The following is a 144,179-nucleotide window of genomic DNA, read 5'->3' on the forward strand; positions in this document are numbered from 1 at the left end:
AGCCAGCTCAAGGGCTATTTGCTCATGCGGGGTGAAGTTGCGGAGCTCCCACATGACTCCGGGCGGCTGTGCCCGCTCATGCCGGTTGTGTTCGATTTTGTCCTGCGGAGAGACAGATGGGGAGAGTGTAAACGGGAGTCCTGTCATTTTAGATTGTTGGGTAGTGGCATCCATGGGACTGGAGTGGGAGCAGGGATGTGAGGAACAGAGTTGAGACTAAGGTTTGCCATGGGGGTGGGGGGGGGGTGGGGGGGGGGGGGGGGGGAGGGGAGCAACCCACAGGTGGCTGGGTGAGAGATCACCTTGGAGGTGCTAGGGGTGGGTGATGAGGTGAAGTGGCAGACTGGCAGTGGCAGACATACCCAGGCCGAGAGAAGAAGGTCATTCATCTTCTTACTGCACAGCTACCCATCATCTTCTGGAGAGAGCTGGCACTCATCAATGCAGCTACTGCCTCCCAGACTGGAATGGTCACCTTGCTAGTGGGCCGCTTCCTGGAGTGCGGGTACAGGACACCCTGCATCTGCCGCTGATCAGGGCACTCTGAGAATCTAAATGCAGGTTTTCGTGCTGCCATCCCATCTCACGGATATGGAACAAGTGCTGGGCAGTGATGGCGGGGAGGGGGGGGGGGCTGCGTTTATATGGAGCTCGCCGGTTATTAACTTTACCCAAGGATAGCAAATCAGTGGAAGGGCACCAAGAGTGTGACGTGATTCACGTGGGGGGGGAAAGCTTTTCTTTCAGAGGCTCAAAATTCCATGAGAAATCCTGGCAATGGTGTCAGCGAGATTTGCACAGGTTTTCTCACTGGACCTGACACTTCGCCATTTTGGGATAAGATTCCACCTAGTGATTCACCAAAGATCCATCTGAAAGGACTGCCAGTGATCAGTGCTCTGTCAGGTCAACAGCGTCAAAACCTCTTTGAACTTCATCGTTTCTTATAGTGCCCCCTTATACCAACCTCTACACAGACCTTAATTGTGTTGCCTTTTGTTTTGTGTTTATAAATGTGTGTGTGTGTGTGTGTATACATATGTGTTGAGATTTTAAATTAGGGTAAATCGTTACTTTTCCAGATTACAAATTATATGTTAAACAGTTGTCAAACTTGCTTTTTAGAAAAAGTTGAGTTTTCTAATAAATTAATTGTTCTGAATTTATTGAAAAAGCCTGTTTAAAGACCATTTTATTCTGGGTCGGGAATTGGCCATTTTGGTGAGTGAATTAACATTAAAACGATTATTGCAATCTGTAGTGTAGTGGAGCAGTGATAGGCAACCTAGGCTAGTGAGTGGGCCGCATGAGTGGCCCTCCTTCAGCTTAGTGGGCCGCAAGATTGAAATCAGGCTTGTTCACTAGCCTTGACCCCATGAATAACATTAAATACATTTAATACACGCTGTATATTTCATCATGACCTTTGGAAATGCGTAATCATTTATACATTAATAGAAATGTCATCTACTTCAAATTATAAAAATAAAATAAATATTGAACGCTTTGGACACAGAGGGAGCACACGGCTTTCACAGTCAATGTTGTGTGCAATCAGCATGCACCTCCTTTCACTTGTCCTTGCTTGACGTGTGTATCACTTCAGATATACCAGTAGGAAAAAAACTACACCGATGAAAATCAGCTGAATGCGGCAACTCTGTACATGGGTAATGGTCAAGAAAATGTCTCCTGGGCCGTACTCAGAACCCAGATGGGCCGCATGTGGTCCCCAGGCCGCAGGTTGCCCAGCACTGAGTTGGAGAATCTGCACACTCCTCCTATCCCGGTTATAACAGTGTACCTTATTCTATTTAATCAGAGTTCGCCATCCCGGTTAAATAAGGCAGAGTGTGAGTATGGTGTCAACAAGGCAAGGGCTACATTATTCGTATTTTGACCACTCGCTCAGCAGATTTCCATCAGGTATAGAAACATCGAAAATAGGAGCAGGAGTAGGCCATTCAACCCTTGAAACCTACTCCGCCATTCATCATGATCATTGTTTATCATTCAACTCAATAGCTTGTTCCTGCTTTACCCCCATATCCTTTGTTCCCTTTAGCATCAAAAGCTATATTAAACTCTTTCTTGAAAACATACAATGTTTTGGCCTCAACTGCTTTCTGTGGATGTGAATTCCATAGGCTCACCACTCCCTGGGTGAAGAAATTTCTCCTCATCTCAGTACTAAATGGTTCACATAGAAACATAGAAAATAGAAGCAAGAGAAGGCCATTCGGCCTTTCAAGCCTGCTCTGCTATTCATTATAATCATGGCTCATCATCCAACTCAATAGCCTGATCTTACCTTCTCCTATATCCTTAATCCCCTTCACCCTAAGTGCTATATCTAATTACTTCTGGAAACACAAGATTTTGGCCTCAACTGCGTTCTGTGGTAGCGAATTCCACAGGCTCACCATTCTCTGGGTGAAGAAATTTCTCCACATCTCAGTCCTAGATGGTCTATCCCGTATCCTTAGTCTGTGACCCCTGGTTCTGGACACCCCATCATCGAGAACATCCTTCTTGCATCTTTCCTGTCTAGTCCTGTTAGAATTTTTATAGATTTCAATGAGATTCTTCTGAACTCCAGTAAATACATTCCTAACCAACTCAATCTCTCCTCATGCATCAGTCATGTCATCCCAGTAATCAGTCTGGTAAACCTTCTCTGCATTCCCTCAATAGCAAGAACATCCATCTTCAGATAAGAAAACCAAAACTGCACATAATATTCCAGGTGTGGCCTCACCAAGGCCCTGTATAATTGCAGCAAGACATCCCTGCTCCTGTACTGGTAGCCCCTTGCTATGAAGGCCAACATACCATTTGCCTTCTTTACCGCCTGCTGTACATGCATGTTTACCTTCAGAGACTGATGTGTAAAGACACAAGTGTCTCCTAATTTAAGGCCATTCAAATAATAATCTGCCTATCCATTTTTGCTGTCAAAGTAAATAACTTCACATTTCTCCAAATTATACTGCATCTGCCATTCATTTGCCCACTCACTCAACTTGTCCAAATCACACTGGAGCATCGCTGCATTCTCTTCACAGCTCATCCTTCTACCCAGCTTTGTGTCACCTGCAAATTTGGAGATATTACATTTAGTTCCCTCATCAAAATCATTCATATACATTGTGAATAGCTGGGGCCCCAGCACTGATCCCTGACGTACCCCACTTGTCACTGCCTGCCACTTGGAAAAAGACCCGTTTATTCCTACTCCTTGTTTCCTGTCTGCCAACCAGTTTTCTGTCCCTATCAATACATCACTGCCAATGCCATGCGTTTTAATTTTACATGTTAATCCCTTATGTGGGATCTTGTCAAAAGCCTTCTGAAAATCCAAATAAACTACATCCACTGGCTCACATTTGTCAACTCTACTAGTTACATCCTCAAAGAATTCCAGTAAATTTGTTAAGCAAGGTTGCCCTTTCGTAAATCCATGCTGACTCTCTCTGATCTTGCCACTGTTTTCCAAGTACCCCACTATTAAATCTTTTATAATGGCCTATAGCATTTTACCCACTATTGAGGTCAGACTGACTGGTCTATAAATCTCTGTTTTCTCTCGACTTCCCTTTTTAAACAATGGGGTTACATTACCTACTCTTCCATCCCTAATTAGAATCTTGGAAGGTGACCACCAATGCATCCACTATTTTTAGGGCCACTTCCTGAAGTACTCTGGAATGTAGAATATCAGGTTCTGAGGATTTAGAGGACTTCAATACCATCAATTTCCCCCAACACCATTTCCCTACTAATACTGGATTTCCTTCAGTTCCTCCCTCTCGCTAAACCCTGTGTTCCCAACATTTCTGGTATGTTATTTCTGTCCTCTTTTGTGAAGACAGAACCAAAGTAGGTATTTAGTTGGTCAGCTATTTCTTTTTTCCTCATTATAAATTCCATTCTATCTGACTGTAAGGGACCTCCATTTATCTTCAACAATCTTTTTCTCTTTACATACCTATAAAAGCTTTTACAGTCCATTTTTATGTTCCCCGCAAGCTTACTCTCGAAATTTATTTTCCCCTTCTCAGTCAATCTCTTTGGCCTCCGTCCTCTTTTGCTGAATTATAAACTGCTCCCAATCCTCAGGTCTCTTGTTTTTTCTGGCCATTTTGTATGCTTTTCCTTGGATCTAATACGATCGCTTGGGTGGAATTTTCCCAAACAAATGGCAAAGTGTCAGGTTCTGACTGAAAATGGGTGTGTTTCTCCCCAGAAACACAACCAGGTTTTCACTCCAGATCTTTTGTGTTTTGCACCATCACTCTGGCGGAATGGGGCCTGATAAAGGTGGTAAGCCTGGCTCCACAGAGATCAGGGCGCCATTTTTAATTGAAAAGTGCAGTTAAAATCCCCCTTCCCCGCCTCAGACATCAGGACCCCCAGCAAACAAAGGGAATACCCCCACTCCTCGAACACAGAGGGCAACATCCCCCTGACCATTCAATGATCGGGTCATCCCTCCCACACAATGCAAGCATCAGCGTGACCTGACAACCCCCCCCCCCCCCACCATTTTACCAGCATGTAGCGCACAAAGACTCCGTGAGACGAATAGAGTGAAGTCGATGAGGCTTTATTAAGCGTCTGTTCCCCCGCAGCTCGATAGTAGAATGGCCTGCGGGGGAGGACTCCGGCTTCTTATACTCCGCCTTCAGGGCGGAGCTAGAGGTCAACGGCCAACCAGGACCCGGGATCTGTCAGCCAATGACATTAGGGCTTCCAGTCCCACATGACCCCTAATACATACTACCACATTCACCCCTTGTCAAAAATGAACCCGGCGGGGTGATGCTTCGCATGGTGGTAAGGGTTTACAGGGCTAGTCCTGGGAGGAAAACATTCATATGGCAAATACAGTATGTACAATTTTGTCCTGTTTCAACTATTTACAGAAGGTATCGGGAGAAAAGCAAAATGTTCGTGTGAAAAGTCCATATATTGATTTAGATCGACGCCACGAGTCGGTCGGGCGGTCTGGTCGTCCGTGTCGATCGCCTCGGCCCCGGTGGTGGTGGTGGTGCATGTACCGGTGTTGTCGTCTCCGGGAGCCTTACGGTTTCAGCTTGGGCTTTATTCTTGGTCGGGCCTGAGGGGAGGGGAACCGATCCTCCTGGGAAGGGGGCGGTCCCGGGGTGCGGCGGTGGCGGAAGGGGGGGGGGGGTTGGGTGAATGGTGTCGGGGGGGGGGTGTGTGTTGCCGGCGGGCGCCAGATCCCGCAGGGAGACCGTGTCCTGTCGGCCGTCGGGGTACTCCACGTAAGCGTACTGCCGGTTCGCGTGGAGGAGGTGAACCCTTTCGACCAACGGGTCCGCCTTGTGTGCCCGCACATGCTTTCGGAGCAAAATGGGTCCTGGGGCCGCCAGCCAGGTCAGCAGCGACGTTCCAGAGGAGGACCTCCTAGGGAAGACAAGGAGACGCTCATGAGGCGTTTGATTAGTGCTCGTACATAATAGCGACCGGATGGAGTGGAGAGCGTCCGGGAGGACCTCCTGCCACCGTGAAACTGGGAGGTCCCTGGACCGTAGGGCCAGTAGGACGGTCTTCCAGACCGTGCCGTTCTCCCTCTCTACTTGCCCGTTCCCCCGGGGGTTGTAGCTGGTCGTCCTGCTTGAGGCTATGCCCTTGCTGAGCAGGAACTGGCGCAGCTCGTCACTCATGAAAGAGGACCCCCTGTCGCTGTGGACGTATGCGGGGCAACCGAACAGTGTGAAGATGGTGTTCAGGGCTTTAATGACTGTGGCCGCGGTCATGTCAGAGCAGGAAATGGCGAATGGGAAGCGGGAGTATTCGTCCACCACATTAAGGAAGTATGTGTTGCGGTCGGTGGAGGGGAGGGGCCCTTTGAAATCCAGACTAAGGCGTTCAAAGGGGCGGGAAGCCTTAATCAGGTGCACACCATCCAGCCTGAAAAAATGTGGTTTGCATTCCGCGCAGATGTGGCAGTCCCTTGTGACTGTACGGACCTCCTCTAAAGAGTATGGGAGATTGCGGGACTTGATAAAGTGGAAAAACTGAGTGACCCCCGGGTGGCAGAGGTCCTCGTGGAGGGTTTATCGAACATGAAGGCTACCGACCGTTGGTCGGTGAGGAGAGTGAATCTCCTGCCGGCCAGGTAATGCCTCCAATGTCGCACAGCTTCCACTATGGCTTGGGCTTCCTTTTCCACTGAGGAGTGGCGGATTTCTGAAGCGTGGAGGGTTCTAGAGAAAAAGGCCACGGGTCTGCCCGCTTGGTTAAGGGTGGCCGCTAGAGCTACGTCGGAGGCGTCGCTCTCGACCTGGAAGGGGAGGGACTCGTCGATGGCGCGCATCGTGGCCTTTGCGATATCCGCTTTGATGCGGCTGAAGGCCTGGCAAGCCTCTGTCGACAGAGGGAAGGTCGTAGTCTGTATTAGGGGGCGGGCCTTGTCTGCGTACTGGGGGACCCATTGGGCGTAGTATGAAAAAAAACCCAGGCAGCGTTTCAGGGCTTTTGAGCAGTGCGGGAGGGGAAATTCCATGAGGGCGCGCATACGTTCGGGGTCGGGGCCTATTATCCCATTGCGCACTACGTAGCCCAAAATGGCTAGCCGGTTGGTGCTAAAAACGCACTTGTCCTCGTTGTACGTGAGGTTCAAGGCTTTGGCGGTCTGGAGGAATTTTTGGAGGTTGGCGTCGTGGTCCTGCTGGTCGTGGCCGCAGATGGTTACATTGTCGAGATACGGGAACGTGGCCCGCAACCCATGTTGATCAACCATTCGGTCCATCTCCCGTTGGAAGACCGAGTCCCCGTTTGTGACGCCAAATGGGACCCTTAGGAAATGGTATAATCGCCCGTCTGCCTCGAAGGCTGTGTACTTGCGGTCACTTGGGCGGATGGGGAGCTGATGGTAGGCGGACTTGAGGTCCACGGTGGAGAAGACTTTATAGTGGGCAATCCGATTGACCATGTCGGATATGCGGGGGGGAGGGTACGCGTCTAATTGTGTGTACCTGTTGATGGTCTGGCTATAGTCTATGACCATCCTTTGTTTCTCCCCTGTCTTCACTACTACCACCTGTGCTCTCCAGGGACTATTGCTGGCCTGGATTATGCCTTCCTTTTGTAGCCGCTGGACTTCGGACCGAATGAAGGTCCGGTCCTGGGCGCTGTACCGTCTGCTCCTAGTGGCGACGGGTTTGCAATCCGGGGTGAGGTTCGCAAACAAGGACGGGGGTTGCACCTTGAGGGTTGCGAGGCCGCAGATAGTGAGTGGGGGTATTGGACCGCCGAATTTGAACGTAAGGCTCTGTAGATTGCACTGGAAATCTAATCCCAGTAATGTGGGGGCGCAGAGTTGGGGAAGGATGTGTAGTTTGTAGTTTTTGAACTCCCTCCCCTGCACCGTTAGGGTAACTATGCAGAAACCTTGGATCTGTACGGAATGGGATCCTGCAGCTAGGGAAATCTTTTGTGCGCTGGGATAGGTGGTCAAGGAACAGCGTCTTACCGTGTTGGGGTGGATAAAGCTCTCCGTGCTCCCGGAGTCGACTAGGCATGGTGTCTCGTGCCCGTTTATTAGCACCGTTGTCGTCGTCGTCTGGAGTGTCTGGGGCCGAGCTTGATCGAGCGTAATTGAAGCGAGACGTGGTTGTAGTAGTGGAGCGTCTTCCTCGAACCCCGTGGATCCGTCGACACTGGGGTCCGTTGTTGCCGTCCAAGATGGCGTCGGGGATGAACAAAATGGCTGCCCCCATACATCGCACATGGCTGGGGGATCACAAGATGGCGGCGGGGGTGGACAAAATGGCCGCCCAGGGACCCCCTCATAGTGATTGGGGCTTGGGGGGGTTCGGGGGTCGCACGGCGCTCCAGAGATCGGGATGCCATTTTTATCTTCTATCTTCTTTTTCTCTTTTTATTTTATCTATGTATTTCCATTTTATCTCTATTTTCTCTCTCTGGGCAGCATGATTGAATATCCACTCTAAGCCTGAAAAGCAGCGCTCTGGGGTGCAACTTATTACACTGAGTTCCAGCGAGAGGAGCTTCCCACTGCAGAAAATGCTGTGTGTTTTCCGCTGAGGCCCCCTATCTAACCCGAGTGACGCCTGGTAGCATTGTGTTTATCGGCACTGGGAGCGTCACGAAACACATGGCTAAACATGCTTGCTATGGGACTTTGTTCCCATTTAGTTCAATTGTGCCCTCTATTTCGAAAGACATGCTTGTTAAGTGAATTCTCCCTCTGTGTACCCAAACAGGCGCCTAGTGTGGCGACTAGGGCATTTTCACAGTAACTTCATTGCCGTGTTAATGTAAGCCTACTTGTGACAACAATAAAGATTATTATTATTATTTCTCAATTTTCTTCTTTCTCTCTATTTTCTCTCTCTCGTTATTTTGCCTCTATTTTTTCTCTCTACTTTCTCTATTTCTCACCCTCTTTATTTTCTCTGACTCTTAATCTCTATTTTCTCTCACTACTTACCTCAATGTTTTCACTCTTAATTTCTTTCTAATTTCTCTCTCTAAATTCTTCTCTTTTTTACTCTATTTTCTCTCTCACTATTTTCTCTCCATCTCTTTCTCTCTTCTATTTTCCTCTCTCTCTCTTCTTATCTCACTATTTTCTCTCTATTCCTATTTTATCTCTATTTTCTACTCCATGTTTCTCTCGCTATTTCTCCTCTCTATTTTCCTCTCTATATTTCTCGCTCTTTATCTTCTCTCTCTATTTTGTCTCTATTATGGTCATAGAGTCATAGACACGAGTCATAGACAGAGTCATAGATGTTTACAGCATGGAAACAGGCCCATTGGCCCAGCTGGTCCATGCCGCCCAGTTTCTATCAGTAAACTAGTCCCACTTGCCTCCATTTGGCCCATATCCCTCTGTGCCCACCCTGCCCGTGTAACTGTCGAACTGCTTTTTAAAGGACAAAATTGTACCCACCTCTATCACTGCCTCTAGCAGCCCATTCCAGATGCTCACCACCCTCTGTGTGAAGAGATTTCCCCTCTGGTCTATTTTGTATCTCTCTCCTCTCACCTTAAACCTATGCCCTCTAGTTGTAGACTCCTCTACCTTTGGGAAAAGATGCCGACTATCTACATTATCGATGCTCCTCATTATTTTATAGACCTCTATAAGATCACCCCTAAGCCTCCTACGCTCCAGGGAAAAAAGTCCCAGCCTATCCAGCCTCTCCTTATAACTCAGACCATCAAGTCCTGGTAGCATGCTCAGAAATCTCTTTCTAGTTTAACAATATCCTTCCTATAATAGGGTGACCAGAACTGAACACAGTATTCCATGTGTGATCTTGCCAATGTCTTGTACAAATTCAACAAGACGTCCCAACTCCTGTATTCAATATTCTGACCAATAAAACCTAGCATGCTGAATGGCTTCTTCACCACCCTGTCCACCTGCGACTTCACCTCCAAGGAGCTATGAACCTGTATTCCTAGATCTCTTTGTTCTGTAACTGTCCCCGACTCCCTACCATTAGGCAGGTCCGGGAGGCTTCCAGCGTCCCGGGTGGCTTCATCTGCAGAAAGTGCACCCAACTGGAGCTCCTCACAGACCGCATGGTTCGGTTGGAGCAGCAATTGGATGCACTTAGGAGCATGCAGGTGGCGGAAAGCGTCATAGATCGCAGTTATGTAAATGTGGTCACACCCAAGGTGCAGGCAGAGAAATGGGTGACCACCAGAAAGGGCAGGCAGTCAGTGCAGGAATCCCCTGTGGTTGTCCCCCTCTCGAACAGATATACCCCTTTGGATACTGTCGGGGGGGATAGCCTATCAGGGGAAAACAGCAGCAGCCAGAGCAGTGGCACCACGGCTGGCTCTGATGTTCAGAAGGGAGGGTCAAAGCGCAGAAGAGTAATAGTAATAGGGGACTCTATAGTCAGGGGCACAGATAGGCGCTTCTGTGGACGTGAAAGAGACTCCAGGATGGTATGTTGCCTCCCTGGTGCCAGGGTCCAGGATGTCTCCGAACGGGTAGAGGGAATCCTGAAGGGGGAGGGCAAACAGGCAGAGGTCGTTGTACATATTGGTACTAACGACATAGGCAGGAAGGGGCATGAGGTCCTGCAGCAGGAGTTCAGGGAGCTAGGCAGAAAGTTAAAGGACAGGACCTCGAGGGTTGTAATCTCGGGATTACTCCCTGTGCCACGTGCCAGTGAGGCTAGAAATAGGAAGATAGAGCAGACAAACACGTGGCTAAACAGCTGGTGTAGGAGGGAGGGTTTCCGTTTTCTGGACCACTGGGAGCTCTTCCGGGGCAGGTGTGACCTGTATAAGATGGACGGGTTGCATCTAAACCGGAGAGGCATAAATATCCTGGCCGCGAGGTTTGCTAGTGTCACACGGGAGGGTTTAAACTAGTATGGCAGGGGGGTGGGTACGGGAGCAATAGGTCAGAAGGTGAGAGCATTGAGGGAGAACTAGGGAATAGGGACAGTGTGGCTCTGAGGCAGAGCAGACGGGGAAAAGTTGCTGAACACAGCGGGTCTGGTGGCCTGAAGTGCATATGTTTTAATGCAAGGAGCATTACGGGTAAGGCAGATGAACTTAGAGCTTGGATTACTACTTGGAACTATGATGTTATTGCCATTACAGAGACCTGGTTGAGGGAAGGGCAGGATTGGCAGCTAAACTTTCCAGGATTTAGATGTTTCAGGCGGGATAGAGGGGGATGTAAAAGGGGAGGCGGAGTTGCGCTACTTGTTCGGGAGAATATCACAGCTATACTGCGAGAGGACACCTCAGAGGGCAGTGAGGCTATATGGGTAGAGATCAGGAATAAGAAGGGTGCAGTCACAATGTTGGGGGTATACTACAGGCCTCCCAACAGCCAGCGGGAGATAGAGGAGCTGATAGGTAGACAGATTTTGGAAAAGAGTAAAAACAACAGGGTTGTGGTGATGGGAGACTTCAACTTCCCCAATATTGACTGGGACTCACTTAGTGCCAGGGGCTTAGACGGGGCGGAGTTTGTAAGGAGCATCCAGGAGGGCTTCTTAAAACAATATGTAAACAGTCCAACTAGGGAAGGGGCGGTACTGGACCTGGTATTGGGGAATGAGCCCGGCCAGGTGGTAGATGTTTCAGTAGGGGAGCATTTCGGTAACAGTGACCACAATTCAGTAAGTTTTAAAGTACTGGTGGACAAGGATAAGAGTGGTCCAAGGATGAATGTGCTAAATTGGGGGAAGGCTAATTATGACAATATTAGGTGGGAACTGAAGAACATAGATTGGGGGCGGATGTTTGAGGGCAAATCAACATCTGACATGTGGGAGGCTTTCAAGTGTCAGTTGAAGGGAATACAGGACAGGCATGTTCCTGTGAGGAAGAAAGATAAATACGGCAATTTTCGGGAACCTTGGATGACGAGTGATATTGTAGGCCTCGTCAAAAAGAAAAAGGAGGCATTTGTCAGGGCTAAAAGGCTGGGAACAGACGAAGCCTGTGTGGCATATAAGGAAAGTAGGAAGGAACTTAAGCAAGGAGTCAGGAGGGCTAGAAGGGGTCATGAAAAGTCATTGGCAAATAGGGTTAAGGAAAATCCCAAGGCTTTTTACACGTACATAAAAAGCAAGAGGGTAGCCAGGGAAAGGGTTGGCCCACTGAAGGATAGGCAAGGGAATCTATGTGTGGAGCCAGAGGAAATGGGCGAGGTACTAAATGAATACTTTGCATCAGTATTCACCAAAGAGAAGGAATTGGTAGATGTTGAGTCTGGAGAAGGGGGTGTAGATAGCCTGGGTCACATTGTGATCCAAAAAGACGAGGTGTTGGGTGTGTTAAAAAATATTAAGGTAGATAAGTCCCCAGGGCCTGATGGGATCTACCCCAGAATACTGAAGGAGGCTGGAGAGGAAATTGCTGAGGCCTTGACAGAAATCTTTGGATCCTCGCTGTCTTCAGGGGATGTCCCGGAGGACTGGAGAATAGCCAATGTTGTTCCTCTGTTTAAGAAGGGTAGCAAGGATAATCCCGGGAACTACAGGCCGGTGAGCCTTACTTCAGTGGTAGGGAAATTACTGGAGAGAATTCTTCGAGACAGGATCTACTCCCATTTGGAAGCAAATGGACGTATTAGTGAGAGGCAGCACGGTTTTGTGAAGGGGAGGTCGTGTCTCACTAACTTGATAGAGTTTTTCGAGGAGGTCACTAAGATGATTGATGCAGGTAGGGCAGTGGATGTTGTCTACATGGACTTCAGTAAGGCCTTTGACAAGGTCCCTCATGGTAGACTAGTACAAAAGGTGAAGTCACACGGGATCAGGGGTGAGCTGGCAAGGTGGATTCAGAACTGGCTAGGCCATAGAAGGCAGAGGGTAGCAATGGAGGGATGCTTTTCTAATTGGAGGGCTGTGACCAGTGGTGTTCCACAGGGATCAGTGCTGGGACCTTTGCTGTTTGTAGTATATATAAATGATTTGGAGGAAAATGTAACTGGTCTGATTAGTAAGTTTGCAGACGACACAAAGGTTGGTGGAATTGCGGATAGCGATGAGGACTGTCTGAGGATACAGCAGGATTTAGATTGTCTGGAGACTTGGGCGGAGAGATGGCAGATGGAGTTTAATCCGGACAAATGTGAGGTAATGCATTTTGGAAGGGCTAATGCAGGTAGGGAATATACAGTGAATGGTAGAACCCTCAAGAGTATTGAAAGTCAAAGAGATCTAGGAGTACAGGTCCACAGGTCATTGAAAGGGGCAACACAGGTGGAGAAGGTAGTCAAGAAGGCATACGGCATGCTTGCCTTCATTGGACGGGGCATTGAGTATAAGAATTGGCAAGTCATGTTGCAGCTGTATAGAACCTTAGTTAGGCCACACTTGGAGTATAGTGTTCAATTCTGGTCGCCACACTACCAGAAGGATGTGGAGGCTTTAGAGAGGGTGCAGAAGAGATTTACCAGAATGTTGCCTGGTATGGAGGGCATAAGCTATGAGGAGCGATTGAATAAACTCGGTTTGTTCTCTCTGGAACGAAGGAGGTTGAGGGGCGACCTGATAGAGGTCTACAAAATTATGAGGGGCATAGACAGAGTGGATAGTCAGAGGCTTTTCCCCAGGGTAGAGGGGTCAATTACTAGGGGGCATAGGTTTAAGGTGAGAGGGGCAAGGTTTCGAGTAGATGTACGAGGCAAGTTTTTTACGCAGAGGGTAGTGGGTGCCTGGAACTCGCTACCGGAGGAGGTAGTGGAAGCAGGGACGATAGGGACATTTAAGGGGCATCTTGACAAATATATGAATAGGATGGGAATAGAAGGATACGGACCCAGGAAGTGTAGAAGATTGTAGTTTAGTCGGGCAGTATGGTCGGCGCGGGCTTGGAGGGCCGAAGGGCCTGTTCCTGTGCTGTACATTTCTTTGTTCTTTGTTCTTTGTATTAACTGAATAGACCCTGCCTTGATTTGATCTTCCAAAATGCATCACCTCACATTCATCCAAATTGAACTCCATCTGCCATTCATCGGCACAGAGGCCCAATTCTATCTCTATTTTCTCTCTCTCTCTCTCCATTCTCTCTCTCTCCATCCTCTCCAAGACTCCATTCTCTCTCACTCCATTCTCTCATTCCATTTTCTCTATCACTCCATTCTCTCTCTCACTCCATTCTCTCTATTACTCCATTCTCTCTATCACTCCATTCTCCAAATCTCTCTATCTTCTCTATCTCACGATCTCTCTATCATCTCTCTCACTCCATTCTCTCTATCCTCTCTCTCACTCCATTCTATCTCTCTATCGTCTCTCTCACTCCATTCTCTCTATCTATCGTCTTTCTCACTCCATTCTCTCTATCTCTCTATTCTCACTCCATTCTCTCTCTCACTCCATTCTCTCTATCTCTCTATTCTCTCTCTCTGTCTCTCTATTGTCTCTCTCACTCCATTCTCCCTATCTCGCTATTCTCTCTCTCACTCCATTCTCTCAATCTTACATTCTCTCTATCTCCTCTCTCACTCCATTCTCTCAATCTCTCTATTCTCTCTCACTTCATTCTCTCAATCTTACATTCTCTCTATCTCCTATCTCACTCCATTCTCTCTATCTCTCCAATCTCTCTATCTATCTATTCTCTCTATCTCTCTAACTCTCCATTCGCTCTATCTCTCAATTCTCTCTCACTCCATTCTCTCGATCTCTCCATTCTCTCTATTCCCTCTTTCTCTCTATTTCTGTTATTCTCTCGCGCAGACCCTCAATTTCAAACGGGACCGGGATGGGTGAGGGTGATTTAATGCTTTAACCAATCACAGGCCAGGACATCAGGGCGGAAGTCACGTTTCCCGGCACCCAGCTTGTTGTTGGTAACGATCGCTATGGTAACGCGGCTCCCCGGCTCGGTCATTCCACTGTATTCAAACACTTCAGCTGAGCTGCCATGGAAGAAGATGCCCCGAGCGAGTGCATCTACAACCTGCTCCCCCGGCCGGAGCCGCCGCCTCGTAACCCACTCAAGTGAGTGTCGGGCCGGCCCCGAGAATGGGGGGGAAGAAAGGGATGGCGAATAAGGGGGGGGGCAAGGGATAGGGGGGCAAAGGGTATGGGGGGGAGGCAAGGGGTGGCAAGGGATGGGGCATGTGATGGGGAGGGGGGCAAGGGTGGGGGTGGCAGGGGGGCAAGGGTGGGGGGCATGTGATGGGTGGGGGGGGCAAGGGTGGGGGGGGCAAGGGTGGGGGGGGCAAGTGATGGGGTTGGCCACGGATGGGGAGGGGAGGCATGGGATGGGGTGGGGAGGCAAGGGATGGGGTGGGGAGGCAAGGGATGGGGTGGGGAGGCAAGGGATCGGGAGAGGTGGCAATGGATGGGGAGGTGGACAAGGGATGGGGAGGGGAGGCAATAGATGGGGAGGGGGGTCAAGGGATGGGGTGCAAGGGATGGGGAGGAAGGGATGGGGAGGGGAGCAAGGGATTGGGATGGGGGGTCATGGGATGGGGAGGGGGGGGAAGGGATGGGGGGGGGAGGGGGAGGCGGCAAGGGATGGGAGCAAGGCCGAACGTTATCTTTAAATCTTCAGCACTCGTGGTACCATGTTGTGTTTGGTCCTTTGTACTTGATGAAGGAACTCACCAAACACTTTGACTTGTCCAAACCAGAATCTTTTATTGAGTCTCATGTGATAAAGTAGCAATCTGAAGCAGTGCACGTTATCATGGAGTCTGCTAACTACTACTCAGGAAATTGCATCTCGCACTGACCATTCACATGTATGTCTTATGACCCGCTCAACCCTTTACATCCGAGTCACAAGTCACATGACCTTGGTCCAGAGACCGCATGGTTTGTCTGTCCCACCACCTGCTGGTTGGAGCTGCACACACCCAACTATCATATAGCCCATAGGCGTATCACCACAATTGGGGTAAGCAGGAATGTGAAGTTGAGGTAAACGATAGATCAGCCATGATCATATTGAATAGTGGAGCAGGCTCGGGGGGGGGGGCCGAGTGGCTGACTCCTGCTCCTCATTCATATGTTTCTTTTATTTCAGCCCCTCCACCTATACTCTGCCTCCTTGCTGCACCCCTTCCTCTCCACTCACTCACCCTCACTAATATTTGGTGCCTAAGGTGAAAGTTGGAAGAGCTGTTGTGCAGACTTTGGTGAAAAGAACAGGGAGACAATGGGCACGATTCAGCGACCCCATTGTGCCCGGTGTGGACCCGAGTACAACAGATGAATCGCATGAGACCCCCAAATCTTGCTCCGCACCGTGCCAAACAAGTCACCCGCCGCAATCCAGATCTCGCCCTCGCTAGGCATATTTAAATGAGTCTAGCAGCATATTTAAATACCCGGGCACCAGATTCAGCTGGCACCTGGGACTTAACGGCTGCGCCTGGGAGACCTCGGCAGTCTTCTGTTTCATACTGGTTCACACAAATGTGGAACAGGCGTAATGAAATGAAAATCGCTTATTGTCACAAGTAGGCTTCAAATGAAGTTACTGTGAAAAGCCCTTCATCGCCACATTCCGGCGCCTGTTCGGGGAGGCTGGTACGGGAATTGAACCGTGCTGCTGGCCTGCCTTGGTCTGCTTTCAAAGCCAGTGATTTAGCCCTGTGCTAAACCAGCCCATTCTTTACCTCATCTTGCCCATTCAACCCTTAATAACTTTCCTAACAACATCCATAAACCAAACAGCCTTTTTCTACCAAAAACAGGAGGTTTGAATTCCTTACAGAAAATAGGTATTTGAAGTTATCAAGTGGTCTGGAGACATTCTTTAGCATGCAGAGAGAGAGACCAAAATACACCACCTTGGTTTGAATGCAGCTCCCCAACTGAAAAACGAAACCAAAAAACTCAGAACCACAAAGCAGTTTCCAGCTCAAAACGAAAGTAAAAGACAGAATCACAGCCCAGCTCCGCCCACACAGTGACATCAATGCAGCCATTTGATAAAACACACTTTTCTTAAAGGGACACTCGCATGACAGTTGTGACCTAAAGCGACAGCCAATCTCGCGAGTCGACGTGCTTTGCAAAAACTAAATGTGTAGCAGGACTTTGCTGATCAGTAAGGGCTGATGATAGACTTTGAAACAAGAACTCTGGAGACCTTTGATGTTTGCGAACTAGTGCACTCAATGGCAGGCTTGAAGCACACTGTGCTCTTTCACATTGTAGACATGGATGTGGACTCAGTACTTAGGATAAAATTGTGTGAATCCTTGAATTTAGTCGAGCGGCTAAATATCCTGGAAGATAGCATTACGGTGTGCAGGGTGTATGAGAATTTAGAAGAAATCCTAATGGAGGACGACAAACCAGACAAGGGGACGGAACTGCCGGTGAGCATTCCGCAATTCTGGTTAACAGTCTTGACGAACATGCACAGGCTCAATGGCATGATACGAGAACATGATGAACCCGTATTAAAGCATCCGCAAGTTGTGAGTGCTAAACGGACAGAGAATGGAAAGCCGTGGAGCTTCAATCTGGAGTTTACATTCGGCCCTAATGAGTATTTCACAAATGAGGTGATCACTAAAGTATCAGTTGGACTAACGGCCGCTGAAGACGTTCTTTGCTGAACCACAAATCATCGGTTGCACAGGCTGCACAATCGACTGCAGGGAGGGCAAAAATGTAACAGCAAGAACAATTCGAAAAAAGTACAGGGGTCGCAACTTTCCAAGAACAGCGACAAGAACCACATCAAATGATTCATTCTTCAATTTCTTCAGTCCCACTGAAATTCCACAGGGTGGAATTTTAAGCCAAGCTTTGGCGGCCAAACAAAAGGCTGATCAATTCCGTATGCAAAGTTATATTTTTCAGGCAAAAAGACTGAGGATGCTGAATCCGAGGCCGATTACTGTGAACATCTGCTTGACGTTATTGACGATGATGCAGAAAGTGGTGACATGGAATGTGAGATGGATGACAAACACTATGAGCTACTTGCACATCTCTTCTCCAGCAGCACCGATGAGGCTCCAGCGGTACGGCTACGGTGGACTGCAAGCAATGACGAGGTGGTCATGGGGGACGCCCAGACCGCGCTGGACTCTGGAGAGTGGGAGTTTGGGGATGGCACATGTAGAAATTGAAGCTGCTGATACCACCGAAGATCAGCTATTGATTGAGCCAGAAATGCAAGAAGTAATCCCAATCTTGGAAAACTGGCCTCGGCAGTATGTGGTGACCCGTTACAAACCTTGAAACTTACTCTCGAGCAGTCGTCGACACCGATGATGAATGGGAGGACATAGATGAAGATGCTGATTACAGCGATGTGGAAATTGCAATAGTAGGCAACTCTTACAGTGACTTAGAGGACGACCTAATGACTATCTCATTATGCAGCTCAGGACCACTCACACATTTGCAAGTTTGCTCAGGAAGACCCAGTGCTTGTATCAGCTCAGCCAGAAACTATAGTCCTCTGTAGTGATGACGAGCAAGTCACCGATGCTCCAGCACGCCAAGAAGAGGTGAAACCGCAACCCCAGTTTCATCCTTCATGCCGGCACTAGAAACCAAGATGATCCAACACGTCGGTGAGGCCGCCCAACCCTAACTACCCAGAGATGATGCGATGCCTAAATCTCTGCACACAACTCACCCACAACGACAGTCAGTGCCACACCAGAGGCTGCTACAAAGAAAACAACCAAGACTAATAGACACCTGCAAAATACTTCACCGTGTCCAAAAAATTAAAAGATGAAAGAGAAGACTGGGAGAACCACCTCACGTCACTAGCCACCCAGCAATGAAAGCAATCGCAAGTAGCAAGCAACAGCATGCAAGAAAACGGAAGAGAAAGCGACTGGTAACACAAATATAGCAATCTTGGGCATAGGCCTTTCAAAGACACAGGGCGAAGCGCAAGAGAAACAAGATGCCGGTAAGCAAATCAGGCTCTGACGAGGTGGACAATACCTCGAAAGAATGAGATCTACACAAAGGAAATGGACACTTTAGTAAAACTTGCACCCTGTACCAGCTACATGTAACAAATGTATAAAGTGTAATGTTTAATGTTACCTGTAAGAAATTATCTCAATGTTTTGTGAGGAAAGGGGATTGGTGATAAGCCTATGGGCTATAACATAGTTGGATGGTGTGTGACCTCCAACCAGCAGGTGGCAGTACAGGCACACCATGCGGTCTCTAGACCAAGGTCATGTGATCTATGACTCTGATATAAAGAGAGACACACCTGCCCATCTAGAGAAGAAGATTGAGAGGGTAATAAGATGTACATGTGAATGGTCAGTGCTAGGTGCAAGTTCCAGAGGCGTAGTTAGCAGACTCCATGATAATGTGCTCCGTATCAGATTGCTATCTTGCCACACAAAACTCAATTAAAGATTCTGGTTTGGACAAGTCAAAGTGTTTGGTGAATTCCTTTGTGAAGTATAAAGGACCAAACATAACACGAATAACCTTTCACCCCCTTGCTTATCAAGAATGATCAATTTCTTCCTTGAAAGATATTCAAAGAGTCTGCCTCAATCACCTTTTGTTGAAGAGAATTCCAGAGTGGGGCAACACTCAGAGAAAATATTTTCCTCATCTCTTTTTTTTTAAACAGTGACTCCTAGTTCTAGATTCTCCTACAAGAGGAAGCGTTCTTTCCACATCCACCCTGTCAAATCTCCCCAGGATCTAATACATTTCAATCTTGTCATCTCTTGACTTTGGACAGCCTGGCCTGTCTAGCCTTTTCGCTTTAGACAACACGTCCATTCCAGTTATTAGCTTGTAAACATTCTCTGAACTGCTTCCAATGCATTTTCATCTTTCCTTAAAGGAGACCAATACTTACACAATATTCCAGATGTGGCCTCACCAATGTCCTGTATAACTGAAGTACAACCTCCCTACTCTTGTATTCAATTCCCCCTGTAATAAACAATGGGCTTGGGGATAATATATTGATTGAGAATTGGTTAGTAGACAGGAAACAGAGTAGGAATAAATCGGTCTCTTTGAAGTGGCAGGGATCAGTGGTTAGACCTAGCTATTCACAATATACATCGATGATTTAGAAGAGGGAACTTAAAGTAATACTTCCAAGTTTACTGACAACACGCAACATGGTAGAATGTGGGTGGTGTGGAAGATTTTAAGTAGCTTCAGGATGATTTTGACAAGTTAAGTGAGGGGGCAAATGCATGGCAGATTCAGTATAATGTGGATAAATGTGCAGTTATCCACTTTGGATGGAGAAACAGAATGGCAGAGTATTATTTAAATGGTGATAGATTGGGAAAGATTGACATACAAAGCGATCTGGGTGTCCAAGTACACCAGTGACTTAAAGCAAGCATGCAGATACAGCAAGCAGTTAAGAAGGCAAATGGTACATTGGCCTTCATTGCAAAGGGACTTGTGTACAGGAGCAAGGATGTCTCAGTAAAGCTGTACAGGGCCTTGGTGAGACCACACCTGGAGCATTGTGTGAGAAAGGATAAACTTGCCATGAAGGGAGTGCAGCGAAGGTTCACCAGACTGATTCTGGGATTGCAGGATTGTCGTTTGAGAGGTTGGGTTGACTGGTTCTGTATTCACTGGAATTTAGAAAAATGAGAGAGAACCTATGACGAGAGGGTCATGCCTGGGCAGTGCCAGGGGGTAGTGCCAGTGGGGGGGGGGGGGGGCTACAGGAGAAATCCTTTGTGCGAGGGTGGCCTTTAAAAGTGGCAACCCGATCTTGGAGGGATTAAGTTGCTGGCAGGGCAGGTGGATCAGAAGCTGCCCCACCAGCGTTATGTTGTGAGACTTGCCCCTTTATGCTTTTCATTCTTCAGTGGTGGGACTATATGGCGGAGAAAGCTGCCATTGCTGTTCGCAGCTTCAGTGCTGCTTTTCCTGCCCGCTATAGGCTTTGCCAGGAAAATTGGGCTCTGTGTTTCTGTTACATTCTATTAGTTTTGCTGAATACATGATGCATGCACATACTAACTTTTTGTGATTTTGCAAAAGGAAGCAGGAAGGAGAGAGAAAGGCAGTAGAGAATGAATGGAGGGGATTTCCCACAATGGTTAGCTTGGGTGAGCATAAAACACAAAATTGAAATGCTGCTGGAACTTTGACAGTCAAGGTGTCTGGACATGTTAGAGTCCTGAGAGACAACACCATCAACTTTGCCCTTTCCACCTATACCTTTGCTGCACAATGCTGAATTGCATGACGCCATTCCTAATGACATCAGTGGGGTAAATGATGCATTCTACACAAATCTTTCATTGCACCCTTGTGCATTGAGGACTCTGCAGGCACTGCTTCTGTGACAACTAGAGGTTTGTGCAATTGGAACTGTACATACAGATATGTGCCCTCTGAAAGGTGGAAGCGACATGCTTCTGATGCAGCCTGATCCGCCTAACATCCATCCTTTGGGCATCCAATATAGAAAGATTTATATGAGGAAATCATGGTACAGATTTGACAGGGGGTGGGGATGGGAGGTCTGCATCAGGACAATTAGCAAGAAAATATGTATGTGATAGCAGCAAAAGAGCAGAAATTTAAAGGTAGGTGTTTTGAAAGTTGCATGGCAATTTGTTAACCAATCTTTTTACTAGGATCACATAATGAACTTCTGTATAAAGCAGTCCAATAGAAAGTATTGTACAATTTAAACATAACTTTGTTTCTTTCACTGCAGCATTCTATCTTTGAATTTCAAGAACCTTGGATTGAAATTAATAGTTCTACGTATGAATTCGGTTTTACTCTTTTCAAAATAAAAACAAATAGGGTACAATTTAACTAAAAAAAAACAGAATCCGTTCTGGGCAGGAATCAAAGGGTTGTCAACCTGGTTGATCCCCGGCGCAGGCAAAATGCCAGCCTGGCACATTGGCAGTTCCCCTGCCAGCTTAGCAGTGTCACCTGGGCACCCAGGATGGCACTGCCAGAGTGCCAGACTGGCAGTGCCAATGTGCTTGGGTGGTGCCAGCAGTGCCAGCATGTTGCAGCTGTACAAAACTCTGGTGCGGCCGCATTTGGAATATTGCGTGCAATTTTGGTCGCCGCATTATAAGATGCGGAAGCATTGGAAAGGGTACAGAGGGGATTTACCAGAATGTTGCCTGGTATGGAGTGAAGATCTTATGAGGAAAGGCTGAGGGACTTGAGGCTGTTTTCGTTAGAGAGAAGAAGGTTAAGAGGTGACTTAATTGAGGCATACAAGATGATCAGAGGATTGGATAGGGCGGACAGTGAGAGCCTTTTTCCTTGGATGGTGATGTCTAGCACGAGGGGACATAGCTTTAAATTGAGGGGAGATAGATATAAGACAGATGTCAGAGGTAGGTTCTTTACTCAGAGAGTAGTAAGGAAGTGGAATGCCCTGCCTGCAACAGTAGTGGACTCGCCAACACTAAGGGCATTCAAATGGTCATTGGATAGATCTATGGACGATAAGGGAATAGTGTAGATGGGCTTTAGAGTGGTTTCACAGGTCGGCGCAACATCGAGGGCCGAAGGGCCTGTACTGCACTGTAATGTTCTATGTTCTATGTGCCAGGGCGCCAGCCTGACCAAAGGCCGACCATTAGGAGGCCTCCAATTACCTGGGTGATATCCCAAAGAGTCGTTTCTCCTGGTCCCCGTTTGTGTTGAGCAGTTCTGAATGGCGCCCAGCTGGGGTGGTCTCAGCAAGGCCATTAGATCCCATTGTGGGCGGGATCTAGATCACACCTCGTTATATGCCACGAAGGTAATGACCGTTGGAATCACCAGCCATGTCCCCATAGAATCAACAGTGCACAAGGGGGCCATTCGGCCCATCAAGTCCACACCGGCCCTTGGAAAGAGCACCCTACCTAAGCCCACACCTCCACCCCATCCCCATAACCCAGCAACCCAATCTAACCTTTTTAGACACTAAGGGCAATTTAACATGGCCAATCCACCTGTTCCCATGCCAGCAGGACACGGCTGGTAAATTGCGCCCATGTTTTTTGTACTTAACGAAAAAAACAACCAGTTGCTTTGTTCATGTGAAAATGCTCAAAAATATTTGGAAAGTTTTTGATTTTCTTTGTCAGGTATCATTCATTGCAACGGAAGATTGTACAAAAAGACTGGGATAGGAAGAAGTCAGCACATAAAACAATGGGGTTACCCAAAGTTGAACCTCCTTGCCCAAAACATCATCTATTGAAGCATTCCAAGGAACCAAAGCTTCCAGAAAGTAAGCCTCTGCAACTGTAGAAACTAAAATAAATGTTTCAGTTGTCTGTGTGACATTCAACACATACCTCTATGTTAAGTAATGGGTTAAGAGACATTCCAATTAGTTGTCTCATTTATGTTAAGTATCCAATAACTGACACTGATATGTAAAGGGGCTTCAGGTGGCCTTTGTGTCAGGTGATGTGATGTTCGAGTTTTGTGCAGAGTCTGTTGAAGTGAAATAAAGGTGTTGGTGAAAAGGAGCAGAACCTTTTGACTCTTTATACAACAGCAGCTAAACGTCTAACACTCTACATACTTCAGTTTTTCTTTCAAAAGGTACAATACATTTTGAATTGGAGGCATCTTGGAGGTGCTATACTGAATGTTGGGGGTGGTTTCAGAAGCTAATCCACAGCATATGACTGTCACCTATTCATATTACTGGTTGGAACATGAAAGACCATACCTATGATGCACTCCTTTTGAGAGTACATGAATGTGGATTTAGTCCACAGGCTCCAAGGTTGATTGAGTTTTTATTTCGTTCATGATCATGCAGCTAAGGCAGCATTTATTATTCATCCCTAATGCCAGTTCTCAGTCTACAATCCGGCGCTTTGTTGAACTGGTTGTTTTTCATTAATCGGCCTCGACTGAGAGAAGGAAACTTTCAATTTTGATGAGGCTTATTGCATAAACAGCCCATTGTATGTCCAAGCTGATTTTCCTTTCCACGTGCTGTTATCATGTAACGCATCACAATAAAGTCTGATCCTAAACATGTGACATTTAGATTCTGGAGTCAAGGACAAAGGCTCAGGAGCCAACAAGGGAGAAGGAGAATTGTAAGTATCAGTTTTGGGAGAAGGATGAAAAATAGAAAAAGGGGAGAGAATAATTGCGAAATGGATTTCGGGGATAGGGGAGAAGGAAATGGGACGAGGAACAGAGGGCTACTGGGGTGTGGGAGCTGGTGAAGTGGAGAGGGGAAAGTTGGAACAAATGTCAAGGATTGAAGTTGATAGATAGGAAATGGAGGTATGCTGAAAGAGTGGATATGGAGGTAAATGAGAGGAACATAGGAACATGTGTAGGTCATTTAGCCTCTCAAGTCTTTCCTGCTATTCAGCAAGATCATGGCTGAATTGTGACCTTAGTCCAAATGCTTGCCATTAAAAGAGTGGAGGAGGAATCAGGTAAGAAAGTGGGAATAGGATGGGATCAGGTGGATTGGGGTGTTGAACAGAAAGAGGGAGAATGGCGGTCAGGAGATGAGGGTTGGGGCAAGAGTGACTGGACTGGGCTTAGAGTCGGGGACGCGAGGAAAAAGAGGACCTTGGGAATGGAGAGATAATTGGAGACCATAATAGGGCTCAGTTGAGAAAGAGGGAAACTGGATTAGAGGCATTGGAGACAAGAATTTTTAAAATAAATTTAATGTACCCAATTCTTCTTTTTCCAATAAGGGGCAATTTAATGTGGCCAATCCACCTACCCTGCACATCTTTGGGTTTGTGAGGGTGAGACCCACGCAACACGGGGAGAATGTGCAAACTCCACATGGACAGTGACCCAGGGCCAGGATTGAACCTCACTGGAGACTAGAGTTAGGGAAACTGAGGGGCAGGAGGGCTGGGGCACAAGCTGGGCAGAAGGGAAGGGAAAAGCAACAAGGGAAATGAGTTGGGTGTGGAAATCAACAATTTACTGCAGAGCCAGGAGCAGTAACAGCCTTCTGGTGAGTGGAAATGGCACCAAGGGAGGAGGCGCTAGAGGTGAACAAAACCAGGAGACTTATTGTGGACAAAATAGTCTGGAATAACATTTAAAAGGGATTGGAATAAATATTTGAAAAGGAGGAATATGTAAGGTTCTGAAAGGGAAAGGAATTAAAACAGCAAGCATTAGCACTTGGGACTGAAAGACTTCCACCTGTCCTGTATTACTTATCGTTCTACAGAAACTCTTCATTCAGTCTGAGTTCAGGGAGTGGCTGGAGGTGAGCAAAGTTTAGGTCATTGTGTCCTGTGAGAAGAACTCCAAATACTTTAGCCACTGCCCTTTGTGCAATCTCTTGGTTTGGTTCAGGTTGGTCTGTACTGACTAGTTTTAATGCCTGACTGACGACCCCCTGCGTAAAGCTGTCACATTTGCACAGAAATTGAGTTCATACTTTATGCAGTGCAGAAGGATTCTGTCCAGAGTTGCTACTAGTTAAAGATAGAATATTGGGGCATTTATACTTATTACTGCCAATTATGTATAACCTATTGGTAGGTTATTCTACTACTGTTCATTACGAGGAGAATCTGAGTGTTATTAGTATTACTGTTAATTATTGCTGCAATTTTAGTGAGTTACTATTACTGATGGAATCAAGATTTTTCCCCACACTTCTGATTTTTACTGATTTGTAATCCCTCTATTCCAGGGATGTACGGGGTCAATTGCAGAGTTCCAAATACCACCATAGCTGAGATTAGCTAATTTAGTATAGACTCGGGCCTTTACATTGCTTAATGCTGCATCAGGAAGTGCCTCCAGTTGTTGGAGAGCCAATTAGGAATTTTATATAAATTTATTCATTGCTCCACAGGTAGCTGAGATGTGTCAATTCTCAGCCAGTGAGTGGATGGGGGAACCATCATATCACATCTTTTTCTGGGCCGTTGCTGAACAATGATGGTGGTCACAAAAGAAATCTGCAATCTACATCATCTCAGGAACATAATCTGTTTCATTCCACAGGGAAACCTTACAAAGTCCCTGTAGAAGGAATAACAACCTCTATCCCATCCGACAAGCCAATGATGGGACTTCAGACCAAGAAAAATTTTGTTCAAGCTAATATAATCGATGTTCAGATGTTAGTGCCCAAGAAACCTGTGCCCATCCTTGTCGATACGAGAAGAGGAAATAAAATGTTATTGGAACCATCAGGGCTTCTTCCAACGCTCCTGTACAGAAAGGTAGATATAAGCATTTGTGTATTAATGGATTGGAATAAATGTTTGCTGTCTTTTTATAAACTTTTCATTATAAGTCCCGAAAGATGTGCTATTAGGTGAATTGGACGTTCTGACTTCTTCCTCTGTGTACCCGAAAAGGCGCCGGAATGTGGCGACAAGGGGATTTTCACAGTTGCTTCATTGCAGTGTTAATGTAAGCCTACTTGTAACAATAATAAAGATTATTATTATCAACTTTTAAATTCTTGGCAGCCCGGTGGCGCAGTGGGTTAGCCCTGTTGCCTCACGGCACCGAGGTTCCAGGTTCGATCCCTGCTCTGGGTCACTGTCCGTGTGGAGTTTGCACATTCTCCCCGTGTTTGCATGGGTTTTGCCCCCACAACTCAAAGATGTGCAGGCTAGGTGGATTGGCCATGCTAAATTACCCCTGAATTGGAAAAAATGAATTGGGTACTCTAAATTTTTTTTAAAACTTTTAAATTCTTCACCCGTGATAAAGGAAATGTTATACATGGCTTTCTTATACCAAATATTTTCAGTCCCTTGAAAGAAAATAGTCTCTTTTCCAAATATTCAAATGTCCCACTCATCTGCACCTGTTATTATTTTTCAGAAATAACATGCTAGGAACTGGCATTGTATTGATACCGTGTTTTTAACACTGCTCATTTATCACCGTGATAGCTGTAAAAGATTTAAATCAGTTTTTCACTAAACTTTGATCGATTTCAGCCAAATATATAATTGACTTTCTAGCATAAAATATGATATTCATTTAAGAAAGTTACCTAATAGGAGTTTTCCATTAGAGTGTTTGTGGTTGCTAATATAATCCCATAAAATATTTGAGTAAATGAATATAATTCCAATAGTATGGACTTAAAGCAGAACTGCTTATGAGTAAGCATTAGGAACGATAACATAAGGACACAAGGTTAAATAACTACATCTCAAAAAGTGTCATAAAGCAGTGATGTTTACGAACAGTTAACAATTTTAAAATAATCCTAATTGTGGGACGTCAAAAGATCAGTGCATATTATTCATTCTGACTACTGAATAATGAATCAAAATAGTAATGTACCCATAAGAGTTGGATTGCATATCAACAACAACAACTTGAATTTGTATAGCATCTTTAAAGTAATAAAATGTTCCAAGGCACTTCAAAGAAGTGTTACAAAGCAAAATTAGACATCGAACTACGTGAGGCAACTCTGAAGCAGACGGCTAAATGGTTGGTCAAATAGGCCAGTTTTAAGGAGCATATCAGAGAGGCAGAGAGATTTAGGGAGGGAATTCCAGTGTTTAGGGCCCAGGTAGGTGAAGACATAACTATCAATGGTGAAACAATTAAAATTGGGAAAGTTTAAGAGGCTGAAATTAGAGGAGGACATTAAGAGATTATTGAGATCGGAAGTAAGGCAACTGCGGGACCTGAAAACAAGGATGAGAATTTGAAAATTAAGAAGCTGCTTCATTATGAGCTAATATAAATCAGTGGGAATAACGGTGCTGGGTGAATGGTACTTGGCACGACTAATGACATGAGCAACGCAGTTTTGTGTGACCTCCAGTTTCAAGAGGGCTGAATGCAAAAAATCAGTCAGGAATGTGACGGAATAGTCAAGTCTAGAGGTGAAAAATTCATGAATGAGATATTTGGTAATAGATGAGGCTTGGCAGGGCCGAGCCAAGTGGCGTTACAGAGGTGGAAATAGGCAGTCTTACTGACGATGGCTTAGTGATTCGAAGCTCATCCTGGGTCAAATATGATTCCAAGTTTGTGAACCATCTGGTTTAATCTCAAACTGTTGCCATAAAGAGGGATGGAGTCAGTAGCTCATGAATAGAATTTGGAGCTAGGACCAAGGGTTTGACATTCCAAAAATTACTTGGAGACCATTTCTGCTCATCTAATACTTGGGGCTGGGTTTCTTGGCCCTATCCGGAGTGGGTGCAGAATTTTGCATTGGCATGCCGCTCTCCAATTCCATCCCACCCCTGGGCAGACCTTCCTTCCATCAGAAGATCAGAAGTGGGTATGTTTGCTGATGATTTCACAATGTTCAGCATTATCCACTGACGTAGTCCATATCCAAATGCAAGAAGACCTGGATAATATCCAGGCTTGGCATGCAAGTAACATTCAAGTATCAGGCAATGGGGCTGTTTAGCACAGGGCTAAATCGCTGGCTTTGAAAGCAGACCAAGGCAGGCCAACAGCACGGTTCAATTCCCGTAACAGCCTCCCCGAACAGGGGCCGGAATGTGGCGACTAGGGGCTTTTCACAGTAACTTAATTGAAGCCTACTTGTGACAATAAGCAATTTTCATTTCATTTCATTTCATGATCATTTCCAATAAGAGAAAATCAACCATCACCCCTTGAAATTCAATGGCATTACCATAACTGAATTCCCCACCATTAATAACCTAGGGGTTACCATTGACCAGAAACTGAACTGGAATAGCCATTTAAATACTGTGGTGAAAAAGCAGGTCAGAGGCTAGGAATCCTGCAATGAATAACTCATCTCTTGACTCCCCAAAGCCTGTCCACCATCTACAAGATTTAAGTCAGCCGTGTGATGGACTGCTCTCCCCTTGCCGAGGTAAGTGCAACGTGAACAGAAGCTTGAAGTTTGACACAGTCCACGACAAAGCAGCCCACTTGATTGCTATCTCTTCCACAAACATTCACTCAATCCACCGCCAACGCGCAGTCGTAGTGTGTACCATCTACAAGAAAAGTGAAGAGTAACAGAAATGGGAACCAGCATAAGGACCTTCCAGTGGCTATCTACAACAGCAGCATTGAGTCTGAGGAAGTATCCTGCAAAACCTAAAACTTTTTTTTAAAGTTTTGCAAAATTTTTCATAATAAAACAGTAGTAACAATAATAACAAAACAAACTAGAGTGAACATAGTGCAAAAAGAGAATATACAATAACAATTAAATAGACATTACCTCACGCGACTCAGCCGTCCCACACCATCCCAATGAAGCACTACCCCCCCCCCCCCCCAAACGGATTGCTGCTGCTGCTGACATTTTAATTTTCCCTGAGAAAGTCGACAAACGGCTGCTGAAACGTCCAGGGGCTGGTTTAGCTCACTGGGCTAAATCGCTGGCTTTTAAAGCAGACCAAGGCAGGCCAGCAGCACATTTCAATTTCCGTACCAGCCTCCCCGAACAGGTGCCAGAATGTGGCGACTAGGGGCTTTTCACAGTAACTTCATTGAAGCCTACTCGTGACAATAAGCAATTTTCATTTCAAAAGAACCCTAGCATAGACCCTCTTAAGGCAAACTTTATTTTCTCGAGGCTGAGAAACCCAGCCATGTCGTTAATCCTAGTCTCTACACTCTGGGGCTTCGAGTCCCTCCACATTAATAAAATCCGTCTCCGGGCTACTAGGGAGGCAAAGGCCAAGACGTCGGCCTCTTTCGCCCCCTGAACTCCCGGGTCTTCTGACACTCCAAAGATCGCTATCTCTGGACTCGGCAACACCCGTGTGTTAAGCACCTTGGGCATTGCCCTTGCGAACCCTTGCCAGAACTCTCTAAGCTCCGGGCATGCCCAAAACATGTGGACATGGTTTGCAGGGCTGCCCTTGCACCTCATGCAACTGTCTTCTACCCCAAAAAACTTGCTCATTCTCGCTGCCGTCATGTGTGCCCAGTGAACCACCTTAAATTGAATTAGACTGAGCCTGGCACCTGATGAGGAGGAATTAACCCTGCCCAGGACCTCTGCCCACAGACCTGCTTCCAACTCCTCACCGAGCTCCTCCTCCCACTTGCCCTTGAGCTCCTCCACCTGTGTCTCCTCCACCTCCTGTAGTTCCTGGTAGATATCTGACACCCTCCCCTCCCCCACCCAGGTGCCGGAGACCACCCTGCCCTGTAGCCTCAGTGGCGGCAGCGTCGGAAAGGCCAGTACCTGTTTTTTCAGGAAGGCTCGTACTTGCAGATATTTAAAGGCGTTTCCTGGCGGCAGATTAAATTTGTCCTCTAGCGCCTTCAAACTGGGAAAGCTTCCATCTATGAACAGACCTCCCATCCTTCTGATGCCTGCCCTCTGCCAGCTCTGGAACCCACCATCCATCCTACCCGGGACAAACCTGTTGTTGTTACATATCGGGGTCCAGACCGACGCTCCCTCCACCTTCTCGTACCTCCTCCACTGGCCCGAGATCCGCAGTGTCTCCACCAACACCGGACTTGTGGAGCAACGGGTCGGCGAGAACGGCAAAGGAGCCGTTATCAAAGCTCCCAGACTAGTACCTTTACATGATGCCGCCTCCAGCTGCTCCCACGCACTCCCCCACCACCACCACCACCATCGGCCTCTTCCTAATCATAGCTATATTGGCCGCCCAGTGGTAGTTACGAAAGTTCGGCAGCGCCAAGCCCCCCCCCCCCCCCCCCCCCCCCGACTGCGTTCTGACAGCGATCTCCTTACTCGCGGGGTCTTATTCGCCCACACAAAGCCTGAAATGATCCTACTCACCCGCTTAAAAAAGGCCTTCGGAATGAAGATGGGGAGGCACTGAAAGACAAACAAAAATCTGGGGAGGACAGTCATTTTCACGGTCTGCACCCTCCCTGCCAGTGACAGCGGGAGCATGTCCCACCTTTTAAAGTCCCCTTCCATTTGCTCTACCAACCGGGCATCCCATTTCCTGGCCACCAGTATACCCAGGTAACGAAAACTTTTCTCTACCATCCTGAGCGGCAGCTCTTTCAGTCTCTCCTCCTGCCCCTTGGCCTGGATCGCAAACAACTCGCTCTTTCCCATGTTCAGTTTGTACCCTGAAAAACTACCAAAATCCCTCCGGATCCGCAGAACCTCCCCCATCCCCTACACAGGGTCCGAAATGTACAGGAGCAAATCATCCGCGTATAGCGAGACCCGATGTTCCACCACCCCCCCCCCCCATCCCCGAAACAGTCCCTGTCAGTTCCTCGAGGCTCTCAGCGCTATAGCTAGTGGTTCTATAGCTAGGGCAAATAACGGGGAGAGGGGACACCCCTGCCTCGTTCCCCGGTGAAGCTCGAAGTACCCCAACCTCAGCCGGTTTGTACATACACTTGCTACAGGTGCCTGGTACAGCAATTTCACCCAGCCAATAAAGCCCTCACCAAACCCGAACCTCCCCAGCATTTCCCACAGGTACTCCCACTCTACCCGGTCAAAGGCTTTCTCTGCGTCCATCGCTGCTACCACCTCCGCCTCCCCTCCCTCTGAGGGCATCATAATATTCAAAAGTCTCCGGACATTGGTATTGAGTTGTCTGCCTTTAACAAACCCAGTCTGGTCTTCCTCTATCACCCCTGGGATGCAATCCTCAATTCTTGTGGCCAGAATCTTAGCCAGAAATTTGGCATCCACGTTTAAAAGCGAAATCGGCCTGTATGAACCGCAATGTTCCGCGTCCTTCCCTTGTTTAAGAATGAGTGAGATCAAGGCCTGTGACATTATTGGGGGGAGGGTTCCTTTCTCTCTAACCTCATTGAAAGTCCTCATTGATGTGTTGGGTGTTCTGGATCACAAACAGGTCACCAACACTTGAAGTGGTGCAACTCTATTTTATTATAAGGTTAACTATATTAACATACTTGAACTGTGGGTAAATGCAGTACCAGCTTTAACTGTTGACCCTTGCCTAGTCCTAACCAGGTGATGCACTCAGCATATGGTGAATGTCTGTGTTGCAGGCTGTGAGCTCTGTGCTCCGAGTGGCTGCTACGAGAATGAGCGGGAACTCTCCTGTCCCCTGTCTTTATAGTGCATGTGCTCTCACTGGTGATTGGCTGCGGTGTTGTGTATGCTGATTGGCCCCACTGCATGTCCATCAGTGTGTGTGTGTCTGCATCATAACATACTGGTGTATATTATGACACTCATCAGGAGTGGGCTCAATATTTCCGAAAATTTCTTATAGAATTCTACCTGGTAACCGTCCGGCCCCGGGGCTTTACCCGATTGCATGCCCTCTATACCCTTGACAATCTCCTCTAATTCACTCGGGGCCCCCAGCCCCTCCACCAGGTCCTCTTCCACCTTTGGAAACCTCAACTGGTCCAAACATTGCCTCACCCTTCCGCTCCCGTCGGGGGCTCCGACTCGTATAGTTTACTATAGACCTCCTTAAAGACTCCGTTCACCCCCACTGGATCCAAGACCATGTTACCCTCCTTATTCTTTAGTCCCCCGATTTCCCTGGCCCCCTCCCTCTTTTGCAGTTGGTGTGCCAGCATTCTACTTGCTTTCTCCCTGTACTCATAGACTGCCCCCCTTGCCTTCCTCAGCTGTGCTACCGCTTTCCCTGTGGTCAGCAGTTCAAACTCCGCCTGCAGACTCCGCCGCTCCCTCAGTAGCCCCACCTCGGGGGCCTCCGCGTAGCTCCTGTCCACTCGGAATATCTCCTCCACCAGTCTCTCCCTCTCCGCTCTTTCTCTCTTTTCCCTATGGGATCGAATTGAGATGAGCTCCCCTCTGACAACTGCCTTCAGAGCTTCCCAGACCGTTGCCGCTGCTACCTCACCCGTATCGTTTGTTTCCAGGTAATCCTGGATGTTCCTGCTAATCCGCCCGCAAACCTGTTCGTCCGTCAGCAGCCCCACATCCAGTCTCCAGAGTGGGCGCTGCCCTCTCTCCTCACTATGCCGCAGGTCCACCCAGTGCGGGGCATGGTCCGAGACTGTGATTGCTGAGTATTCTGTCCCCGCCACCTTTGGGATTAACGCCCTGCTCAAGACAAAGAAGTCAATGCGGGAATAAACCTTAGGAACGTGGGAGAAAAAAGAGAACTCCTTCGCTCTTGGCCGAGCGAACCTCCAGGGATCCACCCCCCCACCACCACCCCCACCACCCCTCCCCCATCTGCTCCATAAAACCCTTCAATTCCTTAGCCACTGCCGGTCACTTCCCTGTCCTGGACCTCGACCGGTCCAGCTCAGTGTCAATGACTGTGTTAAAGTCTCCCCCCATGATCAGGTTGTGTGACTCTAAGTGTGGGATTTTGCCGAGCATTCGTCTCATAAATTCCACATCATCCCAATTCGGAGCGTAGATGTTCACAAACACCACCCGGACCCCCTCCCACCTTCCACTCACTATTATATACCTGTCCCCCTTATCTGCCACAATTCTCCCAGCCTCGAATGCTACATCCTTACTGATCAGAATTGCTACCCCTCTGTCTTCGAATCCAGCCCTGAAGTGAACACCTGGCCTAACCATCCCTTTCTCAATCTCGTATGATCTGCGAGCTTAAAATGTGTCTCCTGAAGCATTGCTACGTCTGCCTTTAACCCCTTTAGATGCGTGAACACGCGCGCTCTTTTGACTGGCCCATTCAAACCCCTCACATTCCACATGATCAGCCTGGACGGGAGGCTAACCCCCCCCCCCCCCCCCCCCCCCCCCCCCCCGCCCTGCCGACTAGCCATCGCCCTTTTTTGGCCAACCTCGAGCCCGCGCCCTTCGCTTCCTCGAGCGCCCCCACAGGGAGCCACCGCCCCCGACCCTCAATTGATACCTCCTCTGTCAGCAAAGCAGCAACCCCTCCCCCCCCCCAACAGCCCCACGACCCAAACCCCTCCCCGCCAAGCACCAGCTGAGCACTTGCTCACTCCCCACTACGCTCCCGAGAGTCAGCTGACCCATGCTACCCCAGCAGCTCCCGCCCCTGGCGCCGATCAGACTGTCGCCTCATCGTCCGGACCCCTCTCCCCACATGAATAAACCAATTAAACTACCTCTCCAGCCCCAGTGAATAAATAGTAATACGAAACAAAAAATAAACAGAAGACACAAACATTGGCCCATGAGGAGACACTTGTTGAACCAAGGCTTCAACGTCCCGCAAAATCGCACTAAGTACAGGGCCCCCTCACCCCTCCGTATCTCAGCTTTGCCGAAAACACTACACCCTCCAGCCACCACCACGGCCCTTACACGCACCCAACATTGTATACAATCTTATATTAGAAACGGTACCGTGTTACCCAGCCCCACCGCCGCATTCCACCAAAGCTTAACTGTCCTTTAATTCGAGTCCAGCTTTTATTGTTTGACAAATGACCACGCCTCGTCCGGCGTCTCAAAATAGTGATGCCGTTCCTTGTACGTGACCCATAGCCTCGCTGGGTGTAGCATCCCAAATTTCACCCCCTTGCTGAAGAGGGTCGCCTTCACCCGGTTGAATCCAGCACGCCTCTTGGCCAGCTCCGCACCCAGGTCCTGGTAGATGCGTATCACGCTGTTCTCCCACCTGGTGCTCCGTTCTTTTTTTGCCCACCGCAAGACAAGTTCCTTGTCCGAGAAGCAATGAAATCACACCACCATGACCCTCGGCGGTTCATTCGCCTTGGGCTTCCTTGCGAGGGCTCTTTGCGCCCCGTCCAGCTCCAGGGGTCGAGGGAATACCCCCATCCCTATCAGCGTCTCCGGCATCTTGGACACAAATGCTCCCACATGTGACTCCTCCACACCTTCGGGGAGGCCCACAATTCTCAAGTTCTGTCTCCTGGACCTGTTTTCTAGGTCCTCCAGCTTCTCCTGCCACTTCTTGCGGAGGTCATCCTACGCCTCCAACTTAAGGGCCAATACGACCAACTCGTCCTCATGGTCGGATATCTTTTTCTCCAGCTGCTTAATCGCTTTCCCTTGTGTCGCCTGAGTTGCGATAATTTGGTCTATTGATGCCTTCATCGGGGCCAGCATGTCCTTTTTAAGATCAGTCCCTAAGGAACTCCTGTTGCTCCTGTGACCACTGCGCCCATGCACCCTGGTCTATACCGGCCGCCATGCCATACCTCGGCGCCTGCTCCACACCCTTCTGTCTGTTGGGATTTAAACGCTTCACCCGGCCACTCCTGGTCCAGCTATCCATACAACAGAGAGGGAAACAGTGTTCGCTTCACCAATCTGTCCCAAAAAGTCCGTGAAAACTCCTGAAAAAAGGTCCGAGAGTCCGTTCCAGACGGGAGCTGCCGAATGCGCGACCTACTCCTCCATGGCCGCTACCGGAAGTCCCAAATCCTAAAATATAACATACATTATTGAAGCATCCTTAAGCGTGCTGGCTTCCTCTTTCTGCTTCTTTGATTAAGAGGACACTGCCTCTCAGAACCACAGATGGATACCCCTCAAAGCAGGTTCCTCACAAATGAAGAAGTAAATGAGTTGGGAGAATGAGAATAGGTGAGAACTCCCTATTCTGCGGCATTAAATAGCTGCCCTTAGTCTGCCTATTCTTGGCACAGCCACCCCACGCCTCAGGGAAAAGCTGCAGAAATCTTGGGAAAATATGAAATGAATGGGGCCATATAGATCTGCCTCTTTTCCCAGTGCTTTATGACCAGTGAATAAACATTCCACAAAATACAACAAAATTAGTCCTTGAAATTGAATTGAACGGTGAAGAGCGAGTAAATTGTCTTAGTTGATGCACGATGCTGATTCTGTACTAGCATAAATGATGAACAAGGAGTAGAAATAAGACAAGGAGGCATTCCTTTTTTGTTTTACGTTTCAAACTGACAGCTATATATATTAAGATCCTTAAGACAGAGTTATTGACATCTCTTTCTATTACACTAATATTTTTCGACCGGGATAGGAGGAGTATGCAGTTTATCTAGCCCCACTGCTCCGCAGGTCGCACTATTAGTTAAAAGTTTGATTCACTCATTAAAATGGGCAACTATTTACCTTTGCTGCTGTTAGAACCAGAATAAAAGTGACTTTATAGGCTTCTTTCAATAAATTCAGAATGATTGATTTATTATAAAACAAACCTTTTTTAAAAAAAACACAAGTTGCAAGAATTGGTTAACACATAAAGTTAATCTGGAAGAATCACTATCTATCCCTTTTAAAAATACCCCAGCATGCGCATTCACATACACACACAGACGTGAACACACACAGACGTGAACACACTCAGAGATATTCTTTGGAGGATAGGATTTATAACATTAAAGATAAAGTTTCAGAGCTTTGACACTCTCGATTTGGAGCATCCTCGTGGTCCCAGTAGAGTCATGGAGGTTCTCAACAGCAGAGAGAATACAAAAGGATCAATCCATCTTGTCTCAGCCTCTCAGATTGCCAAAGACAGATAAGTTCCACTGAACTGGGGATTCTTAGCTGAATACTGCCAACCACTTTATTTCAGGCAAGGCCAGGAGAAGGTGAGCTGGATAGCTTTTTACTTTCACATTTCAGCCCAACTAAATTCAAAAACAACAGCAATCTAAAATTTATAGCTGATCCCTGTCATTTGATTTCCAGTAAATCACTAGCCTTTGCCTTTAACCCAGTTTTTTCTTCCCATCAATTAAAATAATTGCAGTGAAAACGATCAAGCAGCTCTTTCCCCTCAACTACCATGCTGTTCAGGTGATTTCTTGCAAAAGGCATTCTTGCTCCCATCCAAAAGTGAACTTATGAGCTTTTGTAAATTCAAATCCAAGTGTCCAAATAATGCCATGTTCTATCAAATTTTAAAAGAAAAATGCAGTTTGAATTATTTTCCCAACCTCACTGCTCTTAAAAAATGAAACGCCATTTCTAAATATGTTACAAAGTGTACAGGAAAGATATACACAATATTTAAATAAAATTCAAACATGCACTCAACTGGCCATTCACTCCTTATACAGAGTGTGTGCACAGTTTTCTCTGACCTCCTTAGTTTCCAGATAATACCACAAAAATGTATTTCTTATAATGCATTTTCAATTTTATTATCCTTTCCAGCAATATTAGCAATCTTTAAGCTATAAGGTTGTATCAGCAAGCTCCCATCAAAACAATCTGTCATTCTGAGTCATAACCTTTCCCACAAAGGCCAAGGGATTATGGTCAGTCTATTCTTTTACAGCCATGACGAATATATAGCTCAAAATATGTAAGAGCCAGTAACAAACCCAGGGTTTCCTTTTCTATTGTACTCATTGATGTCTATTTAATTTCTTGCAATAAGTCCAAACCCTCCCCGGGTAACTAGCATTGCCACCTTCAAGGGTTTATTGAAATTAGGAGCAGGGTTTTCCACGCAAGCCGCTGCGTATTTCCTGGTGGCGGAGGCAGCCCGCCATTGGCCGACGGTGGTATCTTTTGGTCCCACTGGCAACAGTGTTTCATGTTAAATGCATCCCTTGCTGCCAGGAAACCCGTGGCGGGAGATTTCCATCGGCAGAACCGAACGATTCTGGCCTAAGGGTGGATTACACTGGTTCATTAGTTTGGATCGCCTTCAGTTTCTCAAAAGCTGTCTGACTTTCTCTTGTCACACCACCTTTGTTTTCTTTTGCAATAAGTCCATTAGTGGAGCAGCTATTGTGCTGAAGTTTGCCACAATCCTTGAAAAGCTCATGATTGGGCAGCATGGTGGTGCAGTGGGTTAGCCCTGCTGCCTCACGGCGACGAGGACACGGATCCGATCCCGGCTCTGGGTCACTGTCCGTGTGGAGTTTGCACATTCTCCCCGTGTTTGTGTGGGTTTCAGCCCCACAACCCAAAAGATGCACAGGCTCGGTGGATTGGCCACGCTAAATTGCCCCTTAATTGAAAAAAAATGAATTGGATACTCTAAATTTATTTTTTTTAAATCTCATGATTTCCCATTTAGTTTTAGGGGCAGGGAATTCCATCAAAGCCTGGACTTTTGTTGTTCTTAGCAACACTTGCCTTACAATATGCCCAAAATAAGTTACTCTCGTCTTTGGGAACTCACTCTTGGCAAGGTTTATTACTACATCTACCAACTGTTATTATTTAACCAGTGCTCCCAACCATTGTTCTGCCTCTAAGTAGAAAAATATGGGTCTGGGACTGAATTGGTGGAGTTCTGGGACCACAGAAGCGACACTTGCCCTCTCAAATTTAATATAGGTCTGCCAGGCTGCTTTCTTATGTTTTGAAGTTTCTGCCTGTATGCCTCAGGGACCAATTCATATGCACTAACTACATCATAATCCAGGAAACCTTTGCTGGCAGTGATGCGTAAACCTCATGAGTTCTACCCACCAATCTACTCTGTAGGAGCAATGTCCAGTTTTCTTTTGGCCACTTCATTTGTTTTGCTGCACTGTCAAACAAAATAAAGAATTCCTGTATGTGGTAGTCTGTGTATAGAGGTATTACGGTACCTGGTAATGCTGGAACACCATTGATAGATATTGTATGTTCCCTATTGGTCAAGCTGTATGGTACCTCCGCCCTGAAAGGCAGGGTATAAGAGCCCGTGCCGCCCCAGCAGCCTTCTTTCTGTACCTGAGCTGCTGGGGGAAACATCTAGCTTATTAAAGCCTTCAGTTGGACTACAACCTCGTCTCAGTGGTCATTGATCGTGCATCAATTTAATAAGCTAAATTTAAAAGGATGGAGCTCCGAATCAAGCTGGAGTGTCTGCAACTCAGCCCCCACGCGGTGAACTCAGCGGCAACCTTCAAGCACTGGCTGGCGTGTTTTAAAGGATATCTCGGAACAGCTGAAAACACACCCACGGGAGAACAGAAATTGCAAGTCCTGCACTCAAGGGTGAGCCCGGAAATTTACACCCTCATTGAGGACGCGGACGACTTTGATGCAGCAATGGAGCTGCTAAAAGGACATTATATTCGCCCGGTCAACCAGGTCTATGCCCGACATCTGCTAGCAACAGGGCGACAAATCCCTGGGGAATCGCTGGAAGAATTCTACCGTGCGCTCCTGGTGTTGGGGAGAAACTGCAGCTGCCCGCAAGTTTCGGCAAGCGACCACACAGAACACTTGATCCGGGACACTCTCGTGGCAGGTATGCTGTCCTCCCAAATCCACCAGCGATTGCTGGAAAAAGACACCCTTGGCCTCAAGGAGGCACGGGCCCTTGCAGGCTCCCTGGATGTGGCCTCCCGAAACGCCCGCGCTTACGTACCCGACCACGCGGCAGCCCCCTGGGCAGCGTGGAACCCCTCCGCAGCCGACCCCGAGACATCTCCCATCCCCCCATAATCTTGTGCTGCAAGGTGACCTGGCAACCCCGGGGGGGCCCGGCTGCTACTTTTGCGGGCAGGCCAAGCACCCCCGGTAGCGCTGCCCGGCCCGCACATCCACCTGCAAGGGATGCGGTAAAAAGGGCCACTTCGTGGTGGTATGCCAGGCCCGTGCGGTCGCCGCGGTCTCCAGTTGCAAATGCGGACCGCCACCACAAACCTCTCCACAGTCCCCGTGCGGCCAGGGGGCGCCGCCATCTTCCTCCTGCAGGGCCACGTGCAGCCCCCGGGCGCCGCCATCTTGTCCCGTGGATGCCACGTTCGATGGAGGGGCGCCGCCATTTTGTGCACCCCCAGTCATGTGTGACCAATGGGCGCCGCCATCTTGGATGGACTCCCAGGACCCCAGCTCGGCTGACCGCACACCGCCCGAAGAGAACACTCAACTGCTGCGATTAGCCTCGGTGACCCTGGATGGACCAGTCCCGGCTTCGAACACTCTCAACTGCTACAACAACAGTACTAATCAACGGATACGAGACGTCCTGCTTAATCGACTCTGGGAGCACGGAGAGCTTCATACACCCCGACACGGTAAGGCGCTGTTCTCTCCTCGTCCACCCCGTTAATCAAAAAATCTCCCTGGCCTCCGGTTCCCACTCAGTAGAAATAAAGGGGTTTTGTGTAGCAAACCTCACGGTCCAGGAAAGGGAGTTTAAAAATTACCGGCTCTACATCCTTCCCCACCTCTGCGTGGCCACACTCCTAGGTTTAGACTTCCAGTGTAATCTCCAAAGTCTAACTTTCAAATTCGGCGGTCCCATACCCCCCTCACTGTCTGCAGCCTTGCGACCCTCAAGGTCAATCCGTCTTCCCTGTTTGCAAACCTCACCCCGGATTGCAAACCCGTCGCCACCAGGAGCAGACGGTACAGTGCCCAGGATCAGATCTTTATTAGGTCAGAGGTCCAAAGGCTACTGAGGGAAGGAGTCATTGAAGCTAACAACAGTCCCTGGAGTGCTCAAGTAGTGGTGGTAAAGACCAGGGAGAAGCATAGGATGATCATTGACTACAAGTCAGACTATCAACAGGTTTACGCAGCTGGACGCGTACCCTCTCCCCCGCATATCCGACCCGGTAAACAGGATCGCGCATTACAAGGTCTTCTCCACGGTGGATCTAAAGTCCGCCTACCACCAGCTCCCCATCCGCACTAGTGACCGCAAATACACTGCCTTCGAGGCAGATGGGCGGCTCTACCACTTCTTAAGGGTTCCCTTCGGTGTCACTAACGGGGTCTCGGTCTTCCAGCGCGAGATGGACTGAATGGTTGACCGGTACGGTTTACGGGCAACATTCCCGTATCTCGATAATGTCACCATCTGCGGCCACGACCAGCAGGACCACGACACCAACCGCCGAAAATTACTCCAGACCGCAAAGATCCTTAACATTACGTATAACAAGGATAAATGCGTGTTTAGCACCGACTGCCTCGCCATCCTCGACTACGTAGTGCGAAATGGAGTTATAGACCCTGACCCTGAACGCATGCGCCCCCTTATGGAGTTCCCCCTCCCTCACTGCTCCAAGGCCTTGAAGCACTGCCTAGGGTTTTTCTTTTACTATGCCCAGTGGGTCCCCAACTATGCGGACAAGGCCCGTCCCCTGATCCAATCCACAATTTTTCCCCTGTCGATAAAGGCCCGCCAGGCCTTCAGCCGCATCAAAGCAGACGTTGCAAAGGTCACAATGCACACCATCGACGAGTCCCTCCCCTTCCAGGTCGAGAGCGACACGTCTGACGTAGCTCTGACGGCCACCCTCAACCAAGCGGGCAGACCCGTAGCCATCTTCTCACGTACCCTCCATGCTTCCGACAAGGAGGCCCAGGCCATAGTAGAAGCTGTGCGACATTGGAGGCATTACCTGGCCGGCAGGAGATTCACTCTCCTCAGTGACCAACGGTCGGTTGCTTTCATGGTCGAGGCACAGCGGGGCAAGATAAAAAACGATAAGATTGAACTCTCCACCTACAACTACGAGATCTTGAATCGTCCCGGGAAGCTAAACGAGCCTCCTGACGCCCTGTCCCGCGGCACATGTGCCACCGCACAAGTGGACCGCCTCCGAGCCCTCCACGAGGACCTCTGTCACCCGGGGGGTCACTCGCTTTTTTCACTTTATCAAGACCCGCATCACTGTACATTCCTTTCCTCAAACCTTGGACGGGCTTATACAAATTTAAACATCTTCCCATTGGGCTTTGGGTTGCAGATACATTTTTTTTTAATTATCAGAATTTTCATCAGAATCTGAGGCCTCTTTTTTTACTTTTAAATGCCTGCCATTTAAGCTGATATTCCCTTATCCTTCCTTCTCTCTTTTCTCCTTTGCTGACTTCTCATTCTGAACATCAAGTTCAAGCTTTTTCATTTACAATTTCTCTGCTCTCTTTTTCTTGCATTTCTTATTATTTTCTTTCTAATTCATGTTTTCTCATCTCTTTCACTCTCCAATTCAAGGTTTTCAGTTCCTTTTCTTATTCAAGTTGAAGTTTCTCCATTTATTTTTCAAGCTGATAAATTTGTAACTGAATCTTAGCTAACTCAATTGACTCACCCTATGAAGAATGTGGTCTGTCTTGTATCCTTTCCAATTTCAAATGCTGCACTATTACCTCAACTGTGTCTGCATTCCTTGTCCCTACTAGTTAATTCTAACTGCAATTGGTCTATCAAATCCGTTAGCTAGTTACTTTTTGGTTACTTTTTGTAAACCAGTCAGGGATAAATCTACCATCTTTATAAAAAGGTATAAGAAACTTCCAAAGCCACTTTGGTTTACTAATGTCTCTCAAAACCTGGTACCTGCCCTTTTATCCTTTATCAATTATTAATATTCCACGTCCAATCACCAGTTGTCCATGTTTCAAAATTCCACCAGAACCCCCAGGTTATGTTACCACCAGAATGGGAGGAGGCGAGCTCATCTAGCCCTATTACTCCAAAGGTTATTAGTTTAATAGTTTACTTCATTCACCAAAATGGTCAATTATTTACTTTCACTGATGTTAGACTCAGATAAAGTCTGAATGATTGGTTTATTGTAAAACAAAACTTCTTAATTAAAACAGGTTGCAAGAACTGGCTTTAACACCTAATTGTACTCTGAAAGTATAACTATCCACACAAACACACACACTCACAAACAAAGGGCAAATAGATAGGGGACGGGATTCTCCGTTAGCCAACGCCAAAATCTGGAAATGCAATTGGGCAGAGATTAGCTTCCAACGCAGGCACCGATTTGATGCCAAATCGCAATTCTCCATCACCTCGATAACGGCGTCAATGCACTTCACTCCACATGTACAGTACACACCGTTTGGATATCATTAGCAGGCCCGACCCAGTCTTCTCCAGGGCCTCCGTGATTCTCCGATGGGCCGAGTTCCCTACGGCGTGGTTCACTTGTGCTTTAAAAATCGTGAAACCGGCGTGGCGGCTGCTGAGGGAGAGAGATAGTTTGCTAAAAGTTGTGCCGCTGGCCGGCGGGGCTCCTGCCAGGACTGTGGGGAGTAGTGGGGGGTGGCCAGGGGGTAGGCTGTGGGGTCCTGGTGGACGGTCACAGAACACCGTTGCTGCAGCTGGAACCCTAACACATCACTAACAGCCCACTTTGTACCTGGTGCCACGGGTCATATTGGTATCCCCCCAGGGCACCCTGGGTGCCCTCTGGCCCCAGATGCCCCATCAACTGTATGGGTGCACTCCAGCACAACCAGGGCTATCTTTTTGGCTGGGATAAGTATGTGTGGTGAGTGTCATGTGTATCTGCGGCTGCAGCTTGTCAGCCTTCCAAGAGTCAATCACGGACCCGGCGAATCCCGCACCGTTTTTCATTAGAATCGATTGTGTTCCACGTGGCACCGGTGCTAGCCCCTTAATAGTAGCAGAACCAGTGCAAGTGTGGCACCGATCTTTCTGTTGTGAAAGTCCACGCAATCTCCATTGGCGTCAACACTTAGTCTCAGAAACGGAGAACCTGCCCAGCCTCTAAGCAGAGATGAGCTTCGGAGAGATGAGCTTTGGAAGATAGATTTTATAAAGTAACGGATAAAGTTTGATGGTTTTGATGCCATTGATCTGGAGATCCCTTGTGTGAAGACAGGTCACTGGTCCAATAGATGTCTGGAGGTTTTCTCCAATGGAGTTTTGACATGGAGGAGAACATAGCTGGATCGTTCAATTTTGTCTCAGTCTCTTGGGTTTCTAAATTCAAATAAGTTTCAATGAGCTGAGGATTCTTTTTTTTTGAAAATATTTTTATTCAAGACATTTTCAATTTATATAAACCACGCAATACAATCAACTTTATATAAGTATTTCCCAACATGAAACACTTTGTAACTATGCTGTAAATTATATAAAATACAGACCCCTCCAAAGGTCCCTCCCTCCCCCGCTAACGCTTCCCAATCCTTAAGGAAGGAGATAAACAACTTCCACCTGATCCCCTAATGGCAAATTTTCCAATTGAAAGAACTCTGCCAAATGACTCACCCATCGCGCTGCCTTAGGCAGCTCCAGAGCTTGCCATCCTAACAAGATCTTCAGGATGGCGTCGGGGTGGGGGAGTGTGTTCGGTTGGAACCTGACAGTGCCAGGTCCCTGAGGGAGACAGTATCTTGGCGGTCGTCGGGGTACGCAATGTAGGCATACTGGGGGATGGCGTGAAGCAAGAGTACCCTATCCACCAATGGGTCCGCCTTGTGGAATCGGACGTGCCTATGGAGCAGGACCGGTCCTGGAGCTGCGAGCCAAGTCGGGAGCGACACCCCGGATGTGGACTTCCTGGGGAAGGTAAAGAGAAGTTCATGGGGTGTGTTATTCGTAGCGGTGCACAGTAGTGACCGGATGGAGTGCAGTGCATCAGGGAGGACCTCCTGCCAGTGAGAGGCTGGAGGGTTCCTGGACTGTAGGGCCAGCTGGACAGCCCTACATACCGTCCCCTTCTCCCTTTCTACCTGCCCGTTTCCCCGGGGATTGTAGCTGGTCATTCTGCTGGAGGCGATACCCCTGCTGAGCAGGAACTGACACAGCTCATCACTCATGAATGAGGATCCCCTGTCACTGTGGATGTAGGCAGGGAAACCAAACAGAGCGAAGATTGTGTTGAGGGACAGATTGAGGAGAGTGGCGGTGCGGAGAAATTTAGCGAGGTTGGCATCGTGGTCCTGCTGATCATGGCCGCAGATGGTGACATTGTCTAGGTACGGGAACGTGGCCCGCAAACCATACCAGTCGACCATTCAGTCCATCTTCCTTTGGAAGACCGAGACCCCATTAGTGACGCCAAAGGGAACCCTAAGAAAATGGTAGAGACGACCGTCCGCCTTTTATTCAAGACATAAATTGAAGGCAGTGTATGGGCGGCTGGATTTACGGATGGGGAGCTGGTGGTAGGCGCAATTTTAGGTCAATCGTTGAGAAGACCCGGTACTGCGCAATCTGATTGACCATATCAGATATGCGTAGGAGTGGGTACGCGTCGAGCTGCCTGTACCGATTGATGGTCTGGCTGTAGTCCACGACCATTCGGTGTTTCTCCCCAGTTTTAACGACTACCACTTGGGCTCTCCAGGGGCTGTTGCTGGCCTCGATGACACACTCCCGAAGCAGCCACTGGACCTCGGACCTGATGAAGGTCTTGTCCTCGGTGCTGTACCGTCTGCTCCTGGTGGCGACGAGCTTGCAATCTGAAGTAAGATTGGCAAAGAGGGAGGGGGGGCCGACCTTTAGGGTCGTGAGGCCGCACACAGTGAGGGGTGGAAGGGGCCCGCCGAATTTGAGGGTGAGGCTCTGGAGATTGCACTGAAAATCCAGGCTTAGCAATAGTGCAGCACAGAGGTTAGGAAGGTCATAGAGGCGAAAACCGCTGAACTCTATGCTCTGGACTGTGAGAGTGACTGTGCAGAACCCTCGGATCGGGACAAAGTGGGACCCGGAGGCTAGGAACATCCATTGATTGGCGGGTGGACCGCGAGGGAGCAGCACCTTACCGTATCCAGGTGTATGAAGCTTTCGGTGCTCCCGGAGTCCAGCAGGCAAGAGGTCATGTGGCCATTGATTTTCACCGTTGTCGAAGCGGTGGCCAGGTTGTGTGGACGAGACTGGTCCAGCGTCATCGAGGCGAGCTGCGGGTGATCGTCCCTGGTTTCAGACGAAGAGCATTGGGGCCCGTCGTTGGCGTCCATGCCCCGTGGGGAAGGCAAGATGGCGGCGGCTGGAGATCCTCTGGGGAACAAAATGGCGGCGCCCATGGGGCGCACGTTGCGGGGGTGGGACAAAATGCACGTTGGTGGAGCAGGGCAAGATGGTGGCGCTCATGGGCCGCACGTGGACTGAGGGGGAGAAGATGGCGGCGCCCACTGGCTGCGCGTGGCCCCGGGAGGTGAAGATGGCGGCGCCCACTGGCCGCGCGTGGTCCGTGGGGGTGAACAGAGCGGCGCCCATTGTGCGTTTGGCAGGGGGGAGGGGGTGATAGCGGCGACTGCGCAGGCCTGGCACTCTGCGGCAAAATGGCCCTTTTTGCCGCAAGCCTTGCAAATGACGGCGCGGGCCGGGCAGCGTTGGCGAGGGTGCTTCTGCTGGCCGCAGAAATACCATTAGGGCCCCCGGGGTGCACAGTTTTGCGTGTGGCACAGGCGTACTGGCTAGGCAGGGCCCCAGCTGAGCGGTTGTTTGCGGGGTCCAGGAGGGATAGGAGGGGTGGGCCGCACGGCTGGAGGGGTAGGCCTGAACATTACGGGAGGTGACCATCATGGAGAGTGCTAATTCTTTTGACTCCGCTAAGTCGAGTGTGGCCCCTTCCACCAATCGTTGTCAGATGAGGTCCGACCCAATCCCCGTTACGAAAGCATCGCGCATGAGGAGATTAGAATGTTCGGCGGCCGTAACGGCCTGACAGTCACAGTCCCGGACGAGTGGGATTAGGGCCTGCCAGAAGTCTTTGATGGACTCACCAGGGAGTTGAGAGCAAGTGGCGAGTACGTGCCTGGCGAAGAGTGTGTTCGTTTTCTGCGCGTAGTTCTCTTTGAGGCGTGCCATGGCAGCCACGTAAATTGGGGCGTCCTGGATCAGCGGGAACACGCTTGAGCTCAACCTGGAATACAGGACCTGTATCTTCTGAGCTTCCGTCGGTGGGGTGGTCGCTGAGTTAATGGAGGCCTCGAAGCAAGCTAGCCAATGATTGAAGTCTTTTCTGGCATGGGTCGATTGCAGATCCAGCTGCAGGCGATCTGGTTTGATACGGATGTCCATCCTGTAGAAAATCTGACTGCAATAAATTGATGCACGATCAATTGCACAAAGGCTAAAGTTGGGTACAACTGTGGCTTTATTGCAGTCAGATGCGTGGCCTCCTGCTGCAGCTGGCAAAATGGCAGCTGAATGGAGGACAAGCATATTTATACTCCTCCTACTGGGCGGAGCCAGCCGGCAGGGGCTACCGGCGAACCTGTAGTACAGGTCCTACCTCACATCCCCTAATACAGGTGTACAGTGGTTCACCACACTGCTTACCCTCCGAAAAAAGATTTAAGTACAAACAAAGAACAATACAGCACGTGAACAGGCCCTTCGGCTTTCCAAGCCTGTACCGGTCATGATACCACCCTTGGCCAAAACCCTCAGCACTTCCTAGTGCTGTAATCCTCTATACCCATCCTATCCATGTATTTGTCAAGATGTCTTTTGAATGCCATATCTGCGTCCACATCATCCCCTGGCAGTGAGATTTCAGGCACTCATCACCCTCTGTGTAAAAAATCCGCCTCATACATCGCCTCTAAACTTTGCCCCAAGGACCTTAAACCTATACCCCTGGTGTCTGACGCCCCCTGGTGACTGACTCCTCCACCCTGAGAAAAGAGGGCCTGCCCATCATCCATACCCGTCATAATCTTGTAAGCCTCAATCAGGTCACCCCTCAACCTCCACCGTTCTAATGAAAATAGTCCCGCGTCTATTCAGCCTTTCCGCATAGCTAACGCCCTCAAGACCAGGCAACATTCTGATAAACCTTCTCTGCACCCTCTCCAAAGCCTCCACATCCTTCTGGTAGTATGGTGACCAGAATTGTGCACAATATTCCAAGTGCAGCCTTACCAAGGTTCTATACAACCATAGCATGACTTGCCAGTTTTTATATTCTATGCCCCATCCAATGAAGGCAAGCATATATGTAAGCATTCCATATGCTTTCTTGACTACCTTGTCCACTTGTGTTGCCACTTTCAAAGATCTGTGGACCTCCACCCCCAAATCTCTCTGACTTTCCCTATTCCTAAGAGTTTTGCCATTTATTGTATATTTCCCCTCCACGTCAGGCCCACCAAAATGCATTACATCACATTTGTCACGACTAAACTCCATTTGCCATTTCTTTGCCCAAGTCTCCAACCTATCTATGTCCTGCTATATCCTCTGACAATCCTCAACACTATCTGCCACTCCACCAAACTTGGTGTCATCTGCGAACTTACTAATCAGACGGGTTACATTTTCCTCCAAATCGTTTATGTTGTCATGTACCTTTAAGAAATGGGTGTTTATAAATGGGTGTGTATATAAATATCTAGTGAGAGTACCTTTAAGAAATGGGTGTTTATTACTGCAGTGATGTCAGAGAGTGGGTGCAGCTGGGCTGTCTGTCAGCTTTATCCTTTCGTTTTTGAGCAGGCTGCAGGATGTGTTTTAGTTTTGTTTTCAGTGTTGGAGCTGAAGCCAGACCAAGCAGGTGTACTGCTGTTCTCTCTGCCATCAAAAAACTATCTCTTGATCATTTGGTGAATTCAGAATTATAAATGTTTTCAGTAGTGACTTTAACCTGATGTCCTTCTGATTTTGTTTTTAAGTCGTATGGATGTTAAAAAGGAAAGCTTAAAGGTTTACTTAGTGTTGTAGCCTTTGGGGGTTATACTTAAATTAATGGTTGCTAAGATGTTCACTGTATGTTTTAAAAAGGTTAACTTGAATTCATAGAATAAACATTGTTTTGCTTTAAAAAATACTTTTCCATTTCTGCTGTACCACACCTGTAGAGTGGGTGGTGTGCTCCCCATATCACAATCTAGTAAAAGTTGTGGGTCATGTGAACTCCATGATACACTCTGGGGTTCTCTAAACCCTAGCCCATAACAAATTGGGGGCTCGAGGGGGATAAAAGTCTATCTATTGGATTGGCTTTGTGAACTTAAAGACAGTGAGGGGTGATCATATTGTGGGTGCTTTTCAGGTGTGGTATTTCAGTTTAAGTAAGGAGTGTGTTGTCAACAATGGCTCTTTCAGAGGCTCTGAAGTTTTTGGGGGTGGAGACGGTCACACGCAGTACCTTGTGGACAGAGACTAAAAGCAGACTGTTAGATTTGGCAAAAACATTGCAGTTATCACTACCTGACAAAATGCGAAAAGGTGAGGTAATTATGGCGGTGGCTAAGCATTTAAAGTTGCCTGAGATACAGTTTGATTCATTGGAAATAGTAAAAATTCAGTTGCAAATTAAACAAATGGAACATGAGATAGAATTAAAGCAGCTTGAATATGAAAGAGAGAGAGAGGAAAAAGAAAGAGAGAGAGAGAGGAAAAAGAAAGAGAGAGAGAGGAAAAAGAGAGAGAAGAAAGGAAAACAGAAAGATTAGCCCGAGCAGAACAAAAAGAAAGAGAAAGGGAGATACAGATCAGGGGAAAAGATAAAGAGAGAGAGTTTGAACTTCAGAAAATGGCCATGAAACATGACAGTCAGTTAAAATTAGCAGGTGTAAAGGGAAACGTACAGTTGGATGATAGTGATGAGGATCGTGATAAAGAGCGTCAAAGTCGAAAGCTTGGTGGGGATCTATTTAAATATGTCCAAGCATTGCCAAGGTATTCCTGGACAAGATAGTTTCTCTATTACTCCTACTACCACTTCACCACTCTTCACTTGATTTTCCAACCTTACCTTATATAATGGAACACTACTCCTCTCATCCTGAATTCCACATATTACCACCTTTTCTGGCAACATTCTTCCCAAACTACATAACTCCTCATCTCTCACCATTAAAGATTGACTAGCTCCCATATCTCTTAAAATTATGACTTCTTTATCTGCTCCTCCTGATACACATGAGTAAACTTTACCCACACAAGTAAATTCTTTAAAGAGATGTGGCACCTTCTTATCAATCACCTCTTGATCAGGCTGTACAATCTTTTGCACCTTCTTCACTTTATTTGGGCTTTCCTTTACCACTTTAACAAACCCCATTGTCTTATCCTGTTTTACCACATCAGCCTTCCCAGTGCTTTTCTTCAACCACCAACACTATAACTTTACATGGCCTAGTTTATTAAAGTGAAAACATCTGAAACTTTTCATTTCTTTTCCACCCTCCTGGATTTCTGTTTTAATCTGAGGTACACAATAACTGCCGCCCCTTCACAAATCCTGTTTGGTCCTGTGCTATCACCCCTGCTATCTGAACCTCCAGGTGCATTGCGAACATTGGCCAACAACTTTGCATCCACGTTTAGAAGTGAAATTGGTCGATAGGACCCACATTCCTCTGCGTCATTATCTTTCTTTAGAAATCGAGGCATGCGTGGGAGTTCTCCCTTATCCAACGAGTCAGTAAACATTTCTACCAGGTGCGGCCCCAAACCGTGGCAAACTTTTTATAAAATTCTACTGGGAATCCATCCAGTCCCGGAGCCTACCCAGATTGCATCAACCGACTGCTTCCCAAAACCACCTCCAGCCCAATTGGGGCTCACAACCCTTTCACTTTCCCTCCCTCCACCACTGGGAAGTTTAAGCTATCTGGAAACTGCTTCATACCTGACTGAACCCCCCCCCCCCCCCCCCCCCCCCCCCCCCCCCCCCCCCCCCCCCAGATGCTCCGATCTCTGCAGCCCCTGATAGAAAGCTTCAAATGCTCCAGTCACCTTCCTTGGCTCAGTAACCACCCTGCCCCCCGCCCCCACCCCGGGGTCCTTTATCCGCCCAATCTCCCTCACCACCGCCTGTCACCTCAGCTGATGTGGGAGCAGCCTATTGGCCTTCTCCCCGTGCTCGTAAAGTACACCCCTGACCGGGCGCAATTGTCCCACCGCTTTCCCCGTTGACATAAGTTCAAACTCCATTTGGAACTTCTTGCTCTCCTTCAACAAACCCTGTTCAGAAGAAGCCGAGTGCTTCCTATCTACTGCTAGAATGACTTTCATCAGCCTGAGCCTTTGCAATTTGTCCCGATGCGCCTTGATCGAGATCAGCTCTCCTCTGATTACTGCCTTCAACACCTCCCAAGTATGGAAGGAAAGGTCTCCTCATTTTTGTTAATCTCAAAATAGGAGCCTGTGGCTGCCCCAATCTTTGCACATGCCCCTTCATCCACCAGCAAATCCACATCCAACCTCCACTGCAGTCCTTGGGATCCCCCCTTCTCCACGCACACATCCACAAGATGTGGCGCATGATCCAATACAACTATCGCCGATACTCCGATCCTACCACTCCCACCAGCAACGTCTTATCCATAATTTTAAAATGGAAACGGGAGTACAACCCACCTCCGTGTGGGGAAAAAAAGGAGAACTCGCTATCGAGTTCTCAAACCGCCATGGTTCCACAACCCTCATCTTCTCCATGAACCCCAACAGCTCCGTCGCTGCCTGGACACCTTCAGAGACTTGGGGCATGACCGGTCCACCACAGAGTCAAGCACCATGTTAAAATCTCCACCCATGATCAACCGATGCGTATCCAAGTCTGGAATCTTAGCCAACAGCTTCTTCACAAAATCAGCGTCATCCCAATTGGGGGTATAAACATTTACCAAAACTACAGGTCTTCCCTCCAATTTACCACTTACCATCACATATCTACCCCTGAGTCTCCCACTATTTGATTGCCAAAAACGGCACTCTTTTACTAATAAGGTCACCCCCCTCCCTCATCCAACCCCACCCCGGTTAGCCATATCCAGAACCCAATAAGCATCTCCTGGCCCCTGCCTCGCCCATCTCCTGGGTCCCCTCAAGGTGGTCGCACCATCCCCCTCAGCCCAATGACTCCATAGAAAAACCTTCGACATCAACAACCCATCTCCCCCACCCCCATGCTACAAGGCTCTATAACCACATATTAACAGTGCAAAATTAATAACAATAACAATCAAACTTAAAAACATACTGGGCGAGATTCTCCACTCCCACGCCGGTTGGGAGAATCGCCTGGGCCGCCAGAATTTCCCGGGACGCCGGTCCGACGCTCTCCCGCGATTCTCCCAAGCGGCGAGAACGGCCCCGTCGAGTTCTGCGGGCCGCAGGCCGGAGAATCGCCGGAGACACCCAAAATGGCGATTCTCCAGCACCCCCGCTATTCTCAGGCCCAGATGGGCCCAGTGGCCAGGCCAAAATGGCGGGTTCCCCCCCGGCGCCGTCCACACCTGGTCGCTGCCGTCGGGAACAGCGCGCAAACGCTGGGGGGGGCGGCCTGCGGGGGGACAAGGGGGGATCCTGCACCGGGGGGGTACCTCAAATGTGGGGTGGCCCGCGATCGGTGCCCACCGATCGTCGGGCTGTCCTCTCTGAAGGAGGACCTCCTTCCTTCCGCGGCCCCGCAAGATCCATCCGCCATCTTCTTGCGGGGCAGACTTAGAGAGGACGGCAACCACGCATGCGCGGGTTGGCGCCGGCCAACCCGCGCATGCGTGGGTGACGTCGGTTATGCGGCGCCGGACGCGTCATCTATGCGGCGCCGCCTTTACGCGGCGAAAAGGCCAGGCGCATGTAGATGACGCGGCCCCAATCCTAGCCCATTGTCGGGGCCTGAATCGTTCGGGATCGGGGCCGTTTCGCGCCATCGTGAACCTCAACGGTGTTCACGACGGCGTGGGCATTTCGGCGCGGGAGTGGAGAATCCCGCCCACAGCCCCGTACCCCCCTGAGTATAATACCACAGTTCGCCCTTGCAGGTGAACCCACACAAGAACCAACGACCTCAAACTTCTCCCAATCTATAAACTTGATCCATCTCCTCCGGCGTGTCAAAATAATGCTCCATTCCGCCAGACGTGACCCATAAACGAACCGGGTATATCATTCCAAACTGAATCTTGTTCTTGAAAAGAAAAGCCTTGGTCTTATTAAAGCCAGCTCTGCTCCCAAGTCTTGGAAAATACGACCGTGTGGCCTCCCCAAGTACAATTACAGGTTTCCTTGGACCACTTCAGGATCATTTCCTTATCGAGGTATTGGTGTAGCCTCACGATAATTGCATGTGGCCGCTCTCCAGCTCTCGGCCTTTCCCCAGCGACCGATGAGCTCGATCTACTTCTGGAGGATGGTCAAAGACTTCTTCCCCCATCTGCTTCTCAAACATTTTGGCCACATATTCCGTGGCTTTGATCCTTCAGTGCCTTCAGGTAACCCCACGATCCTTAAGTTCTGCCTCCGTGTGCAGTTCTCAAGGTCGTCCGCCTTCTCCCTCTGCTTTTTCTGCCCCTCCGCCATTACCAGCATTTCGGCCTCTAAAGAGGCAATCCAATCCTTGTGGTCAGCCATTGATTCCTCCACCTTCTGGATCAATGTCCTCTGCATCTCCGGACTCTACTCTCGCCAAAGAAGCAAACAGCTCTTCCCTCTCAAGGACCATGCTAGTCAGATGATTTCTTAGAAAAGGCAATGGGCTGAATTCTCCATTCTAGAGACTAAGTGTTGAGGCCGTCGTAAAACGGTGGAGTTTCGTGACGGCATGATTGAGTCCACCGGTGAAGCTATTCACAGACTGCAAAGGGGCTAGCACGGGCGTATCGGGAACCACAACATGCTGTTCATGGACCGGCGGCCAATTCATCAGTTCCATAATTGCCGTGGCTGCACATAATGCATTCTCCCCCTCACACAAACAAGCGTCGCAGCCAACAAGGCCACAAGGAGGGCAGCACCGTGATTCTGGGATGACAAAATGGAGACCCTCCTTGACTCCACGGAGGAGAGGAGGCTGATACTGTACCCCGGGCCGGGACGGAGGTCAGCAGGCACCATAGTTCACCGTGCCTGGACAGAGGTGGGAACCACCGTCAGCGCCGTCGGGGTGGTGGCCCGGACTGGAGACCAGTGCAGGAAAAAACTGCACGAACCCTGGCACTAATCCCCCCTACCCCCACACACACATGTGATCCGCCCTGCCCCCCTGCAGCCATCTCCTCTGCTGCAGCCTCTGCCTCCTCTCTGAGCCATCCCCACTCACGCTGCCACAGGATTGCATGCAGGGCAGCGGGTGCCGCACAGCGGCTAACATCGCTGGTTGCTGACCAAACATGATCATCTGCAGGGGATGAAGGGAAAATATCATGGTGCGTACACTCGTGCACAACCAGGTGCCTTGGGCTACATGGTGGCCCCGGGCGTCATCGCATGCCCCAACCACGCATGTCCCGCACCCTGGCCCGGTCCCGGCGCCCGTCCCTGCTGCCAGGGCCACCCATACAGCCGTTGTCTAGGCGTCCACCCAGGGGCCGGGGTGGGTTGCCAACAAGGTGGCTATATTGATATTCAGATATCAATATACATGATCAATGTATGTAAATGTAGTACAATCATTTCAACACTAGATGTCTCACAGTCAGATATTATAAGAACTGGTTTCCCACCTTTTCTAAGTCAGATGACGTGATGTGATTCAGAACAGTGAAGAAGCAAGACATAGAATAGCTAGAGTGAGAGAAGTTAGAACTAGTTTGTTATAATAGTGTATAGTTATATGTATTGTACTTTATATATTCATTGTTAGATTAGTTTTGGGTAAAAGGACTCACAGTTTATTATTTTATTACTCATTACAAGTTCATATTTCAACAAGAAGTCTATTGGTCATTTTATCATCCTGGTGAATTCAAGAGAAATATATATATTTTAGATAAGTTATTTAAAATATAACAATGGTGACCGTAATGCATGGGCACCGCCCCAGTCATGTCGGGGGCTCCCTGGCTGATCGGCCTGTTTCCTCCTCTTCCCCCCCCCCCCTCCCCCTGTCCTGGCAAGGAACCCCCCCGCCCCCGTCGAAAGCACGGCCAGTGTCAGATATGAGAGCCCATCGTCCCCCCACACCACCTCCTACCTCCTCTCGTAGCCGCCTCAGCCAGCACGCCAGCTTCACGATTTTTAAAAGGTGGTTAGAAACACGGCGCAGGAAATCGGCCTATCCGGGGCGCTGAATCGCTGAGGCCCCAGAGAATCGGTCCTCAGGGCAGATAATGAGATGCATACTGTACTTTCGGGCCTGACGCGGATTCGTCGAGTTGGGGGGACCGGAGAATTCCGAATTGGCGCGAAGCTGGGGTCAAGCCCAACTTCGGCGTCGGAGCCGATTCTCGGGCCCATCGCATTTCGTTATTTTGGCGTGATGTTACAGAGAATCCAGCCCAATTGTTCCTCCCAGTCCAAAGATGGGGCAGCACGGTAGCATTGTGGATAGCACAATTGCTTCACAGGTCCAGGGTCCCAGGTTCGATTCCGGCTTGGGTCACTGTCTGTGCGGAGTCTGCACATCCTCCCCATGTCTGCGTGGGTTTCCGCCGGGTGCTCCGGTTTCCTCCCACAGTCCAAAGATGTGCAGGTTAGGTGGATTGGCCATGATAAATTGCCCTTAGTGACCAAAATTGCCCTTAGTGTTGGGTGGGGTTACTGGGTTATGGGGATAGGGTGGAGGTGTTGACCTTGGGTAGGGTGCTCTTTCTAGGAGCCAGTGCAGACTCGATGGGCCAAATGGCCTCCTGCACTGTAAAATCTATGAATCTATGAATATTGTTTTCTAGTATCCAAAAAATCCAACATCCTTCCAAATTTTAAAAGTAAAATCCAATTTGTGAAGATATTTCCCAACAAAGGTTCTTTAGGAAAGTTTACACTATGATTTCGAACCTGGAAAAATTATTTCCTGAGATGAATTATTTGCTGTGATTGATCAGAATACCTGAAGTGATATTGAGCCTAGCATCTTAAGGTTCAAGTTGCACTAAATTAGAAGATGTTGGAAAATTGAGGGAAGCTCATGAAAAGCTGCTAGTTGAATTCAGAAATTTAAGAATATATTTTCCAAAAGGCTAATTTATTTAAATAGCGTAGAACTATAGAGAATATATCCTAATGTTAATTTGGTAGATCTAATTTTCAAATCATCGAGCAAACTTAGATAATGGTAAGTGCAAGGTGTGAGCTGGAAAGGAAACCGACAGCTTACAAACTAAGAAAGAGAATAGTTTGAAACCAATATTCCTTGGAGATGGAACTGAAGTAGCACAGGTGAGACTGAACTGTTCAAGCCACAGCTTCCATGCTACCCTAGGAGAAAGCTTGTGTGTATTTATGTATGTATAACAGCTTGTAAATGTGAACAAGTTTGCTGCTATGCTTGTGATGCCGTGACTGAAAATCTACACTAAATAGGAATAATTTTCAAAGAATTGTATCACGATAATTATCAAAGCTCAACCTTACAATACCCCTTTTATTACTGTTCATAGCAGAAGATAGTTTTCAGAAGCAGATCCGTGTCTATGTTTATGATCTCATTTTTCCCTCCTCCCAAGTAGGTATGTGTGGGCTGGTGCTTGAATAAGTAAGGTGCCATGACAGAGTGACTGAATCAAGAACAGCAATGGATACTGTGGAGCTGTCAATTTTCTCAATGACATACACGAAGAACATTTATTTTAAGAGCGTGCATTCTAAATTGTGAATTATATGTGACTGAGTAATGATGGGCGATTTTTCAAGTAATCAAGATTGTCTGAAAACTATAATCACCCAGCACCATAAGCAATTTTACCTCATTTACCAGCTTGAACTTGACTGAACTCCTGTAACTTCGCCATACATGGGGCAGCACGGTAGCACAAATGGATAGCACTGTGGCTTCACAGCGCCAGGGTCCCAGGTTCAATTCCCCGCTGGGTCAATGTCTGTGCGGAGTCTGCATGTTCTCCCCGTGTCTGTGTGGGTTTCCCCTGGGTGCTCTGGTTTCCTCCAACAGTCCAAAGACATACAGGTTAGGTGCATTGGCCATGTTAAATTGCCCTTAGTGTCCAAAAGGGTTAGGAGGGTTTATTGAGTTACGGGGATAGGGTGGAAGTGAGGGCTTAAGTAGGTTGGTGCAGACTCGGTGAGCCGAATGGCCTCCTTCTGCACTGTATATTCTATGTTCCTTCTCAGATTTGATGGTTCCCATTTTTCCAGAAATGGCACCTCTTTTCCTCTATGCACATCTTTCTCCTCTGTCGAGAACACAGATTTAGACAGGTTACTAACTCATTATTTGACAAACCCACTGATTCCCACAGCTATCTCGACTACAGCTCTTCACACCCACATGTTGCCAGGCTCCATCCCATCCTACCAGTTCCTTTGTCTCCATTGCGTCTGTTTCGATGATGCCACTTTCCAAAACGGTGCGGCTGACATGTCTTCATTGTTCTTTAATTGTGGTTTCCCACTGTGGTTGACAGGGCTGTCAAACATGTCCGACCCATCTCCCGCACCTCTGTCTTCACCCCTTCCCCTCCCTCCCAGACCTAGGATAGGGTCCACCTTGTCGTCACTTTTCACCCCACCAGCCTCTGCATTCAAAGAATCATCCTCCGCCAGTTCCGCCAACACCCACAGCATGATTCCACCACCAAACATACCTCACTCCCCCTGTCAGCATTTTGCAGGGACATTTCCCTCCGCAATACCCTGATCCACTCCTCCATCACCCCCAACACCTCACCCTTTTCCCACGGCATAGCAGAAGGTGTAACACCTGCCCCTTTACCTTCTCCCTGCTCACCATCTCAGGCCCTAAACACACTTTTCAAGTGAGGCAGCACCTCTTTCAAGCTGGTCTATTGCATTTGAAATGAAATGAAATGAAATGACAATCGCTTATTGTCACGAGTAGGCTTCAATGAAGTTACTGTGAAAAGCCCCTAGTCACCACATTCCGGCGCCTGTTCGGGGAGGCTGGTACAGGAATTGAACCGTACTGCTGGCCTGCATTGGTCTGCTTTAAAAGCCAGCGACTTAGCCCAGTGTGCTGCTCTGAATGTGGTGTACTCTACATTGGAGAGACTAAACACAGACTGGGTGACCACTTTGCAGAGCACCACTGGTCCGTCCACAAGCAGGACTCATACTTTCCTGTCACTTGCCATTTCAACTCACTGTCTTGCTCTCACGTCCACCTGTTCTCCTTGGCCTGCTGCAGTGTTCCAGTGAAGCCCAGCACAAACTGGAGGAGCAGCACCTAATCTTCCGATTAGGCACATTCCAGACTTAACATTGAGTTCAATAACTTCAGAGTGTGAACTCTCTCCTCACTTTCACCCCATTTTTATTTCAAACAATTTATTTTCATCCCTTCCATTGATCTGTTTTTCCCTCACCACTGTTCCCACTCCACTTGGACCATCTGTTCCTAGTTAACCTTTGACACACCCATATCATCATAGAATTTACAGTGCAGAACCGCTCACTTTTGTTCTGCCATTCACACATTCTCATCTCTTTATGTGCCATTATCAGCATTCTTCTTAGCCTTATTCACTCTATTTACATTCCTTGTATCTTCTGTCCTCGACATCTTTGTCAATCTCCACCTACCGCTGGCCCCCTATCCAGCCCCACTGATCCACGCTCCCCCCCCTCCCACTACAGTATAAATCTGACCTCATTTCTAGTTCTCCCCAACTTTGACAAGGAGTCATCCAGGCTTGAAATGTTAGCTCCCTTTTCTCTCCACAGATGCTGTCAGGCCTGCTGAGGTTGTCCAGTATTTTCTGTTTTTGTTTCAGATTCCAGCATCCGCATTAATTTGCTTTAAACTCATTATTTAATTTCATCTAGATGTCTGCAGACATTCATTTGTGCTCATTTATTTCCAGTACAAGCAATGCAACAACAAATTTGTTTTTCGCAGGCACAACAGAGAATGTGATGTGGGAATGTGTAAATGCTTTAGGTTCCCAAATGACAGACAGCAAGGACTTATAAGAAAGAGTAGTTTATTCACTAGCTTAGCAGCTACTTCAAAACTTGCACTCTGCCCACAATCCCAGGAATAACACCCGCACTACTGACTTGTGACTTCTTTTGTAGTCATGTGACCACTTAGTCAACATCTTTCCTGTTTAGTTGGAACACACGGTGGCATGAGATGCAACAGGTATGCACAACAGGAAACTATGTAGAGACCATTGTGCAACATACAAGTTAAACAAGCTAATAAAGCCAAATTATTTACATATACAGTGATGTGTGGATTAAGTTATTGCATAACCCATTACAACTCCTCCCACCCCCACCACAACCCCCACCTAATTTTGTTATGGAAAGGTGAGATTCAAAAGCCAGTTTTGCTGAAGTGATAATAAAGACCTGGAACCTTGGGCTGGATTCTCTGTTTTTGGGACTATGTCCCCACGCCGTAGTAAAAATTGTGGACTTTCACGCCTGAAAAACTGGCGTGAAAGGGCCACATATTCCAAGCCCATTAGAGGGCTAGCATGGACCCGGTGTAGATCCAGCAGCTTTTGCTGTAGATACGGGCCCCCGCACTTCCGGGTCAGAGGCTGCGCATGCACATGGCGGCGGCCTCCAGCAGCTGCGCCGTACTCCATAGCAGACTCAGACCGCGGAGCAGGACCCTAAAAATATACCCCCCGATCGACCGCGTGCCTGACCTGGACCACCGCCCAAAACTGAGTCCGCAGCCGCCACGCCAGTATCCCGACCGGCTGGAACATATTCGATCCACGCCGTCGGCACTTCGGCCGGTCGGGAGCGTGGAATGGCGGGGCGGGCCTCCAACAATGGCCTCAGGTAAGGGGATGTGCGGCGCACAGTACACCGTTTTTCGGGCCCTGGAGAATCGGGGGACCAGAGCCGGTCCCGATTCCATGAGGGGAACTGTATTCTCTGCATCGGCACTGGCCGCGACTTTGGTGTCGGGGTTTGGAGAATCCAGCCCCTTGTGTTCGCTTTGCTCAGGTGCCCTTGGCATGTGGTTATGCCAGTTGGTAGTGTTGTAGACTTTCTCTGGCTGGTGTCCTTAGTGTGAATGACCTGGAGCATTTCGACAGCATGTTCTGTGGATGCAGGGCTCGCTGAGTTGGCCTCTGAAACAGTCTGCATGTCCACTGGTGTGCCATACGTCAGATGACTGGAATGCTGTGTCATCTGTTGGTACTGGTTCCGATACCTGTAGGAAGTTACGGCGGTTGCGTACATAGTGGGCACCATCAGAGGCTACCACATAACTGTTCGGTTGCAAAACATGGTTGCCCACCACCGCCAACTGATCATGCCCACATGCAGTCTGGATCTTGACCATTACAACAGGTGTTAGGCCAAGTCTGTGGATGTCTCGATCATAGTGCATGTCATGATATGCACTCATGCACATAATGAGATACAGACGGCAGCGACGGACACCCAGTCCAGCCAATTAACACACAGGACAGAACACAACCAATCACCAGGCAGAACACTAGAAGGTGGTCTCGCACTATAAAACACACGAGGCATCAACACTCTGCCTCTTTCCACTGGTGACAACTGCAGTGACAGTCAGGGTATATATATCAGTTAGCACCTTCTACACGTGGCTCAGAACTAGTCTGGTCTAGTTAGTTATAGTAAGCACGCTTAGATTAGTAGAGTGTCAAACCCACAGCGAACTGTGTGCACTGCTTAACAAGTTCAATAAAGCGTATTGAACTAACATCAAAGTTTGGAGTCTACTTTCAAGTACAACTGCATCCAGTTGCAATCCGTGTTACCCCAGGGTGATTAACACAATTGTGCATTTTGTTTCTCAGTCTGTGTTGGATGAGGGCATCCTTCACATTGGTTTCAAGTTTGGGTTGCAGCAGAGCCTCAGCTGCCGGAATCGTTGTCCTAGTGTGCCTGGAAAAGAGTAGTTGTGCTGACGACGGCAGGCCCTGTTGTCGTGGACTTCACAGGCTGAGGAGTGCAGCATAGTCTCTGCAATCCCGTGTGCATTTCTCTACAAGGTGCTCGGATGAACATGGTACCGCCCGTTCCGCCAGACCGTTTGACTGTGAATATAGGGGCTGCATGTGATATGCTTAAAATCCATGTGTGTGACTTCCGGTTGCGGCAGGGATGAGCTAGCCGCACGTTTCGGCGGCTCCAGCTCCGACGGAACTTCGGGCTCTTTCTTCGGTGCGAGGCGCGAGGGAAGGGAGTCCCCCCCCCGAAAGACGGAGGGAAAAACCGGCGGCGGCGGCTGCAGCCCAAAGAATCTGCAGCCAGAAGATCAGAGAGAGAGAGAGAGAGGGAGTGAAACAAGATGGCGGCGGAGAAACCACAGGTGACATGGGGGCCTGAGCAGGACGAGGTGGTGAGACGGTGCGTGGACCTGCTGAAGAAGGAGGTAATGACCCCGTTGTTACAGGCAATTGAGGGGCTTAAGGAGACTTTAAAGACCCAGGAGACGGAACTTCGCGTGGTGGAGCAGAAGGTGTCAGGTATTGAGGACGAGGTCCTGGGCCTGGCGGTCAAGACTCAGACGCACGAGGCACTTCATAAAAAGTGTGCTGACAGGATTGAGGCCCTTGAAAATGGAGCGCGAAGGAAGAACCTTAGGATACTCGGTCTCCCGGAGGGTGTGGAAGGAGTGGACTGTGGAGCGTACGCAAGTAAGATGCTGAGCTCACTGATGGGTGCTGAGGCCCCTGCGGGCCCCATGGAGGTGGAGTGGGCAAATCGGATCCCGGCGAGAAGACCAAAAGCGGGAGAACCACCGAGGGCGATAATCGTGCGATTCTACCGCCTTAAGGACAGAGAAGAGGTCCTGAGATGGGCCAAAAAGGTGCGGAGTAGCAGATGGGAGAATGCGGTGGTAAGGATCTACCAGGATTGAAGTGCAGAGGTGGCAAGAAGGAGGGCGAGCTTCAACCGAGCCAAAGAGATTTTGCACAAAAGGAAGGTGAAGTTTGGGATGCTGCAGCCGGCAAGACTATGGGTCACGCATCAGGAGAGACATTATTATTTCGAGACGGCGGAGGAAGCATGGTCCTTCATCAATGAAGAGAAACTGGACCGGAACTGAGGGACTGATGCTGCAGGGAACTGTTATTGTTGTTATTATTGTTTTTGTTAATGGGATGGTGAAAGTTAAGCGAGAAGTAAACAGGGAAGGGGGGGGACACTGGGGAAATGTGGGCGCCGGTGAGGGGGGAGAGGCGGGACATAGTCAGAGAATGGGGAAGGAGAGGGGGAGGGGAAAGGGAGCTGCGCCATAAGAGTCGGGACAGGTAAAGGGATGTTCCCGCGCCAGAAAGAATAAGGCGGGAAAACAGGCGCAAGGCGGATGGGAGTTCCCGCACACCGGGGGGGCCGAGGAGCGAGCAGGAGTAGCCGGGGTCAGTTGAAGTCAGCTGACTTACGGAAGTGATATGGGGGGAGCAATCAAGCTAGATAGGGACCTAGTGGGGGGGGGACAACTGGGTTGCTGCTGCGGAAATCCAAAAGGAAATGGCTAAAGAGAAGGTGGTCGGGGGCGGAATGCGACGCTGGGGGAGCGAGCGGGAGCGCGGAGGCGGGATATGGGACTGGCCTAGAGAAGGTAATGGCTAGTCGACACGGGAGGGGGGCAGGTAGCCCCCCAGTGAGGCTGATCACGTGGAACGTGAGAGGCCTGGATGGGCCGATAAAAAGGGCCCGAGCGCTCGCGCATTTGAAAGGACTAAGGGCAGACGTGGTTATGCTCCAAGAGACGCACCTAAAGGTGGCGGACCAGGTTAGGCTAAGGAAAGGATGGGTGGGACAGGTGTTCCACTCAGGACTGGACGCAAAGAACAGAGGGGTGGCCATTTTGGTGGGGAAACGGGTAGCATTTGAAGCAAAGAACATCGTAGCAGATAGTGGAGGTAGATATGTAATGGTGAGTGGTAGGCTGGAGGGAATAGAGGTTGTGTTGGTTAATGTGTATGCCCCAAATTGGGACAATGCGGGGTTCATGAGACGGATGCTGGGGCGTATTCCGGACCTGGAGGCAGGAAATTTGATTTTAGGAGGGGACTTCAATACGGTGCTGGACCCGGGGCTAGATAGATCCAGCTCAAGGACTGGAAGAAGGCTGGCAGCGGCCAAGGTACTTAAGGGGTTTATGGACCAAATGGGGGGAGTGGATCCATGGCGATTTCTTAGACCCAGGGCTAGGGAGTATTCCTTCTTCTCCCACGTCCATAAAGTGTACTCCCGGATAGATTTTTTTGTTCTAGGAAGGTCGTTGATCTCTAGGGTGGAAGAAGCTGAATACTCAGCCATAGCGGTTTCGGATCATGCCCCATATTGGGTGGACCTGGAAGTAGGAGAGGACAGGGAGCAGAGAACACTCTGGCGATTAGATGTGGGACTGATGGCGGATGAGGGAATGTGTGCAAGAGTGAGGGGGTGTATCGAGAGATACCTGGAGGTCAATGACGACGGCGAGGTCCCTATGGGAGTGGTCTGGGAAGCACTAAAAGCGGTGGTCAGAGGAGAGCTGATTTCTACTGGGGCCCACAAAAGGAAAACAGAGGCCAAGGAAAGGGATAGATTACTGGGGGAGATTTTAAGGGTGGACAGGGAATTTGCAGAGACCCCGGAGGAGGAGCTGTACAGGGAGAGGAGACGACTCCAGACCGAGTTTGACCTTCTGACCACCAGAAAGGCGGAGGTACTGTGGAGGAAGGCACTGGGGAGGAGGTATGAATATGGGGAAAAGGCTAGTCGCCTGTTGGCGCACCAACTGCGAAAGAGGGCAGCAGCGAGGGAGATAGGAGGAATTAGGGATGAAAGGGGAGACACCGTGCGAAGGGCAGGAAAGATAAATGAGGTGTTTAAGACCTTTTATGAAGAACTGTATAGGTCTCAGCCCCCAGAGGGAGAGGAGGGGATGCGGCAGTTCCTGGACCAGTTGAGGTTCCCGAAAGTGGAGGAGCAGGCGGTGGCAGGCCTGGGGGCGCCGATTGAGGTGGACGAGGTTATTAAGGGACTGGGAAGCATGCAAGCAGGGAAGGCCCCAGGGCCAGACGGGTTCCCGGTGGAATTCTACAGAAAATATGTGGACTTGTTGGCCCCATTGTTGGCGAGGACGTTCAAAGAGGCCAGGGAAGGGGGGACACTACCCCCGACAATGTCGGAGGCGACGATATCGCTAATTTCGAAGAGGGACAAAGATCCGATGCAGTGTGGGTCCTATAGACCTATTTCACTATTGAACGTGGACGCCAAACTGCTAGCAAAGGTGCTGGCATCGAGGATAGAGGACTGTGTCCCAGGGGTGGTGCACGAAGACCAGACAGGGTTCGTAAAAGGGAGACAATTGAATGTTAACGTGCGACGGCTATTAGGGGTGATAATGATGCCCTCAGTGGAGGGGGAGGCAGAGATAGTGGCGGCAATGGACGCAGAGAAGGCATTTGATAGGGTGGAGTGGGAGTATTTATGGGAAGTGTTAAGGAGGTTTGGGTTTGGGAACGGATTTATTCGCTGGGTTAGACTACTTTATGGGGCACCGACGGCAAGCGTAGTTACAGGTCGACATAGATCGGAGTATTTCCGATTATATAGGGGAACAAGACAGGGATGCCCGCTGTCTCCATTGTTGTTTGCGCTGGCAATTGAACCTCTGGCCATGGCGCTGAGAGACTCCAGGAAATGGAGAGGGGTGACTAGAGGGGGAGAAGAACACCGAGTTTCGTTATACGCGGATGACCTATTGCTATACGTGTCGGACCCAGCGGGGGGGATGATAGAGGTTATGCGAATCTTGAGGAGGTTCGGGGAATTTTCGGGGTATAGGTTAAACATGGGGAAGAGTGAATTATATGTGATACATCCAGGGGACCAGAGTAGAGAGATAGAAGGCTTACCGCTTAGGAAAGTGGAAAGAAACTTCCGATACTTGGGGATTCAGATCGCTAGGAGCTGGGGAACCTTGCACAGACTTAATCTGACACGCTGGTAGAACAAATGGAGGAGGACTTTCAGAGGTGGGACATGCAGCCTTTATCGCTGGCGGGCAGGGTGCAAGCAATTAAGATGATGGTCCTCCCGAGGTTCTTATTTGTATTTCAATGTCTCCCTATTTTAATCACCAGGACCTTTTTTAATAAAATAGATAGGAGCATTACGAGCTTTGTGTGGGCAGGGAAAGTTCCGAGAATAAGGAGGGGGTTCCTTCAGCGCAGTAGGGACAGAGGAGGACTGGCACTACCGAACTTGGGAGATTATTATTGGGCCGCCAATGTGGCAATGATACGTAGATGGATGATGGAGGGTGAGGGAGCGGCGTGGAAAAGGCTGGAGAGAAGGTCCTGTAAAGGGACGAGTCTTGAGGCGCTGGTGACGGCGCCGCTACCGTTCTCACCGAAAAAGTACACCACAAACCCGGTGGTGGCGGCAACACTGAACATATGGGGACAGTGGAGGCAACAGAGAGGGGTGCGGGGAGCCCTGGTGGGGTCCCCGATCAGGAACAACCATAGGTTCGCCCCAGGAAGAATGGATGGAGGATTTCAAAGCTGGTACCAGTTGGGAATTAGGAAGGTGGGAGATTTATTCATAGATGGGACTTTTGCGAGCTTGGGAGCACTGGAGGAAAAGTATAAGTTACCCCGGGGGAATTTCTTGAGATATATGCATGTGAGGGCGTTTACTAGACAACAGGTGAGGGAATTTCCACGGCTCCCGACACAGGGGATACAGGACAGGGTGCTTTCAGGGGTGTGGGTCGGAGAGGGCAAGGTGTCAGAGATTTATAGAGAGATGAGGGAAGAGGGGGAGGAGTCGGTGGGCGAACTAAAAAGAAAGTGGGAAGAAGAATTAGGGGAGGAGATAGAGGAGGGTATGTGGGCTGATGCCCTAAGCAGGGTAAATTCCTCTTCCTCATGCGCCAGGCTTAGTCTGATTCAATTTACGGTGCTACATAGAGCACACATAACGGGGGCAAGATTGAGCAGGTTCTTTGGAGTGGAGGACAAATGTGGGAGGTGTGGCGGGAGCCCGGCAAACCATGCACATATGTTTTGGGTGTGCCCGGCACTGGAAGGGTATTGGAAGGGAGTGACGGGAGTGATTTCGCAGGTGGTGAAGGCCCGGGTCAAACCAGGCTGGGGGTTAGCTCTATTTGGAGTTGCGGAAGAGCCGGGAGTGCAGGAGGCGAGAGAGGCCGATGTCGTGGCCTTTGCGTCCCTCGTAGCCCGGCGCAGGATCCTACTCATGTGGAAGGAGGCGAAACCCCCCGGACTGGAGGCCTGGGTAAACGATATGGCGGGGTTTATTAAACTGGAGCAGATAAAGTTTGCCCTGAGAGGATCGGCTCAAGGGTTCACCAGGCGGTGGCAGCCATTTCTCGACTACCTAGGGGAACGTTAGAGGGAAGACGGGTGACCAGCAGCAGCAACCCAGGGGGGAGGGGGGGAGGCAGTTGAGTATAGGTCAATAGAGTACGAGGTTTTGTTACTTGTATATTATTACTACTATTATTATTATTGTTAAAAAGTTTTAAAATTTCTATTTTGTTACTGTTATCGTTTCGCTTGTTTTGTAAGCGGGAAAAATGTTGCTCAGGGAAAAAAATTTCAATAAAATATATTTAAAAAAAAAAAAATCCATGTGTGTGCAAAATTGCAAAATTGAGTGGAGACAAATCGGCGAGTATTGTGTGACATGAGTCTCTGCGGGATGCTATGCGGTGCGAAGTGTCTCTTAAGCTTGATGACTGTTGTACTCGTCATGTTTGATAGATAGTCAAGTTCAAACCACGCAGAATACTTATCAGCAAAGACTAAATGTTGTTTACCATTCCATTCAAAGATATCAGCTGTTGTGAATGACTATGGGAGATCTGAGACTTCATGTAAATGCAACGGCTCTTTTGCTTGATGCGGTCTAAGTACATTGCATAGTGCATATGTAGAATCTTCCCTTTCCATGTCTGCATACAATAGACCATAAGAAATAGAACAGGAGTAGGCCATTCAGCCCTTCAAGCGTGCTACAGTATTTAATAATGTCATGGCTCATCTAACACTGACTAACACTTTCCTGCTTTATCCCCATAACTCTTAATTCTCCTCGTGATTAAAACTATCAATCTCAGCCTTGAAAATGTTCAAAGACTCGACTTCCACATGGAGGGCCAGTAAAGTTATTCCTTGGCCTTGTATCTGGTTGCTCCAATCCGGGATACCCTTGGTGAAGTTGTTGGGTGTCATACCTATGCAGAGCAGTTGGGATGACAAATTGCTGGTCATGCAGTATCCCGAGTTGCCACATTCCAGCGCCTGTTCGGATACACAGAGGGAGAATTCAGAATGTTAATTCACCCAACAGCACGTCTTTCAGGACTTGTGGGAGGAAACCGGAGTACCCGGAGGAAACCCACGCAGACATGGGGAGAACGTGCAGACTCCGCACAGACAGTGGCCCAAGCCGGGAATCGAACCTGGTACCCTGGAGCTCTGAAGCAACAGTGATACCCACTGTGCTACCCACTGTGCTACCGTGCTGTACAGTTAGTTCATCTCTGATGCCCAAGAATGTACCGAGCTAGTGGAGAAGCTCCCTTGAGGACTCTGCCCAGCTCCTCATGATAATGTCATGCAACTGTCTGTCATGTTATCCACCCTGGGGTAACATGGACTGCAACACAATGCAGGTGAACGGTAAAGCATACACCAAACGTAGGTGTTGGTTCAATACGATTTATTGAACTTTTATAACAAGGCACACAGCTGGCTGTGGGTTGACACTCTACTACTCTAAGTATACTAACTCTAACTAACTAGACCAGGCTAGCTCTGATCAACGCGTAGAAGGTGCTGACTGATAGGTACAGCCTGACTGTCACTACAGTTGTCACCAGTGGAAAGAGGCGGAGTGCTGATGCCTCGTGTGTTTTATAGTTGGAAGCCCCCCTCTGGGGCGACATTCTCCGACCCCCCGCCGGGTCGGAGAATCGCCGGGGGCTGCCGTGAATCCCGCCCCCGCCGGTTGCCGAAGTCTCCGGCACCGGATATTCGGCGGGGGTGGGAATCGCGCCGCGCCGGTTGGTGGGCCCCCCCGCTCGATTCTCCGGCCCGGATGGGCCGAAGTCCCGCCGATAAATTGCCTGTCCCGCCGGCATAAATTAAATCACCTACTTTACCGGCGGGACAAGGCGGCGTGGGCGGGCTCCGGGGTCCTGGGGGGGCGCGAGGCGATCTGACCCCGGGGGGTGCCCCCGCGGTGGCCTGGCCCGCGATCGGGGCCCACCGATCCGCGGACAGGCCTATGCCGTGGGGGCACTCTTTCCCTTCCGCCTCCGCCATGGTCTCCACCATGGCAGAGGTGGAAGAGACTCCCTCCACTGCACATGCGTGGGAAACTGTCAGCGGCCGCTGACGCTCCCGCGCATGCGACGCCCGGAGATGTCATTTCCACGCCAGCGTCCTCCTCCGGCGTCGGCCTAGCCCCTCAATGTTGGGGCTCGGCCCCCAAAGATGCGGAGCATTCCGCACCTTTGGGGCAGCGCGATGCCCATCTGATTGGCGCCGTTTTGGGCGCCAGTCGGCGGACATCGCGCCGTTTCCAGAGAATTTCGTCCCTGGTGTTCTGTCTGGTGATTGATTGCATTCTGTCCTGTATGTATTGGCTCACCTGGGTGTCGGTCACTGCCTGTTTTTACCTCATGATGTGCATGGGGCATATTATGACACTGTCTACATGTGATGTCGTCTGTTAGTTCCTCAACTCGACGATAGGACAGAACCTCCATTTTCATGATGTCTATGTCTTCCTCTTGATCTGCACTGGGTAAGTAAGCTTTGATGCTAAGATTGTACTGTTGCAGCTTTAGTATCCTTGCAGATGCAGTGGCTTTTTAAAGATAGTTATGAATGGCTGATGATCCATTTCCATAGTTCAAAACAATTGTTATAACCTGCCCGGATCTTATTGGCTGGGGACAATTGGTTACCTATGACTATTGATGAATATGACTTCCCCCAATGAGGAGGGAGAGATGGGAATCACTAGTAGATGCAGCTGTTGCTAACTTTTGGTTGGTTCAATGGCTCTGTTTTATAACCTTTGCTCTCGAGTCTCCAGGTATCTTTATGATACCGCCACGAGGTTCAAGTCCAAGTAATGATCAATAACTCAATACACCGATTAGTAAGATTCAAATCAAAGCACATTTATTATACACAGGAATCGCTACTCATGCACAAATTGTACGTCTAAGCTACTTCTACGACTAACAGGCCTATACTTAGCTTCGGACTGGCCCACCAGGTCAGGGGAACAAATGGCCTTTCGTTCGGGTTCTGAGTCTGCGAGATTCGAAGTTGGTACGGATTGGTAGCTAGGAGCACCTATCTCGTAGCGAGCGTTGACTTAAGACTTACTGGATCTCGGCGGCAGTTGAACCGGTCACGGTCAAGGTTGGTTCGCGTTGCTGAGTGACCCGGTCAAGAAGAACGATTTGAACTTGGGGGCTTAACTTTATAGTCCCCAGGGACGTCCCGCCTTTCGGGGCGGACCCTGTACCTGGTTCCAAGTGATTGGACTTCGTTCCAATCGCTTGGTTCGATTTCTCCAATACTGGAGCGGTTCCCTGATCGATGGGCGGTCTTGAGGTGTCCGTTAACCTCTTTTGTGTTGGCACCTGCTGGCGCCGGCTTAGCTGTCCCAAATGTTGCGATTGTTTCCGGGGATCGCTCATCAGTATGTCGATGGCTGCTACATTATTATGCAGATGGCTGCTTGTATCGATGCTGTCTGGGCTTTTGCAGAGTTTAATACACAGTAAACTTGCACCTGTTGGTTTCTGCCTGTGTTGGCTGAATTTCCCTGCAGCCTTTGCTGTTCTCCATTTTACATCGGGAGTTGGCCAACCCAGGTGGCTACACAGCTGTATAAATAGAGCTGGCCAGTGTGGTACTGGCTAGAGAAGGAAGCAGTGGTGAACTACTGCTGCTGTGTACATATTGTTGTAAATAAAGTTACTTTCAGTTTGACTTTACACACTCGTCCTGGATTCTTGTAGCCCTCACAAAAGCCACCACATATGGCGACATGAAATTTCTCCATAGAATCCCTGCAGTGCCAAGGGATGGGGTTGGGGGGGGGGGGGTGCTGGATCTCTACAGAATGAAGCCATTCAGCCCATCGATTCTCCACCAACGTTATGAAAGAGTACCTTACCTAGACCCACGCCCCGCCCTATCCTCATAACTCCTGAGGGACTGTGGGAGGAAACCGGAGAAACTAGAGGAAAACCACGCAAATACTGGGAGAACGTACAAACTCCACACAGTCACCAAGGCCAGAATTGAACCTGGGTCCCAGGAATTGTAAAGCAGCAGTGCTAACCACTGTGCCACCATGCCGCCCGGAAAAAACGAATGCTAAAAGTTTCTTTTCAATTTGTGCAGAACGAGTCTGTGTCAGTGGGAAGCAAAGGTTGCTGGTCTCCCATTCTGGACTCAGAGTGCACCAAGTCAGTGCTGGGGTGCATCTGCTGATATACGTATGGGTGCTCACACATCAAAGTATTGTAGCATCGATGGGGCTGCGAGTGCCTGTTTGAGTCTGTTGAAGACTGCTGTTTGCTGCTCTTGCCAGCACCATTCAGTATCCTGGTAGAGAAGTTGATAAAGAGGTCCAGTGACCTCACGATAACTGGGAATAAACAAAAGATACTTTGTGATAACAAGAAAGTGCTGCAGGATGTACTTGTCCACAGGATTGGACATCTGTCGTATAGCCATTTAATTTTCTGCATCGGCTTTCCAATATCGTTTGTGAGTAAATGGCCCATGTAAGGAACCTGGTTGAGTCTGAATCTACAACTGAAGGATTAGACTTCAGCTGTATAGTCCTGATTCTGTCAAGGATGGGACAAAGTCATAAGGTGATGAGGTCTGAGCACCTTGTTTAAACAGTGCCTTGTTTAAGTGCACTGGACCAATGCATATCCTGACTGCGCCATCTTCCTTTACTGTGGTCATCATTGCTGAAACCCATTCTGTGGCCTCATCTACAGAAGTTATAACACTTGAGTGCTGACATCTGATGCACCTCATTAACTACTTTCTACTTCATGGCCACTTGTACTCTTCTCGGAACACAGACGGTTGGTGGTGCCGAATTATTTAGTCTCATGTGGTATACAACCGATAGCTTGCCAATGATGTCACAGTTGAAGAGGTTTTTGTATGCTGTCATCTCTGGAGCCTGGTTTGTACAGCAGGCACTTCTGGACCAAGTTGAATGAGTCCCAATGTAATGCTGTCCTGAAGACCAACTGGTGGCCTTAAATTCTGGTCAATGTATGAACTGATCAACTATATGAAATCTAAAGCTACCCTGTATGTAGTGGAGGGTAGTCACACATTCACTGTGGATGTTATGTCAATGGTAAGGCCCGAGATCCCCTGAGTTAAGAGAGCAAAGAAAAATTACAGCACAGGAACAGGCCCTTCAGCCCTCCAAGTCTGCGCCGATCCAGATCCTCTATCTAAAACTGTCGCCTATTTTCTAAGGATCTGTATCCCTCTGCTCCTTTCTCATTCATGTATCTGTCTAGATACATCTTAAATGTTTACATGTTTAAACTAATGCAGCAGGGGCATGGGAACCTGGATTGTAGTCTTAGGGTACGGGAGAATGAGAGTATAGAGGTCAGGAGCACAGATTTGACGTCGCAGGAGGTGGCCAGTGTTCAGGTGGTTTGAAGTGTGTCTACTTCAATGCCAGGAGTATACAAAATAAGGTAGGGGAACTGGCAGCATGGGTTGGTACCTGGGACTTCGATGTTATGGCCATTTCGGAGACATGGATAGAGCAGGGACAGGAATGGATGTTGCAGGTTCCGGGGTTTAGGTGTTTTAGTAAGCTCAGAGAAGGAGGCAAAAGGGGGGGAGGTGTGGCGCTGCTAGTCAAGAGCAGTATTACGGTGGCGGAGAGGATGCTAGATGGGGACTCATCTTCCGAGGTAGTATGGGCTGGGGTTAGAAACAGGAAAGGAGAGGTCACCCTGTTGGGAGTTTTCTATAGGCCTCCAAATAGTTCTAGGGATGTAGAGGAAAGGATGGCGAGGATGATCCTGGATAAGAGCGAAAGTAACAGGGTAGTTATTATGGGAGACTTTAACTTTCCAAATATTGACTGGAAAAGATATAGTTCGAGTACATTAGATGGGTCGTTTTTTGTACAGTGTGTGCAGGAGGGTTTCCTGACACAATATGTTGACAGGCCAACAAGAGGCGAGGCCACGTTGGATTTGGTTTTGGGTAATGAACCAGGCCAGGTGTTGGATTTGGAGGTAGGAGAGCACTTTGGGGACAGTGACCACAATTCGGTGACGTTTACGTTAGTGATGGAAAGGGATAAGTATACACCGCAGGGCAAGAGTTATAGCTGGGGGAAGGGCAATTATGATGCCATTAGACGTGACCTGGGGGGGATAGGTTGGAGAAGTAGGCTGCAAGTGTTGGGCACACTGGATAAGTGGAGCTTGTTCAAGGATCAGCTACTGCGTGTTCTTGATAAGTACGTACCGGTCAGGCAGGGAGGAAGGCGTAGAGCGAGGGAACCATGGTTTACCAAAGAAGTGGAATCTCTTGTTAAGAGGAAGAAGGAGGCCTATGTGAAGATGAGGTGTGAAGTTTCAGTTGGGGCGATGGATAGTTACAAGGTAGCGAGGAAGGATCTAAAGAGAGAGCTAAGACGAGCAAGGAGGGGACATGAGAAGTATTTGGCAGGTAGGATCAAGGAAAACCCAAAAGCTTTCTATAGGTATGTCAGGAATAAGCGAATGACTAGGGTAAGAGTAGGACCAGTCAAGGACAGGGATGGGAAGTTGTGTGTGGAGTCTGAAGAGATAGGCGAGATACTAAATGAATATTTTTCGTCAGTATTCACTCAGGAAAAAGATAATGTTGTGGAGGAGAATGCTGAGCCCGGGCTATTAGAATAGATGGCATTGAGGTATGTAGGGAAGAGGTGTTGGCAATTCTGGACAGGCTGAAAATAGATACGTCTCCGGGGCCTGATGGGATTTATCCTAGGATTCTCTGGGAGGCCAGGGAAGAGATTGCTGGACCTTTGGCTTTGATTTTTATGTCATCATTAACTACAGGAATAGTGCCAGAGGACTGGAGGATAGCAAATGTGGTCCCTTTGTTCAAAAAGGGGAACAGAGACAACCCCGGCAACTATAGACCGGTGAGCCTCACGTCTGTAGTGGATAAAGTCTTGGAGGGGATTATAAGAGACAAGATTTATAATCATCTAGATAGCAATAATATGATCAGGGATAGTCAGCATGGCTTTGTGAAGGGTAGGTCATGCCTCACAAACCTTATCTAGTTCTTTGAGAAGGTGACTGAACAGGTAGATGAGGGTAGAGCAGTTGATGTGTATATGGATTTCAGTAAAGCGTTTGATAAGGTTCCCCACGGTAGGCTATTGCAGAAAATACAGAGGCTGGGGATTGAGGGTGATTTAGAGATGTGGATCAGAAATTGGCTAGCTGAAAGAAGACAGAGGGTGGTGGTTGATGGGAAATGTTCAGAATGGAGTTCAGTTACAAGTGGCGTACCACAAGGATCTGTTCTGGGGCCGTTGCTGTTTGTCATTTTTATCAATGACCTAGAGGAAGACGCAGAAGGGTGGGTGAGTAAATTTGCAGACGACACTAAAGTCGGTGGTGTTGTCGACAGTGTGGAAGGATGTAGCAGGTTACAGAGGGACATAGATAAGCTGCAGAGCTGGGCTGAGAGGTGTCAAATGGAGTTTAATATAGAGAAGTGTGAGGTGATTCACTTTGGAAGGAATAACAGGAATGCGGAATATTTGGCTAATGGTAAAGTTCTTGGAAGTGTGGATGAGCAGAGGGATCTAGGTGTCCATGTACATAGATCCCTGAAAGTTGCCACCCAGGTTGATAGGGTTGTGAAGAAGGCCTATGGAGCGTTGGCCTTTATTGGTAGAGGGATTGAGTTCCGGAGTCAGGAGGTCATGTTGCAGCTGTACAGAACTCTGGTACGGCCGCATTTGGAGTATTGCGTACAGTTCTGGTCACCGCATTATAGGAAGGACGTGTAGGCTTTGGAGCTGGTGCAGAGGAGATTTACCAGGATGTTGCCTGGTTATGGAGGGAAAATCTTATGAGGGAAGGCTGATGGACTTGAGGTTGTTTTCGTTGGAGAGAAGAAGGTTAAGAGGAGACTTAATAGAGGCATACAAAATGATCAGGGGGTTAGATAGGGTGGACAGTGAGAGCCTTCTCCCGCGGATGGAAATGGCTGGCACGAGGGGACATAGCTTTAAACTGAGGGGTAATAGATATAGGACAGAGGTCAGAGGTAGGTTCTTTACGCAAAGAGTGGTGAGGCCGTGGAATGCCCTACCGGCAACAGTAGTGAACTCACCAATGTTGAGGGCATTTAAAAGTTTATTGGATAAGCATATGGATGATAATGGCATAGTGTAGGTTAGATGGCTTTTGTTTCGGTGCAACATCGTGGGCCGAAGGGCCAGTACTGCGCTGTATCGTTCTATGTTCTATGTTCTAAATGACGCTATCGTGCCCACCTCTACCACCTCCACCGGCAATGCGTTCCAGGCACCCACCACCCTCTGCGTAAAGACCTTTCCACGCATATCTCCCTTAAACATTTTCCCTCTCACCTTGAACTCGTGACCCCTAATAATTGAGTCCCCCACTCTGGGGAAAAAGCTTCTTGTTATCCACCCTGTCTATGCCTCTCATGATTTTGTAGACCTCAATGAGGTCCCCCCTCAACCTCCGTCTTTCTAATGAAAATAATCCTAACCTACACAACCTCTTTTCATAGCTAGCACCCTCCATACCAGGCTACATCCTGATGAACCTCTTCTGCACCTTCTCCAAAGCATCCACATCCTTTTGTTAATGTGGCGACCAGAACTGTACGCAGTATTCCAAATGTGGCCGAACCAAAGTCTTATACAACTGTAACATGACCTGCCAACTCTTGTACTCATACCTCTTCCGATGAAGGAAAGCATGCCGTATGCCTTCTTGACCACGCTGGGTTCTGAGGTATTGGCCTGCATATGTGTCTAGGTCTCGTAACATTTGGCTGGAGATAGAAACAAACATAGTAAATAGAAGCGGGAGGAGGCCATTTGGCCCTCGAGCCTGATCCTCCATTCATTATGATCATAGCTGATCATCAAATTCAATACCCTGATCCAGCCTTCTCCCCCGCCACCCCACCCCCCCCCCCCACCCCCCACCCCCACCATCATATCCCTTGATACCTTTAGCCCCAAGAGCTGTATCTAACTCCTTCTTGAAATCACACAACGTTTTGACCTCAACTACTTTCTGTGGTAGTGAATTCCGCAGATTCACCACTCTCTGGGTGAAGAAATTTCTCCTCACCTCAGTCCTAAAAGGTATACCCCTTATCCTCAGACTATAACCCCTAGTTCTGGACTCTCCCACCATCGGGAGTATTTTATCTGAGTCTATCCTGTATAATCCTGTTTGAATTTTATAAGTTTCTATAAGATCCCCTCTCACTCTTCGAAACTCCAATGAATATAATCCTAATCGATTTAGTCTCTCCTCATATGACAGTCCCGCCATCCTAGGGAATCAGCCTGGTAAACCGTCACTGCACCCCGTCCATCGCAAGAACATCCTTCCTCAGATTAGGACACCAAAACTACACACACTTCTTCAGGTCTGGCCTCACCAATGCCCTATACATGGTAGCACAGTGGTTAGCACTGTTGCGTCACAGCACCATTGTAGTGTTAAAGCCTACCTGTGACACTAACAAAGATTATTATCACAATTACAGTAAAACACCCCTATTCCTATACTCAAATCCTCTCACTATGCACGCCACCCATACCATTTGCCTTCTTTACCCCTGCTGCACCAGCGCGCTTACTTTCATCGACTGATGCACAAGGAGACAGGCGTCTCACTGAGTAGCCACCTCTCTCAATTTACACCCATTCAAATAATAATGTGCCTTCCCATTTGTGTTACCGGAGCGGATAATCTCATATTTATCCACATTATACCGCATTTGCCATGCCTATCCACATTATACTGCATCTGTCATGCATATGCCCACTCACTCAGCCTGTCCAAATCCTGCTGAAGCATCTCTGCATCGTCCTCACAGTTCACCCTCCCATCCAACTTTGTATCATCCGCAAATTTCGAGATAATACATTTAGTTCCCTCATCCAAATCATTAATATATAATGTGAACAGTTGGGGTCCTAGCACAGATCCCTGCAGTACCCACTAGTCACTGCCTGCCAATCGAAAAAAAAGCATTTATTCCAACTTTTTGCTTTCTGTCTGCTAATCAGCTTTCTATCCATCTCACAGCACTACCTGCAATCCCATCCGCTTTAACTTTATAGTAGTCTGCTATGTGAGACTTTGTCAATAGCCTTCTGAAAGTCTAAATAAACCACATCCACCGGTTCTCCCTGGTCAACTCTACTAGTTACATCTTCAGAGAATTCTAATAGATTTGTCAAGCATTATTTCCCTTTCGTAAATCCATGCTAACTTTGTCTGATTATACCACTGCTTTCCAAATGGTGTGCATTGAAGTGCTTGATAATGGACTCTAGCAACGTCCCTACTATCGACATTAGACTTACTAGTCTTTGATTACCTGTTTTCTCTACCTCCTTTTTTGATGCGAGGTTAGATTAGTTACCCTCCAATCAGTAGGAACCATTCCAGAGTCTGAAGAATTTTGGAAAATGACCATCAATGGATCTATTATGAAATGAAATGAAATGAAAATCGCTTATTGTCACAAGTAGGCTTCAATGAAGTTACTGTGAAAAGCCCCTAGTCGCCACATTCCGGCGCCTGTTCGGGGAGGCTGGTCCGGGAATTGAACCGTGCTGCTGGCCTGCCTTAGTCTGCTTTAAAAGCCAGCGATTTAGCCCTGTGTGCTAAACCAGCCCCTATTATTTCTATGAGAAATCTATTATTTCTAGGGCTACATCCTTACATACTCTGGGATGAAGATTATCAGGCCCTGGAGATTTATCTGCCTTCAATCCCATTAATTTCACCAAAACCATTTCTCTACTAATACTAATTTCCTTCAGCTCCTCCCTAAAACTTATTTTACTGAGAACTTCCAGGACATTATTCATGTCTTCCTTTGTGAAGGCAGAAGCAAAATACAAATGTAGTTCCTCAGCTATTTCTTTGTTCCCCTTAATAAATTCCCCCATTTCTGCATGTAAGGGGCCTGCATTCATCTTTATCAATCTTTTTCTCTTCACATACATCTAGAAACTTTCACAGTTAGTCTTTATGTTCCCCTCCAGCTAACTTTCATATTATATTTTCCCCTGATTAATCAATCACTTGGACTGCCTTTCCTGAATTTTAAACTGTTCCTAATCCTCGGGTCTATTGCGTTTTCTTGCTAATTTGTTTTCCTCTTCTTTGAATCTAATACTACCTCTAATTTCCCTTGTAAGCCATGGCTTGGCCACAGTTCCCTTTCTACTCTTGTGCCAAATAGGAATAAACAAGTTTTGGATTTCACCTATTCGTTCCTTGAATGCCTGCCATTGCTTGTCCGCTGTCCTTCCTTTCAGTAATGTTTCCCAGTCCACCATAGCCAACTCATGTCTCGTACCATCATAGTTACCTTTATTGAAGTTCAGGACCCTGTGGCGAAATTCTCCGGAAACGGCGCGATGTCCGCCGACTGGCGCCCAAAACGACGCCAATCAGATGGGCATCGCGCGCGCCCCAAAGGTGCAGAATGCTCCGCATCTTTGGGGGCCGAGCCCCAACATTGAGGGGCTAGGCCAACGCCGGAGGAATTTCCGCCCCGCCAGCTGGCGGAAACGGCCTTTGTTGCCCCGCCAGCTGGCACGGAAATGACATCTCGGGGCGGCGCATGCGCGGGAGCGTCAGCGGCCGCTGACAGTTTCCCACGCATGCGCAGTGGAGGGAGTCTCTTCCACCTCCGCCATGGTGGAGACCGTGGCGGAGGCGGAAGGGAAAGAGTGCCCCCACGGCACAGGCCCGCCCGCGGATCGGTGGGCCCCGATCGCAGGCCAGGCCACCGTGGGGGCGCCCCCTGGGGTCAGATCGCAGGACCCCGGAGCCCGCCCACGCCACCTTGTCCCGCCGGTAAGGTAGGTGATTTAATTTACGCCGGCGGGACAGGCAATTTATCGGCGGGACTTCGGCCCATCCGGGCCGGAGAATCGAGCGGGGGGGCCTGCCAACCGGCGCGGCGCGATTCCAGCCCCCGCCGAATATCCGGTGCCGGAGACTTCGGCAACCGGCGGAGGCGGGATTCACGCCAGCCCCCGGCGATTCTCCGACCCAGCGGGGGGTCAAAGAATGTCGCCTCTGGTCTCAGAATCAACTACTTCACTTATCCACATCGTTTTTGAAGGCCTGTAGGTTTGGCTGAGCTCCAGTCCATTCACCTTACTGATATTCTTACCCATGGAGGACCGACCACTATGTTGCTGATAGTAGAGGAGAGCTACTGTGGTTTCAACCTTACTGAAGTGATTCCATTTCCCACATTTGTTGCATATTTTATCATATGCAAGGTTACTTGTTCTGTTCTGAGGGTGCTGGCCACTTCTGTTCAAATGCTTCTGTTTTCCGATTGTTCGTTTAACTAATGGCTGCTTGTGGCATTACAATTTCTCTTGCAGCACCTGCTTACAGACTACATCGTTATGAATTCCACCAACTATTCAATCCCTGATTAGTTCAGTAAGGAGTCTTACAACACCAGGTTAAAGTCCAACAGGTTTGTTTCGATGTCACTAGCTTTCGGAGCGCTGCTCCTTCCTCAGGTGAATGAAGAGGTATGTTCCAGAAACATATAATATAGACAGATTCAAAGATGCCAGACAATGCTTGGAATACGAGCATTAGCAGGTGATTATATCTTTACAGATCCAGAGATGGGGTAATCCCAGGTTAAAGAGGTGTGAATTGTGTCAAGCCAGGACAGTTGGTAGGATTTTGCAGACCGGATGGTGGGGGATGAATGTAATGCGACATGAACGAGGCCATTCAGCCTATTTAGTTTGCACCGACTCTTCGCCTGAGCACCCTACCCGGGCCCAACCCCCCACCCCCACCCTATCCTCATAACCCCACCTAACCTACACATCTTTGGACACTAAGGGCAATTTAGCATGGCCAATCCACTGAACCTGCACAGCGAGGAAAGTAGAGCACCCGGAGGAAACCCACGCAGACACGGGGAGAACGTGTAAAGTCATCAGTCAATCACCTGAGGCCGAAATTAAACCCAGGGCCCTGTCGCTGTGAGGCAGCAGTGCTAACCACTGTGTCACTGTGCCGCCCTGGCGCTGTGAGGCAGCAGTGCTAACCACGCGCCAGGGTCCCAGGTTCAATTCCCGGCTTGGCTCACTGTCTGTGTGGAATCTGCACGTTCTCCCCGTTTCTGCGTCGATTTCCTCCGGGTGCTCCGGTTTCCTCCCACAAGTCCCAAAAGACGTGCTGTTAGGTGAATTGGACATTCTGAATTCTCCCTCAGTGTACCCGAACAGGTGCCAGAATGTGGAGATTCGGGGATTTTCACAGTAACTTCATTGCAGTGTTAATGTAGCCATGATGTGGAGATGCCGGCGTTGGACTGGGGTGAGCACAGTAAGAAGTCTTACAACACCAGGTTAAAGTCCAACAGGTTTGTTTCGATGTGACTATCTTTCGGAGCGCTGCTCCTTCCTCAGGTGAATGAAGAGGTATGTTCCAGAAACATATATACAGACAGATTCAAAGATGCAAGACAATGCTTAGAATGCGAGCATTTGCAGGTAATTAAGTCTTTACAGATCCAGAGATAGGGGTAACCCCAGGTTAAAGAGGTGTGAGTTGTCTCAAACCAGCACAGTCGGTAGGATTTCGCAAGCCCAGGCCAGATGCTGGGGGGTGAATGTAATGCGACATGAATCCCAGGTCCCGGTTGAGGCCGTACTCATGTGTGCGGAACTTGGCTATAAGTTTCTGCTTGGCGATTCTGCGTTGTCGCGCGTCCTGAAGGCCGCCTTGGAGAACGCTTACCCGGAGATCAGAGGCTGAATGCCCTTGACTGCTGAAATGTTCCCCGACTGGAAGGGACCATTCCTGCCTGGTGATTGTCGCGCAATGTCCGTTCATTCGTTGTCGCAGCGTCTGCATGGTCTCGCCAATGTACCACGCTTCGGGACATCCTTTCCTGCAGCGTATGAGGTAGACAGCGTTGGCCGGGTCGCACGAGTATGTACCGCGTACCTGGTGGGTGGTGTTCTCACGTGTATGGTGGTATCCATGTCGATGATCTGGCACGTCTTGCAGAGATTGCCATGGCAGGGTTGTGTGGTGTCGTGGTCACTGTTCTGAAGGCTGATTAGTTCATCAGTAAGAGTTCAAAATGCACATTTCTTTGCCAATATTTTCAAAATGGCCATGTAAGATTGTATTAATTCATCTGCTCTTTGGCTTGGTGAATGGAACACATGTCCATTGAGGATTATGGGGCCGATTTAATGTTCGCATTGCACTTAAGCGAGAACGTAACAAGGCCGTTAGATCGCGGGAGAGGCCAAATTCGAGAACTGCGCCGAGCGCCGATCGCTTTGCAATTTAACCAGACAGCTCCCATTAGCGAAATCAGGATTCCGCTGTGGCATGGCAAGAAACCAATAATCACCACTTAAGGCCAATCTCAATACAATTAACGGACTGACCCCCTACTTAACTGTCTCCCGTGATCTAACTGCCTCCCCAGCAAGTGGTCACATGGGCACTGATTAGTAAACCTTTTTTTAAAAGTAAAGCTAGCGGAATAGCAGTTGCAGGGGTCCGAGAAGGTGAGGAGCCATCTTTGCTTCTAGACAATGAGAACAGGTGGCACTGGGGTTGCTGCCCTGGTGCTCAGGGGCAAGGAGGGGAGGGGGGGGGAGGAGGATCCCCCATAGGGGGCAGCCTCGGTTGAGGTGGGCCGCCATCGATTGGGGGCGGGGTGGGTGTCTTGGCATCTGTGGGCCCACTATGCCACCCCCTGGGTCATATGTACGCATTATCGGGGCAACTCCAGGCCCCACCCATCTGTCCCACCGACCACCCATGGCCGGGATTCTCTGAACCTCCGCGCCAAAATCGTGCTCGGCGCGGGGGTGGAGAATGGGGCCTCAGACCCGCCATCGGATCTGACGCCGGAATGCGAACCTCCAGCGACCGGAGAATCCCCGGCAGTCGTGCACCGGTCAGGGGCCATTGAAAGAGGCCCCCACGGCGATTATCTAGACGGGCCGAGTTCCCGTCGGCATGATTGACGTATGGTTCCACCCGGCGGAGGCTCAGCGTCGTGGCTGCGGTGGCCGTACTGGTGGGGGGCGGGGGGATCAGTCTCCGGGGGGGATCTCCGCGATGGCCAGGCACACGATCGGGGACCACAGATCGGCGGACACACGTGATCTGGGGGGGGCCTACCTCCTTCCGCGCCGGCCCGCTGTATGGCTCTGCCATGTTGCGCGGGCCCGGCACGGAACGGCCGCCGCCGCATGCGCGGACCCACATATGCTAGCTGGAGCAGCGCGGAGAACTCCGGCGCCGTGCTGGCCCCCTGTGGCCACGGAATCGCTGGGCCAAGAGGCCCATTGACGTCGACGTGAAACACTCCAGTGTTTATGCCGGCGTCAACACTTAGTCGCGTTTTTGGAGAATCCCGGCCCATAACTCCCACTGACCACGGAGGCCTCTGGCCATGGGGCTGAATACTGTTGCTAATAAGCAATTGGCATTCATAGTTAAGTGAGCACTTCACAGCTCCCAAGTGGATTCCCAAAGGTAGGCATGCCATGTAGCTTGTGGGGATTATTGACCAGCATCCCAATCAGACTGTGATGCTTGAGCACTGTGCCTGAGCACTGCAGGAAGCAACACCAAAGGATCAGCAGCCAACATCAGAACACCTCAGGGTGGAGCCCAGCACCGGGGACATTTTCAGTTTCGGTCTTTCAGGAGTTCAAACTTTTGTGCTTGTGCCATATTGCAAACCCCTGACATTGTGTGAATGTTTTGTGTTCCCAAATCACAGACAGCAAGGACTTATCACAAAAAGTAGTTTATTCACTAGTTTAGCAGCTACTTCAACACTTGTGCCGTGCTGGCATTTCCGGGGTTAACTCCCGTGCTCCCAACATGTGACCTCTTTTGTAACCATATCATCATGTCATCACATCAGAATGGAAGAATAGGGATGTGTTGCTGTTCGTGGTCAATTTGACAACCTTGGCTCATAGCTGGCACTTTGGCCTCTGAATCAAAAGATCATAGATTCAAAACTCACTCGAGAGTTGAACTCTCAATCTATGTGGACACCCCAGTGCTGAAGAACTGCCATATTGGAGGTGCCATCCTTTTAAGGAGACATCAAACAAGTCTTCTCTCCTTAGTAGGTGGAATAGATTCCTCAGCGTCTTTCGAAGAAGTTATTCTGATACCCTGGCTCGCAATTATCTCTCAATCCATATCATTTAAATGTATAATCTGGTATTTATCCCAATGCTCTTTCTGTTCTCTTGCTCAATGCAAGTCAGCGACCATGCTACATTACAGTAGTTACTGCACTTCAAAAATACTTGGATGTCCTGAGCTTGAGAGACAGGAAATAACTGCAACATTTTCTTCATTTCATTAACAAAGATTACATTCACCACTCTTACACTTTGCGGTCCAAGGTGGTGTGGCTATTAGTCATGCTTCCAACATCTGAATCTCCTCTTTTTATGGATTGTTTTTTTCCCTTTGTTGCTGAAGAGTCTCTCTCTTCTTACCCTAATCCCTGCCACCATGGGCAGTGTTTTGAAGACCTGCACACAAAAAGGAGGCCGGTAGTGGACCAAGGACCAATTGATAATTAAAGCAACCTTTGGCGTGGCTCTTTAACAGCTACATTAGCATCCTGCTTCTCGGCTTTCAGAGTGCGAGCATTATGAGGACTGTCTCTTTAAAGGGACTCCAGTGGGGTTCAGAATAACTACAAAGAACCTTGGTGTGAGGGTGCTTGGAAACAGTCATAGAAAGAAGATGTTTAATTACATTATTATGACAGGAATGGTAAGTGGCATATCATTTTCAGATGACATCTATCACTCTCTAGCTTTCTTAGCAGTCTCTTGCACAGAACTCCTCTGACCGTCACACATTCCTGTCTCTCCAGTCACCTCATCAAATCTCCATCTGAGCAACTAACAGCCATCTCACACCTATTCTTCATAGTCACCTTCCTCAAATGTTTTCATTCCATCCTCAACACACACTCCACTTCTCATGCTCTTAACTCTCTGTTTATTCCCATTGTAGAAGAAAGTGCACAACTCTGGGGAGAGACAGAGAATTGGGGATGGACCTACAAACATAGCCACCCTGACCACATTGGAGGAGGTCATCCTTGGACATCAGCAGGGTAGCATACAGTGGAGATGGGTATGGCAGATACTTGGTGGCTGCATTCCAATGGTACTGTTAGACCTCATGCACCCAGGTTAGGTAAAGCATGGCTGGATGAGGCCATCACAAGCTGCTTTGGTGGTCAGGTCAATGACTGCAGGCACCATGGTTGTATCTGGGTGGACCGCACAGTAGCACAGTGGTTAGAACAGTTGCTTCACAGCTCCAGGGTCCCAGGTTCGTTTCCCGGCTTGGGTCACTGTCTGTGCGGAGTCTGCACATTCTCCCCGTGCCTGCATGGGTTTCTCCGGGCACTCCGGTTTACTCCCACTGTTCAAAGATGTGCAGGTTAGGTGGATTGGCTATGCTAAATTGCCCTTCGTGTCCAAAGAAAAAGAGGTTAGGTGGGGTTACTGGGTTACGGGGATAGGGTGGAGGTGTGGTCTTAGATAGGGTGCTCTTTCCAAGAACTGGTGCAGACTCGATGGGCCGAATGGCCTCCTTCTGCACTGTAAATTCTATGATCTGGCACCTTCCTCTTCCTGTAGCTCCACTCCTCCACAGCACAATGTTGCAAAAAGCACAGAAGGCCACAACCATTCGCAAGATCTTTGGTGCACCTTCAGATCTGTTGCTCTGTTGTCGCCCTTGCGGCCATATTGTATCTATGTTCTGGTTTACTAGTAGGGTTCCTTCCAGGAGTCATTGGTCAAGTCTCCAACCACAGGAGTCAGCCAATGATTCTGTGTCGAAGGCTGAAAACCTTTTGGAGATATGATGGAGAGTGAATGAATCATGATAGCTTCCTGGATAACTAGAGCAGATATGTGATCATAAACAAACTGAACACTGACAGAGTGGAATCCTGTGCAATTGTTGAAGATTCCTGGCTGAGCAGAAATGCTTTGAATGCCACATGTGTGCAGTCAATAACTCCCTGCATCCAACCGCCACAATGAAGCCAACAGCCCTCAGTGTTTGATTGGCCTCATACGTGTAAAAATGCACATAAGCGGCAGCCTTGGCTAATAAGGCTCTGTGTGGTGAGAGATGGTAGCAGAATTTGAGATTCCAGAGATATGTCACAAGCATATCCCTGGCAGGAGCTAAAGGCAAAACAATTAGGGCAGTGATGTCCTTGTTGGCCACTGGAAATGCTCACCTAATAGATCAGGGGCGTCATTTTCCGACCCCCCGCCGGGTTGGAGAATCGCCAGGGGCTGCCGTGAATCCCGCCCCCGCCGGTTGCCGAAGTCTCCGGTACCGGATATTCGACGGGGACGGGAATCGGGCCGCGCCGGTTGGCGGGCCCCCCCGCTGGATTCTCCGGGCCGGATGGGCCGAAGTCCCGCCGATAAATTGCCTGTCCCGCCGGCGTGGATTAAACCACCTTTTGAACGGCGGGACAAGGTGGCGTGGGCGGGCTCCGGGGTCCTGGGAGGGGCGCGGGGTGATCTGACCCCGGGGGGTGCCCCCACGGTGGCCTGTCCCGCAATCGGGGCCCACCGATTCGCGGGCGGGCCTGTGCCGTGGGGGCACTCTTTCCCTTCCGCCTCCGCCACGGTCTCCACCATGGCGGAGGCAGAAGAGACTCCCTCCACTGCGCATGCGCGGGAAACTTTCAGCGGCCGCTGACGCTCCCGCGCATGCGCCGCCCCGACATGTCATTTCCGCGCCAGCTGGCGGGGCAACAAAGGCCGTTTCCGCTAGCTGGGGGGGCGGAAATTCCTCCGGCTTCGGCCTAGCCCCTCAATGTTGGGGCTCGGCCCCCAAAGATGCGGAGCATTCCGCACGTTTGGGGCGGCGCGATGCCCGTCTGATTGGCGCCGTTTTGGGCGCCAGTCGGCGGACATCGCGCCGTTTCGGGAGAATTTCACCCCAGGTCTCCTTCCATGAGACTGCATGGTAAATGGCCTGCTATGAAAACCTAAGCTTCATGAGGCACTGTTGCTCTATCATATTGAGGAAACATACTCTCTGTCTGCATGCTCTGTGCTGGGGGTCTCACCTCCTTCGAATTGGAGCTCTACCTCCAACTATCCTCCATCCCATTTGTCCTGTGGAGTGGCAAGTGGCTGTGGAGAAGACAACTAATGTTGGTGGTATTGCTGCTCCTGATGTCAATGGTGTTCTTGAGTTTCTTGCTCCTTGCTGCTATGGCTGCTCTTCCTCATGGGTCCAAGCGACTGCTACATAAGTTGCTTCAATAGTGAAGGCTCAAATGAGGAAATTTGAGATGAAGGTGAGTCCAAGGTAAACTCCAAGGTAATTGAAAGTACATTCAAAAAGTTGCAAATGATCCTCGAAAGGATCAGGCTTTCAGAACAGATCTTGCAAGCACAAAAAGCCTTTCACAGAAATAAACAATGTGCTGGAAATACTTAGCAGGTCTAGCAACATCAGTGGACAGGAAAGCAAAGTTAACATTTTGATTGAATATGATTGTTCTTCAGAACTGCCTCTGAATAAAGCCTTTCAGTGAGGTTGGCCACAACATTGAGATTTCACTGTGTAAAGGCTTCCCAGCAAATCAGTTTCATTGTCAATAAATCCCTGCTATGTTTTCATCTAATGGATTGCAGACAAGTTGGACAAAGCTCAGGAAGTGCCTGGGCTGGCTGACAAAACTAATTGCCTCTTCAAATATTTTAATACCCACCAGCTCACAGGGGTACACTGTGAAGTTTGCACATTCTCCCCGTGTCTTCATGGGACTCACCTCCACAACACAAAGATGTGCAGGGTAGGTGGATTGGCCGTGCTAAATTGCCCCTTAATTGGAATTTTAAAAAAAATGATGGAGATGAGGATTCTTTTTCCCCTCAGAGGATTGTGAGTTTGCAGAGTACTCTTCCCCAGAAAGCAATAGAGGCTGGGTCATTGAATCTATTCAACTGTTACCATCCCAGTTGATGATATAACTGGACAGGAAGATCCCAGAATGGAACCCTGGCTCAAAAGATCTTTTACTTTTCTTTTAAAACACGCAGAGGAACAGAGTCCCAGGACCGCCACTTAGTTTTAACAAGAACATTTTTTAAATGAAAAATGAAAAAATTGGATTCTAATACAATACTCTTTATGCTCCCCTGATTTTAAAAATTGCACACAGATTTTAAGATCAATTACAGATTACAAAGTACATCTTCAACTACAATGGTCCAATTAGCATACCAAATCCCTCTGAAGCACACAAGATGACTGTGATGAGATACACTCCTCACTGACCCCAAGTGAATGTCTGTGGGTCTTTCCTTCAAAATCCCCCCAGATGATTCTTATACCGTGAACCATCTTGTCACACTGAACGTCGGCTTCCACACGAGTGGTTTCAAATTCTGCTTTAAAATCTTCACTTTCAAATCTTCTTTTAAATTATGCTTTCCCTCTGCTGCTTCCAACAATATTTCACTTTCAGGCTTTACATAGCTCCCTTCAGAGTTTCTTTGTCTTAAAGGCTTTTGGACAAACTCTGAGGTTCAGTCACCTATTTCCACAATTATTTCAAATAATGTCTCCCGAACTGTACAAATTTCTTGCAAAACCTAGCACCACTGTGGATATCTTTCCGGCCTTTCACAATACAATTCAATTTGAACTCTGATTTTGCCGAACAGTATTCTGCTCTAGTTCCCAGTTTCCTCTCTTCTGTTAACCCTGTCTTCTTGGAAATTTTTCTTCATTTCTCTAATTTCCTTAACTAGCTGGACTTTAGATTTCTGACATCTGTTTTCTTAACCATTATGCCATCGTATGGTTTTTCTTCTAGCAAGGTTGAGAGATATATTCCCTCTTCAGCCTTCTAAAAGCAACTGCTTCTAGCAGAGCTGCCTTCTCTCTCACTATCTATCTCCAACTGTAATCAAATTAGCTAAACTAAAACTTAAAAGCTTCTCTACCTTACAAGGCCTTGTTTGCTATGCAACCACTGCTGCTTCATTTACCCTTCATGCCGTAGCCCTCTCTAAACACAATAGAATCACAGTTGGAACTGAAATGAACCTCCACACACAGACACCTTTGTCCAGCATGAATCTAACTACAGGTTTTACCCTCACAGGCACAGAAATATATAATGAAACACTTAAAACTATGCCTTATTTCTAATGTTTACCAATACAAATATAAATCTCTTAAAACTACTTTTAATTTCCTAGCACAAGCTGAATTAGATAGATTTTTGATATCAAGGGGGCTAAGGGTTATGGGGGGGGGGCGCAGATAGGAAAGTGAAGTTGAGAACACAACCAGATCATCCATGAACTTATCAAATGGTGAAGCAGGCTCAAAGAGCCAAGTGACCTACTCCTGCTCCAATGTGCCTACGTTCATATCCTCTTCATTCTTATACAATCACAAACTGGACCTGTATAAAACTTTCAAATTTGTCCTGCAGTTTATCTTCAAATAATTGTGAAAGATAAGTGGACTGAACCAGTAGAAACTGAAGAAACATATTCTAGCAGATTGACTGACTGTTGATGCATTCTGGGAAATTGAATACACTGCGCCTGCTCAATATTCAAACTTTACTTTCAGCTGGCCAAGTCATAGCACTAAGCAAAAGAAAAATCAAGTCAAAGTCCAACTATTTAGGAGAGGCTGAGGCCTTCAAGTAAAAACTTTAACGAGGGCGTTAAAAGTGACAGAAAATATCAATAAACAAATTGAACCATTTTGTGACATATGTAGTTATTTGAAATGTTTCCTGGTTTAAAGATCCAGTTGCATATTTTGGTTATTAAACTTTTTAGTTACTGATGAAAAGGAATGTTGGAAGAATTTTTTTCAGATAGCCTTTGAGTGATTTACAATGCCATCTAGTGCAATAACAGGTAGTTATTACAGAACAGTGTTATTTAGTAATGGTAGTCCTATTAGAGAGTCTCCTAGTTGTCCGATCTTTTAAAATTGAAATTCTAATTAGAAATGTTTAATGTTAAATCATAACACGAAGAAAATATTTGCATACAACTGCATGGCATGTACACAAACCTTTAAAAATGAGATGTGTTTAAAATCAACCCAAATCTTTTCCATAATCTGACTTCTGTAACTCTAATAAGCCTAAAAACTCGAGTATGAAATTGATCACCTTTAGTTTTGCATATCTAATTATTATATCTGACAATTCAACAATAAAAGTAAAAAGGATGCCTAGCACTCATTAGGTTAATCTGGGTCATTTCACTTGCAGGATTTCGGTAAAGTTCCAGATTATTTGATTAGACGGACTGAAGAGGAGAAGAAAGCACAAGAAGATTATGATGCCTATGTAAAGGAACGAATACGGCAAGGTTCCATGAAAATGTTGACTGAAGATGAGCGAAACAGTGTGTTATCGGTTAGCAATAATTATCCACTTTCGTGATATGTTCAAAAAAGCAAATATCGGGCTAATATTCCAAACCTGGGAGGGAAAAATAGGAAAAGAAATAGGTCATTGAGACCATCAGACCGGTTTCACCATTTCTTAATCTCATAGCTCCCCTATTGCTGTTCATGTTGGCTGGCGTCTTCATCTGCCATGTGAATTCAAGATAGTACACTTCACCCCTACTCCCAATTTACACTGACAGTAGTCTTCTCCTCCACCCTAATTTATGTTGACATTTTGTTTTGTTGTCTGGCATCACTCCATCTCCTACCTCATCCCAGTCCATGCTTTCACTCCTTAGACCTCTCCATTCACACTGGCACTCATAGTTCATAAAGTCATTATGGCACAGAGAGGCACAGAAAGAGGCTATTAGGCCCATCAAGCACATGCCAGTTCCGTGTAGGACAATCCAGTCAGTCCCATTCACCCGCACTGTCCCCATGACTTTGCAAGTTTGTTTTCCTCAAGTGCCTATCCAACTTTGGCATTGTGGATCGTCTCCACATCCGCCACCCTTGTAGACAGCGAGTTCCAAGCATTATCCCTCGCTACGTAAAAAGGCCCTTACATTTCCCCATTCATGAGACCTGTGAAATTTGGAAAAATAGTATACTTTGAGCTGGTGAAAGGGAGGAAGGTGGGGAAATGATTAAAATGAAACTTCTATGATAGGGTAGAAAATCATTGCAATCTCTTTCCTTTTTATTTAATTTTCAACAGATGCTTTGCCTAGGTCAATCAGATATATCAAAACTACTTTCCATAACAGGTGGTTGAAAAAATCATGCCCTATTAGGCCTCCCCTTAAGGAAGAATAAACTCAGGATATTTATTTGGATTATTAGTTGATATTAAGGTAGCTTAACTAAAATCATTTTAATTTCAAATTGAGTTAGAGTGTTGATTTGTTTGTTTTTCTATTTCTGGTAAACTTTCAGGGGCTGAAGCAAAACTGGGCGGAGCTGAATCATGCATATCAAAGTCTTTCCATTTTGATAGATACCATTTCCAAGCAAAATCACAAGGAACGACTTGAGACCAAAATGAAAAAATTAGAACAAGATATTGACAAGATTGAGAAACATAAATTTATCTACATTCCACAAAATTAAATGTATTTTCCTTTTTTAACTTCTCTTTTTCAACAATAAATTTATTATGTATCTGTTTTGAAAAAAGTAAAGTGCTCTATTATTATGCAAATCTTGAAACATTTTTGATCTAAGAAATAATTGTCCATATAAAATATCTACGAATTCCATACTTGAAGAATGCATGTACATACTCGGGCTGTTTAGCACACTGGGCTAAATCGCTGGCTTTGAAAGCAGACCAAGGCAGGCCAGCAGCACGGTTCAATTCCAGTACCAGCCTCCCCGAACAGGCGCCGGAATGTGGCGACTAGGGGCTTTTCACAGTAACTTCATTTGAAGCCTACTTGTGACAATAAATGATTTTCATTTCATAAGCACCAAAATGAAGAAATTGTGACGTGACTAGTGGAACAAAGTTACAATTTAAATTCATGATCAACACAAGATTTCCCCTTTATTTAATTTGATGAGGTTGTAAATGTCAATTGATATATATTGTATTGTACAGAATGTTAAATATTCTTTGTGAATCAATAACATTGGTCTATTCTGAGAAGCAGTCACTGGTTTTACATTGAGAAGCAAATTTTAGCATAACATTCTCAACTATAAGGTTTACACTATGAAAGCCACCACCTCATTGATGGAGGGAAAGGAGTTGAACATTAAGGGCAGAATTTTCAAAAAAAGTGTTAAAGTGTCAGATTCTAACTGAAAACCGCCATGTTTCTCTCCAGAAACACAGCCAGGTTTTCTGTCCAGGTCCGGGATTCTCCGAGCCTCCGCGCTGAAATGGTGCTCGGCGCTGGGGCGGAGAATGGGGCCTCAGACCCACGATCGGGTCCAACGCCGGGACGTGGTTCTTTGGCGACCGGAGAATCAGCGCCAGTCGCATGCATGCGGTCAATAATGCCAGTCAGGAACCGTTGAAAGCGGTCCCCGCGGCGATTCTGCATGGTCAACCGGCCGAGTTCCCGCCGGCGTGATTCACGTATGGTTCCACCCGGCGGGAGCTCGCCGTTGCAGCTGTGGTGGCCGTCCTGGTGAGGGGTGGGGGAGATCAGTGTCCGGGGGGGGTGGGGCCTCCACAATGGCTAGGCCTGCGATCGGGGGCCACAGATCAGCACGCGCGCGTGATCTGGGCGTGGGCCTACCTTCTTCCGCGTTGGCCCGCTGTTTGGCTGCGCCATGTTACGTGGTGCCGGCGCGGAAGCGACCACCGCGCACAGATGCGGACCCACGGCAAGCAGTGTAGGACCGCGTGCGGCAGCTGGAGCAGCACGGGGCACTCCAGCACCGTGCTGGCCCCCTGTGGGCGACAGAATCGCAGGGCCAAGTGGCCCATTGACACCGGCGTGAACACTCCGTGTTTACACCAGCGTTAGCACTTAGCTGCGTTTTTGGAGAATCCTGGCCCAGATCTTCTGACACTCAGTCCATGCCCCCAAAATTTCTTCAAACCATGTGTGTGGCACCTTATCAAATGTTTTTTAAAAATCCAAATGCACGACATTCATTGGTTCCCCACTATCATCTTATTACAGACTTGTCAAACCTGATTTCCCTTTCAGAAATCTATGGTTTCTCTTTTTAATGTAAGTTACATCATCCCTGGGCAGCACAGAGGCATAGTGGTTAGCAGTGCTGCCTCACAGCGCCGAGGTCCCAGGTTCGGTCCCGGCTTTGGGTCACTGTCCGTGTGGAGTTTGCACATTCTTCCCATATCTGCGTGGGTTTCGTCCCCACAACCCAAAGATGTGTAGGGTAGGTGGATTGGCCACACTAAATTGCCCCTTAATTGGAAAAAAATGAATTGGATACTCTAAATTTATTAAAACAAAAGTTACATCATCCCTAATAATGCATTTTAGCATTTTGAATATTACTGATGTGAAGCGACCTGGCCTATAGTTCCCCATTTTCTTTCTTCCGCTTTTCTTAAATAGGAGGATTTTGTTGGGCAACTTTCCAATCCTTGGAAACTGTTCTAGAATCTAAGGTGTGATAGAAGATCAAAATCAATGTGTCCACTTTCACTGCAGCTACCTCTTTTAAAAGAGGTCAACTGGTACACGGGATTGACACCACGTAGTGCCATTAATTTCTCCAGTATTATATCTTTACTTATATTGATTAAATGCCTCGTTCTTATTAGATCCTTTGCCCCTCATTATTTCCAGAATTTAAGTTGTTTCTACAACCATGAGAACATATATTTGTTTATTGTTTGTTTAATAGTATCCGAGTATGTGTTCAATGGCGACATCATCTGAAAGCACTAATTTTCAAATGACAACACCCAGCTTAACCTCACAAGCTCCTCCACTGATGTTAAGTTATCAAATTTATTCTCCAACATACAGAACTGGAGAAGCAAAAATTTGCTTAACTTAAATATTGGGGAAACTAAAGCCATTGTTTTCTATTAACACTCCAAACTCCATTTCCTAGCAACCAACTTCATCCCTCTCCCTAGCGACTGACACTAATATTTGATCCCAAGGTGAGCTTCCAAGCAGATATTCAAACCATCACTAAGAATGCCTATTTATACCCACCTCCAGTTCCAGTCTCCCTTATTTTAATCACTGCACCATAGGTGGCCGTGTATTCAGCTGTCCACTTCAGGCCCTAAAAATTAAATTCACTCACTCAACCTCTTTGCTCGTCTTTCCTCCTCCTGAAACAATTGCACTCTTTCCAATTTTAAAACCTCCTGCCGGAAGGTTTCGAAGAACCAAACAATTTTCAATGTGAGAGTAATGGTTCATAGTGATTAATTAGCAAAAGAACCAGAGGCAATGTGAATGAGGAATTGAACAAACTAACGTGATATAAAATAGTTAGTTCAAATATTAATTACAGTAATGTAGATAGTAGTGAGTTCGCAAAGGACAAAGGAATTCAGAAAGCATGGCAAGGAGGATGGGGAAAAGAATGCTAGGTAGCAAGAGGCCCAGGGTTAAGGAATGCGAAGTGAGCCAATCAGGATATATGGCCAGGTCAGGAGGTGTATAGGATGACCTATGGGAATCTTGTATGTGAAACTTGATGCCATTTGAATGTATTTGCAGAGATGTCTTTGTCTCCGACCTCACTCGGTTCTAGGGTTCCAGGAGACAGCTTCTGTGTTCTGAATCTCTGTGAAGCGAGTCAGCCTTGCAAGTTGGTTAAAATAAATAATACTATACCTACAAATCCAGCTAGAGTTTTATTGAGGCCAGACTGACGGGTAAAGAATGCAATATTGTCATGAGGACAAACATTTTCACACATCTAGTGGTTAGAAGGCACTGCCTAATAATGTGGTGGATACAAATTGAATATTGGTTTCAGAAAGGAATGGAAGAAATACTTGAATGGAAAAAATCTGTGGAGTCTACATTGATAGATTAAGTGAGTGAGCAAAAATGTAACTGATGGAGTATAATGTGGAAAAATATGAACTTGTCCACTTTGGCAGGAAGAATAGAAAAGTAAGACATTTTTTGAATGGGAAGAGACTGCAGAAGTCCGTAACATAGGGTCTGTATGTCCTGGTATATGAATCACAAAATGTTGGTTATGCAGGTACAGCACGTGATAGGAAGGCAAATGTAATGTTGGAATTTATTGCAAAGGGGATTAAGAATAATCCCTTTGGAAATGTTGATGCAGCTGTATGGACTTTGACTGCGTCTAGAATATTGTTCACAGTTTTGGTCTCCTCAATTAAGAACGGATATAATTTCATTAGAAACAATTCCGAGGAAGTTCACTGGACTAATTCCTGGGTGAAGTGTTTGTCTGATGAGGAAAGGTTGAGCAGGTTGGGCCTATATTCACTGGCTTTGAGAAGAATGAAAGGTGATCTTATTGAAACATATATGATTCTGAGGGGACTTGACAGAGTGGATGCTGAATGTTTTTCCTTGTGGAGTAGTCTAGAACTACGGGACACAGGATTTTTTTGTCTCAGAAGGTCAATAGTCTGTGGAATTCTCTTCCCCAGAAAGTGGAGGGTGGGCCAAGGCTGAGTTAAATAGATTTTTGATCAACAAGAGAGTCAACAGCTATGGAGGACAGAAAAGAAAGCGGAGTTAAGGCCATAATGGTATTAAACAGGAATATAGAGACTCATGCGATAAAAGAACATCTATAATTATGGGTGATTTTAATCTGCATATTGATTGAGCAAATCAAATTAGCCACAATACTGTAGAGGTGGAATTCTAGGAGTGTATAGGGGATATTTTTCTGGACCAACGCGTTGAGGAATCAACACGAGAACAAGCCATCCTAAACTGGGTACTGTGTAATAAGAACAGAATCATTGACAATCTAGTTGTGCGAGACCCTTTGGGATGAGCGACCATAATTTGACAGAATGTTTCATCATCGTGGAGAGTGAAGGAGTTGATTCTGAGACTAGAGTCCTGAAACGTAATAAAGGAAACTACGATAATATGAGGTGTAAGTTGCCTTTGATCGATTGGGGAACATTACTTAAAGGGATGACAGTGGATAGGCAATGATAAACATTCAAGGAGTGCATGGGTGAACTGCAACAATTGTTTATTCCTGTCTGGCACAAAAGTAAAACAGGAAAGGTGGCTGATCCATGGCTTACATGGGAAATTAGAGATAGTATTCGATCCAAGGAAGAAGCATACAAATTGGCCAAGAAAAACAACAAGCTTGAAGATTGGCAGCAGTTTTGAATTCAGCAAAGAAGGACCACAAGATTTATTAAGATGGGGAAAATAGAGTATGACAGTAAGCTTGCAGGGAACATAAAAACTGACTAAATGTTTCTATAGGTACGTGAAGAGAAAAAGTTTGGTGAATATAAATGTAGGTCCCTTCCAGTCAGAAACAGAGGAATGTATAATAGGGGTCAAAGAAATGGCTGAGCAACTAAATACATACTTTGGTTGTCTTCGCAAATGAAGACACAAATCAGATACCAGAAATGTTGGTGTACACAGAGTTTAGTGAGATGGAGGGACTGAAGGAGGTCAATATTAGTGAAAAATGGTGTTGGGGAAATTAATGGGATTGAAGGCCAATAGATCCCCAGGGTCTGATAATCTACATCACAGAGTACTTAAGGAAGTGGCTCTAGAAATAGCTCTAGGATGCATTGGTGATCATCTTCCAGGATTCTATAGACTCTGGAACAGTCCCTGCATATTTAAAAAGGGAGGTAGAGAGAAAACAGGGAATTATAGACCAGTAAGCCTGACATTAGTAGTGGGGAAAATTCTAGAATTTATTATGAAAGATTTTATAGCTGAGCACTTAGAAAACAGGGGCAGGATTGGACAGAGTCAGCATGGATTTATGAAGAGGAAATCATGTTAGATAAATCTACTAGAATTCTTCAAGTATGTAACTAGTAGAATTGATGAGGGGGAGTCATTGGATGTGGTATAGTTGGACTTTCAGAAGGCTTTTGACAAAGTCCCGCATAAAAGACTAGCATGTAAAATTAAAGCGGATGGGATTAGGGGTAGTGTATTGAGATGGATAGAAAACTGGTTGTCAGACAGGAAACAAAGAATAGGAATTAACAAGTCTTTTTCAAATTGGTAGGCAGTGACAAGTGGGATCAATGCTAGAACTCCAGCTATTCACAATATATATTAATGATTTAGATGAGGGAACAAAATGTAATATCTCCAAATTTGGTAATGACACCAAGTTAGGTGGGTGGATGAGTTGCGAGGAGAATGCAAAGATCCTTCAATGTGATTTGGATAAGTTGAGTGAATGGGCAAAAGAATGGCAGATGCAGTATAATTTGAATAAATGCAAAGTTATCCACTTTGGTCGCAAAAATGAGATGGCAAACTATTATCTGAATAGCCATAAATTCGGCAAGGGAAGGCAGCATGGTGGCGCTGTGGTTACCATTGATGCCTCATGGCACTGAGGGCCCATTTGATCCCAGCCCCGGGTCACTGTCCGTATGGAGTTTTCACATTCTCCCCTTGCCGTGTGGGTCTTACCCCCACAACCCTAAAAAGATATGCAAGGCCATGCTAAAATTCCCCTTAATTGGAAAAATAAAACAATTTTAAAAATTAGGAGAGGGGAAGGTGCAACGAGACCTGGGTATCCTCGTACACCAGTCAATGTAGGTAAGCATGCAGGTGTAGCAGGTGGTAAAGAAGGCAATATGCTGGCCTTCATTGCAAGAGGATTCGAGTACAGGAGCAGGATGTCTTGCTGCAATTATACAGGGGCCTTGGTGAGACCACATCTAAAATATTGTGTGCAATTTGGGTCGTCTTGTCCGAGGAAGGATGTTTTTTCTCTAGAGGGAGTGCAACCAAGGTTTACCAGATTGATTCCTGGAATGGCGGGACTGACGTATGAGGAGAGATTGAATTGATTAGGATTTTATTTGCTGGAGAGGGGAGATCTCATAGAAACCTGTAAAATTCTAACCGGACTAGACAGGTTAGATGCAAGAAGGATTTTCCCGATGGTGGGTGTGTCCGGAACCAAGGGTCACAGTCTGAGGATAAGGGGTAGACCATTTAGGACAGAGATTAGGAGACATTTCTTCACCCAGAGAGTGGTGACCCTGTGGAATTCGTTACCACAGGAAGTAGTTGAGGCCCAAACTTTGTATGTTTTCAAGAAATATAGGTTGACTATGCAGTCGTGTTTAGACAATTTTGTTTTTGAGATAGTGGGATAACATTTCTCTCTTTTCCACACCTCTTGTGTGTCCACAACAGATGTGTGTTTAGACGGAGTGTTTTACCATTTTAGTGGTGTGACATTTAACAGATGGGCATATCTGGGTACAATTAAATCAGAAGAAAAGATGCCGGACACGATCGAACAGCCACACTGCTCCCGAAATCCTGAAAAGCAGTGCGCCAAGGCACAGCATGGCTGATAGAAGCCTGGAAACCCTCCTCCTGGGATCTACCTGGCTTGCAAAGCCTCACGAGATCTAACATGATTTTGCGAGATGTTACGATGTAACAATTTCATCGGCCACACTGCGCCATGGTGAACTGCTTTTCAGTTGCAGCATGATCATTGGATCGTGACCTTTGGAGATTAATGGTAGTTGGAATTCTCTGAATTTCCAGACAAGATTATGGCTGGGTTTCAGAAGAGTAAAATCTTTGCAGGTAAAAGCTAACTAGTCCTGCTCACACTCCCTGGGTTAACTGATTGTCAGGCAGATTTTTGACCTCCTGGTTAGTGTAATGGTCCCTCATCTTGTTGGTTTACAGACTGACTGGTTTCCTACTCATTTGATATCTTAGGACAATTTTGATCAAATGCTTCTATTGTCCAACTGGAATGGTTTGGAGGTCTGATGCCTTTGCTACTTAACAGGAAAATGGATAGGTTATTCACATCGATTTATGAGATTTTAGACACAGCACAAGCCTCAGTGGTAGTGGCAAGACAGTGCATCACCCTTTATAGTGAAGCTTGGCTTTCCCCTCTGCAAACATGTGGATAAGGCACTGTAGGCCCTACTTTGCATATAGTCTATGCCTTGACGAGGGAAAGATGCTTTACATTAACAAAATCATGGACCTATTTAGAAAGAACTGCACACTAAGGTAATCTTCCCCACTATGTCTTTGTAATAATCTGCTAGTGATGTGGTCATTAATAATGCAATTCTGTTTCTAACAATCTGTCAATCATTTGTTTTTTTTTCTCTTTGTCTTTCTGAATTTCAGCGAAAGTGAATAGAAATCAGAAGAGAACACTTACTCTGCCAGGAGCAGTTTGCAGTGCTTGTGGGCGGCCCAGACTTTGCTTGCTCATTTCACTGTGCCTGCAATTTGACCCGTTTCCTAGGCAGCATAACCTAAGGGACAGAGGCAATATGCTTACTATCACATCTGTCACTGTAACATAGCACAGAGGCAGCATGTGATGAGGGCAAGTAATTGTTTACATTTTTATTTTGTAAAACACTTAAAGAGCAGTGAAAATCCCAATATTATCTTCAGCTCTAACATATACAGCATCTCTGAATGCAATACCATGTATTGAAATTAGCATTTTAAAAGTGTTTTTTTCTTAGTTTTAATTTTTTTTTTTAAATAATTTTTTTTCCAATTAAGGGGAAATTTACCATGGCCAATCCGCCTACCCTGCTTAATTTTGTTTTCAATGAAGTATGTTCTAAATTACACAGATCAATTGTGGTACAATTGCAAAACGCTACAGGCCTCACATAAATTAAACAGTTCTAACTAGAAACAGTTGAGTGCACTGGGCACAACAAAGGCTTTGGCCTCGTCAACATCCAGTTGTAACACTGAAGACTCCAGAACTAACTGAGGCATTACAGTGGTTAGCACTGTGGCTTCACAGCACCAGGGACCAGGTTTGATTCCCCACTGGGTCATTGTCTGTGCGGAGTCTGCACGTTCTCCCCATGTCCGCGTGGGTTTCTTCCGGGTGCTCCGGTTTCCTCCCACAGTCCAAAGATGTGCAGGTTAGGTGGATTGGCCATGCTAAAGTGTCCAAAAAAAAATGTTAGGAGGGGTTATTGGGTTACAGGGATAGGGTGGAAGTGAGGGCTTAAGTGAGTCGGTGCAGCCTCGATGGGCCAAATGGCCTCCTTCTGCACTGTATGTTCTTTGTTCTAACTGCATCCCTTGCCAAGATCTACGGAGTTACAATTGAAACCTCCGCTCCGCCGCCTCCATTTTGTTTTGACTTCCTTTGCTGGTTTCATTTTTATTCGTTCTTGTATCTCTCATATGTCTCTGGGTTTCTTTTGCTTTTGGGCAGCAGCTATGCAGAATCCTGCCATACGCACCGAATCTAGATATATCTTCTGTTTCTTTACTTGTCCAATCACCACTGCCTCCTCCCTAGAAGTAGCAAATATTCCTCTCTGTCTGCTCCTGGTGGCGACGGGTTTGCAATCCGGGGTGAGGTTCGCAAACAGGGAAGGCGGGTCGACCTTAAGGGTCGCGAGGCCGCAGACAGTAAGGGGGGGTACAAGGCTGCCGAATTGGAAGGTCAGACTTTGAAGGTTACACTGGAAGTCTAAACCCAGGAGTGTAGCCGCGCAGAGGTGGGGAAGGAAGTAGAGACTGAAATTTTTTAACTCCCTTCCCTGGACTGTGAGGTTTGCTACACAAAACCCCTTTATCTCCACTGAGTGTGAACCGGAGGCCAGTGAGAATTTTTGATTATCGGGTGGGTGAGGAGGGAACAGCGCCTTACCGTGTCGTGGTGTATGAAGCTCTCCGTGCTCCCAGAGTCAATTAGGCAGGACGTCTCGTGACCGTTGATGAAAACGGTCGTCGTAGCGGTTGAGAGTGTTCGAGGTCGTGACTGATCCAGAGTCACCAAGGCCAAACGCAGTAGTTGGGAATTCTGTTCAGGCAGTGTGTGGTCGGCCGAGCTGGGGTCCTGGGGGTTCATCCAAGATGGCGTCTCCCATAGGTCACACATGGCCGGGGGTACACAAAATGGCGGCGCCCATCCCTCCAACGTGGCGTCCGCAGAAAAGATGGAGGCGCCCGGGGTCCGCACGTGGCCCTGGGATATGGAGGTGGCGGCGACCGCTGGCCGCACAGGACCCGTGGAGAAGTTTGCGGTTGCGGACCGCATTCGCCGCTGGAGACTGCGGCCACCGCCCGGGCCTGGCATACCCCCACAAAATGGCCCTTTTTGCCTCATCCCTTGCAGGTGGATGCGCGGGCCGGGCAGCACTGGCGGGGTGCTTGGCCTGCCCGCAAAAATAGCAGCGGGGCCCCTTGGGGTTGCCAGGCCGCCTTGCAGTGCAGGCCTGTGGGGAATGGGGGAAGTCTCGGGGTCAGCCCAGGGGGCTGCCGCGCGGTCGGGAACGTAAGCGCGGGCGTTCCTGGAGGCCACGTCCAGGGAGCCTGCAAGGGCCCATGCCTCCCTGAGACCCAGGGTGTCCTTCTCTAACAGGCGCTGGCGGATTTGTGACAGAAGTATACCTGCCACGAAAGCGTCCCGGACTAAGAGTTCAGTGTGTTCGCTCACCGAAACTTGCGGGCAGCCGCAGCTTCTGCCCAACACCAGGAGTGCGTGGTAGAATTCCTCCAGCAATTCCCCAGAGGTTTGTCGCCTTGTTGCAAGCAGGTACCGGGCGTAGACCTGGTTTACTGGGCGAATATAATGTCCTTTTAGCAGCTCTATTGCTGCATCGATGTTTTCTGCTTCCTCGATGAGGGTGTCAATCTCCAGGCTCACCCTTGAGTGCAGGACTTGCAGTTTCTGCTCTCCCGTGGGTGCGTTTTCGGCCGTCTCGAGATATCCTTTAAAGCAAGCCAGCCAGTGCTTAAAGATTGCCGCTGAGTTTGCCGCGTGGGGGCTAAGTTGCAGACACTCTGGCTTGATTCGGAGCTCCATCCTTTCTTCTTAAAAAAAACTAGCTTATTAAATTGATGCACGATCAATGACCACTAAAGCGAGGTTGTAGTCCAACTGAAGGCTTTAATAAGCTAGGAATTTCCCCCAGCAGCTCAGGTACAGAATGAGGGCTGCTGGGGCGGCACGGGTTCTTATACCCTGCCTATCAGGGCGGAGCTATCATACACTCTAACCAATAGAAAGCATACAGTTTCCACCAATGGTGCTTTAGCCTATCAGGTACCATAATACCTATAATACCACAATACATAAATACACAATGCAAGTAAATAGACATAGACCATCGGGTGAAGCATACGGATTATAGTGCTACAACAATAGCGAGGATGCGTAGAGAGATCAGTTCAGTTTATAGGAGGGCCATTCAGGAGTAACAGGGGGAAGAAGCTGTTTTCAAATCTGTCAATGGGTCTTCTAAGACCTTTGTATCTCCTGTTCGATGCAAGAAGTCAGAAGAGAGAATAGCCCAGGTGGAAGGGAGCTTTGATTATGTTGCCCGCTTTCCCAAGGCAGCGGGAGGCGTAGACAGAATCAGTGGATGGGAGGCAGGTTCATATGATGGACTGGGCTGTGTTCACAACTCTGTAGTTTCTTACGGTCTTGGGCCGAGCACTTGCCATACCAGGCAGTGATGCAACCAGATAGGATGTTTTCTATGGTGCATCTATAAAAATTAGTAAGAGTCAATGTGGGCATGCCAAATTTCCTTAGTTTCCTGAGGAAGTATAGGCGCTAATGTGCTTTCTTGGTTGTAGTGTTGAAGTGGAAGGACCAGTTTTGATATCTGGTGGATCAGTGGGTGGATCAGTTTTGTAAACTGACACAATCTATCTGTGGTAGATATTGTAGTGTGGGCGGCACGGTAACTTCACAGTGCCAGGGATCCGGGTTCAATTCCCGGCTTGGGTCATTGTGCGGAGTCTGCACGTTCTCCCCATGTCTACGTGGGTTTCCTCCGGGTGCTCCGGTTTCCTCCCACTAGTCCTGAAAGACATACTGTTAGGTGATTTGGACATTCTGAATTTTCCCTCAGTGTACCTTAGTGTGGCAACTAGAGTATTTTCACAGTAACTTCATTGCAGTGTTAATATTAGCCTACTTGTGACACTAATAAAGATTTTTATTATTCAAATTTCTAAATAAGAATCATATAAACAGACAGGCGCCCAACGTAATGTCAGAGAACGCAGTTCAAGATGTTTTCCCCACTGCCCTTGAAGGAACTGAGACAGGGGGTTGACGGTTCAATCTCCAGAGGCACGAACACATAGGGCATGATTCTCCGGCCTCGTTGCACCCGAGCAAGAGTGCAACGAGGCCAGTGGATAGTGGGAGAGGCCGACGAGAACTGTGTCGGGTGCCAAACCGTTTGAAATGCAACCGGCCAGCTCCCGTAGGGGAAATTGGGATCCCACCTCAGCAATTATCACCAATGTTCATCAAATCTTTGAATTACTTCGTTAAAACTTTTACTGTCTTCATTGCTTGCAAATTTAATCGTATTAAACACAGCAATTGCTTGTTAGGTGCATCGCTGCCTTACGTGAATCTGATTGATCTCCCAAATTTACTGCAGTAAGATACAGATTAAATTGTTGTTTAACACACGCCAGTTGCTGTCCACATTACCATGAAATCTGAGACTCCAAGTTGTCAATTCTTGCAGTCTGCAAAATCTTCAAATCTCTGGACCTCATGGCAGTCTTGTATTTTTCTCAGTGTTTAATACCATCCAGGCGTGGTATCACATATGTTCTTGTCAGATGGCCTGATTTATATTACAAGAACACTTGTAGCTAAAGCTGTAAACAATTTATTAACATTAACTGTGGGTCAACTATATACAAAACAACAGATGAATAACAGTGTGAACACGCACAAGCAACTTCTCTCCCCAGCTTCCAATCAGTCTGAGGCCACCTGACTCTAACATTCACTTATATACTAGTGAGACTCCTAGCGGTCAGTGGGTGAATTACAACACAACCATGATATCACTACAGACAAGCTTGAACACTGCGGGAGGCAGCACCACAGATGCAGCGGCCAACCTTCGATTACCCAAGGGCTGAGCCCCAGCTCCAGGCCCATGTCCGTGACCGGGTGTGCGTGGGTAGGGCATTGTGGGTGGGGGCCGGGGGGGGCATGTCTGGGGGGTGGGGCATGGGGTTGGTGGTCGGCCCGCATCGCACAACAGTGAATCAGAGACGTCATGGTTGTGGTGAGGGTATTTTAATGTTCCTCATACAAGTGTACACCATTGCTCCACTTTCCCGATGGTGTCGCCCCACTATCCCCACCCTCCCTCACTCCCCCACAACACCCCACAATGCCCACTCCCCCCCCCCAAAGCACACTCCTCTCCTTACCCCCCCCCCCCCACCTACCCCTGCACCCCCCCCCACCCCCACCCAGTGCCCTCAGTTATTCTTGGTGTGCTTGACCTTCTTTGCTCTACTGTTATGTCTAAGTGTATCCCCAGGATGCACGTCAGAGGTGGAGGCAGCCAGCTGCTTACCTCACCCCAGGGCCTTCAATGCCTCTTGCAGACGTCCTCTGGGGGCTCTGGGGCCGGAGGGCACAGGCGCACTTGTCGATAGCACATGCAAAGCTGTGCCTCCCTGTTCCAGGTGCTGGCTGCTTCGTCAGAGGGGGAAAAGCCACCATCGCCAGTCCATAGGATGGGTTTGGGTTGCCACCCATTGCCTCCTCCTCCTGGTTGATGTCCATAGGGCCCTCGGGTTTAACTCGGGATGGCAGGATAGCTGGATTGAGTCCCAGCTGCCCCTGCGCCATCTGGTCCTGCCAGCCCTGGCGGCTCTCCAATATCAGTACCATGGTGTCAACCCTCTCGGCAATGCTCCTCAGTGATTGGGCCATACTCTGCAGCACCTCGGCAATGCCCTTCAGTGACAGGGACAAGCTCCGCAGCGCCTCAGCCATTCCTATCTGAGACTGGGAATGTTGTGTTATGTCATTTGGAATAACACAAGCTGCCACTTGATGCAGTTTTGAGTAAAAGATGCTCCAGGCTTTGAAGTGAGTTCAATGTCTTTTATTGAACTATTAGCACAGTTCTCAATGAGTTCGACTCTCTGCTAATCTAATGTAGTAACTCAGTCTAACTGAACCAGCCTTGCTCTAAGCCACGTGCTGGGGTGTGATGCTGAGGATACACCCTGTCTCACTCTGTAGATGTTGGTCTGTGGAAAGAGACGGGGTGTGAGTGCCTCATCCCTTTTATAGTGAGATACCACTCCTGAGTGTCCTGACTGCTCATTGGTTGTGTCCTATTCTATGTGTTCATTAGTTGCATGTTTGCATATCATGACAGGGACATGTCCTGCCGTCCCTCGTCAAGGCCAGCCTGGTACTGGGTCACATCCCAGATCGGGTCAGGCAGTCTACCGATGCCCCAGCCACGGCCGTCACTGGCTGCGCAACGTCTTGGACACCTTCACTAATGGTGCTGACTGCATGCACCAGGCTCTCCACTGCAGTCGCCACCTAGCCAGCAACCCCCCCCCCCCCCCCCCAACCCCACCTCAGTGCCACGCATTGCCGACAACATCTCCTGCCTCTGGGACTCCTCCAATTGGCTATGGACCTGCTAAAGTGTTGCTGACATCTGTCTCTAAATATCCCGGCCGCTCCCTGACGTCTCCATCAGCTCTGGGCAAACCTGTTCCAGAGGCTCAGCATCAGGCTGGGACTCAGCTGGGTCCTGGGATCCAGCAGACCTCCAATTGCTGTCTGCATGGGCGTTCCTTTGCATAAGCGACTATGTGGTGCTCAGAAGATTGTGCCCAGTAGCCTGTTCACTAACACTGCCCACCGAGGTGCATGACTCTGCGCTGGTGGTGGGTGGGCATGACAGCTGTGATGTATCGACTGTGGTATCATCGGAGCTCTCCTCTGAGTTGGTCTCATGGGAGGCAGGGGAGGGGGCCACCCTGTATGGGCCGGCGTGGTCCGATGGAGGACCTGCGGGAGAATGAACACGTAGTCCGTGGAAGGGATGGGTCAGTCTGTATGGCAATAACAATTTACGTGTGACGTCATCCAGGTGGGGATGGGTGGGTGCGCCGACCTCCGCATTGGTGACCGCCCTGTCCTCGGACTCCAGAGCCTCCAAGGCCTGCTCCCTGAAGGTCGTGAGGATTCTTATGTCCAGCATCCCTCTGCCAGTCTGGGCCCTCTCCCGTCTATTGTGAAGTTACATCTGAGCAAGTTACAGGCCATGGGTTCTAATAACTCTTTAAATAAATAAAGTGCAAAAAATGATAAAGCTAAAATCCTTTATTTAGATGTTGAATTTATTACTCTCTTGCTCCATCATTACCATCAAATGTTTGTTTCAGACACCTTCAAGGGTTGGAAGGTCAAAGCCTGGAATATATTAAGATTTTAGAGTTAGGTGGTCCCAACCTCATTTGCGATATTGTGTTTATTTTTAGGCACATGTCAAAAAGCAGGCAACAAAGAGGAACAAGTATTGATCCCACATGTGAAGGGGATGGGTTATTAAACAAGACTAACAAATTTAGGTCAGAGCAGCGTGGAGAGAAAAGACGGCCTAATTGAGGTCTACAATCTACTCCTGATAATTTATTAATCAAAAAATGTTTTTTAAATCTAATAATTGGAATTTATCAATATGAGTTTAATTGCAAAGTGGAAATTATGAACATGCGCAACATATGGGGAAGCATGGCATAGTGGTATTATCACTGGACTAGTAATTCAGACACCCAGAGTCATGCTCTGGGGACCCGGGTTTGAATCCTACCATGACAGAAGGTGAAATCCCGTAACAGCCTCCCCGAACAGGCGCCGGAATGAAAACAGTAACTTCATTTGAAGCCTACTTGTGACAATAAGTGATTTTCATTTCATTTTTCATTTCATTTGAATTCACTTTTAAAAATCTGGAATTAAAAGTATAAAGAAGATGACCATGAAGCTATTGTCAATTGTTGTTCACTAATACCCTTCGGGGAAGGAAATCTGTCGTCTGTCGTCCTTACCTGGTTTGGCCTACATGTGACTCTTAAATGCCCTCAGGGGTGGGCAATAAATGCTGATCCGGCCAGAGACGTCCACATCCCATGAATAAATTAAAAATAAAAGTTGAATGACATGGGTTGGATGAAGAGATACTACACTTTGTCAGTTAGTAAGGGTAAACTTAGTCTTCAAAATAGGACAGACAATTAGGAGCAGAAAACATATGTCTACGGTAGAGCAAAATACATTTGAAACAGATATCATGAAGAATTTCTTTACAATGAGTGATAACTGCCTGAAGTAATCTCCCAGTTGAGTTGTTAGCGAACAAAAACATTCAAAGCAATCAAACTCCAGTGGGATTATAGACTGGGGAGTTGGAAGAAGAAAGAACAAAACAAAGACTTGCATTTATAATTTATATTTTATCTGTCTCAGGTGCACTTATAAGATCCCATGGCACTCTGTTGAAGAGTGGAGATGCTCTCCTCGGAGCCCTGGCTAGCATTTGCCCCTCAGTCAGCATCTATAAATCAGATCATGGTCATTATCACAATGATGTTTGTGGGAGCTTTCCCGTGTTCAAAATGGCTGCAGCTTTCCCTACATTATAACAGTGATTACACGGCTATTTAAATGATTAATAATCAGAAAGTAATAGTTAAGCAGGCAATGCCAAGGTACCAAGGTGGCATTTTGCCCAAACCAGTGATTGGGCTCAGTAGTGGCCTGTCCTTATAAGGTGGGGTGCCAGGGGCTCCAGTATCCCCCAACAGGTAAGTTGGGGCATGTAGGTTCCGGAGGCCATGTTAGGGCATCGAGAGAATGGCACCCTGATCTCTTCCTGCACTGACAGGAGAATTCCCAGCTCCATGAACCTGGTCTTTATAAATGGCTGCCTGCCGGGGTGGCTGATGGGGGCTGTCTGGATTAGAAGCCAGGCAGGCTACCCCAGAACTGAGGAGGATATCAGGTGTGGAGGTGCATTGAGTTGAATGCCTGTCTCAGGGCTCCATCACTGGGTCCAAAATATAATGAAAGAGCCTGAAACATCCTGGCAGGTCTCGCCCATCATCTCCCTCATCCACCCATACATTCCGCATTTCCCATCCATGACAACCCATACCTACTCATTCCCCAACCCCCATGAGCCCTCATGCCCTTTGTGTCATGCCATAACCCTGACCCACCCAACCCCATGTTGATTCCCAAATTTCTTTATCCGTCAGTCTGGCCTCAATAAAAGTCGAGATGGATTTGCAAGTATAACAAAAGTTATTTTATTCAGCTTGCAAGCTACCTAGCCCACAGTGATACAGATAACATGTTGCTTTCTGCAGCCCCGGGAACTAAGTGAATGTCCCAGACAAAGAGATCAGTACTGATACATTCAAATGGCATCAAGTTTCACATACTCGACACCCATAAGTCATCCTATGTCCCTCCTGACTTGTTTGATCTATTCTGATTGGCTCACTTCCAATCCCTTTCTCCGGCCCCTATCAATTCAGCATCACTCTCATAGACACACCTCTTCCTGCTTTTTCCCATGCGGTCTAAAATCCTTTGTCTCTACTTGCCAGAATCAAAGTGGCTTATTTCTACATTACATTAACTAATATCTCTAAAGTAACTATTTTATATCACATTCGTCATTCCCTCCTTTTATCATTCCATGATAACCGAACTATCCAATCCATAGCTACGGTTCCTCATCTAAAAAGATCCGTCGCTGCATTTCCAATTCCTGTCTTAGCCCCCCTTCATCTGCTTCACCCTCATGGATTTTAACAGTTAAAATTTTTGGGGGGGTTAAATTTTACCCATCACACATTTAAGGATGGCCAGGCCCACAAAGATGCAGCCGATAGCTACTACTAGATACATGGCCATATTTATCAACCAGTCCTTCCAACCTCCAAATCCCCAGTTACCCCAAGAGCCAGGATCCTGCATTCTGTCCAGGTGATCCCGTATGTGATCCATAAATTTAGTGATGTTATCCTGAACTCCCATGATACACTTGCCCTGCACTATGGCGCATACCCCACCCTCACGGGCCAGAAGATAGTCAAGAGCATACCGGTTCTGCATTGCAAACAACCGTAGCTGAGACAATTCCTTGGTTATTGCCCCGAGGGCTCCCAAGGTTTACTACCCGGGTTTTCCTCAGTTTGGCCTTTAACTAACTTAAGTGTATCTCCCGGTAACCTACGTTCTATCTGTACTTCCCTTCTCATACGCCCCATCCTCTCTCTAGTCCCTTTCACTTCCTCATAGCCTCTTCCTACGCTCTTCTGACAGCCTGATATTACCTTTATTGCACCACTCTTAACACATCCAAAATCGAATTTACATGTATTCCAAAAACAAGGCAATGTCCATATAATGTTCCCTTCCCATCGCCGGGACCGGTGCAACTGCTTCATGACTCCTGCAGTCTCCTTAACTTTGATGACCTTCCATGAGTCGATACCATGTCCTCGTATATAGGGGCAGCGAAGAACATCACCTTTGCAGAGGTGATGTAACCTTGTAGATTGGTTGGGGCTACACAGATACATAATATTCCCCTTTTCCATGTCCATCGCCAATAACACGCCAAGCGAAGTGAGGCCAAATATCATACAGACGATGCGTAGCCACTCCATCATGCTCCACACCTGTAAAATAGCACTGGAGAAGGGAGGCAGGTTAGTATCCGACCTTTTACAGTAGTGGAGATGGACTCAATTTACAGTGATGTAGGTGGACCCAAGCACTTCGCCCCTCCACTTTAACTGCTGTGGGGGTGGTAAGGAGAACTTGGAAGGGCCCGTCCCATCGCGGCTCTGACCCCTTCCTAGTCCAAGTTTTGACCATGACATAACTGCCGGGCTGGACTGAAAGTGAGCTAGGTACTGGGGGCGATGGCTGGTGAGCCGCGCGGACCTGGCCATGGAGTTCCTTGAGCACTTGTGTGAGGGCTAGAACATAGGTGGTCATCTCTTCAGTCATCTGATGAAACTGAACCAGTCTGGGAACCTGCAGGCTCCAGGGAGTTCTAAGAGGCCTGCCATAAAGAATCTCGATAGGAGAGAGCCGGGCTGGTCCCGCAGGTGTAACCCGCAGCTGGAAGAGGGCAACGGGGAGCAACTTAAGCCACGTCAGTCCCGTGTCTGCTCTTAATTTAGCCAATTTAGTTTTGAGGGTCTGATTGTGTCTCTCAACCAACCCGGCCGCCTGCGGTCTATAAGCATAGTGTAACTGCTGGCGTATGCCCAACTGGGAGCAAAACTCCTTGTTAATTTGTCCAATAAAATGTGGCCCATTATCAGAACTTAACTGAGCTGGTATACCGTACCGGGGAATGATTTCCCTCATCAAGACTTTAACCACAGTAGCAGCTTTATAATCGATAGTCGGATACGCCTCAACCCATCTGCTGAACACATCCACAATGACCAAAACATATTTATAACATTGACACCTTTCCAACTCAATGTAATCCATTTGGAGCGTCTCAAAGGGACCACTGGGCAACGGGGTTTGCCCCATCCCACAAGGGATACCTTTTCCGGTGTTATATTGCTGACAAATCAAACACCGATTACTGATACTTTGGGCCAACCCCTGCATTTTAGGGTGCCACCAAGTGTCCAGCAACAAATCACTAGTCCCTCGAGCCCCACGATGAGTTGCAAAGTGTACACATTCAATGACCCATAAAGCCAGCACATCAGACATACAAGTCTGATGTGCAGGCGTGGTCCATAAAGAGGAAACAGAATCATATGTACAACCTAACCATTTCCACATTTGTTTATCACTCTCAGGAGCGTCCTCCTGTAACCTTATGACATCTTGGATGGTTGGCATTGACTTGTCAGAAGCAGACATATTTATAGTAGATCGTTTAGTCTGACTTAACATCTTAGGCACCATCACTTGCTGAATTTGCGCGGCTGTTCGCGCTGCACAATCTGCTCGTTCATTACCAACGTCAACTGGGGTTGTACCATTCGTGTGGGCAGCGCATTTAATAACGGAAATCTGCGCGGGCATAAGGAGGGCCTGCAGTAGGTCATTAACTAAACCCCGGTGGGATATTTGACCACACATAATCATGTCAGGTTGTTCTGACGAAATGTCACTCAAATCGCCCCTTATTGTGGTAGTTTCCTGAATCAAGGCTAAACAGTCGTGGCCAGGTGCGTCTTCATGGACAGGGGGACCACTAAGAAAACAGGCTGGATTGATAGTGGTACAGTATTTAAATGTCAGACGTGGATTGTTCAAAAGGTATATCTCATACCTATTCTGACGAGCTGCGGTATGATGCTGAGTCTGCAGTTGCCTCAGTAGTGCGATGACCGAGTGGGAGCTATACACCGTAATATCCTGTTGGAGGGTGAGAGCATGTAACGGCTATGTGATGGCATTGATTGAACGTAAATCCTGTACTAATCGGTACTGGTCTGGTTTGGCTGGTTTAGGCACAGCAAGTATGGGGGTGTTACATTCTGATTGGCAAGGGACCAAAATACCCTGTTTCAACAGCTCTTGAATTAATTTATCTACTAATGGAGCAGCTTGAGATTTCAGGGGGTATTATCGAATGGAAGGTAGCTTTACATGATCCTTAATCATCATCTTAATAGGTGTAACATTTGTCTTTCCCACTTGTGATGGGTATTCCGCCCAGACCTGTGGATTGACATATTCCAACACATCATGTCCCCTGTGATGATGCAGTAGAGTGTTAATCGTTTCAGGGACCTCAAAATATTTTATGGTAGTGCCGTCCGGCATGACTTGAAGTGCGTAGTCTGTTGGATCCGAATGATCCACTGCCCTCCTGACCATTCGCCCCATATCCCTGGCATGGTACTGGTCATGGACCTGACGTGTAATATGAGAGCTTACCGAAGCTGACTGTGGCCATAAATGTGGTGATATTGTAACAAAATCGGCTGTACCTTCTTTTCCCGTGACTGTGGCTGTAACCTTGACTGACCATTCGGTCTCAAGTAATGGCCGGTATTTGTCCTCCAACTCCCTGTTTCATCCAGTTCTGTCATAGGCCAGGGTAACGTGATGCAGTGACTGTTCAACGTCTAACGTCCACCACTGGGGGGTGATAGAAATATAGCACTGTTGTCTCATCCTCCATGATGTAACCGTTACCCCCTCATCTCCGCATTCTAGCTGTAGCTGGAAGATACACAGTAAATCTCGGGCCAACAAGTTACAGTCCAATCCAGTAGTCACTACAACCTGATGCTCTGCAGACTTATTCTCGTAAGTGACTGTCACAGGTTCAGAAATAGGATACTCACACACCTGTCCTTGGAACCCTGACAATTGCTGCGTGTGGTCGGATAATGGTAATTTAAGTGCTGATTGCACAGAAGACATGGTTGCCCCGTCCTCTTCTTCCAGTAGACCAATGGCCCCTCAGAGGGGGCTGCGGTTGTAGAGCTATTGATTCGTTCGGTGGGCCATAAAAAGGGGGTGAGGGTCCCTGTGGGTGGGTTTGTTATCCTCCTCTTCGCTGATCCACCCACCCAAAGTCACTATATTGGGGCTCCTGCTGGTAAACTACCATTTCTGCCGCTTGTTGGGGTCGCAGATCATCCTTTTTCATTACATACTCAGTCTTAACCTTTGTAACTGAGCCTCCTTCTTGGCCTACACCCGCCTTCCAATAAAATCTGACTGCCCTTGCCATCTGGGAAGGGTCGTTCTCTGTCCAATTCATGTTATTACATTTCACAGCAGTAACCACAGAAGGAGGTAGGCAATGCATTAACATAGCACAATATTGAGGGGAATCCTGACCATTTTGATACAGCAAATCGCCTGACTGCCCCCGGTAGATTTTATTAAAACGCTCCAGAAATTCCTCTGGCTCTTCAGTCTTCTTAGGTTTTAGGTCTAAGATAACAGAAAGATTTATGGGCCTTTGAAATGTGCTATTCAACGCATTCAAGATCTGTGTCTTTCTATCGTCGTCTAACGCATAGGCCTGCTGAAGTGCGGCATGACTAGCATAATTCAGGTGGTTAAGATAATTGCGGTACTCTGCTGGGGTTAAAATCTGCTGGACTAGGGCCCAGAGGTCCCTTAAATCAGCTTGATAAATTGAGATGGTAGTTCTCAAGGAATCCATGAAGGCAGCAGGAGATTTTTTCTATCTGGGATTGTAGACATAATAGCCATCATCTCACTGGGTGTCCATGGGAAGTAAACGTCTATCGTGGGGTTCGCTCCCACAGTCACTGCGTCGGGGTTTCGCATCTTCCTAATCGGTAACTGTCTCCGAATGTCACCAGGGGGCACTCTAGCTATTTCCCCTGGTTGTTCCAGGACTTCAACACCTCTCCCTGTCACTAGGGGGAGTTCTTTCTCTTCAAAAGAATCTGGTTCAGCTTCCTTTGTTCCCGAACCTTGTGGTTTCTGCTTAGTTTGGAGAGACTTAGGTGATATGCTTACTTTTCCAAATTATTGAATTTTTCTCTTTCTGTCAATTCAAGGCCAGCCATTGAACTACGTAGCTCATCTCTTGTTTGACCCGCGTCTTTCCTCTACTTGCGCTTTTTTTTTAAACTTGAAAATGTTTGAAAATTCAAATTGAATTACTGCAACTTGCAAGCTTAGCTCTGATCTCAACTCAGAACTAAATTTACAATTTGCTTAACACAAACTTGTATAACATTTACAACTTAATTATTTCTTTATCTTAACAATTTTTCTTTTAACAAGTTTTTTTTCTTTTACATACACATAAGTATTAGCAAAATCAACTATCATCTCCAGATTTACACTTTTTAAAATGGTGTCCATGATCTTCTTTAAGTTTCTATTAATCTCCAGATAAAATGAGATAAACCTTATTTCAAGTAAGTAAAACTGAAGATTCTGGCAGTTTCAATCAATTGCTTTCGAAAATAATAACTTTTATCAAAGAGGTGGAGAAACCCACTGGTTTCCTTTAATTAATTCAAAACGTAACTTTGCTGGTGTTCACTGACTCAAAGGAAAGGTATCCGATTACACTACAGACTGGTGCTGTTATCTCAAGGCCTGAGCGAGAAGCACTGTCTGCCTTTAACTTTGCCTGCTGCTGTTAACCCTTTGAGAGACTTCTGCTTCAACCAATATGCAGCATTCCCCACAATCTCAACTAGTCCTCGGAACTGCGTTTTTCGCCAATATAGTCCAAGGAGACAATTTTAGCTTAATCAACTATATATTTAAAACACTCACACATAGAGTTGAACCATCTTCAGATTTAAAAACAGTTATACTGGACTGAACCTTCAGTACTGAAGTCCCATCAGCCCCTGAACCCATATAATAGACTGAACCTTCATTACTGAAGTCCCATCAGCCTCTGAACCCTTATACTTGGAATTGAATCATCATTTGAGATGTCACATCAACCCAAAACCCTAACCCAAGCCGAAACAACAATATGAAATCCCATCAATTAAATTGCTAATCCCCAGACTGACCTGTGATTTCGTCGAGGCAGTCTTTCTGTGCCAACCGCGAGTGACCAGACTAATCAGACGATAAGAAGAGGGGAACAATCAATGCGCGGTCATTTTCCAGTTCTACATTGAGGGCCCTCGTTCCCCATCCTCCTGTTCATAATCAGTCTAATTCTGATTTCGCAGTTGGACCAGGATTGCCCTGAGAAATCCCGGTTTTCGGCACCAAATGTTGATTCCCAAATTTCTTTATCCGTCAGTCTGGCCTCAATAAAAGTCGAGATGGATTTGCAAGTATAACAAAAGTTATTTTATTCAGCTTGCAAGCTACCTAGTCCACAGTGATACAGATAACATGTTGCTTTCTGCAGCCCCGGGAACTAAGTGAATGTCCCAGACAAAGAGATCAGTACTGATACATTCAAATGGCATCAAGTTTCACATACTCAACACCCATAGGTCATCCTATGTCCCTCCTGACTTGTTTGATCTATTCTGATTGGCTCACTTCCAATCCCTTTCTCCGGCCCCTATCAATTCAGCATCACTCTCATAGACACACCTCTTCCTGCTTTTTCCCATGCGGTCTAAAATCCTTTGTCTCTACTTGCCAGAATCAAAGTGGCTTATTTCTACATTACATTAACTAATATCTCTAAAGTAACTATTTTATATCACATTCGTCACCCATAGCCATTTATAGCCCCAATGCCAATCTATACCCCTCCACCCACCTCCTGGTCCTTTTACACCCGTTGCCAACGTATTGCCAACTCATGCCAACCCATCTCTCCCCACCCACTACTCTTTTCTCTTCAACCTTCCATGTCAACTCACCTAATATCCATCATGGGCAGGACCCAAGCAGAGATGTGATCAAATATTTTTTTTAAAAACAAAGGTCTAAGTGCTGATGCAAACTTCCACTATATTGTAAAAACACTCTTATTCATAAAAACCCACTTGCAACATTTACGGTCTTTCAACTAAATAAAGCCTTATAACAACAAACATTTCATTCAAGACACAATCCCTTTTAACAACAAGCACAGGATATCATAGTTCCACATCAAAGAGTCTATAACCACTTGTAGCTGTCAATCAAACTGTGAAATTGTAGGCATTCCATTGTGATAAAGGATGGTTGTGAAGTCAGTTAGTCCAGTAATGGAAACCCTCTCAAGCTTAATCAACGACAGAGTGAAATAGCAAACAATAATTTTTTTCAAAGATTTAAGGACAGGTCTTTCAATGCCTTAACAATGTGACAGTTCCCTTTGACAGATATTTATGCAGGTCCTTGTGATACTTTTGACAGGCCTTCTTGACAGTTCCTTCTGATAGTTTTGACAGTGATTTTGGCAGGTCTGTTGACGGTTCCAATGAGCTTGGTAGTAATGTGTTTATGCACTATTTTGCACATTTGAGCTGCTTTTAACAATTCCAAAAGTCATCTTCATCTTACCTCCCCAGAGAGCACATGATCCACTCCAAAGGGCACATTAGCTCCCTCAAAGGTATTCCAGGACCATATCCAAAGGAGTACCGTCCCTCTCCAAAGAGGTATCCTAGCTATCCAAACGAACCCACAAAAGCATTGTCCTTCTTTTACCTGGTCTAATCTGCACACTTCAGGTTTCACATTCTTCGGCTACCAAAGTCCTACACAGTGGAGGTGGCGGAAGATTTTAATGGCCAACTGCCTCTGCAAACTATGCATGAACGAAACATGGCCTGTCCCCATTCCCACCCTGCATAATAAATAGGAAGTGTCGCATTTGGGGATGGGACCTGGTCTCTGTTGTGGCAAAATCCTGGCGGGAGTCATGCAGGCAGGAACCTGTCCTCAGCATGAGGCCTAGGACATTTCAACTTCTGCTCCACAAGAAAACCAATAGAAAAATAAATATATGTGCTAGCTCCTTTGTGTAACCTCTGACCCTGTTCCTGATCATTGCCAGATTGGTCTGGTGGGGAAGTGCAACAGATTCCTCTCATGGGACTTCTGTTAAAATGTGGTTGGGCTCCAATGATGTGATCAAGACCCAACCTTTATAAATAAATCAGGAACCCGCTGCTTTTGGTGGGTATCACATTCACCTGCTGAAACAGCAGGTTAAAATGCCATGGGAAGGGAGTGATAGGGTAAAGTCACCTGCCCAGTTACTTTCTGCCTGCTGGACAGGTTTAAAATGGGCTCTTTGGTGTTAATGACTCTAAATCAACAAGTTTGAAATCCCATCTAATTTTGTAGCAGGTGCTGTAAGTGTGGGATGAGATGTCACCCATTCAAAATGCAACTTCATGACTTAATCTCTGCCTGCTGGAATCCTTTACTGCTTAAAATCCCCAATAGTTCATTGATAGAACAATTCAGATTGTTCTTGCCAACTGAAGGATGAGTTTTAAAGCAGGATTTAACTAAAGAATCCCGAGATTAAAATCAAACTAATTGCACTTACTTCTAACTCATTAGAATCACTTCCAAGAACCATAACAAAGAACAGGAAGTCTTGGCTCCCAGGTTATTCATTATAGCCCAAGGTAAAACAAACCTCATCAGGAGGCGTCTGTAAACCTGTTTAAAGGGTGATAGCCATTTGAAGAATCTATCTATGTGTAATAGAATTTTCATAGAATTTACAGTGCAGAAGGAGGCCATTCGGCCCATCGAGTCTGCACCGGCTCTTGGAAAGAGCACCCCACCCAAGGTCCACACATCCACCCTATTCCCATAACCCAGTAACTCCACCCAACACTAAGGGCAATTTTGGACTCTATGGGCAATTTAGCATGGCCAATCCACCTAACCCGCACATCTTCGGACTGTGGGAGGAAACCGGAGCACCCGGAGGAAACCCACGCACACACGGGGAGGATGTGCAGACTCCGCAAAGACAGTGACCCAAGCCGGAAATCAAACCTGGGACCCTGGAGCTGTGAAGCAATTGTGCTACCCACAATGCTACCGTGCTGCCCATAGGAGAAAGGAAAGTCAATTAAATTCTCCATTGGAATTATTTCCTATCCTACTGTACGAGTTTCATTTGGCATCTCTGATGTAGCCTGTGAGAGGTATGATGATAAAATCAGTTCATGACAAATTTTATGCCAAATAATTAACCTATTTCAAATGTAATGAGTATTTTTCTGATCGCAATGTCTTTCCCGATACCATGCATATTGAAAGTTATGATCCATTTTCTTTGCTGATACACTTAGTTGTAAACTCACTTTGTCTTTAAGAAGTCACTGTACTGATGTCATATTCTGGGCCCGACGAAAGCTATGGAGTCAGGGAACTGATTTTCCCAGAAGCCCTTGGCGAATAGGCGCTCCCCTGCTGAAAGGGGCGGAGCTTCTGAGGACAAAACCTCCTGTTAATCCTGCAACCTGATGTGGAATTTGGACCCCTTCCTTTGGACAGTTACAATACTGCGACAAGGAAAAACTATCGGCCCCCTGTTGACACTGTGACAGAGAATTATATCATAGAATCATAGAATTTACAGTGCGGAAGGAGGCCATTCGGCCCATCGAGTCTGCACCGGCTCTTGGAAAGAGCACCCCACCCAAGGTCAACACCTCCACCCTATCCCCATAACCCAGTAACCCCACCCAATACTAAGGGCAATTCTGGACACTAAGAGCAATTTAGCATGGCCAATCCACCTAACCCGCACATCTTTGGATTTTGGGAGGAAACCGGGGCACCCGGAGGAAACCCGCGCACACACGGGGAGGATGTGCAGACTCCGCACAGACAGTGACCCAAGCCGGAATCGAACCTGGGACCCTGGAGTTGTGAAGCAATTGTGCTATCCACAATGCCACCATGCTGACCTTCCACTTGGATCACCAGCTGGGCCTCCCATGGAGGATAGGACCCACGGTGCACTGCAATGCCTTTATTCGGCCGCTTAGATGCGTTCGATGCCGGAGTTAAAGGATGGACGCGTTATGCAGAGTGCATGCGCTATTATTTTTGTGGCAATGACATTACAGATGATGAGCGACGGACGATGATAATACTGACAACGTGTGGGGCTCAAACGTACGGAGTGACCGCAACTTCACATATCCGATTGCGCCGGACGCACACACTTTCGAACAGCTGGTGCAAATCGCTGGGCGACATTTCAGGCTCCCTCCCTCAATCATCATCCAATAGTACCATCTGAATATAGCAGAGCACACCCCGGATAAGTCGATGGCAGACTTCATTACCCGATTACGCCGCCTTGCTGAGTTTTGTGCAGTTGGGGCCTCCCTAGATGACGCTTTGCAGCACAGCCTCATCTGGGGCATCGGCGACATTGAGACCCAGGGACGGCTCCTGGGCGAGCCCACTTCACGTTCCAGCAACTCAGCAGACTGCCTTGTCGCTACAAGCAGTGGTCGCCGCTCCGCCCTCCACAGCCGGAACCTTTTGTTGGGGTCCGCCCGCGGGCGACATGCCTCCATGTGCAACATGCGGTTTCCGGTGTCGGGGTGGCTGTGGACAGCAAGGACCCCTGAGGTTCTGGCACCTCAGTGGGGGTCAGCACCGGCCCAGAGATTGGGCTTACCACTGGGATACTCCGGACGAAGAAGAGGCCATGGTGCAACTCGATTGCTTAGTGGTTCCCACGTAGCCCCCATCCACATCGCTGTGCAGGTAAATGGACACTGGCTGCATATGGAGCTGGATACTGGGACAGCAGTGTCAATCATAGGCCAGAGTACATTCAACCATACCTAGCAAACTGTCCGGACGTTGACGGTGGCCCTTGTCATGATATGCGGACACACACATAATGATATCATAGAATTTACAGTGCAGAAGGAGGCCATTCGGCCGATCGAGTCTGCACCGGCTCTTGGAAAGAGCACCCTACCCAAGGTCAACACCTCCACCCTATCCCCATAACCCAGTAACCCCACCCAACACTAAGGGCAATTTATCATGGCCAATCCACCTAACCTGCACATCTTTGGACTGTGGGAGGAAACTGGAGCACCCGGAGGAAACCCACGCACACACGGGGAGGATGTGCAGACTCCGCACAGACAGTGACCCAAGCTGGAATCGAACCTGGGACCCTGGAGCTGTGAAGCAATTGTGCTATCCAAATATACAGACAAGCAGCTAATGGACACACAGAACAGGACATGACCAATAAGCAGGCAGGACACTCAGGGTGGGATCTGACTATAAAAGACACGAGGCACTCACACTCCGCCTCTTTCCACTGATAAACATCTAGAGAGTCAGTCAAGGGTATGTAGCGCACAATGAGTTACGAGAGAGACGAGAAGTGATGAAGTCGATTCAGGCTTTATTAAGCGGGACTTGTCCCCAGCAGTTCAGCAACAGAATGAAGCGGCGGGGAGAAGCTCGGGTTCTTATACTCCGCCTTCAGGGCGGAGCCAGGAGTCAGCAGCCAACCAGGACCCGGGATCTGTCAGCCAATAGCATCACAGCCCCACATGACCCATAATACATACCACCACATTCACCCCTTGTTAAAAAGGAACCCGGCGGGGTGGTGGTTCGCATGGTGGTAGGGGTTTACAAGGCTGGCCCTGGAAGGAAAATTTCGGACATGTTACTACAGTTTTAGCCCTACACTGGGCTATGTACAAAGTTTGCGAAACTATTTACAATATTAGCAAGAGAAAAAAAAAATGTTTTTTGTTACAATACAACAACATTCTTGGTGTCACGCGGATGCCACGAGTCGGTCGGGCGGTCTGGTCGCCCTCGTCGATCGCCTCAGCCCCGGTGGTGTTGCAGGTGCTTGTTCAGGCGTTGTCGTCTCCGGGAGCGTTTCAGTGTTTGTTCCTGTTTCACTCCTGGGCGGGCACGGGAGGAGGACCGATCCCCCCGGGAAGGGGGCGGTCGCGGGGTGCGCCGGTGGCAGGGAGGGGATGATCGGTGTCGGGGGGGGTGTGTGTGTTGCCGGCGGGCGCCAGGTCCCGCAGGGAGACCATGTCCTGTCGGCCGTCGGTGTACGCAGTAGGCGTACTGCGGGTTCGCGTGGAGAAGGTGAACCCTCTCGACCAACGGGTCCGATTTGTGCGCCCGCACATGTTTCCGGAGCAAGATGGGTCCTGGGGCCGCCAACCAGGTCATCAGCGACGTTCCGGAGGAGGACTTCCTGGGGAAGACAAGGAGGCGCTCATGCGGCGTTTGGTTAGTGGTGGTACACAGCAGCGACCGGATGGAGTGGAGAGCATCCGGGAGGACTTCCTGCCACCGGGAAACTGGGAGATCTCTGGACCGTAGGGCCAGTAGGACGGTCTTCCAGGCCGTACCGTTCTCCCTCTCTACTTGCCCGTTCCCCCGGGGGTTGTAGCTGGTCGTCCTGCTCGAGGCAATGCCCTTACTGAGCAGGAACTGGCGCAGCTCATCACTCATGAAGGAGGACCCCCTGTCGCTATGGATATACGCGGGGCAACCGAACAGTGTGAATATGGTGCTAAGGGCTTTAATGACTGTGGCCGCTGTCATGTCGGGGCAGGGGATGGCGAAGGGGAAACGAGAGTACTCGTCCACCACGTTCAGGAAGTATGCGTTGCGGTCAGTGGAGGGGAGGGGCCCTTTGAAATCCAAACTGAGGCGTTCAAAGGGGCGGGAAGCCTTGATCAGGTGCGCTCTATCCGGCCTGAAAAAGTGCGGTTTGCACTCAGCGCAGATGTGGCAGTTCCTGGTGACTGTACTGACCTCCTCCACAGAGTAGGGGAGGTTGCGGGACTTTATGAAATGGTAGAATCGAGTGACCCCCGGGTGGCAGAGGTCTTCGTGGAGGGCTTGGAGACGGTCTATTTGTGCGTTGGCACATGTGCCGCGGGATAGGGCATCGGACAGCTCGTTCAGCTTTCCGGGACGGTACAAGATCTCATAGTTGAAGGTGGAGAGCTCGATCCTCCACCTTAAGATCTTGTCATTTTTAATTTTGCCCCGCTGTGCATTATCGAACATGAAGGCTACCGACCGTTGGTCGGTGAGGAGAGTGAATCTCCTGCCGGCCAGGTAATGCCTCCAATGTCGCACAGCTTCCACTATGGCTTGGGCTTCCTTTTCCACTGAGGAGTGGCGGATTTCTGAGGCGTGGAGGGTCCGGGAGAAAAAGGCCACGGGTCTGCCCGCTTGGTTAAGGGTGGCCGCCAGAGCTACGTCGGATGCGTCGCTCTCGACCTGGAAGGGGAGGGACTCGTCGATGGCGCGCATCGTGGCCTTTGCGATATCCGCTTTGATGCGGCTGAAGGCCTGGCGAGCCACTGTCGACAGGGGGAAGGTAGTGGTCTGTATTAGCGGGCGGGCCTTGTCTGCATACTGGGGGACCCACTGGGCGTAATATGAAAAGAACCCCTGGCAGCGTTTTAGGGCTTTGGAGCAGTGGGGGAGGGGAAATTCCATAAGGGGGCGCATGCGTTCGGGGTCGGGTTCTATTATCCCATTGCGCACTACGTATCCCAGGATGGCCAACCGGTTTGTGCTAAAAACGCACTTTTCCTCGTTGTATGTGAGGTTCAGGGCGTTAGCGGTCTGGAGGAATTTTTGGAGGTTGGCATCGTGGTCCTGCTGATCGTGGCCGCAGATGGTTACGTTGTCGAGATACGGGAACGTGGCCTGCAACCCGTGCTGGTCAACCATTCGGTCCATCTCCCGTTGAAAGACCGAGACCCCGTTCGTGACACCAAATGGGACCCTTAGGAAGTGGTATAGACGCCCGTCTGCCTCGAAGGCTGTGTACTTGCGGTCACCTGGGCGGATGGGGAGCTGGTGGTAGGCGGACTTGAGGTCCACGGTGGAGAAAACCTTATACTGGGCAATCCGATTTACCATGTCGGATATGCGGGGGAGTGGGTACGCATCTAGCTGTGTGTACCTGTTGATGGTCTGGCTATAGTCTATGACCATCCTTTGCTTCTCCCCGGTCTTTACTACTACCACCTGGGCTCTCCAGGGACTATTGCTGGCCTGGATTATGCCTTCCTTCAGCAACCGCTGGACTTCAGACCAAATAAATATCCGGTCCTGGGCGCTGTACCGTCTGCTCCTAGTGGCGACGGGTTTGCAATCCGGGGTGAGGTTTGCAAACAAGGACGGCGGTTCAACCTTGAGAGTTGCGAAGCCGCAGATAGTGAGTGGGGGTATTGGGCCGCCGAATTGAAATGTTAGGCTCTGCAGGTTACACTGGAAATCTAATCCTAGTAATGTGGGTGCGCAGAGTTGGGGAAGGACGTAGAGCCTGTAGTTCTTAAACTCCCTCCCTTGCACCGTTAGGTTCGCAATGCAGAACCCTTTGATCTCTACGGAGTGGGATCCTGCAGCTAGGGAAATCTTTTGCGTACTTGGATGATGGTCAGAAAACAGCGTCTTAGCGTGTCTGGATGAATAAAACTTTCAGTGCTCCCGGAGTCGATCAAGCATGATGTCTCGTGTCCGTTGATCAGCACCATTGTTGTCGTCGTCTGGAGCGTCCGGGGCCGTGATTGATCCAGAGTCACCGAAGACAGTCGTGGTAGTAGTGTCGCAGCGTCTTCTTCGGACCCCGTGGAGCCGTCGATGCTGGGGTCCTTTGTTGTCAACCAAGATGGTGGCGTCCATGAATCGCACACGGCCGGGGGTGGACAAAATGGCCGCCCCCATGGATCGCACGTGGTCGGGGGTGGACAAAATGGCCGCCCCCATGAATCGCACGTGGCTGGGGGGGTCACAAGATGGTGGCGCCCATCCTCCCCTCGTAGTGCCCGGGACCCAAAATGGCGGCACCCGTGGGTCGCACATGGGGCGCTGGGGGGGTTGGGGAGCGTTTGGGCTATGCTGGGCTTGTTCTTCTACGGGGATTGAGGCGACCCCCCGGGACCGGCACACTGCCGCGTAATGGCCCTTCTTGCCGCAGCTTTTACAAATAGCTGCGCGGGCCGGGCAGCGCTGCCGGGGGTGTTTCGCTTGCCCACAGAAATAGCAGCGGGCCCCCCCGGGATGGTCTGGCGCTTTAACCGCGCAAGCCTGCGAGGGGGGGCGGGGGGGGTTTGTCGCGACGGAGGTCCACGGAGCCCAAGGGGCTGCTGCGCGGTCGGGGCCGTAGGCACGGGCGTTTTGCGAGGCCACATCTAGGGAAGCTTCAAGGGCCCGTGCCTCTGAGAGTCCGAGCGACTCTCTTTCTAAAAGTCTTTGGCGGATTTGGGGAGAGTTCATACCTGCCACAAAAGCATCGCGAATTAGCATGTCCGTGTGTTCCATCGCGTTCACCGGCGGGCAGCTGCAGCCCCGTCCCAAAATTAGCAGCGCGGCGTAGAATTCTTCTAGCGATTCTCCGGGACTTTGCCGTCGCGTTGCGAGTTGGTGGCGCGCGTAGACCTGGTTCACGGGCCGAACGTAAATGCCCTTCAGTAATGCGAGCGCTGTCGGGAAATCCTCTGCGTCTTCTATGAGAGGGTAAATTTCCGGGCTTACCCTCGAATGCAGGACCTGCATTTTCTGGTCTTCTGTGTTCCGGCCGGGGGCAGTTCGGAGGTAGCCTTCAAAACATGCTTGCCAGTGTTTAAATACTGCTGCCGAGTTCGCTGCGTGGGGGCTGATCCGCAGGCATTCCGGGGCGATCCGGTGCTCCATAGTCTTTTAAGCTCACTTAATAAATTGTAGCGCACAATGACTTACGAGAGAGACGAGAAGTGATGAAGTCGATTCAGGCTTTATTAAGCGAGACTTGTCCCCAGCAGTTCAGCAACAGAATGAAGCGGCGGGGAGAAGCTCGGGTTCTTATACTCCGCCTTCAGGGCGGACCCAGGAGTCAGCAGCCAACCAGGACCCGGGATCTGTCAGCCAATAGCATCACGGCTTCACAGTCCCACATGACCCCTAATACATACCACCACAGGGTATTGTTCCAATCTCACACCTCCACCACGTGGCTAAGAGCTAGTCTGGTTCAGTCAGATAGAGTAACCACACTTAAGTTAGCAGAGAGTCGAACGCTCAGAGAACTGTGCTAACTGTGCTATTAAACCTGATTGAACTAACTTCAATGTCTGGAGTATCTTTCTGATCTAAGCTGCATCCAGTTGTAGCCAGTGTTATACCAGTGTACCTAACACGACAGCCCCCCCCTCGACCTGTCTGGTGACATATACGGGGGAACAGTTACTGATTCTGGGGATGGTGCAGACTCCCGTCGTCTACCGTCTTCCGGCAGTCCAGCTCCACCTGATTGTGGTTCGGGATGATGGCCCCAGTCTCCTGGGGGGCGATTGGATGTAACACGTTCGCTTAGACTGGCACTACATTTTGCATGTTGGATCCAATGGACTGGACGCTCCCCTGCTGAAAGGGGACAGAGCCTATGAGGATATCCAGTATAAAGTCAGCAGGCTCACTCAGAGGAGTAGATTTTACGAAAGTCCCTGTAACAAACTTAAATAAACCTCATGTTTATCTTGCAACCCGATGTGGACTCCCTTCTTAACCCCTTACATTAACCCCTGTGCACAATTCAATTAGCAAGATTACAGAAAGACACAGGGCAGGTTATAAAAGGAGTGGGTAGGTGGCAAATGCGATTCATTGTGGACAACATGTGATCTGTGATTTTGAAGTGAGAATGGAGAAAGAAAGTGCATCTGAAGGTAAGATTTTACTTGGAATAAGCAGAGCAGAGCATTTTGATGGGCAGATACAGAGACCATTAACAAGGTAAAGGGCACATTTTCTGGTCTTGCCCCAGACTTGCGGGGTACTGGACAGCCTTCTTCGAGGCAATGTCCAAAGTGGTGGGGATGAGGGTGGAGCCATGCCCGAAAGTGGCGGTCTTCGGGGTTTCAGACCAGCCAGATCTATTCCCAGGGAGGAGGGCTGACACCCTTGCCTTTGCCTCCCTGATCGTCCGCCGTAGAATCCTGTTCGGCTGGCGGTCAGCAGCACCACCCAAAGCTGCAGACTGGCTGTCCGACCTCTCGGAATCTCTCCAAATGGAGAAATTCAAATTCGCCATCTGAGGGTCAGGCGACAGCTTCCACCGAAAGTGGGAGCCATTCACCCAATTGTTCCGGGACCTGTTTGTGGCCAACGAACAAGCAGAAGAATAGCCAGGTAGCCAAGAATCAGGGGAAAGTAGCCAAGGCATGAGAGGGAGGGGGTTGGGATGCGAACAGCTAAACCTGAGAGAAAAGAAAGGCAAACTAAAGGAGAAGGGGAGGGCTGAAGGGGGGCAGAAGTGGGGAGGGGGGCAGGCGGGGGGAAGAGGGAAGAGGCAGGAGACAGAGAACAATAGAGGGGAACCAGAGAGGGGTGGAGGCAAGGGAATGATAGCCGTAAGCAGAGCACGGGAAACGACAACAAACTTGGCAAATACAGGAACAGAGATCAAACTCAGGAACACGGGCGAAAGGCGGGATGAACGGCCGAAGCGGAGGTGAACGTGCGACGGCAACGGCAGCGAAAACCGTCCGGGAGAAGCAAGTAACAACACCAACACCAGATCCATTCACATATTGCCCTCTCTGTGATGTGTTGGGTGTTCTGGATCACATACAGGTCACCAACACTTGAAGTAGTGCAACACTCTTTTATTAAAAGGTTAACTATTTAAACATGCTTGAACCGTGGGTGAATACGATACCAGCTTTAACTAAAGACCTTTGCCTTGTCCTAACCAGTTGATGCACTCAATGTCTGTGTTGCAGGTTGTGAGCTCTGTGCTCCTAGCTAGCTGCTACTCGAATGAGCGGGAACTCTGATGTCCTCTGTCTTTATAGTGCACGTGCTCTCACTGGTGATTGGCTGCGGTGTTGTGTATGTTGATTGGTCCCGCTGTGTGTCCATCAGTGTGTGTCTGCACCATGATATACTGGTGTATATTATGACATCCCCCCTTTTATATAAAAAAATGTGTGAGCGTGACAATAAATAGTGTGTGGTGAATGTTCCTGACTACGTGTGTGCAAAATATTTACAGGACTATGTATATAAAACTAAACTATTTACATGGGAAGGTGCCTGGTGCAGAAAAAAACAGTGTGTCACACAAATAACGAGATGAACACTATATACACACCACTTGAACGATTAAACGGAAGAACAGAACAGACCGGTGAGTCCATTAGTGCAAAGTTCACAAATCAAGTCTCTGAGGGGGGCGACGAATTCTGGTTGACCGCCTCAAGGCTGAGTCAGGAGCCACCAGCTGAGGAGCGGGCTGGACTGCGTCAGAGTAAGGAGGATGCAGAGTAACCGGAATAAGAACATAAGAGAACGTAAGAACTAGTAGCAGGAGTAGGCCATCTGGCCCCTCGAGCCTGCTCCACCATTCAATAAGATCATGGCTGATCTTTTGTGGACTCAGCTCCACTTTCCGGCCCGAACACCATAACCCTTAATCCCTTTATTCTTCAAAAAACTATCTATCTTTATCTTAAAAACATTTAATGACGGAGCCTCTACTGCTTCACTGGGCAAGGAATTCCACAGATTCACAACCCTCTGGGTGAAGAAGTTCCTCCTAAACTCAGTCCTAAATCTACTTCCCCTTATTTTGAGGCTATGCTCCCTAGTTCTGCTTTCACCCGCCAGTGGAAACAACCTGCCCGCATCTATCCTATCTATTCCCTTCATAATCTTATATGTCCCCCCCTCATCCTTCTAAATTGCAACGAGTACAGTCCCAGTCTACTCAACCTCTCCTCGTAATCCAACCCCTTCAACTCTGGGATTAACCTAGTGAATCTCCTCTGCACACCCTCCAGTGCCAGTACGTCCTTTCTCAAGTAAGGAGACCATTTCTGAGGAAATAAGGAAGAGTATCAATTGAAGGAAAAAACATACAAAGTAGCAAAGATCAGTGGGAGACTAGAGGACTGGGAAATCTTTAGGGGGCAACAGAAAGCTACTAAAAAAGCTATAAAGAAGAGTAAGATAGATTATGAGAGTAAACTTGCTCAGAATACAAAAACAGACAGTAAAAGTTTCTACAAATATATAAAACAAAAAAGAGTGGCTAAGGTAAATATTGGTCCTTTAGAGGATGAGAAGGGAGATTTAATAATGGGAGATGAGGAAATGGCTGAGGAACTGAACAGGTTTTTTGGGTCGGTCTTCACAGTGGAAGACACAAATAACATGCCAGTGACTGATGGAAATGAGGCTATGACAGGTGAGGACCTTGAGAGGATTGTTATCACCAAGGAGGTAGTGATGGGCAAGCTAATGGGGCTAAAGGTAGGCAAGTCTCCTGGACCTGATGGAATGCATCCCAGAGTGCTAAAAGAGATGGCTAGGGAAATTGCAAATGCACTAGTGATAATTTACCAAAATTCACGAGACTCTGGGGTGGTCCCGGCAGATTGGAAATTAGCAAACGTGACACCACTGTTTAAAAAAGGAGGTCGGCAGAAAGCAGGTAATTATAGGCCAGTGAGCACAAATACTTCAGGTGTGGCCTCAAAACTGAACACAACACTCGAGGTGTGGCCTCACTAACACCTTATACAATTGCAGCAGAACCTCCCTAGTCTTAAACTCCATCCCTCTAGCAATGAAGGACAAAATTCCATTTGCCTTCTTAATCACCTGTTGCATCTGTAAACCAACTTTTTGCGACTCATGCACTAGCACACCCAGGTCTCTCTGCACAGCAGCATGTTTTAATATTTTATCATTTAAATAATAATTCCTTTTGCTGTTATTCCTACCAAAATGGATAACCTCACATTTGTCAACATTGTATTCCATCTGCCAGAACCTAGCCCATTCACTTAGCCGATCCAAATCCCTCTGCAGACTTCCAGTATCCTCTGCACTTTTTGTTTTACCACTTATCTTAGTGTCGTCTGCAAACTTGGACACCTTGCCCTTGGTCCCCAACTCCAAATCATCGATGTAAATTGTGAACAGTTGTGGGCCCAACACTGATCCCTGAGGGACACCACTAGCCACTGATTGCCAACCAGAGAAACACCCATTAATCCTCACTCTTTGCTTTCTAATTAATTAACCAATCCTCTATCCATGCTACTACTTTCCCTTTAATGCCATGCATCTTTATCTTATGCAGCAACCTTTTGTGTGGCACCTTGTCAAAGGCTTTCTGGAAATCCAGATATAACACATCCATTGGCTCCCCGTTAACTACCGCACTGTTAATGTCCTCAAAAAATTCCACTAAATTAGTTAGGCACGACCTGCCCTTTATGAACCCATGCTGTGTCTGCCCAATGGGACAATTTCCATGCAGATGCCTCGCTATTTCTTCCTTGATGATAGATTCCAGCATCTTCCCTACTACCGAAGTTAAGCTCACTGGCCTATAATTACCCGCTTTCTGCCGACCTCCTTTTTTAAACAGTGGTGTCACGTTTGCTAATTTCCAATCCGCCGGGACCACCCCAGAGTCTCGTGAATTTTGGTAAATTATCACTAGTGCATTTGCAATTTCCCTAGCCATCTCTTTTAGCACTCTGGGATGCATTCCATCAGGTCCAGGAGACTTGTCTACCTTTAGCCCCATTAGCCTGCCCATCACTACCTCCTTGGTGATAACAATCCTCTCAAGGTCCTCACCTGTCATAGCCTCATTTCCATCAGTCACTGGCATGTTATTTGTGTCTTCCACTGTGAAGACCGACCCAAAAAACCTGTCCAGTTCCTCAGCCATTTCCTCATATCCCATTATTAAATCTCCCTTCTCATCCTCTAAAGGACCAATATTTACCTTAGCCACTCTTTTTTGTTTTATATATTTGTAGAAACTTTTACTATCTGTTTTTATATTCTGAGCAAGTTTACTCTCATAATCTATCTTACTCTTCTTTATAGCTTTTTTAGTAGCTTTCTGTTGCCCCCTAAAGATTTCCCAGTCCTCTAGTCTCCCACTGATCTTTGCTAATTTGTATGTTCTTTCCTTCAATTTGATACTCTTCCTTATTTCCTCAGATATCCACGGTCGATTTTCCCTCTTTTTACCGTCCTTCCTTTTTGTTGGTATAAACCTTTGCTGAGCACTGTGAAAAATCACTTGGAAGGTTCTCCACTGTTCCTCAACTGTTTCACCATAAAGTCTTTGCTCCCAGTCTACCTTAGCTAGTTCTTCTCTCATCCCATTATAATCTCCTTTGTTTAAGCACAAAACACTAGTGCTTGATTTTACCTTCTCACACTCCATCTGTATTTTAAATTCCACCATATTGTGATCGCTCCTTCCGAGAGGATCCTAACTATGAGATCCTGAATCAATCCTGTCTCATTACACAGGACCAGATCTAGGACTGCTTGTTCCCTCATAGGTTCCATTACATACTGTTCTAGGAAACTATTGCGGATACATTCTATAAACTCCTCCTCAAGGCTGCCTTGACCGACCTGGTTAAACCAATCAACATGTAGATTAAAATCCCCCATGATAACTGCTGTACCATTTCGACATGCATCAGTTATTTCTTTGTTTATTGCCTGCCCCACCATAATGTTACTATTTGGTGGCCTATAGACTACTCCGATCAGTGACTTTTTCGCCTTACTATTCCTGATTTCCACCCAAATGGATTCAACCTTATCCTCCATAGCACCGATGTCATCCCTTACTGTTGCCCGGATGTCATCCTTAAATAACAGAGCTACATCACCTCCCTCACCATCCACTCTGTCCTTCCGAATAGTTTGATACCCTCGGATATTTAACTCCCAGTCGTGACCATCCTTTAACCATGTTTCAGTAATGGCCACTAAATCATAGTCATTCACGATGATTTGCGCCATCAACTCATTTACCTTATTCCGAATACGACGAGCATTCAGGTAAAGTACACTTACGTTGGCTTTTTTACCTCTGTTCTGAATCTTAACACCTCGACCAGTAACCTCTCCTAAGTTATATTTCCTCTTAACCTTTCTCCTAATTTTCCTTGTCGTTGAACCCATATCTTCATGTAACAACCTGCCGCGTCGCTTACCATTAATGTTTTCACTTCCCGTTTTATTCCTTTTAGTATTCCTGGTCCTATTCACTGAGCTCCCCTCAGTCACTGTACCTTGTACTGTCGCCCTTTTTGATTTTTGACTGTGGCTTCTCTGCCTTACACTTTCCCCCTTACTGCCTTTTGTTTCTGTCCCTGCTTTACTACCTTCCAACTTCCTGCATCGGTTCCCATCCCCCTCCAACATTTGTTTAAACTCTCCCCAACAGCTCTAACAAACACCCCACCTAGGACATCGGTTCCAGTCCTGCCCAGGTGCAGACCGTCCGGTTTGTACTGGTCCCACCTCCCCCAGAACCGGTTCCAATGTCCCAGGAATTTGAATCCCTCCCCCTTGCACCATCTCTCGAGCCACGCATTCATCCTCTCTATCCTGACATTCCTACGCTGACTAGCTCATGGCACTGGTAGCAATCCTGAGATTACTACCTTTGAGGTCCTACTTTTTAGTTTAACTCCTAGCTCCCTAAATTCAGCTGTAGGACCTCGTCCCGTTTTTTACCTAAATCGTTGGTGCCTATGTGCATCACGACAGCTGGCTGTTCACCCTCCACCCCCAGAATATCCTGCAGCCACTCCGAGACATCCTTGACCCTTGCACCAGGGAGGCAACATACCATCCTGGAGTCTCGATTGCATCCGCAGAACCGCCTGTCTATTCCCCTTACAATTGAGTCCCCTATCGCTATAGCCCTGCCATTCTTCTTCCTGCCCAGCTGCGCAGCAGAGCCAGCCACGGTGCCATGAACCTGGCTGCTGCTGCCTTCCCCGGTGAGCCATCTCCCTCAACAGTATCCAAAGCGATATATCTGTTTTGCAGGGAGATGACCGCAGAGGACACCTGCACTGCCTTCCTACTCTTGCTCTGTCTTTTGGTCACCCATTTACTATCTCCCTCAGTACCTTTCACCTGCGGTGTGACCAACTCGCTAAATGTGCTATCCACGACGTCCTCAGCATCGCGGATGCTCCAAAGTGAGTCCATCCGCAGCTCCAGAGCCGTCAAGCGGTCTAACAGGAGCTGCAACTGGACACACTTCTTGCACGTGAAGGAGCCAGGGACAGTGGACGTGTCCCTGAGCTCCCACATCGCACACAAGAAGCATGACATGGGTCTGAGATCTCCTGCCATGTCTTAAACCTTCGGTTAACTTCAACAATTACGACTTCCGGTTGAGGCTATGCGGAGCTAAGCCGCATGAATCGGCAGCTCCCGCGAAGACGGACTTTCGGGCTCGATAGAAGAGCCCCAGCGGAACTTTTTACATAGCCAACCCATGGGGAAGAGAGGAGAGAGGTCCCCCACTAACATGTATGGACCGGACCCGCAGCGAAACGGCCAAAAAAGCGGCACTGGAGCAGCGGGAGAAGAGGGGGAAAACAAACAAAATGGCGGCGGCCGGGGACAAAGAGGAGATGCAAGAATTCATCAAGCGCTGCTTTGAGGAGCTGCGCAAAGAGATGGTGGCGCCTATGCTGGCACTAATTGAAGGACTTGGGGCAACCCAGAAAGCCCACGAGGTGAAGATCCAGGAGATCCAGGAAAAGGTGAGTGAGAATGAGGATGAGCTCTTGGGCCTGGCGGTGAAAGTGGAGCGGCACGAGGCGCTACACAAGACATGGGCGGGAAGACTCGAAGACCTGGAGAACAGGTCGAGGAGAAACAATCTGAGGATCCTGGGTCTCCCAGAAGGAGTGGAGGGGGCCGACGCCGCGGCATATGCGGGCACAATGATCGGGGCGCTGATGGGCGCGGAGGCCCCCCCGGGGTTGCTGGAGCTGGAAGGGGCGCACCGGGTGCTGGCGAGGAAGCCCAAGGCAAACGAGCCGCCAAGGGCGATGGTGGTGAGATTTCACCGGTTCACAGACAGAGAGAGGGTCCTGAAATGGGCCAAGAAGGAGCGGAGCAGCAAGTGGGACAATGCTGAGATCAGAATATACCCGGACTGGAGCACGGAGGTCGCTAAGCGGAGAGCGGGTTTCAACCGGGCCAAAGCGGTGCTGCATCGGAAAGGAGTGAAATTTGGAATGTTGCAGCCAGCGCGACTGTGAGTCACATATAACGGCCAACACCACTACTTCGAAACGCCCGAAGAAGCGTGGACCTTTATACTAACTGAAAAGTTGGACTCTAATTGAGGGTTTGTGAGGGTGGGGGGTATTTGAGGGTTGAAGTATGATGGCGTTTGTATAGAGGGGGGCAAGCACGTGCAGGGACTGTTATATGGGCTGGGGACGAGAGACAAGGCCGCAACAGAAGCTGCGTCGGGGGTGGGGGGGGCAGGCTCTGGAAAGCGCGGGTTTTTTTCTCCCGCACGCGGGAAGAAAGGTGGGAGGGGGAACGTAGGAACATCTACTGATGGGGAGATTCCCACACGGGGGGGTCAAAGGGATGGCGGGGGAAGCCGGGGTCAGCAGGCGTCAGCTGACTTACAGGAGTGATATGGGGGAGCAAAAAAGCTAGACAGGGATCTAGCGGGGGGGAGGGGATGGGGGGAAGAGGGGGAGGGGGGAAGGGGGGGGGGAAACAGGGTTACTGCTGCACTGGCTGAAAGGGAATGGGACACAGAAGAGGTGGTCGGGACGGAGGTCCCCCGGTTGGGGGCCTGGAGGGTGAGGGAGACGCGGACACGGGACTGGCCCAGAAAAGGAGATGGCTAGTCGGCGGGGGGGGGGGGGGTTAGCCCCTCCAATCCGGCTGATAACGTGGAACGTGAGGGGCCTGAATGGACCGGTGAAGAGGGCTCGAGTGTTCGCGCACTTGAAGGGACTGAAGGCAGACGTGGCTATGCTCCAAGAGACACACCTGAAGGTGGCGGACCAGGTCAGGTTAAGAAGGGGACGGTAGGCAGGTATTTCACTCGGGACTGGACGCAAAAAATAGAGGGGTGGCAATTCTGGTGGGAAAACATGTGTCATTTGAGGCCAAGACTATCGTAGCGGACAATGGAGGGAGATACGTGATGGTGAGTGGTAGGCTGCAAGGGACGTGGGTGGTGTTGGTAAATGTATACGCCCCGAACTGGGATGATGCTGGATTCATGAAGCGCATGTTGGGGCGCATCCCGGACCTGGAGGTAGGAGGACTGATAATGGGAGGGGACTTTAATACAGTGCTGGATCCAGCACTAGACCGCTCCAGATCAAGGATGGGAAAGAGGCCCGCGGCGGTCAGGGTGCTCAGGGGGTTTATGGACCAGATTGGGGGAGTGGACCCATGGCGGTTTGCAAGACCGCAGGCCAGGGAATGTTCTTTCTTTTCCCACGTGCACACGGCATACTCCCGGATAGACTTCTTTGTGCTGGGCAGGGCGCTCATCCCGAGGGTGGAGGGGACGGACTATTCGGCCATAGCCGTTTCGGACCATGCCCCGCACTGGGTGGAAGTGGGGCTGGGAGAGGAGAGGGACCAACGCCCGCTGTGGCGGCTGGATGTGGGACTGCTGGCAGATGAGGTGATGTGTGGGAAGGTAAGGGGTGTATTGAAAGGTACCTGGAGGCCAACGACAACGGGGAGGTGCGAGTGGGGGTGGTATGGGAGACGTTGAAGGCGGTGATCAGGGGAGAGCTAATCTCCATCAGGGTTCATAGGGAGAAGACAGAGGGCATGGAAAGGGAGAGGTTAGTGTGGGAGATTTTGCGAGTGGACAGGAGATACGCAGAGGCCCCGGAGGAAAGATTACTTGGGGAAAGGCGACGGCTCCAGACGGAGTTTGACCTGTTGACCACGGGGAAGGCAGAGGCACAGTGGAGGAAGGCGCAGGGGGCGACCTACGAGTACGGGGAAAAGGCCAGTCGGATGCTGGCCCACCAGCTCCGTAAGAGGGCGGCAGCGAGGGAAATAGGGGGAGTCAAAGATGGTGGGGGAGCCATGGCCCAAAGTGCAACGGAAATAAATAAGGTATTCAAGGCCTTCTATGAAGAGCTGTACAGATCCCAGCCCCCAGGGGGGGAAGAGGGGATGAGAAGATTCCTGGACCAACTGCGGTTCCCGAGGGTGGAGGAGCAAGAGGTGGCTGGTTTGGGGGCACCAATCGGGTTGGAGGAGCTGAGTAAGGGTTTGGGGAGCATGCAGGCGGGGAAGGCCCCGGGGCCGGACGGGTTCCCGATGGAGTTCTATAGAAAGTATGCGGACCTGTTGGCCCCGCTACTAGTGAGGACCTGTAACGAGGCAAGAGAAGAGAGGTCCCTGCCCCCGACAATGTCGGAGGCGACAATTTCCTTGATTCTGAAGCGAGACAAGGAACCACTGCAATGTGGATTGTACAGGCCGATTTCGCTCCTTAATGTGGTCGCTAAGTTATTGGCAAAAGTGCTGGCCACGAGGATTGAGGACTGTGTCCTGGGGGTGATACATGAGGACCAGACGGGATTTGTAAAGGGCAGGCAATTAAGTACGAATGTGCGGCGGCTCTTAAACGTGATAATGATGCCATCGGAGGAGGGAGAGGCGGAGATAGTGGCAGCCATGGATGCGGAAAAGGCCTTTGACCGAGTAGAGTGGGAGTACCTCTGGGAGGTGTTGCGTAGGTTTGGGTTCGGGGGAGGGTTTATTAGCTGGGTTAAGCTCCTTTACAGCACCCCGGTGGCAAGTGTGGTGACGAACCGGCGGAGGTCGGAGTACTTTCGGCTGTACCGAGGAACGAGGCAGGGGTGCCCTCTGTCCCCCCTGTTGTTTGCATTGGCGATCGAACCCTTGGCCATATCACTGAGGGAGTCTAATAAATGGAGGGGGGTGGTCCGCGGGGGAGAAGTGCATCGGGTGTCGCTATATGCGGACGACCTGCTGCTGTACGTGGCGGACCCAATGGAGGGGATGGTGGAGGTCATGCAGACTTTGAGGGAGTTTGGGGAGTTCTCGGGCTATAAGCTCAATGTAGGGAAGAGTGAGCTCTTTGTACTACAGGCAGGGGACCAAGAAAGAGGGATAGGGGACCTACCGCTGAGGAGGGCGGAGGGGAGTTTTCGGTATCTAGGGATCCAGATAGCCAGGAGCTGGGGGGCCCTACACAAATTGAATCTGACAAGGTTGGTGGACCAAATGGAGGTGGACTTCAAAAGATGGGACATGTTGCCGCTCTCGTTGGCGGGTAGAGTGCAGTCGGTCAAAATGGTGGTCCTTCCGAGGTTTTTGTTTGTGTTCCAGTGCCTCCCCATCGTGATTACCAAGGGCTTTTTCAAGAGAGTAGGTAGGAGTATTATGGGGTTTGTGTGGGCGAACAAGACCCCGAGGGTAAGGAGAGGGTTCCTGGAATGCAGTAGGGACCGAGGAGGGCTGGCGCTGCCAAACCTAGGGAGCTACTACTGGGCAGCAAACGTGGCGATGATCCGTAAGTGGGTTATGGAGGGAGAGGGGGCGGCATGGAAGAGGATGGAGATGGCGTCCTGCAAAGGAACGAGCCTGGTGGCGCTGGTGACGGCACCACTGCCGCTCTCGCCGACAAGGTACACCACGAGTCCGGTGGTGGCGGCAACGTTAAGGATCTGGGGCCAGTGGAGACGGCATAGGGGTGCAGTGGGAGCCTCGGTGTGGTCCCCGATCAGGGGTAACCACCGGTTTGTCCCGGGGAAGATGGACGGGAGGTTCCAGGGCTGGCATCCGGCGGGGATTAGAAGAATGGGGGACCTGTTCATCGACGGGACATTTGCGAGCCTAGGGGCACTGGAGGAGAAGTTTGAGTTACCCACGGGAAATGCATTCAGATATATGCAGGTGAGGGCTTTTGTGAGGCGACAGGTCAGGGAATTCCCGCTGCTCCCGACACAAGAAATTCAAGACAGGGTGATCTCGGGTGTATGGGTCGGGAAGGGCAAGGTTTCGGCAATACACCAAGAGATGAAAGAAGAGGGGGAAGCGCTAGCAGAAGAGTTGGAGGGTAAATGGGAGGAGGAGCTGGGGGAGGAGATCGAGGAAGGTTTGTGGGCTGACGCCCTGGGTAGGGTTAATTCCTCCTCCTCATGTGCCAGGCTCAGCCTGATACAATGTAAGGTGGTTCACAGAGCCCACCTGACAAGGGCGAGGTTGAGTAGGTTCTTTGGGGTAGAGGACAGATGCGGAAGATGTTCAGGGAGCCCGGCGAACCATGTCCACATGTTCTGGACATGTCCGGCACTGGAGGGGTTCTGGAGAGCAGTGGCGGGAGCAATATCTCAGGTGGCGAAAGTCCTGGTCAAGCCAAGCTGGGGGCTAGCAATATTTGGAGTAGTGGACGAGCCGGGAATGCAGGAGGCGAAAGAGGCCGGCATTCTGGCCTTTGCGTCCCTGGTAGCCCGGTGAAGGATCTTGCTAATGTGGAAGGAGGCGAAGCCCCCTAGCGTAGAGGCCTGGACAAACGACATGGCTGGGTTCATAAAGTTGGAGAAGATTAAGTTTGCCTTAAGGGGGTCTGCGCAGGGGTTCTACAGGCGGTGGCAACCGTTCCTAGACTACCTCGCGGAGCGTTAGAGGAAGGCCGGTCAGCAGCAGCAACCCTGGGGGTGGGGGCGGGGAGGGGGGAACGAGAGATTGTTTGAGGGGATGGATGAGCGGCGGATAACATGGAGGGTGGGGGAAACTGGCACGAACTGGCGAGAGCCAGTGTATAAAGCTATGTAAATATATAATTTTACCATGTATATATCTTGCTCAGGGCGATTTTGTGTTATTTTGTTACGGGGGGGGGGGTTTATTGTTTGTAAGGGGAAAAAATTGTTTTGTTAAAAAACTTTAATAATATATATATTTTTATAAAACTTCAACAATTACAATTTCCCCCAAAAAATTTAAATAAATAAATAAACAATGAAGAAAAAAATAAATAAATATACCAATGAAAAGAAACAGAAAAGCAGAAACACTACTTACCAGTCACTTACCAAGGATAAAAAGCACTTCCTCCCCACCCAGCTTCGAATTCCCACCTAGATTCAAATTCCCAAACTCACTCTTGGTTCTGTCTCACTCTGGCTGTGTCTTCTCTGGCTCACTGGGAGAACTCACTGGGAATCTCTGCATAATCCAGGTCAGGGACAACAGGAGGGCGTGGCACTGGTGGAGGATCACGTAGCGAGCGTGGAACGAGACGAAGGGCACGCCGATTACGGTGCAGAATGGAACCATTCCGGTAGACGAACCACGAACGAGCGGGGAGCCACCTGCCGAAGAACCACAGCAGTTGCAGACCAGCCACCATCCGGAAGATGGATGCGGACATTGTCATCTGGAGCCAGAGCAGGGAGATCAGCTGCATGGGCGTCATGAGCCGCCTTGTGCTGCGCACGAGACAGTTGCATTCGTTGAAGGACCGGAACGTGGTCGAGGTCTGGGACGTGAATGGACGACACCGTCGTCCTCAGGGTGCGACCCATGAGCAGCTGGGCTGGCGACAGGCCAGTGGACAGTGGGGCCAAGCAATAGGCCAGCAGGGCGATGTAGAAGTCGGCTCCCACAACGGCAGCCTTGCAGAGGAGCCGTTTGACTATGTGGACGCCCTTCTCCGCTTTGCCATTGGATTGGGGGTACAGGGGACTGGATGTCACATGTACAAAGTTGTACCTCCTGGCAAAGTTGGACCATTCCTGGCTTGCGAAGCAGGGGCCATTGTCCGACATCACAGTGAGTGGGATGCCGGGTCGAGCAAAGGTGTCCTTACAGGCACGGATGACTGCAGACGATGTGATGTTCTGCAAACGTACCGCCTCCAGGTAGTTTGAAAAATAGTCTACAATCAGAACATAGTCCCTGCCCAGCGCGTGGAACAGGTCGATGCCGACCTTGGACCAAGGGGACGTGACCAATTCATGGGGCTGTAGGGTCTCACGTGGTTGGGCCAGCTGGAACTGCTGACAGGTGGGGTAGTTGAGCACTGTGTTGGCAATATCGTCATTGATGCTGGGCCAGTACGCAGCCTCTCGGGCCCTCCGTTGGCACTTCTCCACACCAAGATGGCCCTCGTGTAGCTGTTCAAAGATGAGCTGGCGCATGCTGTGCGGGATAACAATGCGGTCCAGCTTCAGGAGGACACCATCGACTACCGCCAGATCGTCTCTGATGTTGTAGAACTGCGGGCATTGGCCCTTGAGCCACCCGTCTGTTAGATGGAGCATGACACGCTGTAGCAGGGGGTCAGCCGCAGTCTTGCAGCGAATTTGGACGAGGCGTTCATCCGTGGCCGGTAGATTGGAGGCAACGAAGGCCACATGGGCGTAAACCTGGCAGACGAATCCCGCTGGGTCACAAGGGTTTTGACTGCCCTGGACAGAGCGTCGGCTATCCCCGGGGTGGATACAAGCTGAAAGTCGTACCGCCGGAGTTTGCGCAGAATGCGTTGGAGGTGAGGCGTCATGTCGTTCAAGTCTTTTTGTATTATATTGACCAGCGGGCCCATGATGAGGCCTCATCGCGTTGCAGGAGCACTGCCCCAATGCCAGATTGGCTGGCATCGGTCAAAATTTTTGTCTCTTTCGCTGGATCAAAAAAGGCCAATACCGGGGCCGTGGTAAGTCTGGTTTTAAGTTCTCTCCATTCGCGCTCGTGGGCAGGAAGCCATTGGAAGTCTGTCGTCTTCCTGACCAGGTTCCTGAGAGCTGTGGTATGAGAGGCGAGGTTAGAGATGAACTTCCTTAGTAGGTTGACCATGCCCAGAAATCGGAGGACCGCCTTCTTGTCCTCTGGCTTTTTCATGGCTGTGATGGCAGCCACCTTGTCCGCATCTGGCCGCACACCCAACTGGGAGGTGTGGTCCCCTAGGAACTTGAGTTCCGTCTGGCCAAAGGAGCATTTGGCTCTGTTCAGGCGTAGACCCTGCTCCCGTATGCGTTTGAACACGCGCTGGAGGCGACTGATATGCTCCTGCGGGGTGGTGTCATCAACATAGACGCGAACACCTTCAATGCCTTCCATCATTTGTTCCATGATCCTGTGGAATACGTCTGACGCCGATATGATCCCAAATGGCATCCTGTTGTAACAATATCTGCCAAAAGGGGTGTTGAAGGTACACAGTTTCCTGCTGGATCTGTCTAGTTGAATTTGCCAGAATCCTTTCGAGGCATCAAGTTTGGTGAAGAGCTTGGCCCGAGCCATCTCGCATGTGATCTCTTCACGCTTGGGGATTGGGTAATGCTCCCTCATTATGTTGCGATTCAGATCCCTTGGATCAATGCAGATTCTGAGCTCGCCGGAAGGCTTCTTTACGCACACCATGGAACTGACCCAGTCGGTTGGTTCCGTAACTCTGGAGATCACTCCTTGGTCTTGAAGGTCCTACAGCTGCTGCTTGAGGCAGTCCTTGAGGGGTGCTGGGACTCTGCGAGGTGGATGCAACACAGGCGTGGCGTTCTGTTTGAGTATGATCTTGTACATATATGGGAGCGTGCCCATGCCTTCGAAGATGTCGCGGTGCTGGTCGATTATGGCGTTGAGATGCACCATGAAGTCAGCATCCTGGAAGGCAGACGTGAGAGAGAGAAAGTGAACTCTTTGAATGAGGTTTAGCAGCTTGCACGCCTGTGGGCCAAGCAGGGAGTCCTTCGAGGAGCACACGATCCCGAAAGGAAGAATGGCTTTCGTGACTTGTGCGTCACTTCGAGTTGGCATGAGCCGGTAGCAAGAATGATGTTGCCATTGTAGTCCAATAGCTGGCAGACCGATGGGAGAATGGTTGGTTTGACAAAAGGCTTTGGAAAGCAGACCACGCCATGAGATTGGCGGAGGCACCAGGGTCCAGGCGGAATCGTATTTGGGACTGGTTGACCGTCAGGGTGGCACACCACTCATCGTCTGGATCGATGCTGTAAACCGACAACGGCTGGTGTCTTTGCTTCGGGGACAGCCTGTTGTTCGTTACGACACCGACTTGAAAAGGCGCCTTCGGGTCCTAGGTGTCACTGCTGTGTGGGAGGTCGGAATCGGACTCGGTGACCGTGGGTTGAATTGCTCGGACATTCCTGCGAGGCTGGCTAAAGCGATATGAATTGGAAGGCTGAGCTGCTCGACAGCAGGCAGCATAGTGGCCAAGTCTTCCACATCGTAGGCATTGTCGAGATTTTGCGGGGCATTGCCGCTTTAAATGGGCGGAGCCACAGTTGCCGCACGTCGTGACATCAGCACGTTCGCTGCGCCACCGCACATGCGTGGTGCGGTCCTGCGTAGTGCACGTCTGCGCATTACGTTCCTCCATGTCGCCGTCCCCTCGTTTGGTGCGTACAAGCACTGGAGTCCACGAAAAGCACGCAAATTGGCCGCCCTCATCCAGGCTGAGGCCCTGGAGGTGTTCAATCACTTGGACCCGTTCCGCCTCGTGGGGACCTTGCCGCGCCATTTCAGCCGCTTGTATATGGGAGTACCGACTGGTGGCATTTTCATGTAGGACACAGGTCTCGATGGCGGTCGCTAGGGTGAGCTGCTTTACTTTGAGGAGCTGCTGACGTAGGGGGTCCGACTGAACACCGAAAACGATCTGGTCGCGTATCATGGAGTCGGAGGTGGGCCCGTAGCTGCAAGATTGCGCAAGGATGCGGAGGTGCGTTAAAAAGGATTGGAATGGTTCATCCTTACCCTGCAAACGCTGCTGGAACACGGAGCGTTCGAAACTTTCATTCACATCTACGCTGCAGTGAGTGTCTTGAACTTCGTCTTGTCTTCGTCATCTACAAAGTTGAGAGAGTTGAAAATATGGATGGCATGGTCCCCGGCCGTGGAGAGGAGAAGAGCAATCTTTCTCTTGTCCGAGGCACCCTCCCTGTCCGTGTCTTTGAGGAAGAGCTGGAAGCGCTGTTTGAAAATCTTCCAGTTGGCCCCGAGGTTGCCGGCGATGCAGAGAGGTGGCGGCAGGCTGATGTTGTCCATGTTGCAGAATGACGGAATACTGGCGGAAGGCAGATAACTTGCAGGTAGGTCTAAGAAGTGCTAGTATGCAACTACTCCTGGTATCATGATGTGTTGGGTGTTCTGGATGACATACAGGTCACCAACACTTGAAGTAGTGCAACACTATTTTATTAAAAGGTTAACTATTTAAACATACTTGAACTGTGGGTAAATACGATACCAGCTTTAACTAGGGGCTGGTTTAGCACTGGGCTAAATCGCTGGCTTTTAAAGCAGACCAAGGCAGGCCAGCAGTACAGTTCAATTCCCGTACCAGCCTCCCCGAACAGGCGCCGGAATGTGGCGACTAGGGGCTTTTCACAGTAACTTCATTTGAAGCCTACTTGTGACAATAAGCGATTTTCATTTTCATTTCATTCATAAAGACCTTTGCCTTGTCCTAACCAGGTGATGCACTCAGCACATGGTGAATGTCTGTGTTGCAGGCTGTGAGCTCTGTGCTCCTAGCTAGCTGCTACTCGAATGAGCGGGAACTCTGATATCCCCTGTCTTTATAGTGCGTGTGCTCTCACTGGTGATTGGCTGCGGTGTTGTGTGTGTTGATTGGTCCCGCTGTGTGTCCATCAGTGTGGGTGGCAGCACCATGATATACTGCTGTATATTATGACACTCTGTATTGGACATAACTAATGTAATTGTTTCTCCGGCACCCAAATGTATTTGTACCTCCCCAGTTCCTCCCACCACTCCCACCCCCCCCCCCCCACCCCCCACCCCCACAAGCAGGTGGCTACTTATTTGTTTAAAATAATATTGCTAACTGTACAGAGTTGTTGTTGTTGAGCTAGTGCACAATATCATACCAGTCATTTTTTAAATTGTTTTTTTCTCTCTTCTCTTCTATATATATATTTTATTCTGTGTACATAACTGTAAAAACCCAATAAAAAAGGTAAAGGGAAGTGAAAGTTCAGTTGCACAGATTATGAAAAAGGCATGAATCAGCACAAACAATAATCAAAGACATTAATGGAATGCATATCTTCATATTTGGAGGAGGAGAATACGAGAGAGTAGAAGTCACGCATCAGCTATACAGAGCGGAGCTGTGCGGAGTCTACATGTTCTCCCCATGTCTGCGTGGGTTTCCCCCGGGTGCTCTGGTTTCCTCCCGAAAGACATGCTTGTTAGATGAATTGGACATTCTGAATTCTCCCTCAGTGTTACCCGAACAGGCGCCGGAGTGTGGCGACTAGGGGCTTTTCACAGTAACTTTATTGTAGTGTTAATGTAAAGCTACTTGTGACGCTAATAAAGATTATTATGATTATTATTATTACAAAGCACTGGTTGGAAGTACACCAGGAGTCCAATGAGCAATATTGGGTACATGTTTGGAAGGATAGATTGGCCCTGGAAGGAGGGAAACATTGGTTTACCAACGTGCTGCCTAGATTCTAAGCATTAAATTGCAAGAAGATATTACAAAAACTAGGGTTTTATCCCCTTGAATTTGGGTGGCACAGTGGTTAGCACTGCTGCCTCACAGCTTCAGGGACCCGGGATCAATTCCTGCCTCGGGTCACTGTCTGTGTGGAGTTTGCACATTCTCCCCGTGTGTGCGTGGGTTTCCTCCGGGTGCTCCGGTTTCCTCCCACAGATGTGCAGGTTAGGTGTATTGGCCTTGTTAAATTACCCCTTAGTGTCCAAAAGGTTAGGTCGGGTTACTGGGTTACAGGGATAGGGTGGAGCATGGGCTTAAGTTGAGTGGTCTTTCCAAGGGCCAGTGCAGACTCGATGGGCTGTATGGCCTCCTTCTGCACTATAAATTCTATGATCTATGAATTCAAAAGAGTAAGGGGTAAGTTGATCAAGGTTTTCAAGATATGAAGGGGAACAGATAAGGTAGATTTGGAATATCTGGTTGAGGAGTCTATACTAGGGAACATTGTTTAAAAATTAGGACCATTAAAATTAGGAAATATCTCTATACACAAAGGGTGGTAGAAGTTTGGAACACGCTTCCACTGATGTCAGTTGCCGTGAGATCAATAGTTAATTTAAAACTGTGATTGATAGATTTTTAGTAGCCAAAGGTAATGAAGTGTAAGGGAAAAAGGTGGCTATATGTAATTAGGTCACAAATCAGCTATGATCTCAATGACTGGAAGAATAGGTTTGAGGGGCTAAATGGTCTCATTCTGTTCCTGTCTTCTTACATCCTGAGCGCGATTCTCCGACCCCACCCACGCCGGTTGCCGAATTCTCCGGCACCGGAGATTCGGCGGGGGCGGGAATCGCGCCGCGCCGGTTGGCGGGCCCCCCCACCCCCCGGCGATTCTCCGGCCCAAATGGGCCGAAGTCCCGGTGCTAGAATGCCTGTCCCGCCGATGTGGATTAAACCACCTACCTTACCGGCGGGATAAGGCGGCACGGGCGGGCTCCGGGGTCCTGGGGGGGAGGCGCGGGGTGATCTGGCCCCGGCGGTGCCCCCACGGTGGCCTGGCCCGCGATCGGGGCCCACCGATCCGCGGGCGGGCCTGTGCCGTGGGGGCACTCTTTTCCTTCCGCCTTCGCCACGGTCTCCACCATGGCGGAGGCGGAAGAAACCCCCTCCACTGCGCATGCGCGGGGATGCCGTGAGCGGCCACTGACGCCTCCACGCATGCGCCGCCCAGCAATGTCATTTCCGCGCCAGCTGGCAGGGCACCAAAGGCCTTTCCTGCCAGCTGGTGGGGCGGAAATGAGTCCGGCGCGGGCCTAGCCCCCCAAGGTTAGGGCTCGACCGCTCAAGATGCGGAGGATTCCGCACCTTTGGGACGGCGCGATGCCGGACTGATTTGTGCCGTTTTTGGCGCCGGTCGGCGGACATCGCGCCGATTACGGAGAATTTCGCCCATGGTTCGTGATTCATTAAGAGCACCTTTCTAGTGTCACTGCTAAATGTCAAATATACCTGGACAGGGTGGTTGCAAGCGAGTAGTGTTGTTCCACAAGGTTAAGTTCAGGGACCTTTTTTGGTTCACCACTGTGTACATCAATTATTTTGATTTATAGTTCGCGTGAGTGGTAACAAAATTTGAAGATGGTACTAAACTGGGAAACACAATAAATAACACTGAAAACCAAAGGAAGCTATATGGGAATATGTGGTAGTCATCACTGTTTGTATATAGTACACATATATGATGTAATACGGTAAGGCTCCTGTACGACAGGTAAGGGGGTAGATCCCTGCCTGCTTGCTCCGCCCAGTAGGTGGAGTATAAATGTGTGTGCTCGCCGAGTTGCAGCCATTTTGGCAGCAGCTGTAGGAGGCAACACATCTCTGCATAATAAAGCCTCGATTACTCTCCACTCTCGTCTCGTCGTAATTGATAGTGCATCAATTTATTACACAGAGATTTTACATTGCTGGACCTTCGCATCAAGCCAGATTGCCTGCAGCTGCATCCTCAAGCAAACAATGCCACGTCAGCCTTCGACCACTGGCTAGCTTGCTTTGAAGCCCACATCGGATCAGCGACAGAAGTACCCTCAGAGGCACAGAAACTACGGGCGCTATTCTACCCCACCCCCCCCCCACACCAGGCGAGAGAATCGCCGGGGCACCGCGCGAATCACGCCACACCGCCCCGACCCCCGCATGCAATTCTCCCAGCCCCTGGAACGAGCGGCACGCGAGTCGCAAAGACCGTTCGGAGAACCGGCGAGCACCGATTCTCCGGCCGGATGGCGTCCACCCCTGGTCGCTGCCGGCGGGAACTCTGCGGGAACGCTGGGGGGGGCGGCTTGTGGGGGGGCGAGGGGGGCTCCTTCACCGGGGTGGCCTCCGATGGGCTCTGGCCCGCGATCGGGGCCCACTGATCGTCAGGCCGGCCTCATTCCCCCCCCCCCCCCCCCGCTCCGGGCCTACCCCCTTCCACGCGCGGACCAAGAACACCGGCTCCATGTTGGTGAGGGGCCGGCGTGCGTAAGGCGTTCCCCGCGCATGCGCAGGACGGGGCGGCCCAACTGCGCATGCGCGGATTGGCACGGCGCCCATTTGGCACCACGTAAGGACGCTGGAGCGGTGTGAACTGCTCCAGCGCCGTGCTGGCCCCCTATGGGGGACAAAATAGGTCGTCCGGGCCCTGTTTGCGCCGTCGTGAAACGCGATGGCATTCACGACAGCGCAAACACTTAGCCTCAATATCGGAGAATCGCCCCCTACAGATCCTGTACTCACGGGTGAGCTCCGATATTTTCCCTCTTATCCGGGACGCGTCCAACTACACTGAGGCCAGGGCGCTTCTGAAAGAGAACTACACCCGGCCGATCAACAAACTCTACGCCAGGCACCTCCTGTCCACGCGGCAACAACTCCCCGGTGAGTCATTGGAAGATTTCTGGCGTGCCCTGTATGTCCTGGCGAGGAACTGCGATTGCCAGGCAGCTTCGGCTGTAGTACATTCCGAACTCCTAATCAGGGACGCTTTCATTACGGGCATAGGGTCGGTGTACATCCACCAGCGCCTCTTAGAAGGGGGTACGCTCGACCTCGCGGCGATCAAGAAACTCGCGACCTCGCTAACGGTAGCCTCCCGTAATGTACAAGCATAAGCCCCCGACCACACGGCGACCCCATCCTGGACATCGTGGACCGCGCCAGCGGCCGCACCCAGCCAACCCCAAGCCTGCGCCGCGTGGCAGCCAGCCAACACCAGAGGGCCCAAGTGCTATTTCTGCGGGCAGACAAATCACCCCACCAGTGCTGCCTGGCGCGGAGCGCACTCTGCAAGGCCTGCGGGAAGAAAGGACATTTCACTGCGGGTGCTAGTCCCGGTCGATCGCCGCTGTAACCAGCCCCATTGTTCCTTCCAACCCCCACGTGCGACCGGTGGGCACCGCCATTTCCGCCCCCGCAACCCACGTGCGGCCCATGGGCGCCGCCATCTTCCTCTCATCAGACCTCGTGCTGCCCGTGGGCACCGACATCTTCGGCGCCATTTTGGACGGTGCCTCAGGGCCCCTGCTTATCGGGCACCTCATCGGGCCACTCATCGCCTGCAACCGCCGCCGACCAGCCCGGGGCCCACCAACACCAGCCGCAGCTCGCCTCCATCACACTCGACCAATCCCGGCCACACAACCTCGCAACCGCGACAACGACAGTGAAAGACAATGGCCACAAGACACCTTGCCTTCCCGACTCCGGGAGCACAGAGAGCTTCATCCACCCCGACATGGTAAAGCGCTGCTCCCTCGTGGTACACCTCATTACCCAACGAATCTCCCTGGCCTCTGGATCCCACTCCGTGGAGATCCGGAGGTACTGCACCGTCACCCTCACTGTCCAGGGCGTAGAGTTCAGCAACTTCCGGCTCTACGTCCTCCCCAACCTCTGCGCAGCCTTGCTACTCGGCCTGGACTTCCAGTGCAACCTCCAAAGTCTAACTCTGCAATTCGGCGACCCCTACCACCCCTCAATGTATGTGGCCTCACGACCCTTAAGGTTGACCCACCTTCCCTGTTTGCGAACCTCACCCCGGATTGCAAACCCGTCGCCATCAGGAGCAGACGGTACAGCGCCCAGGACAGGACCTTCATCAGGTCGGAGGTCCAGCAGCTACTGCGGGAAGGCATCATCGAGGCCAGCAACAGCCACTGGAGAGCCCAAGTGGTAGTTGTAAAGACTGGGGAGAAACACAGGATGGCCATTGACTACAGTCAAACCATCAATCGGTACACGCAGCTCGACGCGTACCCCTTCCCACGCATATCTGATATGGTCAATCAGATTACACAGATTACACAGTACCAGTCTTCTCTACAGTGGACCTGAAATCTGCCTACCACAAGCTCCCCATCCGCAAGGCG

General features: G+C 48.8%; 1 protein-coding gene across 2 annotated transcripts; it reads left to right on the plus strand.

Annotated features, from left to right (window-relative positions):
* The first annotated feature begins 14,320 nt into the window (after positions 1–14,320).
* Positions 14,321–89,241, plus strand: enkur (enkurin, TRPC channel interacting protein). 2 transcript variants are annotated; one of them, XM_072508451.1, is made up of 5 exons: positions 14,321–14,486; positions 22,541–22,686; positions 25,419–25,639; positions 87,409–87,555; positions 88,530–89,241. In XM_072508451.1, exons 1-5 carry the CDS (start codon positions 14,410–14,412, stop codon positions 88,701–88,703), a joined length of 765 nt encoding a protein of 254 aa, XP_072364552.1. In that variant the 5' UTR covers positions 14,321–14,409; the 3' UTR covers positions 88,704–89,241. The 2 variants fall into 2 exon arrangements, with proteins under 2 accessions (XP_072364552.1, XP_072364554.1); XM_072508453.1 differs by lacking the exon at positions 22,541–22,686 and having other exon boundaries at positions 14,327–14,486.
* The last annotated feature ends 54,938 nt before the right edge of the window (positions 89,242–144,179 follow it).

Source organism: Scyliorhinus torazame, chromosome 6 (genome assembly GCF_047496885.1).
Source record: "Scyliorhinus torazame isolate Kashiwa2021f chromosome 6, sScyTor2.1, whole genome shotgun sequence".
Taxonomy (NCBI): Eukaryota; Metazoa; Chordata; class Chondrichthyes; order Carcharhiniformes; family Scyliorhinidae; genus Scyliorhinus; species Scyliorhinus torazame.

Excerpts from the sequence above, each read along its gene's own strand:
- enkur (XM_072508451.1), top strand. The coding sequence starts at position 14,410 with ATGGAAGAAGATGCCCCGAGCGAGTGCATCTACAACCTGCTCCCCCGG. Across the intron at positions 22,687-25,418 it reads GGAACCAAAGCTTCCAGAAA|GGAAACCTTACAAAGTCCCT; the intron begins GTAAGCCTCTGC and ends TTCATTCCACAG. Across the intron at positions 25,640-87,408 it reads CAACGCTCCTGTACAGAAAG|GATTTCGGTAAAGTTCCAGA; the intron begins GTAGATATAAGC and ends TTTCACTTGCAG.